Below are 144179 nucleotides of genomic sequence, written 5' to 3' on the forward strand. Positions count from 1 at the left end.
TCAAGGAAAAGACTCTTCCCCCCACCCCAGGTTTCTTTTAGCTAAAAGCTTCATTCTACTTTTCTTCTGCTCCCTGGTTGGAATTGGATATTTGCCTTAGTCTACAAATAATGCTAATTAGCCAGGGAAGAGGTGCAATTATCTTGTTACCCCTAGCAACTGCTTTGTTTCCAAACTGGGTTTTATTGCAGAATTTAAAGGGCATCCAGTAGGATTAGAAGAAAAAGACGATCAGAAAACAGTAAGAAAAGGCAGGGTTTACCCTGGATACAAAAATAATCTGAAAGGTGGAAAAAGACTGGAGAGAGAAGAATGTCACTGAAACCAAGGGGAAGGTGAGTTTGCAAAAGGAAGGATGGAGTAGGTAACTTTGTGAAATGCTGCTCTAGAAAGTAAACTTTTAGGGGGCAGCTGGGTGACTCAGTGAATTGAGAGTCAGGCCTAGACATGGGAGGTCCTGGGTTCAAATTTGATCTCAGACACTTCCTAGCTGTGTGACCCTGAGCAAGTCACTTAACCTCCATTGCCTAGTCTTTGCCACTCTTCTGCCTTGGATCCAATACACATTTGATTTTAAGATGGAAGGTAAGGCTTTAAAAAAAAAAAGGGAATGTAAGGTCTTTGATGTCATTTGGGGCCCCTAGATGGCACCATAGACCAACCTGGAGTCAAAAAGACTGACTCAATTTCCTGAGCTCAAATCTGGCTTCAAGACATTAGCTGTGTGACCATGACCCTCAGTTTCCTCATCTGTAAAATGAGCTGGAGAAGGAAATGGTCAACTACTCCAGGATCTTTGCCAGGAAAGTCCCACATGAGGTCATGAACAGTCTGAAATGACTGAAAAACAACAATTTTATTTATTGTAGCCCCAGCACTTTGCACAGCACTTGGCACATAGTAGTCACTTAATAAATGGGACCTGATTAACTGTTTGAAGTTTGACATTGGTAAGTAGAAAAAGCTGGGAAGGGATTGTTTTTGCCTTGAAAAAGGAGCATCTATGGAGTGAAAATTCAATGATGGGGGTTAAATCCTGAATGGATGACTGAAAAGGAAATGGTAACAGGGAGCTGGTGATGAAGCTATCCAGCTTTTTGGGGAATTGTGGCTTGGAGTGCCCCCTGATCCTTTTTTGGAGGCAGAATCTTCTGAGCTAGAGGAAGATAAAATAGGAAGGGATAGCAGGATGAATTCAAGACTTCCTGAAAGTAGGGAAGACCTGAATGTACATAAATGAAGACAACAGGGAAGAATGAGTAGAGAAGGAAGGAACAGAGTATCAGAGAATGGGGATAATTGGGAATACACACTCCCATAGGAGAAGCAGAAATGGCTCAGAGGTCCCACAGCAGAGGGGGGCTTCAGATTACTTTTCATTTTCAAGAAATCAGTATGAAGTATTCTTATTTTGTGCTAAGGATAGAGACTCTCACATTCCAGCAAAGGGCTATGGGCAGATTAGACAGTCCAATGGAAAAAGCCATAAGAAGATCCTTTTTTTCCTTTTTTCTTTTTGCAGGTTGAAGAAGAACCTGATTAGAATGCCCACAGTTTGGTTTGCTTCCTGTAACTGTAAGAATAAGAGTAATGAGTGTCTTAATGAAGTAAAAAAACAAAAAAACAAAAACAGAGCATGCAATAAATTCTTGGACATTTTGTAATATTTCAAAGGTGTTCTTTTATTTCTTTCTCTGAGATAAGCAGAAAGAAAGAAATGATAGATGTGGATCGATGTATAGATAAACAGGATAGATGAAGGAACATAATGGAATAGCCTTCATCTTTAAAGAAGGAATAAAGGTTATCTCTTGGGAGTATTTGTGAGCAAGAGAAGAATGAAAACTAGTCTAGGGGGCTAGCCTGACAGTGCAGAGAAGTAATAAAAACATTCATACTAAATATTAAATAAATATTAAATGGGAGAAGGATGGCTAGATGATATCTGAGGTTGCTTCCTGCTCTGAATCCATGATGCCACAACTACAGGGAATAGGTACCAAACAGAAGTCTGACAGAATAAATTGTTAGTGGGCAAAGATTCTGCTGAACTTGAACTTAGAGAGATCTATATTCAAATCCACCCTATGCCACTGACTAGTGTGATCATCATTTAACCTCTTAAAATCTTTGTTTCCTCATCTATACATTATTTTTTTAAGCCTTACTCTCTGTCTTTTTATAAACACCTACCTTCCACCTTGGGATCAATATTAACTATACCTTTTGATCTAGCAAGACCATTACAAGGTCTGTATCCCAAGAAATTTTTAAAAAAGGAAAAGGACCTGTTTGCTCAAAAATATTTGTAGCAGCTCTTTCTGTAGTGACAAAGAATTGGAAACTAAGGAGGTGTCCATCAATTTCAGAATTGCTGAACAATTTGTGGTTTATGTAATCATAATGGAATATTACTGTGCTATAAAAAATGATCATGAGGATTTCAGAAAAACCTTGAAAGACCTTCACAAATTGATGCAAAATGAAGTGAGCAGAACCAGAACATTGTACACAGTAACAGCAATAATGTATGAATCATTCATTAGCTATTCTTAGCAATACAGTGAGCCAAGAAAAACTTCAAGGACTCACGATAAAAAAATCCATCCACCTCCAAAGAAAAAAAGGATGGAGTCTGAATGCAGACCAAGACATACTATATTTCTATTGATTTCTTTACTTTTATTTGTTTGAGTTTTCTTTCACAAAATAACTAATACAGAAAGATGTTTTACACTATTATGCATGTAAAATCTATATCAGATTGCTTGCCACCTGGGGGGGAGCAGAGGAGGAAGAAGGGAGGGTGAAAATTTGGCTCAAACTTAAAAAAACAACAACAAAGGTTAAAAGTTGAGTTTTTTCCACATAATTGAGGAAAAAATAAAATATTAAAAATATTCTATAGGTGGTGGACAAAATAACTATATTTTATAGTCTGCTAAAAGTCTTGGGATTTGTTTGCCTTCTTTCAAATTCACTGAAAACATTTTCTACACCATTCTAGTAGAGGACAGAATAAAAGAGGAAGGAAATGGAGAGGGGAAAGAGAGCTTACAATGTCCCAGGCAGTGTGCTAAGTTCTTTATAAATCTCATTGGATCTTCACAACAACCCTAGGAGATAGGTGCTATCATTATACCCATTTTACAGTTAAGGAAACATGGAAATGGACGTTTTGTGTGTGTGTGGTTTTTTTTTAGAATATATACTTTATCCAGTTATTACACAATCTTGATTTCATGCCCCAGTCTCCATATTTTGCAACCCCACAAAATTATGTGTGTTTGGTATGGCAACCTCTCAAAATGTAGTTCTTCGATTTTTATGGATCAATGTCCTACTTGAACAATTATGAGCAAGAATTCCATTTATGAAAATGGTCCAAGTTCATCTAGTTGACTCCTGTATTTGTCATATGGGATTTGTCATTTGTCAGTCCATAAAAGATATTACACTTCAGACACCTGGGTGACCCTGGGCAAGTCACTTAACCCTCATTGCCTAGCCCTTACTGCTCTTCTGCCTTGGATCCAATTACATAGTATTGATTCTAAGACGGAAGGAAAGGGTTAAAAAACAAACAATAATCAAACTTCTGATTCATAATCTAATGATTAAGTCATCTATTTTGTTAGCTATTTGAAAGGTTCCAAATCTTAATGGCCTGCAGTAATCGGTTGCACAGTAAATACCATTGTATCAGCTGTAAGAGTTAAAATTAAATCTCAATAATAATATTATATCTTAAGAGATTTATTAATGATCATTAGGAATCAAAGAATAAAGAAGATAAAAAATAAAGACCATGTGCCCATGGCTGGTTAGTCATTTTTAGTCAACCCCACTCACCATCATCAATGTTGATTCTACATCAGAGAGCAGGAGCCTCCAAAGCCCACGCCCTTTATACAGGAAGTACGTAATGACAGGAAGTCAGTGGCCTCTTGGGATATGCAGTTCTTTTTTTAGGGTAACATTTTCAATCATACATAGCTACATTGATCACTAAACTGGCTTTTCCAAGAATATTGTGATTCATGTGTTTCAGCCACATCTGCCTCTTCCTGACTCATTTGGGATTTTCTTGGCAAAGACATGGAGTGGTTGGTTACTTCCTTCTCCGGTTCATTTTACAAATGAGGAAACTGAGGCAAACAGGATTAAGTGACTTGCCCAGGGTCACACAAGTAAGTGTCTGCATCCAGATTTGAACTCAGGAAGAAGAGTCTTCCTGACTTCACACTTGGCACACTATCCACTGTGCTACCTAGCTTCTTTCCTTAAAGATAATGTCTGAAATGGATACTGGCAATGATGATGTATTAATGGCTGAATTCTTCTCATTATTGACCCCTGGAAGGACTTTTGAATTTATACTTGAATCTTCTCTGTTTCCTAAGCTCCAAGCAGAGGAAAGTCACTGAGATCACTTTAGACAAAGCCAGGGGGTGGCATAGACCCATTAGTAACCTGCGCCATGGCTCAGTGAAGTGATTCTACGCTTACTGTAGAATGATTTCTGTACTTATCCCAAACTCTAAAAATAATGGTCGGAGGGAGAGTCATTGTAGTAGTGTTCTTAGTGGTCATCATACTGGTCATCGTGCTGATAGAGGCTGTAGTGGTCAGAATTGACACAGCAGTATATGGTGGTCTTATGAATAGTAGTGGTTGTGGTGGTAGTAATGGTACTAATTATCCCAGTCCTGGTGGTAGGGGTTGTCATAGTGTTGAGACAATTACAGTGGCTACAACCGGCACAACAATGAGTGTGGTCATAGTGGTTGTAGTTGACCTAATGGGAGTAGCGGTCATGGTGGTCATACTAGTCATGGTGCCTGTAGTGGTAGTAGTGGCACACCAGTCATACTAGTTGTGATGGTCACGGTATTTGTAGTTGACATACCGGTAGCAGTGATTGTAGTGGTCATGGTGTTTGTTGTGTTCATAGCTGACCTAGTGGTAGTGGTCATTGTGTTCATAGTGGAAATATTGGTAGTTGTGATCACAGGTATACTCGTACTACCATTAGGACTGGAATTCTTATGACCACTATGACAACTACTACTACTATTGCTACAGCCACTAAAAACACTACCACTAGGACTGCTATTACCACCATCACTACTACTACTACTATTATTACCAGTTACTATGACCACTGATATCACTACTCCCACTATAACCATTATGATCACTACTACCACTACAACCAATAATACCAGTATGACTGCTGGTACTAAAACTACACTACGAGGAATACTACAACAACTTCTAACATATAACCATCATTATCACTATGATCATTATTTCAGCTGTGATTACTATTTCGCTATGATCACTAAGACCACTATGGCCTACCAGCATGACCACTCTGTCTAGTATTACCACTAAAACCACTCCTATCTTTACAACTACTATTTCCACTATGACCACTATTGACACCACCACCATAAGAACATTATAACCACTCCTAACAATGCAACCACTCCTAATACTACAACCACAACTACCACTGTATCAACAACATCCAATACTGCCACTATGGCCATTACAAACACTATTACATGAACTGGAGGAATTCCATGTGAACTGGAACAACCTCCAGGAACTGATGCAGAGTGAGAGGAGCAGAACCAGGAGAACATTGTACACAGAGCCTGTTACACTATGGTACAACCGAACGTAATGGACTTCTCTACTAGCAGCAATGCAATGATCCAGACATTTCTGAGGGACTGTAAACCTTAAATTCCTTAGACTTATAAATGTTGGAAATTTCACCATTGGGATATTTCATACTTGGAAAATTTCTTACTGATAGTCTATTGGAATGGGAACCCCATTGGCATGGGAGGTTCCTTCTCTTCCCTTCTTCAGATTACTTTAGGACAGAAACCTTTTGCTGAACAATGGAAAGGACTTTGACCTATGCTTAAGCATAGAACAGGAATTTCTTTGAATCATGATTGATTTTAGAATTGATACAATGGAGATACTTGGAATAAATCTCCACCCTACTCAGTCTAACAGGATTGAGTAAGGGCTGCAGCCTAGATCAAAGATTTAATCATTTGAAAATATGACCTTCAACAGACATGTGCAAAAGCCAGAAACCTCTGGGCGGTCCTGGGTTAAGCTAGGGCCTCCATTGGCACAGGGAAATTGATGAACAGTGATTGGTAGATGGGAGAACTGAGAGGAGGAACTTGGATGGTTTCCTTAAAGATAGGAGGGTCTGGAGACTTGAGGGGGGTGGAGGAGTTTGGTCGGGGTGATTGTGGTGGACTCGGAGAAGCTGGCACTGAAGGAAGCTGAAGGTGGGGGCCTCTGAGACTGTTTCTCCATTTTGGTCACGTGAGTGATAGGGACTGATCTCTTTTCTTTGCCCCAGCTATCTAAGGGCTTGGGCCTTTTGGCCCAGCCTAAACAGAAGGGGTATTTAAGCCCTATTCCCTTCTCTCCCCTTTCTCTCTCTCTATCTCTAATTCCTTTCTTGCTCCTATTGTAATTAAACTCCAAAAAAGGCTGACGGCTGACTTGAGTCTTTCATTTAGGAATTACATAGCTGAATTCCTTGGCGACCTTAAATTAATATATATCAGTCTTTTAAAGTGATTCCCTTGTAACAGGACTTAGGAGAAAGAACACTATCCACATTCAGAGGAAAAACTGTGGGAGTAGAAATACAGAAGAAAAACAATTGCTTGATCACATGGTTCAATGGGGATATGACTGGGAATGTAGACTCTAAACAATCATTCTGGTGCAAATATTAATAATATGAAAATAGGTCTTGATCAATGACACATGTAAAACCCAGTGGAATTGCTCATTGGCTATGGGGGGAGGAAGGGAAGAGATGGAGGAGGGATACAAATCATGTAACCATGGAAAAGTCTAATTAATTACTTTTTTAAAATAGCCACTATTGCCACTATGACCAATACAACCAATACTACCATTTCAAACATTACTACAACTACAACTACTACAATCTTTACAACCCCTACTACTACTACTATAGCCACAATGACCACTACTACACCTAAGACAACTGCTATTACTATAATCACTACTACCTCTAGTATACCAGTATGACGACGACTACTACTACTATTTCAACTACTACCACTATGACTAGTATTATCACTATGAACACTACAACCCCTACAACAACTACTATCACTACAGCCACTACTACCAGAGTGATAACTACTATTAGTATGTTGACTACTACTACCATTCCCATTAGGACCAGTAGGACCACTATAAACGCTATGACTTCTACTACCACTATGACCATTCAACCATTGCTATTGCTATAATTGTTTCTATCATTACAACCACTACTTCAGCTAAGACCACTACTACCACTATTAATATTACTAACACAAGAACATTATGACCATTGGTACAACCACTACCAACACAACCACTACTATGACCACAACTACCAATACATTAACAACAACCACTACTATCATTGTGATCAATACAACCACTGCTATGACCACTTGACCACTCTAAGCACTAATCAGGACGAGTACTACTACTACAACAAACTACTACTATGAGTACTACTACTACAACTAACACCACCATTTTAATTAAGTACTGCTACTGTGACAACTGCTCCCATTATAACCACTATATTTACCATGATGACTACTTCAGCTATGACCACTATTACCAATATAACCTCTATGACCACTATGACCATTATTAATATTGTGATCACCACTAATCACGACCAATACTACTGTGACTTCGACTACGACCACTACTACTACTAGATGATCAATACCACCACCATGATGACTATTACAACGATGGCCACTACATCCATTATGACCACTAGAACTTCTATTACCACTACTACTACCATGCATGTTTTAGTAATGATACTAGTGGTCATAGTGGTCATCCTGATAAGTGTGGTGATGGTGGTGGTAATGGTAGTGCCTGTGGATCCTTTTCCTGGTTCACATGTGAGTTTTCGTCTTCCTCTGGTTTCCTTAGTTTTCCTGAGGTTCTGTGTTTCAACAGTATTACATGAGTTTTTGTTAGGACACTTTCCAAATCAAATGTAATCCATCTCACAATTCTAAAAGTGCTCATTAAGATGGTTATTACATAGATGTTAGTTGCTTTAATTTTATCCCATTCTGTGTTGAATATACTAGCAAATTTCCATTTACTCTAGCATTTTCTTTCTCATCATAAATTTATAATTGGATGGAATTTTAGAGGTCCTCAAATCCAACATTCTCAACTGGCATATAAAGAAGTTGAGGTGAGAGATTAAGTGACTTGCCCAAGTTATTTAGCTATGTCTACTACTGCCACTACAACTACTACCACTGAGTAAGTGTCTGTTTGAGGTGGGATCTGAGCCTTAACTTTCCCTCTATCTACTATACCTCTCAAAGGTTAGTTGCAGGGGACAGCTAAGTGGCTAAGTAGAGAGAGAGCCAGGTCTAGAGATGAGAGGTCCTGGGTTCTAGTCTAGCCTCAGAGGCTTCCTAGCTGAGTGACCCTGGGTAAGACTTTTTAAAAAAAAAGTTTATTTAATTAATTAATTTATAAGATTTTTCCATGGTTCCATGATTTGTGTTCTTTCCCTCCCTTCTTCCTACTCCATTCCTGTAACCAATGAGCAATTCCCCTGGGTTTTACTTGTGTCATTGATCAAGACCTATTTCCATATTATTGATATTTGCACTAGAGTGATCGTTTAGAGTCTACATCCCCAATCATATCCCCATCCACCCATGTGATCAGGCAGTTGTTTTTCTTCTGTGTTTCTACTCCCACAGTTCTTCCTTTGGAGGTAGATAGTGTTCTTTCTCATTAAGTTTCTCAGAATTGTCCTGGATCATTGCATTGCTGCTAGTAGAGAAGTCTATTATGTTCAGTTGTGTTGGCTAAGACTCTTAATCCCAGTTCTCTAGCCCTAACCATTCTTCTGTCTTAGAATCAATATGCAGTGCCAATTCCAAGACAGAAGGTAAGGGTTTTTAAAGGGTTTTAAAAGGTTATTTACAGGTATGGCTGGATGAATGTGATCTATTTTCAAGCTTAAGGCCTCTAGTCCTTCTTTTTCCTTAGAAAATGTTAAGAATGTTATATTTATTGAGTCTAAATGACCTTTTATATCATTGAAGTAGGAGTCAATGCATTGAGAGAGATGATGAATGTGTTTTTCATTGGAACCTCAAAAACATTCACATACAATAAATATTTCATAAGATGTTTTGCGTTGACTCTCTTTTTGAATCCATGCTTATTTCTTGCTAGAAGAGATGATTTTTTTTCTATATGGTGTCCACTTCACTACTATGCCCCAGTTCCCTGCTAAGCCTGGAGTCTTGGCACCTTGGATTAGCCCTCCATTTAGGTTCTCTTCTCCCAAAGGTGAATTTCTTTCAGAAAACTCCATTTTAGAGAGGGATTCATCTTTTATTCCTTTCCTAACTCTGCTTCTGACTTAAAACAAAAACAAAAACAACTTTATCATCAGGATTATAAAAACTGAAGCAAAATTTATTGTATTTGAATGAATGTATTTAGTCTAGCTTAGTTACTTTGATTTAAAATGTCTAAATTAGGGGGCAGCTGGGTGGCTCAGTGGATTGAGAGTCAGGCCTAGAGATGGGAGGTCCTGGGTTCAAATCTGGAATCAGACCCTGGGCAAGTCACTTAACCCCCATTGCCTAGACCTTACCACTCTTCTGCCTTAGAACCACCACACAGTATTGATCCTAAGATGGAAGGTAAGAGTTTTAAAAATATATATCTACATTATGTCTCCTTAAGATATGTTTGACTGTAATTCATGCTGTTGGGATTTGGGGGCCATTATTGGACTGAGGGGTTGTTGATATGTAACTTACATTCATTATGTTATAGAATCATCTATACCAACTTTATAATTTAGGTGTTATTTAGATAATTCTAATAGCTGTATATTTGGCAAACTATGAACATTTTCAATGCTGTTTCCCTACCTTGGGAAAAAAAAATAACTTGATCATCAGGTTCTCATCTCCTCTCACTGCCTCACATCTTCATCTCTCTTTTACTTGTCTTCCTTCAGTAAAATAGCTGCTAAGCTTTTTGAGGGCAGGGACTGACTTTCTTTTCATACACTCAGCACAATTCAGCTCACATAATATACACTTAATAAATGTTTGGTGCCCATCTATTGCCTGGATAAAAACTAGACAACGTCATGTTGTCCAGTCATGTCAGTCATTTCTGAATTGTCGAGACCCAGTTGAGGTTTTCTCAGCAAAGATACCAGAGAGGTTTGCCATTTCCTTCTCCAGCTCATTTTACAGATGAGGAAACTGAAGCCAACAGGATTAAGTGACTTGTCTAGGGCCTCATAGTGAGTAAGGGTCTAAGGCCAGATTTAAACTCAGGAAGAGGTGTCTTCCTCACTTCAGGCCTGGCCCCCTATCCACTGTGCTGCCTAACTACCCAGGATGCACCATAATGAAACTTAAACTGTCTGACTGGCAAATGCCCCATTTTCTTTGTCTCGGTCTTGACAGGGTTGGTGGCATTTTAGATAGAGCACAGCCAGTGGCCCTGATTATGACATGTTTTTACATTTTCTGTCAAATACTGTGGGAGAATATATTCATTCATGAGGCTTAGAGCAGGCACCAACTTTTCCCAATCACTATTTTGGCATTATCGCTCTTCTTGTTGGATTGACACCAAGAAATTCAAAAAGTCTTTGGGAATTCAAGTCCATGTATAGCCATCCTTTTCAGGATCATTTGTTGTATCTGAATCATGTCCGTCACCCGTTTGGTCATTAAGTTCTGTATAATTTCTTTTTTTTAAACCCTTACCTTCCATCTTAGAATCAGTATTGTGTGTTGGTTCCAAGGCAAAAGACTGGCAAGAGAGGTAATAGTAGTCATAGCGGTAATCATAGAAATAGTAGTGGTGGTAGTGGTAGTAGTAGTAGTAGTTATAATAATAGTGGTAGTACTACTGGCAGTGGTAGTAATAGTAGTAGTAGTAATACTAGTAGTAATGATAGTAGTAGTGGTGGTAGTGGTAGTAATAGTAGTAGTAGTAGTAATATTAGTAGTAGTGGTGGTGGTGGTGGTAGTGGTAGTAATAGTAGTAGTAGTAGTAGTAGTAGTAGTAGTGATACTAGTAGTAGTGGTGGTGGTGGTAGTGGTAGTAGAGGTAATAATAGTGGTGGTAGTAGTAGTAATAGTAGTAGTTATAATAATACTGGTAGTAGTACTAGTAGTGGTAGTATTAGTCGTAGTAGTAATACTAGTAGTAGTGGTGGTAGTGGTAGTAATAGTAGTAGTAGTAATACTAGTAGTAGTGATAGTAGTAGTGGTGGTAGTGGTAGTAATAGTAGTAGTAGTAGTAATACTAGTAGTAGTGGTGGTGGTACTGGTAGTAATAGTAGTAGTAGTAGTAATACTAGTAGTAGTGGTGGTGGTGGTAGTGGTAGTAATAGTAGTAGTAGTAGTAGTAGTAGTAGTAGTAGTAGTAGTGATACTAGTAGTAGTGGTGGTAGTGGTAGTGGTAGTAGAGGTAATAATAGTGGTGGTAGTAGTAGTAATAGTAGTAGTTATAATAATACTGGTAGTAGTACTAGTAGTGGTAGTATTAGTCGTAGTAGTAATACTAGTAGTAGTGGTGGTACTGGTAGTAATAGTAGTAGTAGTAATACTAGTAGTAGTGGTGGTGGTAGTGGTAGTAATAGTAGCAGTAGTAGTACTAGTACTAGTAATACTAGTAGTAGTGGTGGTGGTGGTAGTGGTAGTAATAGTAGTAGTAGTAGTAATACTAGTAGTAGTGGTAGTAGTAGTGGTGGTAATGGTAGTAATAGTAGTAGTAGTAGTAGTAGTAGTAGTAGTAGTAGTAATACTAGTAGTAGTGGTAGTAGTAGTGGTGGTAGTGGTAGTAATAGTAGTAGTAGTAACACTAGTAGTGGTGGTGGTGGTAGTGGTAGTAATAGTAGTAGTAGTAGTAGTGATACTAGTAGTAGTGGTAGTAATAGTAGTAGTAGAAGTAGTAGTAGTAGTAGTAGTAGTAGTGATGCTTGTAGTAGTGGTGGTAGTGGTAGTGGTAGTAGAGGCAATAATAGTGGTGGTAGTAGTAGTAATAGTAGTAGTTATAATAATAGTGGTAGTAGTACTGGTAGTGGTAGTAATAGTAGTAGTAGTAATACTAGTAGTAGTGGTGGTGGTAGTGGTAGTAATAGTAGTAGTAGTAGTAGTAGTAGTAGTAGTAGTAGTAGTAGTAGTAATACTAGTAGTAGTGGTGGTGGTGGTAGTGGTAGTAATAGTAGTAGTAGAAGTAGTAGTAGTAGTAATACTAGTAGTAGTGGTAGTAGTAGTGGTGGTAGTGGTAGTGGTAGTAGAGGTAATAATAGTGGTGGTAGTAGTAGTAATAGTAGTAGTTATAATAATACTGGTAGTAGTACTAGTAGTGGTAGTATTAGTCGTAGTAGTAATACTAGTAGTAGTGGTGGTAGTGGTAGTAATAGTAGTAGTAGTAATACTAGTAGTAGTGGTGGTGGTGGTAGTGGTAGTAAAAGTAGCAGTAGTAGTACTAGTACTAGTAATACTAGTAGTAGTGGTGGTGGTGGTAGTGGTAGTAATAGTAGTAGTAGTAGTAATACTAGTAGTAGTGGTAGTAGTAGTGGTGGTAATGGTAGTAATAGTAGTAGTAGTAGTAGTAGTAGTAGTAGTAGTAATACTAGTAGTAGTGGTAGTAGTAGTGGTGGTAGTGGTAGTAATAGTAGTAGTAGTAACACTAGTAGTGGTGGTGGTGGTAGTGGTAGTAATAGTAGTAGTAGTAGTAGTGATACTAGTAGTAGTGGTAGTAATAGTAGTAGTAGAAGTAGTAGTAGTAGTAGTAGTAGTGATGCTTGTAGTAGTGGTGGTAGTGGTAGTGGTAGTAGAGGTAATAATAGTGGTGGTAGTAGTAGTAATAGTAGTAGTTATAATAATAGTGGTAGTAGTACTGGTAGTGGTAGTAATAGTAGTAGTAGTAATACTAGTAGTAGTGGTGGTGGTAGTGGTAGTAATAGTAGTAGTAGTAGTAGTAGTAGTAGTAGTAGTAGTAGTAGTAGTAATACTAGTAGTAGTGGTGGTGGTGGTAGTGGTAGTAATAGTAGTAGTAGAAGTAGTAGTAGTAGTAATACTAGTAGTAGTGGTAGTAGTAGTGGTGGTAGTGGTAGTGGTAGTAGAGGTAATAATAGTGGTGGTAGTAGTAGTAATAGTAGTAGTTATAATAATACTGGTAGTAGTACTAGTAGTGGTAGTATTAGTCGTAGTAGTAATACTAGTAGTAGTGGTGGTAGTGGTAGTAATAGTAGTAGTAGTAATACTAGTAGTAGTGGTGGTGGTAGTGGTAGTAATAGTAGCAGTAGTAGTACTAGTACTAGTAATACTAGTAGTAGTGGTGGTGGTGGTAGTGGTAGTAATAGTAGTAGTAGTAGTAATACTAGTAGTAGTGGTAGTAGTAGTGGTGGTAATGGTAGTAATAGTAGTAGTAGTAGTAGTAGTAGTAGTAATACTAGTAGTAGTGGTAGTAGTAGTGGTGGTAGTGGTAGTAATAGTAGTAGTAGTAACACTAGTAGTGGTGGTGGTGGTAGTGGTAGTAATAGTAGTAGTAGTAGTAGTGATACTAGTAGTAGTGGTAGTAATAGTAGTAGTAGAAGTAGTAGTAGTAGTAGTAGTGATGCTTGTAGTAGTGGTGGTAGTGGTAGTGGTAGTAGAGGTAATAATAGTGGTGGTAGTAGTAGTAATAGTAGTAGTTATAATAATAGTGGTAGTAGTACTGGTAGTGGTAGTAATAGTAGTAGTAGTAATACTAGTAGTAGTGGTGGTGGTAGTGGTAGTAATAGTAGTAGTAGTAGTAGTAGTAGTAGTAGTAATACTAGTAGTAGTGGTGGTGGTGGTAGTAGAAGTAATAGTACTAGGAGTGGTAATAATAATAGTTGTGGTATTAGTAGTAGTAATAGCAGTGCTGGTGGTGGTGATGATGATGGTGATGGTGTCAGTGAGGGGCTTAGCGCCAGCAGCTGTGATATCTAGGGCTGGATCTGAATAAGTGAAAACATTGGAGAATGACCCAGAATGGAGGTTACACTTGGGAGACTCAGCAGAAAATCCAAAGAGACACCATTTCAGAGGATGGAGTTCATGCCTGAAAAGCCTGATCCTGAGCTCTAGGGCAAGTGAAATGGAGGGTGGTCGGGCGATGGGATTAGATGTTTAATTATAGGCCAGTATCAGAAGGATAACTGTTTTGGGAAGGCCATCTATGAGCTGGCAAGCTAACAGGTCCAGTCCAGGCAGAACCTGTCCTGAGGTAACAAACATAGACCACTATATAACAGGGATGGATGTTGGATTTATTAAACTAGGGAAGGTGAAAAGGGGATTTGTATAATTCTAAGCTAATGTCAACCACCTAAACCCCCCAGATCTAAATGTCCTGTCACCAGAAATCTTCACAGATTTGATTCTTACCTATCTGTCTAAAAACCCAGACCCTAATATAAATAAACCTACACTAACCCCAAAACCCCACTTTCGATGGTAATAGAGGCAGTGGGTTTTGGCAGTTAGGCAGGACAGGGCCCAGGAGAAGTCTTGGATCCAGAAGGATCCCAGACCTAATATTATAGACAGATGGCCCAGATGTTTCAGGTTCACACCAGGAATCTCTGTAGATATCAACCAGCCAGCAGGGAAGCAGGTAAGATGGAAAAGATAAGGTAGAAATAGTCAAGGGCAAGTAGCCAGTCTCTCCAGGTCAAAATGAGAGAAAAACTCAGCTCCAACCCCAGTTAACTGCCTCACCCTTCTTCCCCCACATTCTAGAATCTTTTCTCTGCATCTGCTCTCTTACTTATAACAGTTCCCCCCTTTGCACAAAGCCAAAATAGTGTTGAAAACAATGTTTTGACGTTTGTGCACCAACAAACTTAAATCCCACCTAAACTAAAATTCTCACCTAAAGCAATAAACAGCCTACACTCACTAATTTTATCCTATATACTTTACTCTAGGGATTCAAATCAAGGAAAGGAAAAGTGAAAAAATTATACAGTGAACAGTTACAAAGTTCAAAACACAAAGCAAAAATATGAAAAAGCAAAACAAGCAAACATAAAAATAGAAATACAAACACAAAACTTCATGCAAAACAATGTCATAAAATAGTATTTTATATAAAAATCTTATCAAAACTATTGAAATATATAAAACAGAGAATAGCAAATTTTTAGAAAAAGTACAATAAACACATTGCATAAGTTTTTTTACAAAAAAACAAACCAATCCATAAAAACTTACCTATGCAAAATACATTCAAAAGGAGATGAAACTTCAAAACAATCTCATTTTGAATTAAAACCTTATTACTATTACACAAAACTCAAAGTGTTACATAGAACTGTGCATCTAATTATCTTATCTAAAGAACTTAATCAGTATCAAATACTAAGCACACACACAATTTTTTGTATATATACCCAACATACACATACAACACATACATATATGCTATACACATACACATATATTCATACATAGAATATTTATATACATGCTACATATATACATGTGCTTATTATATACATTCACATACCCTATAATACAATTTTTGACCCTAACTATAATACACACTATTTACATGTTTTGTGATATGTATGTAGTACATGTTACAATGTATGTTGTAATATAATTTTCTAACCTACCATAGCAACCCTAACCTTCTAAGCGATCTAACTACATCCCTATATACTTCCTAATATCATTGAAAAAGAAGTTCAGATGTGCTGTTTTCTACTATGTCAGATATCCTATCTTAATGAAATCTCCTAAAAACTAACCCTATCTACCTATACTACTACTATTCTAAGCTATGTAAATCTAAACAGTATCCATTTACCTACATGAACGTCATATATAACTAAATTCTATAATAAGTAACTATTGATTTACTACTTGACTCAATGTATCCTAACCATGTTTGTTTATGTTCATATGTATATGGTTATGTTCTCTTGTGTTATGTTTCTGTTGTATGCAACATACCTACCAAAATTTCAGATCTTCCATCTTCTCATCTTGTATGATGAAATCTCTTCTCCAAAGTTCATGGCAGCAATATATACTGTTGAATGCATTGTAATATGAACATATAATATTACCTAACTACATCTCACTACCAATTGTCTATTAATCATCTGATCTTCATTGAAAAATTCTCTTTAAAAGTCTCTAATGTTTTTGTCCTCTGTGAATCAGTCACTTTCTGCACAATGTCCTCTGATGTCTCTGGATCCTCCTCGTCTATAGGAATGTCCTCTTCCACTGGAATTGTCCTCTCCTTAGTGATCTTTCTGACTGCTGCATACTCAATTTGACTGATGAAACCTCAGCTTTCCACCAACTCTTCTTCCTTTTTTCTTTTTTCCTCCTCTCCCTCCTTCTCCTCCTCCTCCAATTTCTCCTTCTACTTCTATTTCCACACTTTCATCATCAATTCTATGAGCTAATTTTACATGAGAACAATGGAACCCAGAATCTCTTTCTAATGTTTTCACTGATGTAGATGAAATTAATACAATAGTATAAGAACCAACCCAACTTTTTTGTATAGCCAATATTTTGGCAATTTTTTTTACATATACCTGATCACCTGGTTGGAAATAATGGAGAAAATGATCCAATGGACCAGATTGGATCAATATTCCCATATCATGCAATTCTCTAAGCCTTTATTTAAAGCAATTAAATATAAAGCAATTTGACAATCTCCCCCTAAGAGAGATGTATCGACAGCCTAACAAGTTTTTGTTTGTAATGGAGCATGACTAAATAACATTTCATAAGATGATACATGCAAATCTGCTCTTGGTCTTGTATGCAGGATAAACAAAGCTATGGGAAGAACATCTGGCCATTTTAGATGAGTTTCAGCATAAATTTTCCCCACCATAGTCTTGAGTTGCCTGTTCAAATGCTCCACTTGACCGGAACTTTGTGAATGATAAGGAACATGAAACTTAGGTGTTATTCCTAGATTCTCAGACTCTTTTCAGAATATCTTGAGTAAAATGAGATCCTCTGTCTGAGTCTATGGTAATTGGAACACCAAATTTAGGAACAATTTCCCTAAGCAACACTTTCACCACAAAACTGGCTGTATTTGTATTAGATGGAAAAGCTTCAGTTGATTTTGTCAACCTATCTACAATTACTAGGCAAAACTTGTATCTTCCAGTTTTTGGCATGCTTATATAATATTTGCAAACTCTTGAATTGGCAGTATGCCAAAGGTCTACAACATAAACCTTTCTGAATGCACCTTGATTGAATTTTTGGCAAACAGAACAGCTACTAAAGATCCTATTTGCAACAGTACTTATTCCTGGTGCTACCCACTGTCTCTTAACAGAATCCACAACAGCTTGTGTACCAAAATGAACTTTTTTATGACACAAGTAGGTGTAAAAATCTTTTGGTAAGAGTGGTTTCCCAGTGTCTGCAACCCATATATCATGTTCTTTCCTAGCTCCAAACTTCTCCTCTTTCCATGTTTGAATTTCTGAGACTACATAACTTTGTTGTAAATCAGTAGATTCATTTAACTAATAAACCAGAAAAGAAGACCAAAAGGGAAGTGTTCCTAAAGCCCAAAGTGGAGAGTGTGCAGGTAGTTATCAGTTAACAGTGTCAAATGCTGTTGAAGGGTTAGGATGAAAATTGAAACAGGACCATTAGGTCTGGTGATTAGATCTCTTTGGAGAGAGCTGTTTCAGCTGAATGATGGTAATGGAAGTCATTTTGCAAATAAGAAATGAGTGAGAGGAGGAGACCTGAAAGGAGTAGAAAGTTTTTTTTTTCTTTCCAAATTTGGCTTAAAAAGGCAGAAAAGGTTTAGAATGCTAGTTGAGGGCATAAGAAATGGTGTAAGGTATATCACAGGGCAGGTAGGTAACACAGGGGATATAGAAGGCCAGGCCTGGAGTCTGGAAGACCCCAAGTTCTAATTTAGCCTTTGAAACTTATTATCTGTGTGACAATGGTCAAGTCATTTAACTCTGCTTCTGCTTTCTTAGCTGCAAAATGAAGTTGGAGAAGGAAATGACAAATCTCTTCAGTATCTTTGCCAAGAAAATTTCAGATGGGGTCACCAAGAGTCAGACACAACTAAAGACAACTGGATAATAGCAAAAGTAGATCATCAAAGAAATGTGATCAGAAAAAGATGTTGAGCTAGTTATTTGATGAAAGTGTAAGGGTTAAAAAGCAGGAGTTTGGCAAAGTGAGAACAATTGAATAAAAAGTTTAATGTTAGAAGTACAGATAGAAAATAGAAAAAGAGGAAGGAAAGATTATTATTCTTATACCCTATAGATAGACCTAAATTTCCTAATACTATCTAAAATTTCCTATAACCTACCTCTGTCTTCTGAGGACAGTTTCTTCTTGCCTACCAAATACAAGGCCCACTCTAACCTACTCTATGTATAAATGGTTCACCAACTACCTAATTCCCTAAATAATAGACAGCAGTTATTGATAACCCAGATAGACCTCCTGCTTTCTGGAGATCTAGAGGTAAAAGCCCCTGTCAGTGCTGCTTCCTTTTCACTCTCCTGGTCTCCCTGGTAATGGAATCTTCAGCTTTGGCTCACTGACTCCTGTCAGTTCTGATCTACTTAGAAACCCTGCTCTTTTGCCTCTTAAGGAGACAGAGGGAGAGATTAAGAAAATCCCTTTAACAAAAGTAAATGGATCTGGGAAATTCAAGAAAAGGTCTCAACACAGGAGAAGTATCCATTGTTGTGAACGTCTGGTAGAATATGGATAAGAACTGCATAGAATTGGTAGTTATGGAAGGGTTATGATCTCCATCGCTAGAGGCAGTATCTTAATTGCTATTCTTAAGGGTTCCATATTCTTTCCAGGATGCCTTCTCTTGCCTAATATCAGTTCTTAGGAATCTCACCTATCATTTCTTGAAATCTTTTAAAATGCACTCTCCTTGAATCCAGGGCATGAGTCTTAGATCCTGTTTTCTTCTGAAAATATTGAGGGGGCAGCTGGGTAGCTCAGTGGATTGAGAACCAGGCCTACAGACAGGAGGTCCTAGGTTCAAGTCTGGCCTCAGACACTTCCTAGCTGTGTGACCCTGGACAAGTCACTTGACCCCTATTGCCTAGCCCTTACCTCTCTTCTGCCTTGGAGCCAATACACAGTATTGACTCCAAGATGGAAGGGAAGGGTTTAAAAAAAGAAAATATTAAGATCGAGTAGTCACTTCTCCCCTTTGGGGTTATTTTTTCATTTATTTATTATTTATTATATTTATTCATTTCCCCAGGACTAAATGGCATTTTCACATTACCTATCTGACTTTGATAAATAAATGATCAGTCACTATCTTCTTTTCTATCCCAAACATTCTTTCTGTTCCTATTTCTTTATCTGTGTCCTATTTCATATAAAATATAAAGAGCACTGACATTTAGTAGATTGCCTTTGTGAGCTCATAGTCCTCAGATAGCAGAGACCTTTAATAATGAGTTGGGAAAACTGAAGTTGCAGAAATAACAATGAGGGACACATGGGCCAAGCTTAGTGAAATGTAAACTGGAAGCTTGAACAAAGGGAGGAAGATGCCTCTGGGTGTATATAGTCAAAAGATAAATTGATGCAAGGTGACACTGCCTGAAAAAGGAGTCAGAAAGAGGCCATGTATGGCTAATAATAACAATTATTATTTTGTGAAGATAGAATTAACTCTCCCTTTGTCTATTTTTAGTTAACCAAATCAAGAACTTACAAGTATCCCTTCTTAGTAGCTAGCTAACCATTAGGCTAAGAGAGCTCACAAGTCACTTACTAGTTCACACCCCACAAAGGCCACAAGCACTGCCCTACTTGGGGCAGAGCGGAAATCCACTGTATAAACATGGAATGTTTTTTTTCAATCTCTTTCCAAAGTACCCCTGGGGTTACAGGGGATTGGCTTGGAGTTTGGGTCCTTCTTCCTTAAACCTATTTTCAGGATATGTATGATTCCTAATTTAAATGCTCAAAAATATCTAGTTGTGAGCCTGAATGCCCTTCCTATCCTTATTCGCTGTTATCAGAGAGCAAAAGTGCTTTACTTTTGATTAAATGAGAAAGATTCAAGAGGATCTGGAGTTTGTCATTTACCATTCAAGGAGTTTTTATCACGTTCTTACTAGGTAATGGGATTGCAAATAGTAAAGGGAAGGGCAGCTAGGTGGCTCAGTGGATAGGGAGGATCTGGGTTCACATGTGGCCTCCGCCACTTCTTAGCTGTGTGTGACTCTGGGTGTGCTACTTAACCCCAACTGCCTAGCTTTTACTATTCTGCCTTGGAATGGATACTTATTGATTCTAAGACTGAAGGGAAGGGTTTAAAAAAAGCAAACCTACAGTGAAACCTGTCCTCAAGGAGCTTACACTCTACTTTGGTAATATGTAAAAAGAAAGGTTTTCATCAAAACCACAAGTTCCCCTTAGTTACACAAATGGGAGAATCCCATAACTTCCTCAAATATTCAATAAATGGGGAGGAGGGTATATTCCTATTTATTAAAAAATTATAAAAAAATATTTTTAAAATGACCAAAGTCAGAATTTTAGAGAAACGGGTCTGGATAAATATGCTGTCCACAGTTCAAATTCCAATTTGAAATCTTAGCCTCTTGCCTGAAGACCTACCAATTTAATGTTGTCTAAATTTTATTTTCTGTCCTAATCTCTATTCTGCCCCATTCCCCCCAACCAGGTAAATAAGACTGTGACTTACCCAGTCACAGAGCTAATAAGTGCCTGAGGCTGAATTTGAATTTGGGTCTTCCCTACTCCAGGTGGGCACTCTATCCACTGCATCACCTTGCTCCTTGTTCCCTATTTACCACTGAATCCAATCTTTCCTGGAAGGTCTACTTGAAGTTCTGCCCTCTCCCTTCTCTGAACATGTATGATCATGGCTTCCTTGAAACTACCCCTGATCTTTCACGCTTATCCACCTTGAGACATTTCTCTTGTGGCCATCTTGGATTATTTTAGTACCTACATTTTCATGTAAGAAGTATTGTCTGTGTCAAATCTCCTGAGGCAGCCCAAATTATACTTCTTTGTGGCTTCCATGGTGCTGTGTACTATTGAGGTATCTTCTTTTACGAAGCACCTGTCAGCAACAATCTAGCCTAAAAGGGAACACAGTAGGGAAATTTGGGGCTTGAGAGAAGCTGCCACAATTCTCATCCTAAGCAGGAATGTCACTGAAGAAGTTCTGACTGGGAAATATTCAGGTGGGAACCTTTCGGATAAAAGGTGAATGTGTAACTCTGAGAAATACATTTTCATCTGTGTCCTCATGTTTGTTTGCTGATGCAGTAAACACATACACATTATATGCAAATATAAGGGGAAAGAAAACCATTACTTTTATTATTCAACTTTGAAGGGGCAAAATGCATAGGATAGAACATGATTTATTTCTCTGGGTCAGTTTCTTTATCTATAAAATGACGAGTTAGAAAAAAATTATCTTTGAAGTCTCTTCAAGCTAAAATTCTGTGAGGCTCAGTGGATTTTCTTTGTGGAGAACCATCATCGATGCTTTCTGACCCTATAGTTCTATCACAACCAAAAGACAAAAAAAAGCACATTTTATCCAAGAAAATGAAATAAGCCAAAGTACAAAGACAGCAAGACCACTGGCTTTATATTTTGAAAAGGTACATATACACCAAGCATCCTTATCCTTCCATAATCCAACTCTGGTTTACATATAGCAGTAACAGTAACAGTCTCTAATCTCAGTTTCCTGGTAATGGATGATTAATTTTTAATGAATAACTACTAAACTGTTGAAGCATTTCTTCAGAATGAATGAAGGCACTATAAAAATTCAAGGTGGTAATTCTATAAGTCAGTTAAACCGGTCATGTCATTTCTGAAAACTTCAAGTTAGAGCAATGTGATGGTTGAGAATGTTTCCTTCACCAGCACAAGGAGAGGCAAGCGATAGAGGACACTAGCAGTCGTTAGCTCTCTTTTGAAAAGTTATTTGGTTTTAGAAACTGAACACATACGATAGTCATAGACCAATGAAAATATACTGACATACAGAGTATTAAATTCAAGGTATTAATTCCCACAAGTTACCAAAGCCAACATCTCAGACATGTAAAAATATCAGTTACAAAAAATACACACACAATCAAGCAAAATATCTTTAATTAGTAAGGTGATCATAAATAATTCCACATAAAAGATTGAACAGAATTACAAAGAGTGTTTCTTATGTGGACTCCATTCTTAATATGTATTAGTCAACCTCATTCTCTAACTGGGACAAAAAGATCTGTCATCAAACATCCAACAATGTAGCACATTTTAAGCAATTCATATTCTGTAGTTACATTTTTTACATTTCTTTACAAATGTAACATTTATGTACATTATACATTTTATTTCTACAGTCCATGTACTGAAATTCTATATAGTCTTCACTGGGAAAATGGTGGATCCACTTAATGAATACGAATCATTCCTTGTTAAAAAGTAATTTATATAAACAAATAACCTGGTGCCATTGCCCTTTGGCATCTCTCATCAGAGTTTTAAGTCCGGAAATATTCTATTAAATGTAAGAAAAAAAAGGATTTATCTAATTTCCATTATGAAATATCATTCCACCTAGCTACATAAATTTGCCAGCTTGCAATTACTAGGACTGTACTGCTGCACTATCGCAAATGTGTAGAAACCAATTCAAAATGTCGTTAGTGCTAATAGCATCATCATTGCTATCTTTTAATTCAGGCTGAAATAAAATCTGTCAAGTTTTTAGAGGACGATGCCTCACCTTTAACTGTCAAGCTGCAGAAAGGGGGGTGGGGTGGGGTGCATTGCTAATGCTTTCTTTCCAAATTTCCCATGTGCTTCTCTGACAGCTTATCATGCTTTTCTCAAAAGTCACAGATGTTCTTCTTTGGTTCCACTTCATTTACAAATCTGCTGCTGAACATGAAGCAAAAATTCATAGTAAGAGAATGCAGCCTCTGTCCGGTCTTCAACTAAGTGCTGGAAAAAGTCGGTCTTGCCAGGACTCTCATCTCTGAAAAGGGAGAGAAAGATCAATAATTGGATCATCTACAGCCATTAACATATGGACAAAAGTAGACATCACATGTGTACACCTCAAGACTTCTATCACTGAGACAGATGACAATCCCTCTACACTGAAAAGATTCAGCTGATGTTCACTTTTTCTGAACTTAGCTATGCTAGTATCTGGGTCACAGACAGAGTTCAGGGTCAGCAGAGTGGATAGAGAGCCAGGCCTGAACATGGTAGTTCCTGGGTCAAATCTGTCCTCAGACATGTCTAGCTAGATGACCCTGGCCAAGTCACTTAACTCCCATTGCCTAGCCCTTACTGCTCTTCTGCCTGGAAATGGATACTGAATATTGATTCTAAGAAGCTACGGGTTGTTAAAAAAAGAAAGATAGGGTCCTTCACTGGGCTTGTGTGCAAAAGCCATTTCTGCTCCGTTGGCACAATCTTCCAGTTCCTTCCCTGCAAAGATGCAGGACTGGAATAGGATTTCTGTTAGGAGACACAAACACCGACTGCTCAGGGAAGTATTCGTTTCTCCAGTAGGGAGAAGGAAAACATTTAGAATGAGGATATTGATGATAAGTTGAATTGAAACTAAAAAAAACCACTGAATCTACAACACTTGCTATAATTTAAAATAAGAAATTAAGTATAGGCACTCTGTATCAAAAAAGAGGAAGGCTATGTGAGCTATAGAGGATAGTCTGACAGCTTAAGTGAATACCCCTCATTTGTTTTAAAATTAATCTCTCAGGGGGAAAAGTCAATCTCTTCCATATAGATATATAATGCAAAGTTGAATGCCATGATAAAATTGTGAACATACTTACTTTACCACATGGAGTACTGGACTCAATGGCCTGTTATCTCTAAGCCAGGAAAGAAAGGACCTGGTTCTTTCTGAGGAAAGTGTATCTAACTCGGGAAGATGTGTCTAGATCAAAAGATGAAATGAGAATGTTACTTCTTTTCACGAGAGTGCAATTCAAGAAGAAATCTTTACTTTGGATAACTGAAATGAGTAAAACATGCCCAAGAATTAGTATACCACTGGTTGAAAACATTTCTTTCACCTGCATAATGAGAGACGGGTGATGACACTCACAGTCATTAGCACTCTTTTGAAAAGTTAATCTGGTTTAGAAACTGGATATAAAATTACATTCAGAGACCAATGAAAATATATTGATTGTCATACAGAGTATTAAATTAGAAGTGCCCAAGATTCCTTTTCTTTCTAAATAGGAATAAATCTAGATAAATAATCCCTCTATGAAAGAGGTCAATACTGAAAGCCAGATCCATTTACCACTGTTGTGATATATACAACAATCACCTTAAGTATGAAAGAATTTTATCTAATTTCCTTAACTCTTAATCTTTTTTTTTGTTTGTTTTTTAAACCCTTACATTTCGTCTTGGAGTCAATACTGTGTATTGGCTCCAAGGCAGAAGAGTGGTAAGGGCTAGGCAATGTGGGTCAAGTGACTTGCCCAGGGTCACACAGCTAGGAAGTGGCTGAGGCCAGATTTGAACCTAGGACCTCCTGTCTGTAGGCCTGGTTCTCAATCCACTGAGCTACCCAGCTGCCCCCTAATCTTTTTTTTTTAAAAAGGAGATTTTAGAAATCGAAGATGTAGAAACGCTGAGATTTTTTGTCTGATTTTTATTCCTAATTTTTGTCCTTATCACTATTGAAATGAACTAGTAACAATACTGGTAGAAAAACATGACTCCTTCATCACTGGGTTAATATAGACACCAGTCTTCTACAGCCCTATGGTTCTAAATAAGATTAGCTCTTTCAGGGACAATCCTACCCCACTTTTTCCTTAAAAAAGAAAAAAAAGAAAAAGCTTTAAAATGCTGATGTACAAACAGACTGAGGGCAAGAAATACTTTATTTCTACTTAAGACTTGCATTTCTGTTTCTTATTACATATGATAGACATAAGGGAATGCTACAATTAATGAAAAGCTTAAACTTCAGCAATCACCATATCTTAAGCTCTCTTCTATTACCTGTTGTATTATCAAAATCAAAGAAACACATTCAAAAGATGTCTTAAATACAAGGAGGGATTTAAATGCAAAAAGCATATTCTATGCCCCTTTTTAACTACTGAATGGACTTAAAGACTGAACATTTCAACATATGATTAGCTATCACTTGTACAGTTTTTACAGAATTCACTCCTCCCAAATTGGAGTGCTCTGGTGTAAGAGGAGAAAGAAATTCCAATAAGAGCAGGAAATATAAAAAATGAGCTGGATCCCAAAATTGATTCCCCAATTCTCATCTAAATTTTGCTACCTACTCATTTGAAAATAGCCATATAGAAGTTGCTTGGGGAAGAGGCTAGTTCGCATTGGGAACCTTTTAACCTGTCTCTGGTGATGATTTTCTATTACCAAGGAAGGATCTAACGAAACTGATCAATGGCCCTATTAATTAAGACTCCCAAATATATCCATTTTGTTTCTTTACTCTCAAAAACATACCTATCCCACAGGTTTTGAACACCTACAATGGTCATTGATAAACAAGAACATCAATGCAAGAAGATTATAGTAAAAATTTGGAATTTTTTATTAAAAACAAAATGTTGCTAAATTATTTTTCATTGTTGACATATATGGAATGGTTTTATGGATAACAAAGATAGTGCAATGAAAATAGATCCATTTTAATCATAAAATGACTGGTGTTCTGCTTGTTTCCCTACTGGTGTTGCAAGCTTAAAATGCCAGCTGAAACGTGTTACATTTATTACTGCCCAAAGCTAGCAATTTAAGAAATATAGAAATTGTATAAAACCCACTGACCAGTTTCTGTGGTACTGATGCATAGTTTGGGTAACCGAGCACATCTTTTATGAAGTTATCATCACAGTTTTTGCCAATCCATATGTAAATAATCTAAAATAAAAAATAAATTAAAACCCTCAATCAAAAGAAAACTCATCACAATTTCCTATAGATTAGCAGACATAAAGGATCTCAATTCAGGCACCTTAACTAAAAAAGAAGCAATGTGTAAACCATGAAGCTATCAGTTGCATGATGAACAAGAATTTAGAAATAGCTTTTTTTAGATTTTAAAAATAGCTAGCATTTATACAGCATTTCTTAAAGTTTGCAGAGTACTTTACATGGGTTATCTCATTTGACTCTCACATCAACCCTATGAAGTGGGTGCTATTATTATACTCTTTTTATAGATGACAGAACTGAAAGATGGGAAGAAGTTAAGCAATTTGCCCAGGATCACCTGGCTAGTATATATATCTCAGGTAAGATTTTAACTCAGATCATCCTGACTTACTAATAGGCTTTATCAACTGTGACACCTAGCCATTGCCTCTATAAAAGAAAATAAGCACAAGGATTTCTGAAAATACTAAATAACCAAAAAAAAATTTTTTTAAATATTAAAACCCTTACTTTCTTTCTTAGAATCAATACTGTGTATTGGTTCTAAGGCAGAAGAGTGGTAAGGGCTAGGCAATGGGGGTCAAGTGACTTGCCCAGGGTCACACAGCTAGGAAGTGTCTTGAGGCTAGATTTGAACCCAGGACCTCCCATCTCTGGGCCTGGCTCTCAATCCACTGAATCACCCAGCTGATCCCCCAAATAACAACCAATGATCAAATGAAAAAGGATAAGATTATCAGAGTTTATGTAAATGAAAAGAACACTCAACTAGGTGGTACACAAAAAGAATCTGAAAATCTGGGCTCTGGCATTTATTCTTTGTATGACCTGAGCAAATCACTTATAACTTCTCTGTGCCTCAGTTTCCTTATTTATAAAATGAAATGGTTGGACATGACAATTTCTAAGAACTTTTCTAGCTTCAATCTCTATCCCATGATTTGATTTCCTTCTAAAAAAAAAAAACAAGTTTTTATGAATGTATTTTGTCTATCACTTTAGCTTTCCCTAGTGTCTGCCCTCCCCCCAAATTATCCTATAACAAATCCTAATTTTCAAAGAAAATAAAGAAAAACATGTATAACTCATTGAAAATATTGAAGAAGTCTAAAAAGACATTCAATGTGGTGCCTTGTGGTCCTCCTCTCTCAGCAAAGGAAGGAAGGTTGGGAGGGCTTTCTCTTTTTGGAACAACATTCACTTGTGATTTGGGGGTGGGTGGAGTGCTGTTCTTTCCTCACTCATCTGTTGTTTCTGTCACTCTGCATCAGTTTATGTAGCTCTTTCCAGGCTTCTCTGTATTCCTCACACCCAGTAAAATTTATTCCATTACAATGACATATGGAATGAAGACACTCTTTTGTGGCTTTGTTTTTGATACAGCAGCACCACCTACAGGTTTTTCACAGATCAGCACTATCAATAAAAAATGTTTTGTTAACATGCCCAAATAGGCTTCTGCTTAAAAAAAAAAAAAAGTTCTCACAACCATCACATGCCACAAAAGATACTAATCTCATGGGTGATACTTAAGAAAAGCTCATTTATTTGGATGCTTTCCTTCTATTGGGTAAGCTCAAACAAAAGTATCTTATAATGACTTCAAAAGAAATCAGCTGACTTTTGTTTGGAATTTGGAGGGATTGTTTTCATTTCTTCTTGTGAGAAGTGAAATGTGGTTAGGACCTTCTCTCATCCAAAGTGACCAACACCAATAATGGAAATAAAGCAACAAATTCTAGTTTAATTACTAATAGCTAATATTTCTGTGTTATGAAGACCAAGTTAAACAATCATCATCAGGGAAAATGTTTGCTGCTTAGTCACATTTATAAGGTTATCTTATATGGAAATCACTGAAACTACACAAAATATGCTTTCAAACAGAAGCATATAGGATAATAAAATTTAAAAAGTTTGGCAAATGAAAAACAAAATTTTCAAATGAGGCATCTAGAATTAATTGTGAAGATAATTTTTAAAAGATTATTCAGGCCTATTCAAGAAAGAGAAAATGCTCCATAATAATGATCTTTTAGTCAAAAAAATTTGGTTAATCCCAAGTGAAAGTCAACAGTCAAAACTGGGGACTTACTGAACCAGCATCCATAAGGAAGGCGCCCTCTCTTGTCAGTTTCTCTGCAGATAATTTTTGAAGAGGTGGCTGAGGCACTATTCTGTCATTAACATGTATTGCACCCTTTAAAGAAAACAGTCAGAACAAATAAATGTATGCTAGTATCACCAAAACTAATAGCCACTGACATTGTTGATATAGTAAAAAAAATTTTTTTAAACTAAAATGATTTAACAAAGTCTATATTTTTAATATGTATATTTTCCCATCTGTCTCGTTATCTTTTGGGGCTCTTCCTTTTCAGCTAGATTTCTCCAGTAACATGAGATACTTGAAAATAAAAGTTTTTCAAATGGAAACCATATCCTGGATCATTGTGGGGTAACAAAAATAGTCTTGAGTATATGGCAAATTCTACAATTAACAGTGAACTTAGTTCTATGTTTTGATCTTACAATCAGTTTCAATGAATTTCAAACAAGAGTGCTTAAGGAACCTCCTTTTTAGGGCATGGTAATATAATCTTTATAATCATAACCAGAAAAAAAACTGTAAACAGAGGACAGATGGCAACTGACAACATTCTTAGCTATAGAAGATGATAAACTTAATTTGAAACCAAATAGAATTTCTATATGCATCAAAAGAATCCATACCTCATCAGTCAGTTTGTCTATTCTGTACAGGTTGGGATGAATAATTTTCATCAGATGAACAAGTGGCTGCCACTTCATCTGACACATGGCAAATACCCGATCATCCAGCCGGGTGCTAGTACCAGTTCTAAAAGCTTTCTATGAGGAAAAAAAATTAAGGTAAATTAAAAAGTCTTCTAAACAACTACAGATTGTCCTTCACAGTCAGACATTTACAGACTAGACCTGACAGTTACAGGCAATCACATATCTGTGGTCCTTTAAATGGGCTCCCTTACTCTCTTCTGCTCCACAAGACTCCTAAAATGCTCACATATCTGACACCCCAAATTAAAGAAATATGGTCCCATTGTCCTACTGAGCTTGTCTGAACTTCCAGAAATGAAACTACAACTCATTCTGGTCTAATAACGCGAGATGAGGTACCTGCTTGAGAAGGGCCAAAACATAGAGAGGAAATAGCTTGAGGGAGGTGGGAGCAATGAGCGCAGACTGCTGTGAAGTGGAGGAGATGGTGCCGTAGGCAGAGATGGAGTCCACCACAGCATTCACTAGGGCATCCCTTGCATCCGATAAACTTGATGAAATGGATCGATCCACAGCTGTAGAGGCAAATTAGGGACTCCATGAGTCACAACAGAAGTACCAGGGCAGGAGGGGCTGGAAAGGTTGGAGCAGCAGGAAGTAGGAGAAATTCATAGTGTAATAAGAGGGAATGAATGAGAACAGACAGTAAAGATCTTAAGTATAGACAAGAGCAGCTAGGTGGCTCAGATAGCCAGGCCTGGAGATAGGAGATTCTGGGTTCAAATTTGGCCTCAGACACTTCCTAGCTGTTCAACCCTGGGCAAGTAACTTGACCGCCATTGCCTAGCCCTTGCTGCTCATCTGTACTCAAATTGTTCCTAGGACAGAAATAAGAATTAAACAAAACAAAACAAAAAAAAAACCACGACAAAAACGATTCTCAAGTTCCCAGGATGGATTCTCTGGAGCACTTCTCCTGTGAATTGTTCTCAATTCTAAAACACTTAATGACTTTGTTAGGGACAGAAAGCAGTACTTCCCAGGAAGTGCTGGGGGGTAATTTCCCATCTGCAAATGGAAGCTACATGAATATGCTTTATTCTATCAATGATGGCAGACACAGCACACTTTTCACACAGATTACCATCTCCCCGATTCTCACCTATAGGTACACAGACATTATTCATACTGTGCAGATAAGGAACTGAGGCTCAGAAAGGCTTGGGTTCAGCTACCTGGTCATCTCATTATTGTGGGTCTTAACTTCCCCAAAGCAGTCACAACTCCTAGGATCTGTGTTAGGTATTCTTCTCATTTAATCATAGTCTTAGTGTCTCATAAGCAGATGATACAGCATAGCCCAACAGCCATAACACATCTTTCCAGTGATAGCTGGATTGTATATAATTTTAATCTCCATAAGAATGTATAAAAATAAAACCACAGGATCATCTGATCATAACAACTAGATCTGAAAGGGATGTGAGAAAAGTATGGAGACCAACCCCTTTGTTACACATATGAGGAAACTGAGATCAGACAACATAACTGTCTTGTCTAGCATCCCAGAGGAAGACTGTGGCAGAGCTGAGAACTTAACACACGTCCTCGAACTCTTAATCCTTGACTCAGTCCTTTGCACTACGGCTGCCTCCTAAAAAATGACTGCATATTAATTAAATGATTATAGTACCACCATGAGAACACTGGGCTTCTGTGGCAATGGGCAATGCAGACTTAGTGAATGCAGTAAGCAATTTCCTAATTGTGAAGTCAGCCAGAGAGAAGTAGTCCATCTGTTCATGATTATTAGCCTATTGTTGCAAAATCACCTTTTTCTTATGGTTCCTGAAGGGGAAATCCAGGTAGAGGAAACAGGAAAGATTTGAGTTGAGTAATGAGAAATTACCAAAGTGGTCTGGAGGTCTTTGGAATTGAAAACAGAATTTAGATTTAGGGAAGAGAAATTTGGAAGTACTTGAGGAGTTAATGAGAAAGATCAAGTTTGAGGGATGATTACTTGAAGTTAGAGAAGGTTCTGAAGAGACAGCTCAGAAGAGACAGTTAAGAGCTAAAAGAGAAGGATCTAATATGGCAAAGGTCCTGAGGAAGTAAGAGTAGGAAGAATAGGTGACAGACATGAGAAGCAGCAAAAAGAGAAGAGCTTGGCCTGAAGGAGGAGTAGAAATAGTAAGAGATGGAAAAAGCAGCTAGTTGGTAGTATGATGCTTTAAGATAAGGTAACAGTGGCTAAAAAAATTGGGGGGGTGGGGGGGGCGAAGAGTTAAGCTATTAATGTTGGAAGGGAAAGGAGGATGGGTGGGTTGTCAAGGTATTAAGAAGGATGGGCTAGAGTCTTAAGCTTTCTGGAACCTGGAAGATGGGGGGGGGGGGGGGTTGTGGGGAACGATAATGCAAGGGTATGTTTAAATTCAGTTCACAATTTACTTAAGTCTGCTGATCCCATGTGACTCAGTTTATCCCACCAAAACTAAAAAGGAGTAGGGCTCTTGTTCTTGTCTTTGTTCTAAGTCTGGAGCCTACCCCACACAGTCAGGGGACATCTGGGACAAGGAATAGGAACAGAATTTCCTCAATGGCAGCTCTAATTAATTGAGGTTATAATTAAAGTTGGAGCTAGCAATTTCTAGCAATTTCATGTCCTCTTCCATTCTTCTTTCCAGGCTAAATATTCCAGTACCCTAAACCAATTTTCATGATATGGGAAGAAGGCTCATCATCATCATCATCCTGGGTACCCTCTTTTGGACACCCTCAAGCTTATGAATGTACTTCTTAAAAACATGGTGTTCATCTTTTTGTGGTAGCAAAGAATTAGAAACTGAGGGGGGATCAATGGGGGAATGGCTGAACAAGTTGTGATAAATGATTGTCATGGAATACTACTGAGCTATATGAGAAATGATGAGCAGGATGATTTCATAAACATTTGGAAAGGACATGAACTGATGTGAAGTGAAGTGAGCAGAACCTCTAGAAGAACATGGTACACAGTGACAGCAATATTTTTTGACAATTGTGAATGACTTATTCTCAGCAATACAGTGATCCAAATAATCCCAGAAACTCATAATGAAAAATGCTCTGTCCATGGAGAAAGAACTGATGGAGTCTGAATGCAGATTGAAACACATTATATTTATTTTCTGTGTTTTTTTCTTCCCATTTAAGATCTATTCTACAAAATGACCAATATGGAAAAAAATTTTTTTATATTACACATGCAAAATCTATATCAGATTGCTTACTGTCTGAGGGAATGAGGAAGGGAAAGAATTTGGAACTCAAAACTTAAAAAAAGTTAAAAAATTGTTTTTACATGTAATTGGGGGAAAATAAAATATTTTTTAAAAACATGGCATGAAGAATTGAACACAGTATTAGAGATGAGAGTGGGATTAATGCTGAGCCATAGAGCTTCCAGGTCATGAAATACTCCAGATTTTCAGATTTTGTTTACCCCATTTTATACTTGCAACCTCAGGTTTTCATTTGGAGCACACACTTTGTTCTGAAACAGCAACTGTAACAGACAAGACACATAATACTAGGTGTTCTAAAATGGGAAAATGAGCCACTGTACCCTTAACTTGAAATCAGATGTAACAGAATTAGGATTTTTCTCTGAAATAGCAAATCATAATTTCCCCAGTTGTAATTAACATAGGTTAATCTTTCTCTGATGCTATAGGAAAGTAGAAATGCTCACTGAGATATTTAAAAACTTTTATTGGATGAAATACTCCAGAAGACAGGATGGGATTTTATCAGTTTCTCAAAGAATTTTCAAACTAAAGAATTAGTCATGAATACAGGTATCCCTTCTATACTGCAACTTTCCCCATAGCAGTTTTGCTATAGTGCAGGTAGTCCTAAAAAAATTAAATGCAATTTTGGAGAGTTTTGTGGAAGCCACAGATAATATGTGAAGGTCATCAGATGACAGAGAAAAAATTTAGAAGCTATATAGTTTATGGCCAACTACTTAATCCAAATTTCACAATAAAGTACTATAAGACATCATATAAAAGAAGAAATTCATACTTTTTCTCTGGTCCGATGACAGGACCAAAAATTTTTAATTCCAGATCACAGGAGCACTATACCCCTCATCCCTGTGATATGGAAAGAATACCTGCATATGGAAAAGAACTAAATAAGAGTGCAGGAGGAAACAGAAAACGCAAAGACAGATAAAAATAGGAGATTTGATATAAAAAGTATGCAAAATTATAGTTTATTGGGCAGAAAATATGTCTTACAACTGTTGCTTCATTCTTGTACTTACCCATGTTTGCTAGAAGGCAGACAGCTGCTTGCACATCTACTCCTGCATAAACATCTGCCAGTGAACTCACTACTGGCAAACAAAGTGTGTGTACTCGAATCCTCCGCTCACCTAAACAAAATTATGAACAAGTATATGTTAGAATAAAAAAACATTAATTTTAGAGTTGTTCAAGAAAGGTTCACAATGAACAGGTTTGAAAGAAAAACAAATACTATCAAACTTTGCAAAACAAACTCTAATAGTCACATGTTTTTTCACTGTTTCAGTAATGTATGTAAGGCACCTCAATGCAAGGGATGGGTATGAAGCTCCGAATCAATAAAGATTAGGTCTGTATACTGATCCCAAAGCCAGGCAGGTCAAAAACAGAGAAAGAAAACTATAGACCAATCTCCTTAATGAATATAGATGCAAAAACCTTAAATAGGATACTAGCAAAAAGACTCCAGCAAGCCATCACAAGGGTTATCCACTATGACCAGGCAGGATTCATACCAGGAATGCAAGGATGGTTCAATATTAGGAAAACCATCCACATAATTGACCATATTAACAAGCAAACTGACAAAAATCACATGATTATCTCAATAGATGCAGAAAAAGCCTTTGATAAAATACAACACCCATTCCTATTGAAAACACTAGAAAGTATAGGAATAGAAGGGCCTTTCCTAAAAATAATAAACAGTATATATCTAAAACCATCAGGAAACATCATCTGCAATGGGGATAAACTAGAAGCCTTTCCAATAAGATCAGGAGTAAAACAAGGATGCCCATTATCACCTCTTTTATTTAATATTGTACTAGAAACACTAGCAGCAGCAATTAGAGAAGAAAAAGAAATTGAAGGTATTAAAATTGGCAATGAGGAGACCAAGCTGTCACTCTTTGCGGATGACATGATGGTCTACTTAAAGAATCCTAGAGATTCAACCAAAAAGCTAATTGAAATAATCAACAACTTTAGCAAAGTTGCAGGATACAAAATAAACCCGCATAAGTCATCACCATTTCTATATATCTCTAACCCATTTCAGCAGCAAGAATTAGAAAGAGAAATCCCATTCAAAATCACCTTAGACAATATAAAATACTTAGGAATCTATCTGCCGAGACAAACACAGGAACTATATGAACACAACTACAAAACACTTTCCACACAGCTAAAACTAGATCTAAACAATTGGAAAAACATTGATTGCTCATGGGTGGGATGAGCTAACAGAATAAAAATGACAATCTTACCCAAATTAATTTACTTATTTAGTGCCATACCCATTGAACTACAAGAAAAACTTCTTTACGGAATTAGAAAAAACCATAACTAAGATCATTTGGAAGAACAAAAGATCAAGGATATCCAGGGAAATCATGAAAAAAAATGCAAAGGAAGGAGGACTTGCAGTCCCAGATCTCAAACTACACTATAAAACAGTGGTTATCAAAACAATTTGGTACTGGCTAAGAGACAGAAAGGAGGATCAGTGGAATAGACTTGGCGTAAATGATCTCAGCAAGACAGTTTATGACAAACCCAAAGATCTCAGCTTTTGGGACAAAAATCCATTATTTGATAAAAATTGCTGGGAAAATTGGAAGACAGTGTGGGAGAGATTAGGTTTGGATCAACACCTCACACCCTCCACCAAGATAAACTCAGAATGGGTGAATGACTTGAACATAAAGAAGGAAACTATAAGTAAATTAGGCAAACAGAGAATAGTATACCTGTCAGACCTTTGGGAAGGGAAAGATTTTAAAACCAAGCAAGACTTAGAAAGAGTCACAAAATGTAAAATAAATAATTTTGACTACATCAAATTAAAAAGTTTTTGTACAAACAAAACCAATATAACTAAAACCAGAAGGGTAGCAACAAATTGGGAAACAATTTTCATAAAAACCTCTGACCAAGGTCTAATTACTCAAATTTACAAAGAGTCAAGCCATTCTCCAATTGACAAATGGGCAAGGGACATGAACAGGCAGTTCTCAGCCAAAGAAATCAAAACTATTAATAAGCACATGAAAAAGTGCTCTACATCTCTTATAATCAGAGAGATGCAAATCAAAACAACTCTGAGGTATCACCTCACACCTAGCAGATTGGCTAACATGACAGCTATGCAAAGTAATGAATGCTGGAGGGGATGTGGCAAAGTGGGGACACTAATTCATTGCTGGTGGAGTTGTGAACTGATCCAACTGTTCTGGAGGGCAATTTGGAACTATGTCCAAAGGGTGATAAAAGACTGTCTACCCTTTGACCCAGCCATAGCACTGCTGGATCTGTACCCCAAAGAGATAATGGACAAAAAGACTTGTACAAAAATATTCATAACTGCATTCTTTGTGGTGGCCAAAAATTGGAAAATGAGGGGATGCCCATCAATTGGGGAATGGCTGAGCAAATTGTGGTATATGTTGGTGATGGAATACTATTGTGCTAAAAGGAATAATGAACTGGAGGAATTCCAGGGAGACTGGAACAACCTCCAGGAAGTGATGCAGAGTGAGAGGAGCAGAACCAGGAGAACATTGTACACAGAGACTGATACACTGTGGTATAATCTAACGTAATGGAAGTCTCCATTAATGGCACTGTAATGTCCCTGAACAATCTGCAGGGATCTAAAAAACACCATCCACAAGCAGAGGATAAACTGTGGGAGTGGAAACACCAAGGAAAAGCAACTGCCTGACTATAGCGGTGGAGGGAACATGACAGAGGAGAGACTCTAAAGGAAACCCTAATGCAAATACCAACAACATGGAAATGGGTTTGAATCAAGAACACATGTGATACCCAGTGGAACTGCGGGTGGGCTATGGGAGATGGGGGGGGGGGGGGGGGGGATGGAAGAAAAGAAAATGATCTTTGTTTCCAATGAATAATGTTTGGAAATGACCAAATAAAAAAAAAAAAGATTAGGTCTGTACTCAGTCATTACTTATACTACTGAAAGGCTTGTAAAAAAAGAAAGGAAATGGAATTTCCCAAGTAGTTAAATTAAATTCAATTAATAAGAGTTGACATCATTACTTAACACTAAATTCCTCTCTCTCCCAGACATGGTCTAAAAAGCTTAAAAGTTCTATTTACATTTACCTTTGCTTGAGGTATACAATAGTGCAGTCTGAAAACACACCAGGGAAGTATCTGTTAAATTTTCTTCAATTGACATCTGCACTGCAAATCCAGCATCAGGATTGATGTTGGCCAGGGAAAGCAAATCAGTAGATCGAACAAAAAAATTTCCATGAAAAGTGTGTATTGAGAGACCTGAGAAGCAGAAATTTGGATTTAAGTCAAAGTGACATTAGACCTTTAAATTTATTTGAAAGATGGAGTTGTGTGTGGGGTGGGAAGGGAGTGGGAAAGGGATCTCAAAGATTAAAATATGTCATTTTAAGCTTTACTCAAGACAAGAGACTATACATTTAGTCCATTTACATGCATAGTCTTAATGGTGTTATATGTCATGTGACCGGGGTTAACTATGTATGTTCCAAACAAAGCAACTGCCCATTCATTTTATATTTGAAATGTGGCATTAGATTGTATCCTTCCAAACTCCCATAAGACCAAGGAAGTAAAATATAAACAGGGGACAATTAAACACAGCATTCTTAACACAGTTTCATTTAAGGGCTCCCTTATTCCTTGCCTCTCATCCCACATTATGTGTTGTGGTTGAATTTCTTCCTTTAATAAAGCAGTCTATTACTTTTAAAGTTTTTAACAAGTATTTGACATTGTACATAGTTGTAATGTCCAATTTGGAATTTCCCTGGTTAGAATGACACATGACTTTTTATTTGCTGGGTAACAACATTCATAAAGTAAGCCATTTCAATGAAAATGTGAAGAAGCAGCAATTCAAGCTCAATTTTTTTTTTACCTTTTGTACACCTTATTCTCATTACGGCTTCAAATCCAATTTTCCTTGTGAGATACCGTTTTAGGTCTTTTTGCAATTTTTCTGCTTGTGAGGGATTGTGGGTATGATGAAAAGATGGATAATAATAGATGCAACCTGCAGAATACTTGGACATGCAAGCTTGGAAAAGAAAAAAGTAAACATTTATAGATGCAGAACCAAAACTTCCTTTATTGTCCATAACTTGATAGTACATGCTAGTTCAGCATTTAAAATATTTTTCAAGTTAAATGGCTAGTACAGATTGAATTGAAGAGGACATGTGGGTAAAATCAAATTGAAATCAAATATGTATAATCTAAACACATAAAGTCTCAATGAAACAGGTTAATATCAAATGTGCCACTGAATACAATATAAAGGTAACCAAGCATGAACCTTCTAGCTGCACAGCAATCTTTCTGTTCTTCTCTAACTTGTTCTATAGTGAGCTATTTTGTTGAGCTGAAAATGAAAAGAGACCTACTAGTTTCTAGAGCATGTACCCATGCTTTAACAGAGAACCTTTTAAAACTTGTCCAAGTGGATGGCTATCACCCCTTTCATGATTCACACAGACAAATAATACTGCAGTAGAATGTAAACTACCCAAAGGCAGGAACCTGTTTCATTTTTGTCTCCATATTACCAGTCAGGCACAAGATGATTACAAAATCTTGGGCAACAAAGTGAAAACCATAGAGGCCCAGACAGTGTTTTCGCCATTATTACTCATTGGCAAAGAAGATAGTCAGGGACTGGAGCACACCTATCAAAAGTCGGTGTGGTCAATTGAGAAAAATTGGCTACTCTCAGCAATGCAATGAGGTGGGACAATCCTGAAGAACTTATGATGGGGAAGGCTATCCACCTCCAGAGAGAGGTTGGAGTTGGATGGGTGCAAATCAAAGCAGACTATCTTTCACATCAGTGATATTATTTGGAGATTTTGGTTTTGTATGAGACGTGTTATAAGTAATTAGAGATTTATGTTCCTCATTACAGTGGGCTCTTGCAACAATGACCAATGTGGAAGTGTGCTCAACATGATAACACATGTATGTCCCAGATCAAATTAGCATCTCTAAGTGGGGGGGAGGGAAGGAGGGAGAGAGGGAGACTAGATCTTATAATTTTGGAAAATGTTGAAAATTATTATTACATGTAATTGGGAAAACAAATCTTTTAATTAAAAACATAGCTGGTAAGAATGTAATTTGTGGCAGCTGGACGACTCAGACAAAGCTCCATGTCTGAGGTAGGGAGGACCTGGGTTCAAATCTGACCTCAGATACACCCTGTCTGACTTTGGACAAGTCATTGACTTCAGTTGACTAGCCCTTATTGCTTTTCTGCCTTAGAGAGAGTAAGGGTTAAAAAAAAAAAGGTGGGGTTGGGGTGGGAGAGAAGGGAGGCAGCTAAGTGGATTCAACTAAGCTTGGTAACAACAATGAAGGAATAGTGATTAAGACACCTAGAAGTTCACTGGAGACAAAATTCATGAAAGTAACCACGAGTAAAACCTGGCTTCAGAGAAACTACTTCAAAGAGGTAAATTTGAGTTCTTAAGTATCAGAGAGACTTGGTGGAATGAACTCAAGTAAATATGGTTCTGGATATCTCTGACATAATGAAAAGAAACAGGAAAGGTAAAGGAGAAGAGGTGGGAAAACAGAGTGGCACTCTAAGAGTATTCACATAAGAAAATTCAGAAACAAGTTAGGGAGGAGGGCATAATGGAGAAATCTGGGTGCCAATTAATGGGGGACAAAGAGAAGTGATTTTGTCACTGGAAACACCACACTACAGACCACCAGGGCAGTCCAGGAAACGGATTGTAAGCCTGGCATGGAGGCATAGTAATGAGGGGAGGCCATTATCCAGACATTTGCTGTAAGCTCTCTCTGCTAGAGAGAAGCAGAGCAGCTTACTTCCCAAACTGCCCCAATTAGAATTTCTTGCTCCCCCGGCAAAGTAAATAACGCTGGTTTATTTTTAGAGGTTAGAGGGTGAGGAGGATCATGGCATACTCTTGGGTGCAGAACATGACCCACGTTATCGGCCTTGGTCCTTGTGCTGGTTAAGTTTGCTGAATTGGTTTTTCCCCTTCCTTTTAAAACATCTTGTGATAAGAGATATCTGGGGATGTGGGACTATACTAGGAAATGTATTGACACACAAATAAAAATTTTTTTCAATATAAGAAAAAAACAAGCCTGCTGTTCACAGATTGACTTTGGCAAAAACCTGGCCATGCCAGACCAGCCTCGTGCTTCCTCCTTTTGAAGTAGGTCCATTAGACAAGGAGCTTCAGGGAATCCTGTCACTTTCATTTGCCTACACTTTCACAAAGCTCAGTCTCTCATGCCATTCTGAGGATCAGGATGAAGAAAAGCGGGGCATGTGATAACAAGTTAGATGGATTTGGGACCGACTCAAAGTCTGCATTGAGGGGTAGTCATTAATGGCTCAATATCGGCTTGGAAGGGCTCCAACAGTGTGCCCCAGGGATCCGTGTTTGGTCCCATGCAGTTTTAACATTTGAATCAATGACCTAGATAAAGACAGAGCCAACATGCTCATCAAATCTGCAGATGATAGCACAAAGCTGGTATATAAATAAGACACTAGATGACAGGGTCCAAAAAGGTCCTGGTAGGCTGGCTAGCAAACTGCACCAAAGCTAATAGACAAAATTACTGACAAGATCAGAGTGGCATGGTTAGACAGTAGTTTGTGTGAAAAAGATCAATGGGTTTTTATGGTCTGCAAACTTGACACATGTCAGGATAGCTGAAAAAGCCAAGAGAAACGTAGCCTGCATAAGAGGCAGAGCTGCCAGGGATTTAGGAGTGCCTCCTAGCCATTTGCTCTAGGTACCAGAGTTTGGGAAAAATATCAGCTCATAAAGCTTCTAGAGGAGTGAATGGCCTTGAGTCAGTATCGAAAGAGGACTAGTGAAAGGAACATGGCAAGTTTAGAAAGAAGACAATTGGGGGAGGCACACCATCACTGGCTTCAAGTATCTGAAAATCTCTTTGAGGAAGAGGGATTAGAACTATTCCATTTGTCCACTGTGGGCAAACCCAGGAGTAATGGGTAGAAACTGACCTTGCTAAGAGGCAAATTTAGGGTTGGTTTTAGGAAAAAACATCCAAATAATCTGAGTTTTTTCCAAATGGAATAGGTTGCTGGTAGTGAATAAAGTGTAGATTAAGATTCAAGACACTTAAAATGGACTCCAGCCGTGAACATTTAACAGCTGTGTGACCTTAGGAAAGTCACTTAACATCTATTACTTTAGTTTTCTCATTTGTAAAATGGGGATAACAGAACTAACCTCACAATGTTGTTGTGAGATCCAATGAGTTAACATGAAGTGCTTTGCAAACTATAAAATACATATGTAAATAAAATAATTTCTTTACTATATATTGCATGCCTTCTAGCAGAAGGATAAGTGTTTACTGAGGATGTTGTAGAGGGGTCCTTTCCTTAACTGGACAAAATGTCTGGGAGGTCTCCTTTGAACTCCAAAATTTCGAAAAGAATTCACTCTTCTCTCCTATGCCATATTTAAAATCCCCTTTTAATTATGCTATCTTATTTTTTCCCTTGCTCTACTCTTAGAGGGAGATACTGTCTTTCTTGTCAAGGTCAACCTTTACACATCTTATCCTAGCAAAACCTCTTTGATGCTTTCAACAGCCTTGACCACTAAATTAGCTGGCCTTTTCCTGGTCCTTATTTTGTGTCATTTTTTTGTGCTTTATGATGGTGTTGATCGAACCCTCATCCTATTGGCAACCATGTCTATCTGTAGTTAGCTTGTTCGATACTTACTCCCAGTTCTCCTAATAGCCAGACCTTTCTTCCTCAGTCTTCCTTGCTGGATGAAAACCTTCCCTATCCACTAAGTGTACATGTCACCCAAGGCCTCCTCATTAGCACCTCATCATCCCATCTTCATAGATAATTACTGAATCTATATCTTAAGTTCTAGTCTTTCACCAACTGCTGACCAGATGTTTCAAATTCCATTCTGAGGGTTTGCAATCTGGCAGTTACCCTTGACTTAATTTTCTCTTACTCAAAGTCCAATGGCACATCTTGTTACGAGCACTTCTAGAACATCTTTCATAACCACTCCCTTCTCCCCACCAAACCAAATGGAATAATCAATTAGGAGGCAACCCAAACAGTTAGGGCAATGATTGGCTTCCCTGGTTCCTGTGCCCCATAACCTCAAGGTACCCTTTCACCAAACAGATATTTCTAAAACACAGATTGCTCTACTGTGGTCCTCTATTCACAGATTTTGACTACATAAAATTCTCCAACCTGTCACTTAAAACCATCTACTTTATGTCTCTCACTTCTTCCTCCTATGTTACTCTCTCTCCTCTAGGTTCTTTGTGACACTATACTCTTTCTCTCTGTTCTTTCCACCACCTGTCTGAACATTTCCTTCAGTCTCTTCTGCTGGTTCTTCATCTGGACCATATGTCCATTAATGGCAGGTGCCCCCCCCTCCCCCAGCTCTGTTCTGGATTCTCTTCTGTCCCTGCAAAATTTCATCACTTCCCATAATTTCAAGATTCATCACTATGCAAGCAATTCTCAGATATATTCGTTCAGCTAGGGTCTCTCTCTTGGCCTTGTTCTTACTGCCTAATGGACATTTCAAAATGGGTACCTTGTAGACTTCACGAACTTGGTACTTCCAAAACTGAAGTCATCATCCCCCCTCCCCACCATCTTCCCCTCCTAGGCTCCCAATTCCTGTGGAAGGCAACACCTTTCCACAGACACAGAGGCTACCTATGTGCCATCTCAACACAAGATTCTCCCATCCATGCTCAAACAGTTGTCAATCCTCTTTGTTTCTTCCTTTGCATCATTTCTTTTTTATGTTGCCTCTTCCCTTCTGATCCTGCCACCATCTTAACCTCATACCCCAGGACTATCCTAACAGTCTTTTGCGGGCTGGCTTCCCTCAAGTCTCTCTCTAGCCTAGTCATCCTCCAGCTGTCAAACTGAGCTCTCTTAATGACCCATACTTTCAATCATGCCAATCCTCTGATTTGATCATCTCCAGTGGCTCCCTATTGCACTTAACTCTAGGATCAAATCTAGTCCCCTCTTTGTCTTTTTAAAGTTGTGATCTAGCCCCTTCCTACTTTTTCATCTTTCTCTCAAGAGCTCTTCCCTTCCATCAAAGTATCGGTCAGGAGTCACCTTCCTATAAGAAGTCAGTTACCACTTTATTCCTCCGGAAATTACTTTGCATTTACTTTGTGCTTATGCACAATGAGATCAAAGGACTGTTTTTCTTTTGTCTTAGTATCACAAGCACCCTAGAACATAATGCCTTGCACGTAATAGGCATTGTAGTACACAACAGGTTTGTTGACCTTAATTTTGTCACATACAGTAAATGCTTCCTTTGTGCCCATGTCCAACTCTTCCCAAATGTAGGACTTAAAAAAAAAAAAGAGCTCCAATAGCTTGATTTTTTTAAAATTAAAATTGGCACAAGTAAACAGGTAGAACTGAAGAATTATCTTACCTAGAGAAGCCAGATCAGAATACTGTGAACTTAAAAGGAATAGATCCACTGCTGTCTGTTGTCCTGAACAGTCTAATGCCAGTTTCTTATAAAAATCAGTTGCAGGTCCAAGATGTTGCACCACCTTTAGAAAAACATTAAAAAAAATTAAAGATATTTTTATGCACACAGGAGAAGTAGTATGGGCATATAGATGCCTTTATCTTGAGGCACTGATTATTAATATCTTTAAATATAAATAAGTTAGGAGATACTGGCCCCAACATGCTATAACCTCAAACTGGTCAAAATACAGGCTATCTAACTCCTTACTACAGTTGGAACCCTAAAATGATTTCTCTTTGAAAGGATACAAATACAGCTACACTCTGAAGAAGTTATATCAAGACCTCATTCAGATTTTCTGGATGTCAGATCTGAGACTTTTTGGTCTGACCAATAAACAGACTAATTTAATTGGTTTCTCAGCCCAGAGTAGGAAGAGTGTAGTTGAGAAAATTAAAACAAATAATTTGTTTGACTAGCACAATAGCAAAGATCTGCACTAGTTTAATAACTGTTGGGAATTTTTAGCGGGCTAGAAGGTATCTATCTTTGCATGCCAATGGATACTGAACTGGATATGAAGGCTTCTTGCTATTCTTACAAGTTTAGAAAACCCTTTCTCCTGCTTCTTCTTGACAAAAAATTATCCCCTTTAAAAATCAACTTTGTCTTTGTGGGGATACAGCATTACTGTTTAAGTGACCACTCTTACTTTCCTGTTGGCATGTTTTGATTGACTATTAAGAGGACACCATGAGCACTCTGCTTAGTAAAAAAGCACATGCATTTGGCCTAATACAGGAGTAAAACACCTGCTACAGTCTAACCATCTTCTCCATAAAATCCTTCCCAATCCTCCTGCTAGTCCCCTTTCCTAAATTACCCCCCCCCCAACTCTCCCAGGACCCCCACAGAGGCTGTCTCTCCAGAGTAAATGTGAGCTCTAAGAAAGTAGGGGCAGTTGAGGCCTACTGAAGTACATGGCATGCAACAGGCATTTATTAATGAAAAGAAATGCTGGCCAATGCGGTGCTTTGTTCTTTTTTTAATTAATGAGTACTAAGTTTATAGCAAAAAGCAAAGACTGGACCTTTCTTTTCATTTCAATAACTGTGTCACTGCCCAACATTCATGAAGTTAGAATATGTAAAATTTCCTTAAATGAACCAAAAAATAACTTCCTAATGTTTGAGGAATAACTAATAGTTCAAGCATGTAAAAAAATGGCTGGAGTCCTAAAATTAAAGGCTAGGGAATGGAAAGTACTCTCTTGAATGTGATATAAAAGTAAAATAAAAAATACCTTTGTACTTGATCTCTGATTAGGATCTTCTCTGGACTGCAGGAGCCCTGCACCCAAGGAAGGTAACTGTGTCTGGAATACAGACACACGGCCACCTGTTGGAGACATTAATTTAAAGGCAGCCTGAAGTGCAGGACCAAGAGCACTATGGGTTTCTCTTGTATAGGTGAACATATTTGGTAAAGCATTCAATAAGTCTTTTATCAGCTGGAAAACAAAGATTACAAAGAGTTACCAAGAAGAAAAGGAAATGACTTATCTAAAGCATTCTGGAGTATAACTCTCTCACTTTTTTTAGGTTCAAGGTTATATATAATTGAAATATCAAGTCTTTCTAAAACTTACTATAGTTAATGAGGAAATGTGGCTACTTTCAATATAATATTTCTAGAAAATCTATCCAAAACAATACATTTAAGTGCAAAATTTTAGACAAAAACTAAGCCCTAAGGTTTAACTTTTTCATGACTTAAATCACAATATTATAATTTTTAAAAAATCCCCTACTTACCTCCTTGCTTTCATGTAGATTTACAAGTAAACTATCAGGTGTAGGTAAGAAGATATCTGTGGGTAACAGAAATATTGTGTGATGATCAGCTATGAAGGACTAAACTGCTCTCAACAAAGCAAGGTCCCAAGATAACCCCCAGGGACTCTTGATAAAATGCCATCCAAGAAGGAACTGTTGGAGTCTGATGGCAAATCAGAGCATGTCATCTTCCACTTTATTTCCTTCATGAGTTTTTCATGGCATATGTGATACATATCTTCTGTCCCAGCAGTTAGAACAGGGAATATGTACTGCATGAAAGCACTGGTATAACCTATATCAGACTCTACCAATTTGGGGAGGGAGAGAGAGTAAGGGAGAGAATCTGAATTGCAAATGTCAGAAAACAACTATCAAAAATTGTTTTATAGCTATATGTAATTGAAAAAAAATTTTTTTAAGGAGAGAAGATATTTGTTCTAATAAACAAATGAAAGCAAAAAGGATTATAATATAGGAAGGAGCTTAAATTATGTTACATATAAGAAGGATGCATTTATGCCTACAACCTGACTTAATTAAATGTAACAACTAATTATAACTGTAGTACAACAGAATAAAAAAACAATTTACAGTGTTCTCCTATTATATAGCAGGGTGTGTGTGCCAAGTAAACTTATCTCTGGAATATGTCCCCACATTTACTCTCATATGCAATTTGAAATTATAAGCACAGTTTAGTTATATACCAGTCCAAGACTGTCCTAATGTATCTTATTAAGTATTTACCATCTATGTCTGAGACAATCAACATCTGAGGCTGTGATAATCCTTCTTGTAAGTTATAGAAATGAACTGTGCTGTCAAAAGTTATGAACCCAATTCTTGTTCTTGAATCTCCAGGCAGCCTAAAGACAAAGAAAACAACTTTCAATACCATGTACTTTTTAAATGACAAAAGAGCAACTAAATGGTAAATTTGGGGTTGAGCAAACCCTTTCTTTTATTAAAAGGCCTGAAGAAAACCAAATTGATCCATATAAAGCATCATGGACAGTTCACGTGGGAGAACACTGAAATCTAAAGTGTACAAGAAATGATAAATTATTCCTTTAAAAAAATTAGGCATATCTGGAATTTACACTTCAATAAAGAAGATATTCATGTCAGCACCCAAATATTAAGTTAAAGAAGGACTAATGGATGAACCAAACACTGCTTGCTGATTTAAAAGGGGGGAGTTGTGGGAAAACTTTATTGTATTGTTTGAGGTGTTGCAAGGGTGAGAAACCAGACCTGTTGCTTAGAGACCAGAATTCTTTAATGCTTAATTTAGGATTAGATTGTGCTGACTATATAGAATCCTAGTCAGATCTGAAAGTTAATGCAAGGAGTTTACTCCTGCTATACATCTCAAGAAACCTTCACTTCTTATTTGGAAACTGCTTCTGTGATAGCCACTTGTGGGAAAGGAGAAGACAACCACTCTTTTTTTGATTCTCCTCTCTGTTAGATGAGTTAATAAACTTCTTTCTATAGCACTTCAGTTCTGGGTTTTGTTCTCTGTCACATCAATTAATAGTGTCCAAAGTAGAACTCATCAATAATGTTAAAAGCTCTCTTTTATCAGAGACAACTACCTTTTAGATATTTTATTGAGGAGATGGGCTTAATTAGATGGTTGTTGAAGTTCCTTTCAACTCTCAAATTCTACAGACGTATTTACTTTCTTTTCCTGGTAAATATGCCCAAACATCAGCATATTTGAAGCTGATCTATAACAAATTACGTTTATATGGTACAAAGAACTGTTTCCATCATACAGTTAAATAGATATAATGGTGTAAATTACAATTAGAACCAAAGAGAAAGGCAGTTGCTACTGGTACATAAAGTGATGTAAAATGAAAGCTAACTTAAAAATATTCTCCAGTAATATTCCTAAAACTCTGAACAGGGCTTGATTATATAATATCCTTACTTGTCCAGATTTTCCAAGAGAGACTGGCAGACAATGGTCAAATACCCAGCTTCCACTGCATTATGAGAGACATCCAAAACAAACAAGTACACTGCAGGCTGAGGAGGACGAAGCTAGAATAGAAATAATGCAATTTATTTTGTAGCCATAATTCATTCTTTTATATTATTCTAAGATTGCAAAACAAAAGCTACTGAAATTACTGCATTAGCTACTCTGTAAAAAGTTTACTTACAGATTACCAAAAGAACAAACAAAGCAATAAAGTTCTTTTTTCTTTTGTTTCCCTTAAATTTAGTTGCTATGGGCTATGTGGGAAAGGCATTGTTTAGGGAGTCACAATGAAATAGAATTGGCCAAGACTCCCCTACTTAAGAAATGCTGTGCCAAGGGGGCAACTGGGTGGCTCAGTGGATTGAGAGCCAAGCCTAGAGACAGGAGGTCCTATGTTCAAATGTGGCCTCAGACACTTCCTAGCTGTGTGACCCTGGGCAAGTCACTTGACCCCCATTGCCTAGCCCTTACCACTCTTCTGCCTTGGAACAGATATACAGTATTAATTCCAAGAAGGAAGATAAGGGTTTTAATTTAAAAAAAAAAAAAAGGTGTGCCAAGAGGTGAGGAGACAGGACTGGGAGGCATCAATTCCTGTTTGTGGTGAGGGCTACTACTAAGTGTTTCTTTGGCTATGTTCTGTAGCCCAATTCGGGCATCAAACCCCCAGCTGAGACTTTCAGATAAGGAACACTACAACTAACTTTCTTTCATTTTCAATTAGAGTAGGATTCATTGAGTATCAGATTCAGAACTCATAATAGTTGAAAAATAAATTATAAGAGATTGAGAACAGGATGTCATAAAGAAAGCAGAGCTTGGAGAGGGAGATAGGAAACTGAGTAAGATGGCGTGCCTCACTGGAGGAAAGAAGAACCAAAGAAAAACAGTGTAGGCTGCTGTATGCAACATCTCTAAATTTCCCCCACTATAATTCACCAAGTTTTCTTCTCTAGTACATGAGGAAGGACCTTGCAATTTTAAGTGGGGCTACTGACAAAAATAGATATGAAAGACAATGGAGAGTCAGGGAAAGGAAATGGCCCAGACTGTTAAGCTACCGGGCACACATGGGATGTTACCCTGCGACCAGATAGACGGGCAAAGGCTGGAGATAGCAAAGACGCTGAAGTGAAAAGTCTGGTGGATTCCAATAAGTAAGAGAAAGAAGACTGCCTAGATGAGCAGAAGCCACCCAAAGGATTTGAATGTGAAGGAGAAAGAACTGAACCATACTGAAACCAGTAACAACGAAGCTGGGTATTTGGTGAACCAGTTCAACAAATCTTAAATGGAGTAGCTTGAGACAGACAGGAAGTTTATCTGAGATGGTGATAGCACACCTAAGCTAATATGATGGCCAGACAACCAGAAGGCAACAAAAGTGATGACGTTAGTGATTGTTATTATTAGAGAATGCTATTGTGGAAAGAAGTTCGGATTTTGAAATCAAGGAAGTTCAATCTCAACTCTGTTACAATGTAATAAAAATGAGGATAACATGTCTATACCTCACTGTAATTGAAAGATTATGTAAAAAACACTGCAAACTTTAGCATTTACACAATGAAGACAATTATTAAAGTTTACTGATTGAAAAATGTTTTATTTTAAAATGTCTTTTCAAAAAATTCATGTTTTCACTGTCCAACTTTCAAATTTAAATAAAACAAAAGGAAACACATAAATGAACACTAAGCCTCCCCCCAACCTTATTCTGTTAAATCTTCAAAACACTAGTGAAGAGTCACAGAATTGAGAACTAAAAACTAGCACTGCAACCACATGACCAGATAATTATAACAAAACACTGGATAGTTACCATGTAGTCTGAAGAAGCAATGAATTCCACGGTTGAATTCTGAACCTCGGGCCGTTTGTGAGGCTCTCCATAGGAACGGGTAAGGGGATTATACATAAATTCCTCAGGAACTAGACAATAATTGGGAATCCAATGCAAATCATCACTGACAGATAAAACATATGGTTTTTATACCTACAACTAAACAGTTATGCCACAGAAAATTTAAGAACTACCACTTTTAATTTTGATATATTTTTTCTCAAGAATTCCAAGGAGGTTAATAATCACTGAATCATAAAAATACTTTCCTTTAAAAAAATAACCCCAGTGCAAAAATATGAAGTTCGTTTCTGAAACCAAGAACAGGTCTAGAACGTTGCTTCCGAAACTAGCAGCATCCTACCCACCAGACAACACAGGTGCTATGAGCGAGACATAAAGAGACACACTTGAAACAAGGAGAGTAAGGGTCTCTATGAAATATCCTAGGGACTAATGACATATAATCTGACTTCTCTAAAACTCTCTAGGTACAAGCTGTCCCCTGCCATATGTAAATGTAACTTAAGACAGAGGACTATACTTGGATATCCTTCTCTGCTTGCTTTATGAATCTCTTTACACACAGGGATGTGATCTGAATCTCAGTATCAATTATTCCACTTGGATGGGGCAAAACAAGGATGTTCTTAATATAGACATTTCTTTCATAGAATCGTGGGCAGAAAACACTTTATGGCACATTGTTAGAAAACACTTAAAATCTATAACATTAAAAAGCCCAAACAAACATTAAGTTCTGCCCCCAAATAGGAAACTTACCATCATTAACTCTATAGCACAGGTTGCATTTCCATCTCCTCTGATCAATGAAGGACACAAATGGGTTGATGTAGGTCCTGCAAGACCGGCATCTCACAATGGTGCTTGATGTTATCACTGGTAATTGCTGGGAAATAAAACGAAAAAGTTGTAGCACACATTATTTGAGGGAAATGTTAAATACCTGTTATGGTTCTGCTCAGTACAAAGGTAAGAACTCATCATTGCTTATGTGTATGGATTGAAATGGCATCATTCCAGTAATATCTTCAGGGCTTTGAAGCAGAATAAGCAGCTATTCAGCTGCCTCTCCTCTTTACAAACAAGGAGGCAATATCCCTAAAATACAAGTAGTAGAGATGAGCTGACAAGTGGCATGATGGGCTAAGGGAATGCATAAGTCAGGGTCTATCTGCTGTGCCCCAGAAGTAATCTGGATGTACATATATAGAATTCAATGGAAAGGTACCATTGTGTCTTATTGGGTGGACTATGCCTAGAGAGGTAGCTCTGTGGGTTTCATTGCATATGAGAGAGAGAGAGAGAGATATGAGCATCTTTGCTTATGTTCTTGGTTCACTTAAGGCTTAGCGTATATACTTAGGCCGCGAAGTAAATGAGAAACACAAGATCTCAGAGTTGGCAGGACTTCAGACAACATGGAGTGCAATCTGTAATGGAACTAGAATCCCTCCTATAAACCTGGCTGACCCATGTGGCCATCCCATAGACTGCCTCAAGACCTCTTCTAACAAGATGCCCATTGTCATCTGCAGCAGATCATTCTGTCTGGGGGAAGTTTCACCTAGCCATAGGCCTATAACATTTCTCTTTGCAACTTTTACTAATAACTGATGATTCTTCCTTTTGGGGTCTAGGAGAGGCCTTATGCTTCTTCCACATGTGACAATAGCCCTTTAAAAAGAGTCACCATATATAACCAAGTCTTTTCCCCCTTGGCCTAGATGTTCCCACTTTCTTTAACTATCCTTAGAAAGTACATTTGAATTGGTCACTCTTCAGTGTCACATCTTCAATGAGCTTTCTTTTAAAAAAGATGGCTTACATTTTCTTATGCCTTGAATTGACTTAACAAGACCCAACTGACCAACTAGCCCCAAATGAAAGAAGAGAACTATTAAGAATTGTGCCTTGAAGGGGACAGTTAGGTTGCTCGGTAGATTGAGAATCAGACCCAGAAAAGAGAAGTCCTGCATCCAAATCTGGCCTCAGACACTTCCCAGCTCTGTGACCCTGGGTAAGTCACTTAACCCCCATTGCCTAGACCTTATTACTCTTCTGCCTTGGAACTAATACACAGTATTGATTCTAAGACTGAAGGTAAAAGAATCGTGCCTTGAATAAACTCAACATGCCCTACCTATTCCTTTAAGGCTCATCTGTTTATTTGAAAGAGAAATGGATTTTCTTAGGGAGTAACAGTGAAGAGCAGTAGTAAAGGCATAGGAAAAATGTAGTGGGCATGTGCAACTGAGGTCCAAAATGAATTTCTATAAGTCTATTGATATCTAAAAAATACTGGCAAACCTAACAGGCACAATAACTTTAAGAAAAAGAAGTTGAACAAAGTCAAAATAAACAGAGTAAGTCATGTTAAACATTTAGTTATGATATTCCGCCTAAAGAAAAGTTTTCCTTAATTTTTAGCTCTAGTTAACAGTCTCACTGAGTCTTCTGTTCCACCCCCCCTCCCCTTACTATTAAAGAGTTGATCTGTTTGATATGATTGATAGTCATGGGACATTTAAAAAAATTTTTTATTTAGTCAATTTAGAATATTATTCCTTGGTTACAAGAATCATATTATTCCTCCCCCCTTCAGTTATGGGACATTTTTAATGGTTTATTCCTACATAATCAAACAAGGCGTGTAATATTCATGTGACTATATATTTCAAATCCATCCTCAGACACCAGCTATGTGATCCTGTGTGAGACTTACTCTCAGTTTACTCATCTGTAAAATGAGAATAATCACAGCACCTAAATCCCAGGGTTGTTGTGAAGATCAAATGAGATAATTGTAAAGTGACTTGGACACATAATTTATCTTTCTTTCCTGCCAACTCCTGCAGAATTCTGAATCTATTTTATGCACTTCCATACCTTGCTTATGTTAAATTCTATGCCCCACCCCCACCCCTACCTAGGTTCTTAAGTTTCCTTGGGGCAGGGACTATGAATCCTCTGAATCAACTTGAGGGGTCAGTGTTGCTTAATGGAAAGAGCTTTGGATTTGGAGGACAGAGTAAATGGATTAATGTTCCAGAACCATGTTATTTATTAAAGTTGATACCTGAGACAAAGCTGTGTTAATGCCATGGTTTTCTCACCTCTCTCTTAAAACAAACAAACAAACCAACCAACCCCAAAAACCACCATAGTATCTTTAGTATGACTTCTAGACAGAAGAATATCAAGAGTTAGACAGTGGAGGTTAAATGACTTGCCCAGCTAGGAAGTATAGAGGCCAGATCTGAACCTTGCTCATCTCTTAAGATAGGGTTGTTCATGATACTGATGAGTAAACTGACCTCCCTATGTCAGAGGGTGGTGAATGAAGAGCAAAAATGTGTAGTGCTTGGTAAATCATAGATCATAGGGTCACAGGTCTAGAACAGGAAGGAACTTCAGCTGCCATCTTGTTAATTATCTCATTGTTATGGATCAGAAAACTGCAGCCATGGGAGGCTAAATGACTTGCTAAGACCACACAAATCCTTGAATTCCAGACCACTACTGTTTCCACTAATCTACATGGCTTCTTTAAAGCTCTCTATAAATATAAGCCACTACTAATCAGAAGCTAGCAAACTATAGGTATTCAATACACATATATTAAAAGGACAAAGTGTTTTCCAATTTAATTTAGAGACATACTTCCATCCTTAGCCCCTCTCCCAAGTTCTAGACCCTCAAATTCCACTTGTTAAATCTACCTTTCTCCATTCCCACTTCCAATTCATCCTTCTTGGTTTAATTACTAGTTAATTAATGTACACAGAGATTCTGTGTACAGTCTTGGCCATATCACTGCTTTAAAACTCCTTAGTTAAGGTTTTCCAAAATTGGACACTGCTCACCTTTCTTCACTATCTTAGATTGGTCAGCCCCACCTACGGGGAGAGCCCATCTCACTTGCCATGCTCCTTTTCCACTCCCATGCTTTTATGCTTCTAGGTCTTTTATCAAGCAAATGGCATCACCTCTCATTTGAATACCCAATCTAATAAATTCTTACTATAGGGAAGGGTCCACAAACTACAGTCTATTTCTGGATGGCCCTCTTTAGAAATATAAAAACCATTCTTAGTCTGTGGCCCATGAGCTGCAAGTTTGCTTTAAAGTCTTATTCAAAAGCCATTTCCTCTAATCTTCCTTGTTCCTTCTGGTTATAATAATATTCCCCATTCTGGGTGTTATCTAGCAAGTTATTTGGAAATTCTTTTATGCATGGACCCACATGATTTTGTATAATAGTTACTGCACATCATATCCCACAATCAGACTATAGCTCTATAAGAATAGGAATTAAAACGGAATATCCTTGAGGTCTCTGCATATTTTGCCTGCACACAGTAGATATTTAGTAAATGTTTGCTGAAGTGAATTCTGATGAACTAGAGTAGTTTGCTCTTATATGTTAGAGACAACAAAAATAAAGAAAAATATTCAAACTATACATAAGCATGCATTTTTTCCTACATCAAGAACAGAATGTAAAAAGGACACTTTACCGTGAGATCTCTGAAGGGGTGCAACAATAACCCTAAAGGAAGCTTAGCTTTATTCAATAAAGCTTGAGTCTGTGGAATATTTGTCAGAGTACACCGAAATGAACTGAAAAACAAAGGAAAAGAATATCATGTTTAACCTATCAGGCTCAAATATGCCAAAGCAGATGGAGATTAATTTGTAAACAATCACAGCAGTTAAGAACATTTCTACAGATTACAGAGAAACCATTGTATGTCTTGATCACTTCAAAAACACAAAACAATTCAAAAACTGTAAAAAAAGGAGGAATTGAAAGTTCTCAGAAGCTCGCATGGAGGGAATTTAACCTTAAGAAATATTTTCTGTTCCTATTTTTGTCACTGAGGGCTAGTTATCTTAACCCCACTTCCCCATGCTATTTGTTAATAAGACTTACATGTGACTCCTCATGCATACAGGTTCCTCTCACAGCAACCAGAATAATGTCTCATCAAAGGATCAACGTTATCCCTTGAATATCTAAACTTACTAGAAAATTTTCTCCCTTGGCTTCATATTTGTTCCATTATGAGTCATAAAATGTTCATATAGATGAAAGTGGAAATACTTAACTAAAATTCCCTTAGTAGAGTCAGCCTTAAATGTTTCATCAAATTCACTTAAGAATAAAATCCTAGGCCTATATTATTGTCTTAATATAACTCCTCTATCGAATATGTTAAAGCCAAAGTCTAGCAAAGTTCTGCTCATTTCCCATTAGGCTCATCCCTCAGATTTAAACTCACTTTTTTCCTTATGCTAACCATTTAAAAAAAAATGATAACTTCTAATGACCCAAGCAATTACATCAGGAATAAAACCAGCAAAGAACACAAATCAGTAATTTTCTAACTTTGCACAGAATTACTAAGGTGCTAAATAACTATCATATACTAAGGCAGGTGATGGGTAAAGCTTTCACAGCCAGGCAAAAATTACATATTTCAGATATGTGGCCAGCCATCTTCCCCAAATATACAATGACCAATTTCTATGAAGAATATTTATATGGTAAAATGAATATAAATCAACCACAAATTCTAAGGTCCATTTGAGTCCCAAGATTTATGCAGGATGCCCCCAAAGTCTTAGGGAAGATTTAAGCTTTATCAAATCTTTCTTTAATAAGAGGAAATGGGAGGACCCAAAGGCAAATTTTACTATTTCATAATTCTGAGTAGGTCCAACCCTGCTAACGACTCAGCAGCCTACCTTGGTAACCCCAGCTCTGGAGGGGCTCACTCAAGTGTGACAGAAGGGCTGACTAGTGTCTATTTCCTTGATCAAGAGAAAGAACAGCCCTCAGTAATAACTCAATTCTTCAGGAGAACAAAGGAAGAGGGTAGTGATAAGCTGAGGCTTAGAGAAGGAATATGGAGACTCTAAGAGTGGCCTTTCAGGGAATGCTCTGGGCTCATGAGGAGGATGGGAGAGAACAGGGACAGAGGCAATTTAAATCTCTGATTGTGAGAGGAAAGGTGATACCTAGACATTTGGGCTTCCCTACTTTTCAACAGGGAGAACCTGCACACAGCCTGGGTGTTCTGGGAGTCTCTGGCTGACAGACACCTGACCTTGGGGTTAGGACAGCCATGGGTAGCAGAAAATTCCCTGGGGAAGGCTCTGAGAATGGCATGAAATGCATACCCACTGTGGGCATCACTTCTAGGCCTTGAAAATGACAGGAAGGAAACTCAATTAGGGATGAGGAAATAAAAGCAGTGCACCAAGCTAGGAAAAAGGGGAGGGTGCTAAAAAAACCCAAATAATACTCAGTGAAGATGAATGGCAGCTATGATAGCAGGAATGAAACAAATGAAAATTGGAAATTGGGAAAAGTTCAAGGAAAATACTTAAAGGTAAGATACTGATTCTTAAGGAAAAGATAAGTAATAAGAGTCTTTTTCTATTTAGAGAAACCAGAGTTTCCTTTTGGATGGAAGAAATTGAACTGCAAGAATAAATGAACTCTGGTGAAGGACACCTGAGGAGCTGCAGGGCATTTATGACAAGGACAGGGAGAAGTGAGAAGGTATAGTGGATGCTCTGCTTAGGAGGTCCCAGCTTGGAGGCAGGCCCAAAGTCTGATTCATATGGAGGAGCAGAATCAGAGACCAACTAACTGGAGTTTTGGCTTTACAACTTACTAGCTATGTGAACTGGGTTAAGTCCTAGACTGAGCTTCAATTTCCTAAATAGAAAGGGGGTGAAACAATGGGAGCACTTCAGCAGGAATGTCACAAAGCTTAAATAAAATGTACAGCATTCCAGAATGTCTACCATCGTGATTACCGTTGAAGTGGGAGATGCAATGAGATTATGGTAGTAGGCCAGATGAAGGTTCCTAATTAGGTCCCTACCTGAAAGAATGCAGCAGAAAGGAAACCAGAATTCAGGTACAAGATGGAGCAATCATTTTGGGGTTTGTTTTTTCTATTTCCCCAGATGAACACAAAGAGTGTTGAGGGCCAAACCTTCTGCCTAAACTGCTTCTTGGGCCTACATAAAAATGTGCTAAATGAATAGATGTATCTTACTAAAAGGAGAGAGGAAGGAATTGTTATCAAGATTACAGTTTTAGCAGAACTACTACTACTGACAACTCACATTTATATAGTGCTTTAAGGTATACAAAGCACTTTCTCCACAACGACCTGGGAGGTAGGTCGTACAAATATTATCACCCCCAATTTATAGACAAGGAAACTGAAGCTCAAGGAGCTTAAGTGACTTTCCACAGTCACACAGCTAGCAAGTATTAGAGCTGAGTTTGCTGACTCCAAGTCCAGCGCTCTTTCCATTGGGGGGAAAAAGGATGAAAAGGAGAAAAAGAAATGATTATTAACTTAGGTAGTGAATTAGGAAAAGTTTCCTTAGTGAGACTTAGAAAGTGATAGAATTATCTCCAAATAAAACAAAAATTATCCCCCACATGAAAAAATGTGCTGATTGTAGAGAAACTTCTGAAAATAAAGTGGCTCAGGAATTGAAGGACTAAATTTTGTGTCTTCCACCTTTAATTTCCATGCTAATTTAACATGGGAAACCTTCCTTAAGTACTATCTCGAAATCAACAAAAATTCCATTCCACTTTAACTTTTTTTAATACCAACATAAAAAACCTTTGGATCACACAATGACACATTAAAAGATTACTGAACATATACCTACTCAGGATTACAATTTAATTTTTTGAGGTCTGAATTCAAGTTAGGTACAGGAGCTTGAACAGGAGTCCCAGGCAGAATATTCCTATCTTGAGTGAGGTTCACTGGTCTCAGACTTTCTGGTTGCTGAGAGGAATGCTGGAGACTTAATCCGCTTAGACTGGATGACAACTGATGCATACCAGGATACTGCTGAAAAACAGTAAGAGCATTATCAACAAAAATGTAAACCATTATTCCAAGCGGGGTCTGAGTTTGTTCCCCTATATCTATAAAAGAAGAATGTGATACACTAATAAGTAAATAACCCCATGCTGGCTTGTCTACACATGCTTTCTCTCTGTTTCAAAGGTTAACAACAACAACAAAAAACTGACTAAGAAACTCATAGGTCTTTTTATTAGAAGGCTGTGTCCAATTAATGACTATCAAGAAGAAATTAAGACTTCCTACTTACTCCAAAGGAGAGATAATAGAAGAATTTCTGCCTACTTCATTGCAGGAGTAAGAGGTATACAGGTATGGGACTTTATATAGCTTTCCAGATTTTTTCAAAATAATTTTTTGGTTGGTTTTCAAAATGTTCTTTAAAAAGTAATTATTTGAGATGGCTTTCTGGAAGGTGAGAAGGGTGATGGGAGAAACTGCAACAATGGAAGAACAAAAGGCATTACTAAGAATTTACTTTAAAAAACTTTATAATCCTTCAATGGGTTTCACAGCAAGCTTTACTATTAATGGCATTTCAATTTTTGCCATAAAATTTGCAACCAAGCAGATTATAGTAAAAAAAGACTTTTGAAAACACAGGCTTCTAGAAAAACTAGGTTAGTGAAATTCTAATCTTTTGGAATGATTAATATAGGTAGTAAAGATACTCACAACTGACATCTAGGTGAGAGGTGGTTTTGAAGTGCTGTCAAAAAATAAGGTCTGAGGTTGTTAAGAGGCTTGGTGGATAAGAGAGCCAACACCTGGAAATGGGAGGTCCATCTCTGACCTCATATGCTTCTGAGCTGGGTGACCCTGGCCAAGTCACTTAACCTCAACTGCCTAGCCCTTACCAGGCTTCTGCCTTGGAACTAACATTTAGTATTGATTCTAAGACAGAAGGTAAGGATTGATTGAATGATAAGTAAATTTTAAAAATAAGGTGGCACAGAATTTTGCCATCTTTCTAACAAAGATAAGTATCTCAGACCACTCATTGACAGGGTTAGAGGATGTAAACAATGAATCCTGGGTTGGTATTGGATAAAATGTCCCGTGGGCTAAAAGGGCCAAATACTTTGTCACTTGTCATCCAGCAGAATCTCATCTTTTGACTACAACAGAAATCTGTCCAATTGTTCCTTCAAGCTACCTCCCCTCCTCGGAGATCCTGCCCTCAATCTATTCTGAAAGGATTAGAGTCACTGAGGAATGTAATGAGATAGAGAAGATGAATTTTCTTTTTACTCTTAGAACTATGGTGGGAAGGGGACAGTGTGTGCTTTCCAATATCTTACTCCTTCAATCCAACACCCATTACTTAAGTCTCCTCCAACCAGAACAATAAAAAGAGTTGGTTTCTCCCCAGCCCCCACATTTAGTGTCTCCTTCTTAAGGCAGAGGGAAAAACGATATATGGCCCCAAGTAAGATTTATTGGTTCTAGCAAACAAAACAACCAAATAAAACCAGTTTATCAAGCCAAACTTTTATCTGAACTGATGAACACCAGAAATATAGTTAAGTGGAGCTCAAGGAAATCTTGGTGCCTACAGAGAAGAGAGGCAGGAGTAATGAACAGAGCACTAAACTTAGAGTTGGAAGATTTGGGTTCAAATCTCACTCCTGACACTTACTGGTTGGGTATATCCATGAATTATAGTCATTCTCGGTCACCGAGAGACTACCACTAGTACCCATGAATTAACTTGAGCCTCTGTTTTTTAATCTATAGATCAGCGATACTGTGTGTTTTAAAAATCTGTATCCTGGGGACTTCATTTCCCAGCATTCTTTACTCTTCCAAGGGTTCCTTTGTCTTGTGCCCCTGTGTTGCGCCCTGGTGTGGATTTGTTTATAAATTTGCTAAAACCCACACTGTGGGGCTTTTTTGCTTTGGTTCGAGTGTGGCAGGCTTGTGGGTTTCTGGCTCTTTGCTCTGGTCACTGGACTGAAAGAATCCCTTTCTCTCTCACTTTGTTATTAATACTTTAAATTTAAATACTTTGAGTATTCATGCATTTTTAATCTTACAATACTAATACCTATGTTTCCTACTTCATAGGATTATAAGATTTAAATGAATAATGATTTCAAATCCTAAAATGTCAGCTACCACCATCATTGTCATCATTGCTGTTTTGATAAGTATTAATGTTTGTGTTTTCCCCCCAGTGGTTGCCTTCCCTGTCCCCCCAATTTTGCACTTTCCCAAGAAAGCTGAAGTCTTTTGTGAGTTAAAAGCCTTTAACCAAAGTGCCAACCATCTAATTTTTACTCTTAGTCTCTTTGAGGGCTAAAAATATTCTTGAAGGAAGGCTGAGCAGAGGCTTTTGATTCCAAAAAGAAAGCCTTTTGTCATCTTGGGGAAATTCTGCTTTACTGAAGTTATTTTCCTCAGTGTAATAAAAAACAAACAAACTTGGGAGGCAGAAGACCAAAGTTCAATTAAATTCCAGCAGACACTTACTAGCTGTGTGAATCTAGACAAATTACAAATTCTATGAAACTCAGTTTCTTCATCCGTAAAAGAGAAAAAAAGAATACTTGTAATGACTTTCTCACATGGTTGTTGAGGAAAGTGCTTTATATAAAGCTTTAATTTACAGTCCTAATGAGAGCTGTTATTCTCAGTCACTTTTAAAGATGCTCTCCTTTGTGTGTTGTGAAACTGAGATGGTGTTGGTGTCAGACTAGGCTACAATAAGTGTGGCAATGGCTAATTACAACTGGGGAGAGGAAGGAGGAGTTCAAATAACAATAGCAGCATTAGCACAAATACCTTTTTTAAAATAGGTCTATTCCTTTCTTTTTTTTTTCAATTACATGTAGAAACAATTTCCAACAATTATTTTCTGACATTTACTAGCACAAAAATCTAAATAGTACTATGCCATTTTCTTACTAACTAGGCTTTGGTAAAATAGTTTGGGGAATACACCATGTAAAAAGCAAAATAACAGAGAATTCTCCTCTTTCCCTCAGCCAGATAAAGTACAATCATGAGAGGCTGTATAAGACCTGGACTTCTATGAGGAGAGTAATTCTGAGAAGCAGTTCACTCAAAAAAGCTCATCAATGCCCCCCCCCCTCTCCCCCACACACACCTGGGCATATTGCTGGAATCCAGAGTATGTTGGGTTACTAGGTTGTGCTCCAGAACTCAGTGCTACATTCTGATAACCAGGCTGAAGAGTTGGATACCCATAGCCAAAGGGCTTAGTGGGTTTTGTTGCCTGAGGGATGGAGGGAGCAGGCGCTGGACTGCTGGTCGATGAAGAAAGAGCATCTAACAAAGAGAGAAGTACACATTTAGCATGTTGGAAACAAAATTCAAAACTATCTAGTCCCTCCTTTTAGTCAATGGCATCCTTGATTTTTGTTTTTTACTAAAATTGCTGATCTCTGTCCCACCATACTTCCCTGAAAATAGAGTCAAAGCATATAGAGCCACCATGGTATACTGGAAAGGAGATGTATAAAGAGCAAAGAATTTGGAATCAGGGCCTCAGGCAGAATCTTGACTTTACTTATGACCTTTATCATTGCTGGCATGCCAATGAAACTCTCAGCCCCAATTTTCTCATCTGTAAAATGACAGGGTTGGAACATACTATTTAGGTATAAGTCTACAATGTACCTTTATATGAACTTAAGACTATATTCATGAACAATCCCACTAAGAAGGAAGCTGACAGTATGAGAGAACAGATCATTCAAATCCAGGGAGGTGAACAGAAGGTGACAAGACAGCCTGGAGGGCTGTCAAGGTCAAGTGATCATTACCTGTAGAGAAGGGAATCTGGGAATAGTTGTGGGATGACTGAAAGGGCCATTCTCTAAACAGGCAAACAGTTAAATGATATGAGCAGGCATTTCTCAAAAAGGAAGAAATATAAGCTATTAATAGCCATAGGAAAAATGCAGGTTTGAGAAAGTCAGGTTCTATCTCATACTCATCAGATTGGCAAAAATGACAAATGCTGCCCACTGATATACTCTTATTGGAACTGTGTTTCAGCCGTTTTGGAACTAGGACCAAAGTTAAACAATAGAACAGGCCAATACTGAGATAAAAGAAAGAAGAATAAGGACTCCTATGTACAATAGTATTTATAGCAACTCTTTTTATGGTGGCAAAGAATTGGAAACTGATAAGATGGATGTCTATCAGCCGAGAAATGGATGAACAATTTATGGCATATGATAGTGATAATACTGCCATGCTATAAGAAATGACCAACAGGATGGTTTCCAGAAAAACCTGGGAAGACTGAACTGATACAAAATAAAGTGAGCAGAACCAGGAGAACATTGTACAGAGTAACTTCAATATTGTAATGATAAACAACAGTGAAAAACTTAGCTACACAGATCAATACAATGATATAGGACAATTCCGGGGGACTCAGGATGAAAAAATCCACTTCCAGAGAGAACCGATGAATTCTAGATTAAAGCATATTTTTCCCTTTCTTTATTTTTCTTGCCTTTTTTTTTTAACCCTTACCTTCCATCTTGGAGTCAATACTGTGTATTGGTTCCAAGGCAGAAGAGTGGTAAGGGCTAGACAATGGGGGTCAAGTGACTTGCCCAGGGTCACACAGCTGGGAAGTGTCTGGGGTCAGATTTGAACCTAGGACCTCCCATCTCTAGGCCTGGCTCTCAATCCACTGAGCCACCCAGCTGCCCCCTTTTTCTTGCTTTTTTTGGGGGCACCATGGCTCATATAAAATCAAACAAGAAGTTAATGCTAAAAAAAAAAGGTTACTATTGGTAATTGGAGACAGCAGTTTCAGCCAGAACGTAGTTTTGAGTAAGGAAAAAAAAGTATAGACAGGCTTCTTAAGGAATTTAGAGATATATGGTATGATAGCTAGCAAGGTGGACTTTTTTTTTTTTTAAAGATAGATACGGGCATGTTTGTAAGCAATAAGGAAGCAGTTAGGAAACAGGGAAACTTGAAGCAAGAAAGGGAGAGTTGCAAAGGATCTTTTGGAGATGATGGGATAGAATGGGATCTTGTGTGAGACAGGGGTGAAACAAAGGATAATGGCAGATTGTACCTTACTGATATGAGATGAAGAAAAGGGGAGAAGAGAGAGCTAAGCAAATGGCCTCATTTTTTCCAGTGAAATATGAAGCAATGTTCTTAACTAAGAGGGTAGAGGGAGGAGAACTGTGATAGGTTTGAGGACAAATGAAAAGGTTTGGAAAAGCTATTGTGTTGAGTGAGATAGTCAATTAGGAAGGCATAGATGGATTAGTGGGACCAGGCAGTACAGTTTTATGAAAGCATTGGATCATTGTCTGAATGGTGAAAGAGATCACAAGAGGCCATCTAATCCAATACTCTCATTTCAAAGATGGTCAAGATTAAGGCTGTGATCATCTCTGAGGGTAGCTGAGGTAAGGTAGAACAGAACATATGAAATGAATAGATAGAGGAACTAGGAGGAAAGGTAACTTGGAGGCAGTATCAATCACATTCAAGTTCCCCAGAATGGGGGCAGGAGTTGGGAAAAAGAGAAAGACTGCAAGTCAGTCCCTAAACTCATTGAGGAAAGAAGGAAAGTGTCCTGGAGGTAAACAGACAGCAGGGGGCAGAATTTTGATTGGGTGGTAGATATGAACTGAATTAACTTTGAGGGAGGAGAAGTTACTGAATGATGGAGATAAAGAGAAAGAACATGGAAGTAGCAATTGGGGAGCAAAGAGTATTCCAATTCCCCCAACTTGACCAGTTAGATGTAGAAGTGCAATCAACTTTAGAAAGAGTAGCCAGAGACTATGTCTTCAGATGACAAAAAGATAGAAAGAATGAGGACGAAGGAAAAATTTAGAGGGAATAAGATTCTTTATTTTATATAAGACTAATTCTTTGTCAAACGCAAGTTCCTGCAAGGATATAATTTTGCATCTCGAAAAATTATGAGTTCCGAAAAAAACAAAATAAACTTAAAAGCAATTTTGGTAAACTGGCTTCAATTCCCCTACTGTTTCCCATAATATGAAGAGCTGGGCACCTGTACCATTTCCTGTACCTCTTAGAACTTCTGGTGTTCAAACCTTGAAGTGACATTGGCCTATGATGAGCCAAGTAAACAGGAATTAGCTATGTAGTTATCAGCTTACACATCCATCTCTCATTTTTCTGTGTAAGGGGCAACTTTTATGGAAAACATGTCTGTCTGTTTTCATTCTTTTTTAAAAAAAGAAAAAAGTCAACACTGGCTACTGATTTGCCTGAAATTGTTAGAAGGCCTGTTTGAACATCTTAGATCCAAAACCCTTCTCCAAGATTGTCTTAAGCCAGGCAGGGGCATAATGGACATTGTATCCTATGTGAAGAAAGAAAGGACCAAGAACTGAAATTATTTTCAAAGAGAATATTTTTTGAGGGAGAACAAAGGCCTAGAAAAAGGGAAAGGGGGTTACTATAAGATCAGTTTTTTGAACGTTATCTTGTGAGGCGGTAAAAATGCCAATTTTTATTGGCATTTTTTATTAGCATTTTAGCAATTATTAGCAAAATAATTAGCAATTAGCAAAATTAGCAATTATTAGCAAAAATGCTAAAGCACCACATCTTTTACAAAGCAATAATGTGATGAAATTGCTTTAGGGCTCTTAAGAGATACCAGTCTATGTTGTTCAAAATTATAAATGAAAGTAAATAATAGAAATGTCAATAAAATTTTCTTCTGTTGAAAAGATAATTTCATTTTTTGTAGACTAGAATGCCATATTTGGGACCAAGGCTTTTTTTGTACAGTCTGAGAGCTAAGGATGTTTTTTTTTAAACACTTTAAGATAGATTTATTATATTTAAAAATATAAAAACCATTCTTAGCACCTGGGCAGTAAAGAAAAATCCAAAACACCAGGCAATGGGGTTGACATTCTAAAACAAGGTCTTCCTGGAAGTTCAAGAATTTTACAAGAGGGCAGTTAGGTGGCACAATGGATAGAGCCAGGCTTGGAAGGGGGAGGACCTGGGTTCAAATTTGGCTTCAGACACTTCCTAGCTAGGTGACCCAGGACAAACCACTGAATTACCTAACCTAGCCCTTCCTGCTCTTCTGCCTTGGAACCAACACACACAATACTGATTCTAGGATGGAAGGCAAGGGTTTTAAAAAAAAAGGCAGTTATTAAGTTATTGATAAGTCAACTCACCCAATGTTTCTCCTGGATAGCTCCCACCTTCTAGGACATCAAAGCTATTGGGCACAGGAGAAGCACTACTGGTTGTAGAGGAGCTGTCAATGGCTAGGAAGAAAAGGAAACCAAAATAACATTAGTAAAAGATGTCAAATGTTTTGAGAGGAAGGTTGTTGGCAGTTTGATAAAGATGCTTTTTGTAGGCTAGAGTAAGAGTCTTGCCTTGAGAAATCAATAAAATGACTAACGGTTAAGGACAGTTTGAATCAAGGTGGATTTCTGTTAAAAAAGAAATACATGGAATGGAGACAAAATAGAAATTTAGAGCAAAAGAGACTGCCTAAAACTGAAAAATAAGCAGCCAAAGAACAAAGGAATATGGGCTTTAAAGAGGAAACCAAATGTAACAAAAGCCCCACTCAAACTTATGAATAGCCATTCAATGTGACCCCTCCAGGTTAAGCTAAGAGCTACCTCTAACAATTGGGTTATTCTGGAGGGAAGATGAGATGTTCTCTCCATTCTGCACAATTCTTTAGCAAACTACCTTCCTGACCTCAAGACAATTCCTTTTAGTTTGTAGCATTTTCTTCACCAGAAAAGGGGTCAGCACTCTGTTCTATTTAGTGCAGAAGACTCTGTGAAGATATTGTGGGGAAATAATATATAAAATGTAAGCTCTGGGTCAACACAAGGTAGCAGTTTATGGGTTAATTTAAAGTGTACATATTCATTAGGAAATTTGACTGGAGATTTAGGAAGGGGATCTGGTGGTAGGTCAATCGTACAACATGTCCTCTCTGAACACAAATCCCATTAAGCAGACAGATGCTATCCTGGCCCTTTGACATTAATTATAACATAAAGGCTGTTCCACTCCTGAATTTAAAATTATGTATTTGTTCTATAATTCTAGTGCTAATGACACCGTTTACTATATATTTAGAGCACCAGACAGAGCGTCAGACACCACAGCTATGGGATGACTTCTATTACTAACAACTTTCTCAGGACTTACAGCACTTCGACTCTGGCCTTAGTATCCCCCCATTTATAAACACCCCACATGAACACTATGAAACTCAAAAGGAAATTTGTTATCAGGGACTATGGAGAAACAGGCCTAGCCTTTCCCTGCCAGTTGAAGCCATGAAAAACCTATCACAGCTTCTTATAGACTTTCATCTAGTTGATATTCTAACTAGGGGATACCCTGAGGATGCCATTAAAACAAAAGACTTAACTGCACAACATTATTCAAAAAGTTTTGTGGGAACAAAAAGTGCCATTAGGGAGTGGCTAAACAAATTAAAGGCTATAAAATATAATGAAATAGTATCTGAAAGGATGAGGTGTTTTTTTTTAAAGTAGGACAGCTTTAAACAGCAATATACATAAAATGTATATTGCTTAAAACTTAAAATAAATTGTAATATTGAATTAAAAAAAAAAACAGCAGAACGAATCATGGCCGCACACAAGATTTTTATTATTGTTAAAAGTTAACTCATAAATTTTAAACCATAAATAATTTGGAGTTTATGATTTTGTGTGCCACTGGTTTTCATTTTATTTCAATGTTTTTGTTGATATCTACTATGTTTAGAATTTAAAAACAAAACAATACTATGCTAGCTTAAAAAAAGAGACAAACCTAAAGCATTTTGAATCATGAATCTCAAATCTAGTTAAAATTCTGATAATTTAGGCTGACCCAAGAAATAGTATTTTAACTCAGCCAGGTTACCAAACCATGGTGGCTCTTCAAGTATAAAAAACACCTGTACTCTCTTAAGGTTTTTATCCAATACGAGTGATTCCCCAAGGGCAGAGCTGATAACCACTAGCCAATCTAGACTCTGCTCAACACTGATTCAATGCTATCTAGTGTTTGACTTTGTTTTTATTTTAAAAGTGGATGAAATCTTGTTCTTTTGGGTAGTGGAAAGAGTAATACTTGTCTTCTGGAGAAAGATCTTGATTTGCCACTTGACCTTACTATGTGATCCTAGATAAATCATCCTCTGAAGAGCTATAAAATGAAGAGATTGGACTAGACGACATCTAAGAACCTTTCCAGTTCCAACATCCATCATCCAACAAAAACAAATGCAGACTTAGGGAGAAATTGATCCACATGTAAAATTAAAGACTTCCTGCCCTTTGACCCAGCCATACCACTGCTGAGTTTATATCACAAAGAGATAAGGAAAAGGATCTGTACAAAAATATTCATAGCTGCGCTCTTTGTGGTGGCAAAAAATTGGAAAATGAGGGAATGCCCTTCAATTGGGGATTGGCTGAACAAATTGGGGTATCTGTTGATGATGGAATACTATTGTGCTGAAAGGAATAATGAACTGGAGGAATTCCAATGTGAAATGGAACAACTGCCAGGAATTGATGCAGAGTGAAAGGAAGAGAACTAGGAGAACATTAAACACAAAGACAGATACACTGTGGCACAATTGAATGTAATGGACTTCTCTACTAGCAGCAATGCAATGACCCAGGACAATTCTGAGGGATTTATGAGAAAGAACACTATCCACATCCAGAAAGAACTGTGGGAGTAGAAACACAGAAGAAAAACAACTGCTTGATCATATGGGGCAATGGGGATATGATTAGGGGATTCTAAGTGATCACCCTAATACAAATATTAAAAATATGGAAATAGATCTTGATCAATGACACATGTAAAACCCAGCTCATTGGCTATGGGGGTGGGGGGAGGAAGGGGGAAAAACAGGGAAAGAAGACGAATCATATAACCACGGAAAAAATAGTCTAAATTAATTGTGTCATTCAAACCAAGCTTTGAAGGAAGGGGAATATAGCTGGGGGCAAGGAAGTAGTGGTGAATTGCATATAGAGGGAGCAGCATGAACAAAACCAAGGAAATAGGAAAAATATAGGCTATATTCAGGAAATAAAAAGTAATTCAATCTGTTTGGGACACAAGGTTTGTTGTGATGATGAGAACTAGGAGAAAATTGTAGCTGAACAGTGGTACATTTTGAATGTCAGTCAAGGGAATATAGATTAAATTTTAAGGCAAAGGGACATCATTATAGGTTTCTGAGTAAAGGGAGGTTGCAGCGATTGGGCTTCCTAGAAGATTAATTAAACTAAAGAGATGTTGTGTGGTATGGAGGTGAGGGAAAGAGGAGGTATGATGTAATGTAGAACAATTAAAATAGATCCAAGTGAATGGTATTGGGGCTCAACTACAATGGTCAGGTGGGAATTGAGATGAGAATAGATATAAAAAAAGATTGCAAGCCTATGTAACAGGGCAATCTCAAAGTTGAAGTTTTGGCAAAGGCACTCAGTTTTTATTTTCTATGCCATTACAAAAAACCGGAAGCTGAGGGGGTGTCCATCAATGGAGAATAGGTAAAAAAAAAAACAACGGTTATATGAATGTAATAAAATGTTATTATGAAAGAAATTATTAGAAATGGCTTTAGAGAAAGTTTGGTAGACTTATATGAAAGGAGGAAGAATTATATTTTAGTGGGAACAATGTAGAAATGAACCATTCTGAAAGCCTTAAGAACTCTGATCAATTGTTACTCCAAGAGACCAGTGATGAAGAAGGTACCCATCTTCTAGCAGAGGTGATGGACTAATATGTTGAATGAATCACACTGTTGGATATGGCCAATATGGGAACTTGTTTTGATCAAGTATGCATATGTTACAAGAGTCTTGCTTTTCTTTTTTTGGAGGGAGAGGAGGGTGAAGGGAGAGCGCAAAAATAAAGGCTTGATAATTAAAAAACAAACAACTCTTACCTTTTTTCTTAGAATCAATACTGTGTATTGATTCCAAGGAGGAAGAATAGTAAGCAATGGGGGATGGGAGTTAGGGGCGGGGTCACACAACCAAGAAGAGTTTCATCTCTAGGTCTGACTCTCAAACCATGGAGCCATCTAGCTGCCTCCCAGATAATTTAAAAAAAAAAATTATTTTAAAATATTTCCTCATGTTTACATGATTCATTTTCTTTCCCTTCCCTCTTCCAGAGCTGACAAGCAATTCCACTGGGTTGTACAAATGTTACCAGATAATTAAAAAAAAAAAGTTTTAAAAAAAAGTGACAAAAGAAGCCACAATGGTAGGGGGATAGCAATAAGAGATAAATGAGGAAGTGGACGTATTTTTAGTTAGATATTGATAAAGCTAAACCGTCTCATTTTGCCTTCAAAAATCTCTAAGGAATACACATTACACTTCTTTCTAAACAATGATACATGTGCTAGGGGTGAAAATCCCCCCCCCAAAAGAAACAAATTAATAGATGGGGGAAAAAAGAGGATATGAGACAACTTGGGGGGGGGGGGCGGTGATGATGATGTGGCATGTTAAAATAGTTGGGCTTAATCTAAGGTACATACTCAGTTATTAAAAAAAACCCTCTCTATACACCCTGGATCTTAATTGAATTGTGTGGCAAAAAAAAAAAAAATACATTTGTGACCAAGCTCCCTGGAGTTGCCTCTACAACTGCTTATTGGGAGGGGTGGAAACAATCTACTTTCTACCTTATGGCTGTCAAACCTTTTTCTCCTTTCTGTGATTTAGACTCAAAGGCTACTTTACCCACCTTGGGCAAAAACTCTTTCCCTGAGAAAGCCTAAAGTCTACTGAGGACAAATGAGATAGGATCAAAGTGTGAGGGGAGACTTGGAAATCAGAGTGAAGATTCCCTACATTCAGACTTGCCTGAATGTTTTTCATAAAAGTTAAGTATCAGATGCAGAAAAAAAATCTTGAAAACAATCACATTATTTTTCCACTTTGTTTTTTTTAAAGTCTCAAGCTAAATTTATTTCTCCCTGAATTTGTTTTCAGGATTAGATTGCATAATAGAACGATGTTTCAATTTGCCCTTTGTAGACTAATTTATGTGAATAGTGCTGATTAAACCTTATCTCTTACAGATTTATAAAGAACTTTGCATTGTTTTATCTTATTGTTTTAAAGAATCAAGTCAGTTAAATGATTCCAATAGAAAAACTGACCAGAAAAAGAGAAATTAAAGTAAATTTAATACTATTAAAATGAAAAAGACTTACAAATATTTTGTCTTGACCAGATTTAAAAGATTTCAATTTTATATTTTATAAAATTTTAATTACAGAAAATATGATTAAGAGTTTATTTTCCCCTATGTAGTAAAGACTTTTTTCTAACTACCACACCGATCAGACGATAGGTCCTATTTTGAAATGCATTTTTAAAAATAGGAAGTGATTATTCTCAAGGGAAAAATTCATGAATGATCAATGCAGAAATATAATTTTTTTTCTGTCAACATTGACTAGTTGTAGACTTGTTTTGAGGTAGAAGTGATTGTACTATGCTGTGTAACAGTTTAGTACTAAAAAAAGGTCATTTGTAAATGTTCATATTTCAAAGAAAGTGATGATCTTTCATATATGTAAATTCTATAATTTTATACTACTCTAAAAACAACCCCCCCAAACCTTTTTCTTTCCCTGTTACCACTTGTTCCCAGTCTTTTTTCCCCTTCTGAGTCAATTCTACTGAGCTCTTCCTTTCTCCCTTCTACCAAGTCTGTGCAAAAGGGTACTAGCATCATCCACCCACAGACTGCTTTTGGTGGAGCCCAGGGCCCTCTGTCCTGGCCCTTCTCCCTCCCTAGTTTCATGTGGATGACTTTCACATCTAGCTCCCACGCTCTCCTGAGCTGCAGCCTCACATCTGTAGCCTGTCTTGCCAGACACCAGCAGCTGTATGTTCTGCAGCGAGCTCATTATGTCCCAAATAGAATTCCTCAGCTTCCCTTCAATTTATGCTCCCCGCTGCCTTCCATTTCCCTACCGAAAGCTAAATTATCTACATCATTTGTCAGGTGTCAATTCTACACTTGCAAAATCTCCCATCAATGCTTTTCTCTGTCCTTAGACCTCCATGACACTCCCTGACCCTACTTCAGGTCCTTAGCGCCTTTCACCAGAATCACAATTGTCTTGGAATGGTCTCTCTGCTTCTCCTCTCTAAAGTCCACCTTTTAATAGTTTTGCCAAAGACCAAAAACATCAGTCTGACCAACTTGCTGCCTAAGACACTTCAAAGATGCCTACTGCTTTTAGGCTAAAATATGGACATCTCAGTGGTGCAATGGATAGCACTGGACCTGGAGTCAAGAAGACTCAAAGCCAACCTCAGATCTTTACTACTTCTGTGACCCTGGACAAGTTTACAACTCTCTCAACTTCAGTTTCCTCATCTATAATATGGGAATAATGAAAGCACCTACTTCGCAGGGTGGTTGAGAAGATAAAATGAGATATTTGTAAAGTACTTTGTAAACCTCAAGTGCTTATTAAAGAAATGTTTTATTACAAAACTTCATTGTTGGCCAATTAAAACTCATCTCTTACCAATTCCATGTTCTAAACTTTTCTCTATCCTATATTCTTTTCTTAAAGAGTATCTACTATTTGTTCAGTATTATATTGTTCAAATACAGCACGTAATTTGCATTCTGTGTAAAAGCAAGATTTGGGATGCTAGTCTACAAATCCAATTCCTATTTGTAATGCTGTTCCTATAAAACAACTTTTGGAGGGGCAGCCAAGTAAGCTAAGTGGATAAAACTCCTGGTCTGAAGTCAGGGAGACTCATCTTCAAGGGTTTTAATCTGGCCTCAGATACCTCCTAGCTGTGTGACCTTGGGCAAGTCACTTAACCCCTTTGCCCAGCCCTTGTCTTTATGTCAGAGTTGTTACCAAGACAAAAAAGTAAGGGTTTCAACAAAAAACATTAGGGACTGTGGAAACAGCCAGAGCACTAGAAAAAAAGGCTTCTGATTGTAACTATTCCCCACTCCAGAATAGTGGGGAAGAAACTCACCGTGTTTGCGTTTCCTTTGCACTGTTGGCAGTACTGAGACATAAAGGACATTCCTAAGTGAGGGAATTCTTCTGCCTTTAACTGCTGTGCTTATCTTCTCAAATGACTGTTTCATTCATTTGTGAAGTCTTGTGCCTTGTGCAGGTCTGTAAGCAAGCCACCCAAGGAAAGGGTGGTGTCATGTACTTTTTACACATCTCCCACCGACTTGGCACAGTGATGCATAAACAGGCTAAATAGTTGTTAAACTGGAAGTGTTAATTTCCTTAAGATAAATAGTAAACTACTCTAATCTTTGAAGGGAAAGATCTGAGATATGTCCTGTTCTTTTCCAAGGCAACTTTGGTTAAGAGCAGGCCAAAAATGGAATTAAAAAACAAATTTTACCTGGAGACTTCTGTCCTATGTCAAAGTACTTTAATTTGAAATAACTAAGCAATTATTCTATGAATCATTAGACATGACATGACATTTGGTAAATACATGTCTAAATAATCTGTTGTGTGAAATCAAAGTTGCCTAAAAACAAGTTACCAATAAAAACTGGTTTTACTGAGCCTGAGAGGTCATCTGGACCTATGTACACCTCGGCCTTTCAAAAACATATTAAACAACTGACAGAACAGGGGAACACTGACCTCTGTTTACTGGATATTCACATGACTATTCCCTCTCTTTTTACCTCTTTGATTTCTTATTTTCAATTTGAGGATCTTAAACATTCCGTATCTAAAGAACAGCAGAGAGCAATGTCCTTGAGAAAAAAAAAAGTTGATATGTAGAATAGAAATAAGAATGAATATGATGAACAAAAAGGTTTAAGAGAACTGACAATTTCTGTCAGCTCTGGTCATCTAGAGGATTTTTATTTGCTCAAAACTTGTTTAGACTTACTTTCTGACAACTCATAGCAGATAGAAACATCTCATGGAAAAATAAAAATTCTGCTTCTGACAGCTGTCCCTGGTACTAAATAATTTTATTACCCATATGAGTACAAGTTAGCAGAAACTTAAAATGAGAAAGGTAAAAAAAAAAATCTTTAGTTTTGTTTCCTATAATTTGAAGACATAACTTTTTAGATGGTTTAATACAAAATGTTGATATTTTCTAGGCTCTGCCATTTTAATTATTTAGAAACAATAAAAGACCTAAAAAAGTTTAAAAAAATAATAATTTTGACTTTTGGGGAAACCTGGCAGCAGTAGAGTTCTCAATCAAAATGCCTTAATACTAACATTGCACTATTTTTTGAGGGTTTAAAAGGATTAAAAAAAAAAAAGATCATTTGTAATAGTGCCATGACTAATTATCATATGAACTCTCTTCTTCCCTCCTCTTCATCAACTGACGAGAGAGAAAAGTGCTACTAGCATCATTCACTCCACAGCCAACATTAGGATCAACTATGAAGTATAGAAAGCAAGATATTTAGCAATGATGGCTATTAACCAACATCCTGGCTTTTCCCACCTTTGCAGCTTTACCTTACTATAAAATGCAGAAACATCACCGTTAGGTTACTTTCCTCTGAATAAGCAACACTTAAAAAAACATTTTGGAGATGGGTTAAGGAGGGGGAAATTAGTCAAGATGAATGCAACCAGTAATAAGTAGAAAAGGGTGAGGTGAAGGAAGTAATTAAATGTTTCATTCCAACTATTAAAAGCAGCCTTTGACAAGGTGTCTTTGGCACATAAAGCTGGTTAACTGTCTTCATTCAATAGACAAGTAAATTGTGTACTTTGGCATGGAATCAGACATCCTTAATACTCTAACGTTCTAACCAGCTATCACATGGCAGATTTAGCTCAATTTGAATTCCCAAGTTTTGATTATGTTCAGATTCTAGTGAATTTTAAGGGGAAGTGGTTCATGGATAAGCCTTAAAAAGCCTTTTGCTAGGGGCAACTGGGTGGCTCAGTAGATTGAGAGCCAGGTCCAGAGATGGGAGGTCATAGGTTCAAATCTAGCCTCAGACACTTCCTAGCTAGCAAATCATTTATTTTGTGTGCAAGTAATACTTTATATATAGTTCAGTGTTTTGAAAGAGTACTGGATTCAATATCAGAAAACCGGGGTTAAATTGTGGATTTGCTGCTTCCTACTGCCTAGTGTGACCATTGGAATGGGCCTGTTTCCTCATCTGTAAAAGGAGGTAGCTGGCCTATATGGATTGAGGCCCTTATCCATCTAGGATCCATTTATTACTTAATGGGTATTACCTGAGTCATCTAAAACAATATAAAATAATTTCTGAAAAGTCACATATCTCTCCCACATTATAATAATTTAATTCATAATTTATAATTCAATTTTAAGTGTCATGTGCATTCCTCCTTACTACCATAATGAAATTTCTGTCACCTAGATCTGAGCACAAAACTGGCTATGCTCACAAATCTTACAGAGGCTTTAAAAAAGCCTACTATGCTCCAGGTGCTGGGGAAAGAGGGACAGAGACAATCTATTTCCATAAAAAGCTTGCATGCTGCTGGAAAATTACAGGTACTCTTCGTGATCACATACTGATTTTGGAAAACTTTGGCACAAAAAACAACAAATGGCTATCTAATTGCAGAGATTTTATAGAAATAAAAAAACAAAAAATACACTCACACAAAATTCAGTACATAGGGATAATATCTACACATGAAGATCTACTCTTTCAACTCTCTGGGACCTTTGACCATTTTGTATACATACTCTTCTTACTAACAAAGAGAATCTTATTCCTTCTCTACCAAAAATATTTATGCTATTAAAAGAAGTTATAATTCAGAAGTGATATAGTAACCAACTACTCAAAGATATCCTACCCACTAAAGGCAAAAGGAGAAAATCTAGTTCAAGCAATAAAGGGTGGCATTGAAGACTAGCTTATGATAAAATATGAATGAGCAAAGTTTTCAACAACAATTCCTATTTCCTGGCTATCTAACAAAAAACAGACTTAAAACAATACCATTCAAAAGGAAACACAGTGAAAGAAGAATCGTAATGTTGAGTAAAGGTGAAACACATAACTAAGATTTTGGAAAAATCAACACAGTTTATAAAATCTGAAAAAAAATATATATGCATTTATATATCTATATCTATATATCTATAGTAAAAATGGAATGCAACCCTCTGCTCTTCCTCTCAAATATTCACCTTTTTTAAAAGGTGAAAAAATCCCATGTAGTTCAAATGAGATAGGATACCATGGGTTGCAAGGTTTCTAACATAGCAAATCCCACTAGGTAAGAATATGTTGGAAGGAAGAATAATGGTCCAATAAAACAGCTATAAATGCTAATACTTGAACGGAACCTTTACTGTTCTGTAGGATTCCACCAATGAAGAGTGGAGAGAATGATGCTAAGGAGATTTTGTTAGAAAAACACATGGATACGCTCTTCTTTTTATTCCTTCCTTCCTTCCTTCCTTCCTTCCTTCCTTCCTTCCTTCCTTCCTTCCTTCCTTCCTTCCTTCCTTCCTTCCTTCCTTCCTTCCTTCCTTCATTTTTATTTTCTTGAAGCCTCTTACCTTCTGTCTCAGAATCAATGCTGTGTATTGGTTCTTAAGGCAGAAGAGTGGTATGGGCTAGGCAATGGGTGTTAAGTGACTTGCCCAGGATCACACAGCTGGGAAGTGTCCAAAACCAGATTTGAAGCTAGGATCTCCCATCTCTAGGCCTGCTTCTCAATTCCCTGAGCCACCTAGCTGCCCCCTGAATATATGCTTCTAATCGGTAACATGTGAGGATGCTCAAATGCTTGTGTGTAGCATGCAAGGGCAGTGTCTGGGTCTGGTAGACTCCTATTAAGATGGGCAGGTGACTTCCCCTAAGTAATTTCTTCTTTTCCCTATGCCATTAAGCTTAATCAAATCCAACTCTATCGATTTGAATAGAACATTGAAGAAACATGCAAAGTAGATACCACAAAGCATTATGCAAATATGCCATCGTAAGACTCAGCCAAAAGCTTGACAGCTAGTAAAAAAACCTCTTTTGCTCTAAGAGAATATGGAAGAAATGCAAACTGGATCATAACTCTTTCTCTCAACTTCTAAGGCTTACACTGTCATCCAGAAATGAAAGTAATGGTGAAGTTTATGAAACAGAGAGAAAAAGGTCATATCAGGGATCATACAACCTTTTCCACCCAAGCTAAATTTCATTTTCAACTACATACTTCATGGTGCCAAATCCTGAAATTCTAAGTTTCCATGTTTTAAAAAGAACCTAGAATCCAAAGTGCTGGAAATACAAAGAAAACGAGCACAGTTTGAAAAGATCAAGAACCGGTGTAAAGCTAAAGCAGACCTGCTTCCTCATCCTCCTCCTCCTCTTCCTCATCATCTGAAGTTGATGACGAGGGAGTTGGTGCAGAGCTAGCTGGGTTATTAACATAGTCATCATACTGCATGCCTGTGAAGTGGAAAGCACAAACAGGAAAGATGAGAAATCAAGTCATGGCATTGCATTTCAAAGTGAGAGAGAATTCTGGCATTCCGAAGGACGACCCACCATGCACAGAACCAAATGTGTTACCCAATCTGGAGCAGCTAGATTACCTGGGACAAGCAGTTTAGGAGAAGCAGCTTTGACATGGACTAATTTGGTTAAGCATCAACAGTACATCAAGGTACATAATAGCACACATTACATATTTCACAGAAGCGACCATAATTGTTCTTCCTTGGAAATTTTACTGATGCCTAACCATTTCCATCAATTTGGGTCTCAGCAAGTATGTGTGATTCATTTCTTTTTAGACTGTTAAGTTCCTTGTATGTCAGAAGCATGGCTCAACAGGAAAAGCACACATAGACTTGGAGTCAGAGGCCTCAGCTTCAAATTCCAGTTTTTCTACTTGGATTGACCATAAAAAAGTGAACCCACCCCCACCCTTGATTGTAAAATGAGAGTATAGGACTCAACTGACTTTGTAGCTCTTTTCTGGCAAAGGCTGTATATCAACTGGCCCCATTTCCCCCCCAATGTTGTCTTGGTAGAGGTCCAGTTTCGATGATGGGGATGGGATGGAAAGAGGGAAATCAGTTGGATGCTTAATAAAAATGATAATTATCCATGTTCTTACAAAGACACCAAATCTTAAATACCAAAATGGGCAGAAACTGAAGGCATGATCCATGCACAACCATCTCAAGCTACTCTGCCCCTAACCTGAGTATGTGAAAGAGACTGATGAAATTGACTTCCTAAGAAATCTAATCCAAGGAAAATACAACAAATGACAATTATGTTTCCCAGCAAATTAGACTAAAAAGAGGTTAGTCTCTTCTATATTTTGTTAATTGGGTAAAATTAGGATAAACTTTGAATCTCTTCAGGATGCTAACTCAAACTGTTCTTAGAAGGGAAAAATTGATTTAAGATGAACTACCAAACACTTAAAGAAAACTTGAAAAATCTGATGGTCCTCCTTGAAGACTGTAGGAACAATGGTCCCAGTTACGTTTTGGCATTTACATGCTTTCTACATTTCAAGTGAACATACTTTTGATTCTAAAATCATGGAGTTTAACTCTTTCCATTAATAAGAAATAAATGATCTCTTACATTTGTAAGGTGATTTAAAATGTTTGGTTTATCTATTAAATCTCAAATAGGTCATACAAAAAATTACTACTTTTTGAAATATTTAATTGTTAATGTAAAAATGATAAGCATTTTGATAAAAATAAATTGGAAATGTGAAAAAAACTATACAAATGGAATTTGGGCAATATGTAATGTCAGCCATGGCTTCTCATTCAAATTGAGGCTTGATTTTCTAAGAAAAGTTCAACTAAGAGCACACTTCAACATAAATTATACATTACAAACAATAAGAATGTCATGATTAAGCATGTAGTTTGTAGGTTAACACAAAATATTTATAGAAGAGATAAATGCATTTGATTCTAGGATTTGGAATTTGGGGGGATGAAGGAAGCATTTTCTCTGAATATCATCAGAAAACATGCACTTTAAAGAGTAAAAATAAGAGGTGTATGCAAAATATCATTTCCAAATAAGCAATAATTGCCTATTAGGGAAAATAAGAAACAAGTTAAAGTGTATCTGTTTTGCTCAGTTACCATAAGTCAATGAACATGACAAAACCAGAAGTGAAATGTACTTTTCTCCATTACTGAATAAGCTGCTGGTAGTGCAACGCTCAATTAAACTTACCATTGGCAAAAAAACAGGTGACCCAGGCCCAGAAAATCTATGCAACTGGTGACTTGTCCTCTTTGCTAAATCAGATTATTTAAAAGCAAATCACAGGTCATTTTCCTTAACTGATAGTCTGGGGTCAATCCTTTCTGAGAGCAGAACTGCTTGAACCCTGCTCCTATATAAACTTTTCTATTAACATCTAGTAGTCCTTAGAGGAAAAGAGGGAAAAAAAGAGAAAGATAACTAGCCCTAATAGACAGAAGCCGTGTATATATATATATGTACGTATGTATGTATATGTGTGTGTGTATGAAGAGCCCTAACAGTTTCACTAGGCTATAGAAAGGAGATATAATGTAAAAGGAAAAGAGAAGTAAATAGGGAGAACTTTTTTTTTTTAAACTAAAGCAAATATACTACATATTATTCAAAATTAGGTAACAGACCATTCCTAAGAAAGTTCCTGGATAATAAAATTTGTGTAAATTAACATTTAATTCATCAGAAGAGGATATATTGAAAAGAAATCCTCTTGTAATGCAGATAGGCTAGATTTTTATATGCAGTTTTCTTTGGAGCAACATATATTTCATTAAATCCCTTTAAAGTGCTATTGAGATGTATTTCCTTGAGTAATTTACCTTGCTATTCAAGCAGAAACAGTGGTGTCGATAATGCAAAAAGTTATTTCTATTTGACACTGGAATATACTGCATGATGACTTTTTCTAGCCAACTTAAAGATTTTTGATCAAGCTAACATTACAATGAGTTAATCTTCCCTACATACAAGCTAGGTGGTAGCTTAGCTATGTGTTGAGTTGTAAAGGGAAAGCAAAAAAGGATAGAAAGTTCACTAAATAGATACCCTATTTGACTGGGGAGGCAATTTAAAAGACCAGAGAAATAATGAATGAAAGTGAGTTAGAATTGAGGGTTGTCAGAATTGAGGGTTGACCTCAATATAGTAAAAAAAACTCAAAGAAATTGCACAAGGACAGCTAAATCATATGTGCAATTTCCTTCCTTGGTTAAAAGAATCTTTTAAAATCCCATAATAAAATATTGCTAGTAGAAATACTGAAACAGAGACTTTTAAAATGATAAAGGAATGATAAAGGAAATGTTAGGAATTTAAAATACCTAAATCACACATAATATACTCTTCCTACTGACAATCCAGGAATTAAATTATGGAATAAAACTGCATGGGCACTGTGTGAAGATACTGTAAAAAAAATGCTTTAGGAAGACTAATATAGTGGAAACTATTCTATAAGACGACTGGCTATGAACAACCTATTAACTGCTGACACAATGGGAAATGGTCTGTTTCTACCAAAGAAACCCAAAGAAATGGTATTAAAGTGACATATTCAAACATCTCTTGGTACACTGATAAAATAAGCAAAGAATAAAAAAGTGTCATGGATCTCCGCAAACATAATCTAATTTATAGTCTCTTTCCCCAAAGGTATAGAGAGTACATTTATTTGTAGTTAATGACTGAAAATATCAAATCAAAGACTCCAGGGCAAGTAATGGTATGGTTAAGATTTTCACTTTATCTTAATTATCCTCTTTCATTAGCTAATAACCATATAGTTGTCAATTTAGTACATTTTAAGAGTCTCTTGATATTAGGCCATACCATCTATTTTCTTTTCCATAAACAGGGGTGTGTAAGACTCTTGCCTATGAAAAGCTTCCGAGATCAAAAGGTAGACTGACTGAAAAGGAGGCTCTGACTCTTCCTCTTAAACATTCACTTTTGCTCTTCTGGAAAAATTGTAGGAGATGAATAAAGATGTGAGAATAGGTAAGATTTTAGGGTTTCCACAGGGGCACGATGAACTGCTTCAATACAGCAATCCATATTAGATGACTCAGCACTATTAGGCTGGCATCTAATGTGAAAGGCATGGACAAAGCTGATCAGAAAAGATTGTGTTTTTTTTTAAACCTGAGAATTCAAAATTAATGTCTTTTCTTTATAACTCAGAGACTTCTCTTGGATCACCTCAACAGTAAAAACTGCTGAGCTCTGAAGTACAACTGACTCTAGGGTAAAATGTATTATAGAAAAATTAGAATATTGACCTATTGCTAAGAGGGCTGCAAATCTTCATCTATTAGGGCTTCAGGTGTTAGAAAAGCCAGGTAGCTTTGTGAATCCAAGCAGCCATTTCTCTACTCTAAGGGAAAGAGCTTAACTAGGAATCTAAAAGCCTCAAAAATGATCCTTTTTTTCTAGATAACTGATCCAAGTAGATTAACCAAGTTTCTTCTTCCAACTTAAAATAACGTATAGACTTGTATCTACAAAAACAAAACAAAACAAAAAACACAACCCTTTCTTCTTAAAATAAAATAGTGGCTGTAGGACAAAGTAAATTAAGCAAACATTTTATTAAGCATCTAAAATATTGAAGGCACTGGGGGTACCAAGAGAAAAACAAACAAACCCCAAACAGTCCCTCCTTCTGCCTGTCAGAAAGCAGAGGATGCTCTGAGGATTAAGTGCTTGGGGTTGGGGGTGGGGGGAAGAGTCAGAGAGTCTGAATTTGAAGGAAAACAGGGATCCTGTGAAACACATATGAAGGAGGAAAACATTAGAAACACAAAGAAAGGCTTGCATGAATGCAAAGAGGCATTTACACTATTAAGTTGGGATCAACAAGGAAAAATGTAGGAAGGAATTATAATAGGTAAGAATATGGAGGGCTTGGAAATAACAGGACATTAGAGATATGGCACGAAGTATCAGTGAAAAGCATCATGTAAGCATTGCTTCAAAATACTCTAGCTTATAACTGTCCATGACACAACAGTCAATCATTGGAAATAAAAATTCATGAATAGAATTTGTAAATTTTATTCCCAGAAAATCCAGGAGCTTATTGGGTAACATTGCATACTCTTTGTGCCCAAGTGACTTATCTGTAAAATAAAATAAAGAAACTAGCAGAGAAAGAATGGTTTTGCTGACCATAAAAGAGAAGAAAGCAAAACCAAAAACCAAAACTTTGAAAAGATGGAGAGCTGTAAGATTAGTTACAAGATTACTGATGCCCTAATACAGAGCATAGAGCTTTGGAGTGGTCAATTTGAAGCTTGCAATTGCTACCAAATAGAAAACCTGCTAAATCTATGCTGATGAAATAAAAAATAAAAACTGATGGTAAAGGAGTTAAAAACATCAATCAAAAAAATCCTTAATGACGTTGGACTTATAGCCAGGCAGAAAATAAGATGGGAAATTTGTCAAAGAGAAGGGTAATGTGGGGGTAAATTAGGTCAAAATTATACAGTAGTTAGTTGCTATGTCCCTGAAAATTGTTGGCACCAAAACATAGAGCTTAGATAAGTGCCAGTCAATTTGTAGATTGATGACTTTGGACTTGAAATCTCAGGCAGACTAGGAAATTTTGGTTGCTCCGTACTTAAACATTACATGATTGGTTTTGCAGAGGTAGAAGTCTAAAGTATTGTATACTGTACATATTTTCAAACTTTTTCAATGTGTAGATGAGAGAGTTTTCCTCCTCTTTTTCTGGCATGAAAATATTCTCTAAGGGATGGTCTTCTGGAAGGGGATGGGAAAGAGATACTTAGAAAAATCATGGTAATAAATTTAATTTTTCTAGGGGAAAAAAAAAAGAAAATTTATGCTGAGATTTGAACATGTCTATTCATTTTCTCCAATACCTTCCTGTAGTAAGAGATCTGGTGGCTGTGTCCCTGAGGCCACAGGGTCAGTTGACTGGTCTGCAGAAGGCTGTGTCCTTGCAGAAACACTTCCTGATGAAACTGTGGATGGTGCTGGACTGGGCTTGGAAAGCTGAATGCTTTGCTTTCCAGGACTGGATGAAGAATCTGCAACTAAAGAGGGCAAAGTATTTTACCTACAATATCATATTATATCTGATTTATTAAATTTTGTTTAGTTATTATTAGTCATTGTACTAACAGAATCATTCATTCAGCAAACATCCTTGAAGGTATATTATCCAGATTAAATAAAGGTTTAAACTCTTGAGTACTAATATGATCTCTTTTAAATGAAAAACTCTCAAATATGTTTAACCAATGAAGACATTGATAAACATTTATTAGATAGATATCTACTATTTGCAAGGCACTGTGCTATGGCTGGGAATATGAAAAGAGGCAAAGGACAGTACCTGCCCTCCAGGAGCTCATGATTTAATAATTACACACATCTCTGCCTTTAGAGACAAAATATAGAACAGTTGTTTTTAACTGTCAATTCAGGCCATCAATGTTTCAACACCAATTGTGGTGCTATGCACTGATACCTTAGGAATTACTGGTAGAGTTGTTTGACCTTCACTACACAGCCCTGGATTTGGGCAATTGTTTTTACTCAGCTGAGCTGTCAATTCTCACTGTTAGCTGTTTTACTTGTTTGCTTTCCTACTAACTTCACACTCTACTGTGATGGGTAGAGTTCCAAGGTAGCACACACTTTTGAAGTTAAGCACACAGACTATGACAGCTGTGCTGAGAGGCGTTTCCAGTTCATGGAATGGGTTATGTTTTGCATTGATGAGGTTGCTCAATGTCTAACATATGAATGTCTCAATGGAAGAAAACTTTATAAAACTTAATTAGGGAGACCAGCAGGTTTTTTTTTATAACACTACAAGAAAAGCCACAAACAAAATCAAAATCCAATTTTTAATGTGGTCAAAAACAAATCCAACCTCCTTCTTCCAATTACTCTGAGTTCATTTTTATTGTAACATCATGTTCCACAAATTGTAATAACATAAAAACAAATAGGGGACACAGATTTTTACGGGGGCAGCTTAGAATTACCCAAAGTGCTGTATGACATTTTATTTTATTTTTTAAAACCCTTACCTTCCTTCTTAAGAGTCAATACTGTGTTTTGGCTCCAAGGCAGAAGAGTGGTAAGGGCAAGGCAATGGGGGTCAAGTGACTTGCCCAGGGTCACCCATTTAGGAAGTGTCTGAGGCCAGATTTTAACCTAGGATCTCCCATCTCTAGGCCTGGCTCTCAATCCATTGAGCCACCCAGCTGCCCCCTGTATGACATTTTAAATGTGGTCCAAGGTAGATTATTTCTTGACAATTCTGGGCCAAGATAATTTTCCATCTATGATACTGTTTAGTCCAACTGCCTCATTTAACAGATGAGGAAACTAAGTTCCTGAAAGACTAAGTAAACTGTACAAGAAGGCAAAGCTGGATGGGAACTTGAATTCCACAGGGCTCTTTCCACTTCAGTCTCTCAAAGGTCTCTTTATTAGCTATATATCATCGTCTAATCTTTTTATCTCCTTAAGGGGGAAAAAAAGAATGGGAAGTAAGGTTAAATTTTTTTCACATTATTTTAGATTTAGTTGTGGAAACCAATGTTCCGAAATTTGATACAATTAATAGTGTATTATCTCCAAATCTAAGTATTTGGAAAATGACATCAACAGGAAAAATTTTAGCTTGTACTCTAGGATCAACATTTTTAAAAATACTGGAAAATAATTTAGAAGTAAAAGTTTCCCTGTATTGATGCCAAAATTTTCAGCAGGGCACTGATCAAAGTAATTTCAATATTTACACAGGTCAGTTATGTGTAGACTTACCAGTATGAACAACAGTTCATACCAGTACTTCTAATTTTAATACAGTGAGTGCTAAAAGTCTTAGTGTAGTTTCAAGCTATTAAAAATTCAGTAGAATATTAAAGCTGAAAACTGCACTAAGACATGATAGATAACCCTGAATTAGCATAGGAAGACATTATCTGAGGAGAAATCCTATAGTTACTTTTTGTTCCACAAAGTCAATTTTTAAAATTAGCAAGTGGTATGTGTGTGTGTTGGGGGGTGGGGGGGTGGGGTGTTGCACAGGCAGGTGGCTCAGTGGCAGTCCTAGAGACAGGAAGTTCTGGGTTCAAATGTGGCCTCAGATACTTGTTAGCTCTGTGGCCCTGGGCAAGTCACTTAAGTTACCTACCCCTTACTGCTCTTCTGTCATGGAGCCAATTACAGTATTGATTCTAAGATGGAAGGTATGGGCAAAAAAAAAATAGCAAGTAAAACATGTAAAAATCTTTATTTTCTTCAAGCAGTTCTGTGACCATCAAGATTGGTCTGCTAAAGAAGGTATTTAAAGAAAAATAACTTACTCCCACCTCAATTTATAAAATATCCACTCTTATTTCCAGCTCTTGCTCCAATAAAGAACTGTGTGTGTGTGTGTGTGTGTGTTCTTCTGTCTTTAATCTCATTAATCTCATGCCAAGTAGTGGTCTCACTGGGGCAAAAGACAACGTAGTTTGGTACCTTAAGGGGTACAGTTTTAAAATGCTGTCCAGGATGGTTGGACCCATTTGACAACATGGATTACTGTGCCTGACCTCTTGTAGCTCTTCTAACATGGACAACTTCGCCAATAAGATGGATGTGAGATCTAAGAAATCTTAAACAAAGTTTGTTTTTATTTTTATACATTTCCTATTGGGAGGAGGTTACAGCTTGTTTATACCTCTCTAATTTGGCCTTTATTTTGACCTTGACTCTAAATAGAGAAAGTGTGCACTATATACAAACAGCTGAATCTGAAATGATTGCTATTTCCTTCACCAGTCGTTTCCTATTATTTTCTTTGGAAGACTTATTTTGCAGTGCCCTAAGGTTGTTTTTCTTGGAGATATACAAATGTGGCTTCTAAGAATTTACAAGTCTTTGGATTTTGATTTCCTGATTCATGCTAGTACTCTTCCAGTTTCTGCTCTCTTCACCTATGATTCTTTTTGCATTTAGAAAACCAACTAAATGTATTTAGAAGTTTAGAAGATCATTTCAAGTTCTTCACAGGCGTTTCCCACAAAAATTTTAAACTAATGCCCCATTACTCATCATCGTATAGGAACAAGTTAGGATTGGTCTGGTTTTCTAGGGTTAGTAGAAAGAAGGGAATTTTGAGATAAACCCTGGGAAAGGATTCTGGGTAGGAAAGGAATTGTGGAATTCTAAAACTGAAAATAACTGAACTTCACTTCCTTCTTGGATTTCATCTGAGCTGGGAGTAGGTTTTGTCTCTCTGCCTACAATTTTAAGCTGAAGGAAGAGTTTTGCTCTAAGAGATTCTCCCTGGAAAGTAGATATTTCATGGAGAAATCTTTGGCATCCAGGTAGAGGGTTTACTTGAAGGAAACTATTTTCCCGAGTCCAGCCTTCATTTGCCAGTGGTCCATCTACTGGAATTCCTATTGGCTAAGGTAATTCAAAGCTTTCCATCTATAACTTTGAGTTATTTAGTACAGCAGCCAAACCCAGAGGTTTTTTTCTTTCCATCCCTCCCTCTCTTCCTTCCTAATTACTGGTGGGAAGATTAGTGTCAATTAGATAGCTTTGGAAAGGGTTTTAAATAGCATAAGGAAGTGTAGGTAGGACCCAAAGAAGAACAGAAAGCTTTCCTTTCCCAGGGGGACTTAGGAGCTGGGTGGAGGTACTTTACAGAGTGTTAGGGTCATATCCATCAGTTCCCCTGATCCCTTTTGTTAAAATAAACTTTGTTTCCATAATCAAAAGATTTGGTGCTTAATTAGCCCTGAGGAGTTCCTAGGTGGGTTATAACATCTTACATCTCTCTAGGATACTTCCCCATTATAAATGTAACTCTGCTTGGCTTTCAAAAAACCAACAAAACCCCAAGGTTTGATAGATTTTACACTGAACTGGAAAGTTTGGGGGTACTAATGGTGAAAGATGCTGTATCTACTATATAAGAAATAGCTAAGGGGGCAGCTAGGTAGCTCAGTGGATTGAGAGCCAGACCTGGAGATGGGAGGTCCTAGGTTCAAATCTGGCCTCAGCCACTTCCCAGCTGTGTGACCCTGGGCAAGTCACTTGACCCCCATTGCCTAGCCCTTACCACTCTTCTGCTTTGGAGCCAATACACAGTATTGACTCCAAGACAGAAGGTAAGGGTTTAAAAAAAAAAAAAGAAATAGCTAAGCATAAAAAAGCATATTATCTCAAAGCTCACAAATGATCATCCAACAGAAACCACCACCATAAAATGGTACTCAAGCGGTGTATATCCTCATTCTGCTTTACATTAAGAGTAGAATAGTGGAAAAAGTGGCAGAGGATGCTCTGAAACAGTTAAATTTGCTCAACATCTAAGAAAATAATACTACCAGAGGAAGAAAACCATAACCATTTGATAGTGTATCTAAAATTCAAACCAGAACATGAAAAAGCTGCAGCAAAATAAATCTTTCCTTTCTCAAAGATCTGACAAGTATACTATTCTGTGTTCACCTAATTTGCTTATCGTTTCCTTCTTTATTTTCATGTCATTCACCCATTCTGAGTTTATCTTGGTGTAGGATATGAGATGTTGATCCAAACCTAATCTCTCCCACACTGTCTTCCAATTTTCCCAGCAGTTTTTATCAAATACTGGATTTTGGTCCCAAAAGCTGGGATCTTAGGCTTATCATAGACTGTCTTGCTGAGGTCACTTAACCCAAATCTATTCCACTGATCCTCCTTTCTGTCTCTTAGCCAGTACCAAATTGTTTTGATGACCACTGTTTTATAGTATAGTTTGAGATCTGGGACTGCAAGTCCTCCTTTGCATTTTTTTTCATGATTTCCCTGGATATCCTTGATCTTTTGTTCTTCCAGATGAATTTTGTTATGTATTTTTCAATTCAGTAAAAAAGTTTTTTGGTAGTTCAATGGATATGGCACTAAATAAGTAAATTAATTTGAGTAGGAGTGTACAAAAAAAAATCAAGCCATTCTCCAATTGACAAATGGTCAAGAGACATGAATAGGCAATTTTCAGTTAAAGAAATCAATTCTATTAATAAGAACATGAAAGAGTGTTATAAATCTCTTCTAATCAGAGAAATGCAAATCAAAACAACTCTGAGGTATCACCTCACACCTAGCAGATTGGCTAACATGACAGCAATGGAAAGTGATGAATGCTGGAGGGGATGTGGCAAAGTTGGGACATGAATGCATTGCTGGTGGTGTTGTGAACTGATCCAGCCATTCTGGAGGGCAATTTGGAACTATGCCCAAAGGGCGATAAAAGACTGTCTGCCCTTTGATCCAGCCATAGCATTGCTGGGTTTGTACCCCAACGAGATAATAAGGAAAAAGACTTGTACAAAAATATTTATAGCTGCGCTCTTTGTGGTGGCAAAAAATTGGAAAATGAGGGGATGCCCTTCAATTGGGGACTGGCTGAGCAAATTGTGGTATATGTTGGTGATGAAATACTATTGTGCTCAAAGGAATAATAAAGTGGAGGAATTCCATGGAGACTGGAACAACCTCCAGGAACTGATGCAGAGTGAGAGGAGCAGAACCAGGAGAACATTATACACAGAGACTGATACACTGTGGTGCAATTGAATGTAATGGACTTCTCCATTAGTGGCACTGCAGTCATCCTGAACAACTCAGAAGGATCTATGAGAAAGACCACTATCCACATTCAGAGGAAACACGGTGGGAGTAGAAACACAGAAGAAAAACAACTGCTTGATTACATGGGTTGAGGGGATTTAATTGGGAGTGTAGACTCTAAATGAACATCCTAGTTCAAACATCAACAGCATGGAAACAGGCTCTGATCAAGGATACATGTGGAATCGCCCATTGGCCATGGGAAGGGTGGGGTAAGGGGAGGGAGGGAAAGAATATGACTCTTGTAACCAAGGAATAATGTTCTAAATTAACTAAATAAAACTTAAAAAAAAAAACACCTGGGAAAAATAGAGAATGAAGTAGAAACATGTTTGTACAACAAATATGTTTAGAATGAAATAATAATGATGGAGGCAGCTAAGTGGCTCAGTAGATTAAGGAGGTCTGGCTTCAAATCAGACCTCACATACTTCCTAGCTTGTGACCCGTGCCAAATCACTTAACCCTCATTGTTTAGCCCATATTACTCTTCTGCCTTCTAACCAATACAGTGTTGGTTCTAAGATGGAAGGTAAGGGAGGGAAGAAGAGAGAGGAAGGAATAAATCGTGTTTGAAAAAGCACATATTTAAGAAAAATCTCATCAGGCTTAGGAAAAATTACATAGAGATAGCAGTAATACCCACCTAAGGTTTCATCAAATGAGGCTCAAAGTTTATCACACACACACACACACACACACACTCAAAGGTCTTGGAGCCAACTCTCTACAATGGTTTTTTCATGGAAGGGCAGATTTTCATACAAGGTTCTCCAAAGATACTCAAAACCAAAGGCAGTTTTTTTTTTTTAAGCAGAAAGAGTTCATGACCACTATGTCTAACTTTAAAAATATATAAGACTTTTTTTCTAACGGTTTAAGATAATGAGATTATAATTTACTACTACTGCAATGACATTTTGACCTTAAGCCTCTTTTGTGCTATTAGGCCTGTTTCTCTCCCACATGCATTAAAAACTCTCACAAAGATGTATCATAATTTAGGTAAGGAGTTAATTCATTTGTAGAATTGCTCTATATTAATAGAAATTGGATGATAAAAGCAAGAAAGATTGAAAAAAAAGGATGGATGATACAGATTCCTCACTATCGTGACAAAATTAGAGCTTTTGGCTTAGCACCCTATATATGGTATGATAATGCCACAGATGACAAGAAAACCTTTAATATCTAGACAAATCATTGAATATTGTGGCCAACTAACTACAGGGCTCATGAAGAAAGTGAGAGTCCATTATCCTGCTTGAAGCTTAGATTCCCTGAATAAAAGAATTCTTTCTAAAACACACTAAGAATGAAACTAACATTGAACACAGAATTTCTTTTCATCAAAAGGTGGGTTTCTTTTGTTTTTTTTATATACTCTTTGAAGATTAATGATGTATATAAACCAGAAGCCACCATTCATCTATTATAATTTACAAACTTAACTACAAGAGCTTATTGTTTCTATCACTGTAACAAGTTATGTGAACAAAAAAACACCCCAAAAGGGAAGATGTGAGCTATAAACTTCAGCATAAAGAAAAATCTTTCATCAAGGTTCAATTTTATACAGGAAAGAATAAGATAACAGAAAATTATTAAATAATTCGGTGCAACTTGCTACATGCTTTCACATTAGTAAAAATATATCGTTTGGCCTTGACAGATGAATATATTGGTATTACAAGTGTGGCTATGATATGGTTACAAATCTAGTGTACATGGAATTTTATTTTTTAAGATTCTTATCTATACTAAGCATCTACTTCAAGGCCAAAGATTGGTAGGAGCTAGGCAAATGGAGTTAGGTGGCTTGCCTAGTGTCACAGAGCATAGGTCACTTAGCTGCCCACCCCACCCCCCAAACTGGATTTCAATGTTGGTTTAGATCTCTCTCCTTGTTTCTCCTTCATCTTCCACCACTCCCCACTCCTTATCCATACCTAGATACCCTTGGGCATGTCTATAGCTTCAACTTTTGTATTAAGTGAAGGACTGGTGATTAAGTAGCTAAAGATACCTAAATTCTGGATTCCTAAATTTACTCTCAGCTCAGTTCAGTGAAGAAACCATCACATTCAACTATTCAAAATCTTAACTGGTCCTCTAATAGAGAGGTCTCCAAGGCGGGGCCACATCCCACCTCCCCCTGTCCCCCAACCATGTAGAGTGATTCCAAAGAATAGGAAGCTGGGTGCCTTTCTATCCTCCTGGAAGCCTTTGTTTCCAATATCTCCCTCCAGCCCATATCACTAAGAAGTGATTATAATCAAATCTAAAGTAGCTAGGCAGACACATTTCCCCATGAGTCAAAATTTCTAGGAACCAAGAGCAGGTAGTCTGGGAAGCTTGTCCTTAAGAAGTTATTGTCTGAGAAGGGAATGTATGACATAAGCAAATATGCAAAGCCTAGTTAATAGAGAAATGATGACTAATGCAAAAGGGGGCAATTATATGGTACTTTAAAGTATACAAAGCACTTTATAAATATTAACTCCTCTTAGCCTCAACAATCTTACTATCATGAGAAAAAACAGGCATAGGAAAATTAAGTGACTTGCCCAGGGTTGCAGAGATCATGTCTGACACTGAATTTGAACTTAGCTCTTCCTGATCCATGGCCTGGTATTCTCTTCACTGCGCCATAAGAAAAATATAAAGTAATTATGTAAGCTATGAGGATAGCAAGGTTACTTTTTAGATCTGTGGATGGGAATTTCAGGAGGCTTCAGTGAAGAGGTATTTTATTTATATTTGTATTATATGATCTCAAGAGAGACTAAAGATATAAACGTACACACAAACATACATGTAGCACTTTGCAGACTGTAAAGCACTAACTATATTAGCCATTGTTATTAAAATTTGGGATAGACCTTAAAGAAGGCACAGATAGAAGTCAGGTGTCTGAGGTGAACCTACATCAGGCTGGTAGCATTAAAAATAGAAAAGGAGGGATGGGTTGTTACGGTGCTGTGGAAGTGGTGTCCACAGGAGCTGGTAGATGACTGCCTTCAGGAGGGAGGGGGAAAAGGGTAACTGGATGAACCATTGTTCCCTTTGGCAGAAACAGATAAGTGAGAAGTAATGGATTCTTTCTCTACTCTCCTTTTGTGATTGCATCTGCTCTTACAGGCTCAATCACCAACCACTTCTAGGCAGAAGACTCTCAGGCATCTATAAAAAGTTCAATCCCTCATTTGAACTCCAGGTGCCCCATGGAAGCTGCCTGTAGGATATCTCCACCCAGGAGGTCCCGTTAGTAACTTAAACTCACCACATCCAAAATGAACGTCATCATCTTCTCTACTTCCTTCTTGGTTGAGAGGGCAAAATTCTCCATGAGCCTCCCACTTCCAAAGCAGAATCATTTCAGTCTTCCATCTTTGTCACTAGTGGCCCATGACCCATTAAATCGTACCAATTCTATTTTCATGATTTCTCTCCAGGTGTGCTAGTAGGTTGATTGCAGCTTGTCCCTACCTCCAGTCTTTTCTCTCATTAATACATTTTTTACAAAATTATCAATCTTCCTGCCTTAGGCTGACCATTATCATTTGCCTTCTCAAACACCTTCGGTAGCTCATTAGTGCCAACTTAATTACAACATATTATTTCTAGAGTTATTTTACATTTCTCTCCTTCCTTCATGTATTTTAGCCAGATTACACTACTAGCTATTTCTCAAAAATTGAACCTACACAGAATGCATCACCTCTACAGTTTAGAATCATTTTTCTTCAAAGCTCAGATAAGGTGCTACCTCCCATGGAACATTCTCTGAAGCACTGGCATCTTAAAAGCAGCTTTGGGTCTCGGAGTCTTTTGTAGTATTTGGTCTGCTGGAGCTCACTTTTATGCCCATAACCAAGGGTGTGTTGGAGCCAGCTCAAACCAATACACTGTTAAATTTTCAGTGAGCATTTATACCTTGAAAATCGGAAAATCCTATTAGTCAGGGCTTGATTTATTTATTATTTTATTAATAGACTAACAAAACAGTAAGGTGGCACAGTAGACAGAGCACTGGATCTATAGTCAAGAAGCCCTGAGTTAAAATCTGTGTGAATCCTATGTGGCCTAGCTGTGTAACCCTGGGAAAGTCACTTAACCTGTGCCTCAGTTTTCTCATCTATAAAATGGGGTAACAATAGCACCTATTTCCTCAGGTTACTGTGAGGATCAAATGAGATAATAAAATGCTCAGTAAGCACTATCTAAATGTTTATTATTATTAAGTAATAGAGAAAGTAATGCAGATTAAGTTTAAAAGTTGTGTCAAGTGTATGTTTGCCCCCTAGTTGGTCATTAAACATTTGCCTGCACACCCCTGTCTACAATTTTTTTTATGATACTTAGCTCTGTGTCCATTAAAAAGGAGCATGGTGAAATGGAAAAGGCTCTAGATGGGAAGGCAGAGGACCTAGGTTCAAATCCTGTTGCCACTGCTTACAATATACGTGACTAAGCAAGTTACTTAATATCCGTGCAGTCTCAGTTTCTTCAGCTGTAAAGTAAGAAGGTTGCACTAGTGTTTGTATCAGCTCTGAATCTGCAATTCTGCATCTCATACAAGCCCTCTGTAGCTGTAACTGTTTTTATCTTTCTATCCCCGGTGCCCAGCACACTTTCTTGCATAGAATAGGCCATTAATAAATATCAATTTAATTAAAGGTAAATTTGATTCTGGAACTGTAGTTAGACATACCACCAGGGAATCCAAGAGGAGATGGTCCAGCAGGCAGTCACCACTGCAGGTCCAAAGCTTATCAGAGAGGATAGGCTTGAATTCAGAATCCCAATGCAGAAAGGCAAGAACATACTTCTTCCCTACCCTTTGCTTGTGGGACAGGTAACTCCTTTTCCCCAGTTATGAGTCAGAAGTGGGAATTCTTGAGGTCTAAGAGAGGGTTCAGTGGAGTGATAGTTAAAAAAAAGTAAAGTATGACTAAAGTAAAGTGGAAGGAGGATGCCAAGGAAACTGAGGAAGAAACTTAGGAGATAAAATGGGCATCCAGAGATGATACAGGGTTTGAGAGTAAGAGGAGGACTAGGGGGTGGAGGGTGACAGGATGTAGAGTTCTCCAAAACCTCCTGGCTCCCACATCACTATCATCTCTTCTTCCCCAGAAATGGGTGCTATATAATGCAGCCTCGTGATTCTAGAACAATTAACAAAGTCCCTCAAGCTGGCAAACATTTTCCTGCAGCAAAACAAGAGTTAAAATAAGATCCTGCCTATGCTTCTTTTACCTCCCCTTTACCCAAATACACTATAAGATTGACAGAATGGAGTAATGGATTGGATGAAGAGCAAAAAGGAAAAGAAAGACTCAAAGGGTTTGTCTGAAAGACTACAGAAGCAGCAGTAATACTGAAAAAAGTAGGCAGTGTTCTTTTTACATCTTTCCATTACCTGGCTTTGTGTTTTATACAATGTTGTTGCAAAATGGAAAGAAGACTGGTTGGGACAACAAAGAATAGTTCTTACATACTGAGGTGGTGATGGAACCTCTAAATCAGCGGTTCTCAACCTGGGGGTCGCCTAAAGCCATCGGAAAATACATATTTCCAATGGCTTTAGCCGCTGAGAAATCACCCTACTTTACAGCAAGATCTCGGAAAGAATGGGGACCCTGCTGCCTGCACATTGTACTAATATTAGTTACCTATCAGCAGCCCTCCCCTTATAAGGGGCAATGGATTTACCCTGTTGCCTGGAGACCAGACTCAAACAGAGACCCAGCACCTGAGCACTGGCTCCGGAGGGGTTAAGAACGAGTCCTGGAGCGGATAACTCCTGGAGCAGATAACGAACGGAGCTGAGTAACCCCAGCAAAGTGAAGCCTCAGCTTGAGCTGGAGGGAGACGACAGGAAGAAGACAGCGTCTGCGGACTCCCTCCCCAGGCAGGACTTACCTCCCACCCCAGCGCTCAGGCTGCCTCCTGCTGGATTAATATTTCTCAACATATAATTATTGTTTTTGTGATTAATCACTATGTTTAAATTATGTTTGATTTGTAGCAATGAGAATACATAATGCATATCAGGTATTTACATTCTGAATCTTAACTGTAGCAAAATTACATTTTTGAAGTAGCCACCAAAATAATTTTTTGGTTTGGGGTCACCGCAACATGAGGAACTGTATTGCTGGGTCATGGCATTAGGAAGGTTGAGAACCACTGCTCTAAATGGAAGCGTAGAGCAAGGAAAAGGCTAAAGATGCTGATTTGTTTATTAAATATCTACTCTATGCAACACATTTAATAGTCTAGAAATGAGCACAAAAGCCAAGAGAGTTAGATGAATTCTCAGGTAATTGTTGAGACCAGAAGAGCTGAGACCTCTTAGAGGGGCAGAGATGGGAAAAGACTAAGAATCAATTTAAATATAATAAAGTTAGGACATTAATTAATTCTAAACATTAGCTGAGCACTTTGGGAAAGGCTGTTAGCATTTACAGTTTCTTTGAAAAGTCAGGTTCAGTGGTCCAGGCCTTTAATTCCCTACTACTAGAGTCATCCAAAACAGATAGATAGCTTGAACTTGGGAATTCTAAGCTTCAATAAAGCTAAAATTGACTGGGCATCTGAATTAAGCCTGGCATCAATAGGGTAAGCTCCTGAGAACAGAAGGGGCACTTTACCAGGCTGTCTTAGGAGGAGGGAACTAGCCCAAGCAAGAAAAAGTGCAGGCCAAAGCACCCATGTTAATAAGCAGCATCAAGATCAGCTCTGTGGTGACTGCCACCCTAGACAAGACAGGAAGATCCAGCCTCCAACAGACAAACAGATAGACAAACCAAAGAGTAAGCAAGCATATAAATAAATAGCTCAGAATAATGTTATTCCTTGTGTACCAATAAGTACATTTAACCTACTTTAAAACTCAAAATGATTATTTTTCACAGAGTAAAGCAATATACTCACTGCATTTTCCCCAACTAGAGAATGGTCTGATTTCTTTAAAACACCCAGTTATTTTAAATTCAGTTTAGCTTTCCTCTCACAATTGGTGTTTTCTCTGTTGCCAGAAAATGAGATAATATACTATTTATTTAAAATATAGCAACCAAGCAGAGCCTAAAATTTACCAAGCCATCTGCCATTCTATTAGCTTAATCTTGATAAAATTTGACATTCTTGTTCCAACTCAGAGAACTGAGAGTGGCCTAGAGAACAGAACAATGTTGGGCTGCCTTGTCTCCCTGTCCCCCAGGTCTCAATAGGGTCATATAATTTAAACCACTCTGGCTGAATGACAAATTAGTAAAAATGCAAAGGTATAATTGCCAGTAGACTGCATGAATTAATAATTATAGAGGACTTCATAAATTTTCGGAATGTGTCCTTATCAAGACTAATGAACAGTACTAAATTTTTGTATTTTTGCTTGTTTAAACATGCATTTTTCTTCAATAGCTGTCATTAGAAAGGCCTTAATAATTATTAGTTAAGGATCAAAATAATAAGTTAGTTTTATGAATAACTTGGGCACCTTAAGCTTAAAAAAAAATGAAGCATTCAGGTCATCTGGTAATTTAGTACTATAGCAATACATACCTCTGCATATACTTAGTGTAAGTAATAAATTTTTTGGGGGGTTCAGGGAGTGTCAGGATCATGAGGCAGTAAGAAGAAAATGTATGACTATGATCAGTGTCCTAATGGTCACTTCTTTATCTTGATTTTACTCTCTCTTCATATTTTCTTGCTCACGAACACAAAACTTTTTTTAATATGAAAATCTGAAGATTACTGTGTTTAAATTAAATGTATCCTTGACATTTCTAGTTTGTAAAGCTGGCTCACCATTTTAGACTGGTATGATAGGTTAAAACCCATGTAGTGGTGGGTAACAGAAAGGTCTGACTAGATTCTAGTTCTCACTCTTTGTTCTGTATTAGGTGTACAAAGTTTTTCAATCTGTAAGATGGGGAAAACAACACTTACATGCGCCCCTACCTCACAGGACCATTGTGAGGCTCAAATGTGACTGTGTATAGAATGTTTTGTAACCATTAAGAGGCAGAACTGTATAAGTCAGTATTCCTATTACTGATATCTGGAATATCCAACTCTTCAACAGGCAGGTCCTTTCTCTATAGTGATAATGATGTGTCATGTTGTGTGCTGATCAGAAATGGACTAATTGAAGGACTTAGTTGAAGAATAGTTATAAATCCACACTAAGCACTATAAGCAAATGAAATAGCCATGATGTTAATGGAACAACAAGTAGTAGATACCATGCTACACTAAATCTAATACTAGAGTAACTTTAAATTCTAGCCCTGAATCTTAATCTACCAAATGCACTTTGCTTATTCTTTGCTTCCTATGTGATCAATCCATTAACAGCCTGAATAAAAATTAGGACACTCATTCTTCTCCCTATTTATGTTCACTAAACTGTACCACTAAAATATTTTAACATTCCTGACAAGGAAATTAGGACATATGTAAGTGAGTAGAAAAAAATATTCAACATTACAACTGATAACCATGCCATAATTACCCAAAGGTTAAATTAAATTGCTCACTGCAAAAATTAAATGTGCATATTTACAAGTTTACACCTTTAATCTTTTTTAAAAACAACAATGAAAGCCACTTTAAATGCTATAAAAGGGGGTATGCCATAAAAATTAAATTGTTTACCTTAACTAATACATTAAATTCAAGTTTTCAAATTTAATCCCCTCTTTTTTTTTTCCCTCCACAGTGGTGGTGGGAAAAATTTGAAGAGTGACTTACAAATTGGCTTTGTGATTCAAAGCATTCCAGGGGCATTTAAAATATCAATTATACCGGACCTTTCTAAGACTTATTTTGGTTCTAAAATATTCTAAAATTTGGTTCTAAAATTCTGCTTTGGGCAAAATAAATTTACTAGTTGAAAAAGTGATAAATAAAAGTATAGCCCCCCCCCATCCCTTCACAATAGAACTATTCACCTAAAATCTTTCTCTAGCCTATTAAACTTAATACCTATTGTATTCTCAATTGCACTGAATCAACTTCCTATCTGATGGTACTTTAAAAATTGCTAGTATTATGTAATGTCACATATTTCCAAAGGAACACACCTAACTTGTTAACAGCAGCACATTTTCTAATCATTTCCCCTTGCTGTCATGAATATTCAATAGCAATAAACTCTGCCCACTACTCTAACAGGGAGTCCCCTTACTACTCACCAATTCCACAACCTAGTACATGCAATTCATTTCCCACTCAGTTACCTTTACTCCTACACTAGAGGAAAAAAAGGGAAGACCTACATTATTTCTTACTCTCCTACATATCAAAGTATCATGCAAGCTTAGACTAGGCACATCTCTCATCCAATAAAGGAATTCCTCCTACATCATTGCTGCTATATTATCATCTAATCTTCAAAATATTCTCTAAAGACATTACTAATTCCCAATTATATCTGCATACATTTTGCATAAATTTTCAATACTGAGTTCAAGACAGCCACTGTAGATCCAAGTTTGCAAATAGAATGAATATGGTATAGTCAACTACAAATCCATACATTTTACCTATGCAAAATATTTTTAATTAGGTTGATTTAATTATATTTTGGTGTGCAAGAACCAGAAGCAAATACCAAGTATTTAGGAGTGGTGGAAGGAAAGTAAATGATGGCTGGCTAGCTAACAACTTGTCAGTTCCACATTTCCTTATTTTTTCCTACTTCCCCAATCTCAAAAAAATGTTTTGAATGAAAACCCTAGGAACTGGCTGCAGCTCACCAACCTTTGCTGTAGTAAGTCAAGTGGAACCTTGATTTATATTGCTTCTATATAGTTGCCTGGCCAGGGAAGGGAAGTTGGTTTTTATCTTCTCTTACAGCTAATTTTACCAATGATATTTTCTCTTTTGGCTTCCACGACATCATATTTTTCTAGTTTTCTTTCTAACTTGCTACACGTTTCTTTTTTGGCTTCTCTCCCTTTTCCTTCCCATCTAATGTAGGCCATCTTATCCACAGCTTTCTCTATACTTTCTCTCTTGGTAAACTCACCTATTCTTATAATTTCAACTATTATATCTGTAAGTAGAAAACTCCAAACTTAAATTTCTAGCCCTACCAACTCCATTCTTTCACCCTGATCTTCCAGATCCATAGATCTGACCATGTCATTCTTCTGCTAAAAACCCTTCAATGGGTCTCTCATCTATCAAATAAAATTGAAATTCCTCATGGGCTGGTGCTCCAGGCTACTTTTTCAGCTTATCTCCACTCCCAATAATCTAGACTACTCGCCATCACTTAACATAGCCCACACAAAGAATGAATTTGACTTGGCTTAAGGCAACTAGAGCAGACCAACTCATAGGTCCTTTCTTTGAGCTCTATTTCAAGGGCCCCTTCCTAGCAATGCCACCATCTCTCATCTCTCTAATTGGAAATGATAATAGAAAAACCTAGGTGTCCGCTTAGGTTATTTTCTAAATTAAATGACTCATTTTTAAGAACTACAAAAGATCCCTCTCCAGACCTTTCTCAGAGTCCACTCAAGTACTTGTGTATTATGGCTATGAGATGAATGCTTAATGAATTGACCGAAGCAGAGCCCCAAAGAGGCTCCCACTTTCTTGTGCTTCACCAACTAACTGCTACAACTTCAGGATCTTCAAGCAATGTGGTGGGCCTCAAGTCACAAATATCATAGGGTATTCACGGATGCAAGGGTCTGTGCTAGAACAAAATTAGATAGTTGGGCAACTTATGTGTGTAAACAGCATCTATACTGGGGGTCAGGAATGGTGAAAATTGGTGATGGTGAACTCCATGTCCAACTTTTCCATTACATAATACATTCTTCAACTTTCAGAAAGGTAATGATCCAGTACAAAAATAAGTGAATTTCAAATATAAGTGTTTTTGGTTCCAGTTTAATAACCATACCTGCATTAGAAGGGTTGCCTACTGCAGCAAGGGATCCAATGTGGTTTTGGGAAAGGTTGTCTTGGGTTGACTGAAGGCCTGGAGTTGCCCATGATGAAGTTTTATATCCCATTGGACTCTGTTGCTGTTGCTGTGGATGGTTGACAGCTGTGTTTTGACCAGGAAATGAATTCTCTTTAAACTGGGTGATGACTGAAGTACTCTGTGAAGTAAACACTTGCCCATATGGATCACCAGCAGGCACCGAAGGATATGAAACATTAGGGTACACAGCACCCAAAGCAGTCGACATAGCATAATGGCTAGAAGTGAGGGGAAATCCCTGAGAAGCAATGGAGGAATTGGCAGAGGGAACGACTGGACTGTTGTAGTGATTACCAAAGGAGGAGTATGGCTGGGGTATACCTGTGTGTACATGGGATGCTGAAGATGCAATACCACCTTGAAAAGATCCAGGAGTGGACCCGACAGTATGAGGAGCAGGAAGGCCCCTGCCATATACCTGCTGTGATCCTAGTTGCATGTTCATTGTGCCAGGACCTGTAGCAAGAGTCACAACATTTTGTGTTGGTACTGGGTAGTGGCCAGAATAATAATCAGTACCATACTGGCTTTCCAATGGCAATGGGGCAGTTTTCCCAGGTCCTTGGGAATAGAGTCCTGAGGGAACAGCATAGCTTTGAGGATGTAATCCATATCCAGGTGGAAACTGCATCTGATTCTGTGCTGGACCTAAAAAAGGGAAGAAAATACTGACATTAATCACTGAAATGTGCAACTAAGGTATAAACCAAAGAATGCTATGAAATACTGATCCTAGAGAAGGTGTGTGTGGGAAATCATTATTTATACAAGCTGATATTTCTAAGCATGTACTCATAAAGTGACCTGACTTTGTACACAATAGACAACCTATTCTGGGAGGTTGCACCATTACAGATCCCACATCAATCTGGTTCGACTCCCAGTTTTCTGGCTATTTTGTCTATGAGTTTTAGAATAAGTCAACTCTGATTCATTTGTTTTTCCCAACATGCAGTATGATAACAGATCTACTTAGACTTTACTAGGTAATACTGTAAAAACTAATTTCAATCATATCTCTATGGTAGCTATGATGAGACTTCATTATAAAATTAAGAATCAAGCTGAGATGTATAGAAGGAACATTATTCATGTTTCTCTTATAATTATAACAAGAATACCTAATATAGGATTCTATATAACACTGATTTCTAAGTGCTTTAATTAAATTATCTTGCAGGATGATCTAAAGCAGCATGACATTTACATTCAAAATTCTCATTTATGAATTATTTTTTAAAAATAACCAAATAGTAATTATATTTTAAAAGTTAATACTCCTGTCTACCAAATGAATAAAAACGATGTTATATAGAATGCTACAGTAAAGTGCTACACTAAATCAATCTTTGAATCATGAGAAGAACTACGTTCATGTTAAATAAACCTATTTAAATGGCTACCCATTTCCCAATGACTTATTTGCTTTATCCATGTTACAGGATAGGGAAGCAGGGAAATAAACATAATCCTGTCCAAATAGCTCAAATGTCAATCATCTAAAAATAACAAGAATGCTTTATCTACTGAAAATTTATCAGCATTGAATTAACAATCATCAGATGGAATCGATTTTATTTTTATGAACACAACAGAAACACTCAAATCACTTTTTATTTTATTTTTACTTAAAAAAAAAAAACAACCCTTACCTTCCATCTTGGAATCAATACTGGGTATTGGTTCCAAGGCAGAAGAGCAGTAAGGACTAGACAATGGGGGTTAAGTAACTTGTCCAGGGTCACACACCTAGGAAGTGTCTGAGGTCATATTTGAACCCAGAACCTCCCATCTCCGGGCCTGGCTCTCAATCCTCTGAGCGAGCCACCCAGGTGCCCCTAACCACTTTTTAAAACCCACAAAAATATTTTATAATATTTTCATTACTGTACACTTTAAAAATTTATCTTATTTTATATTAAATTTAAATTTATTAAAATAGAAGCTGATAGAGAATTCAAAATAAATTACTCAAAGCACCCTCAAGGGTGAATGCTGACATTTTACAATCTCTTCATTGTTCATTGAAAAGCAACCTGAAAAAAAAAAAATCAAACAAGACTTTAAATGGAAAATTTAGCCAAAAATAAGTACTCTTTCTTTTCTCATTCTTAAATTTTATATTATTTAAGTCAAGATATTTTAACTTTAAAGAACATTACCAAAATGATTGTGTTGAAAACAATATTGGCACCTCTATGAATCTACTTATAGTGAAGTAAGCCGAATAAGGGAAACAATGGCAAAGGAAATGAAAATAACAAAACAAGAAAAATGAATTCTGTCTAATGACTGAAGCTGGCCTCAGAGAAATAAAAAACTGCAGCTTCCTCTTTTGTCAAATAAGTCTATGACTATAGAATACAGCATGCACTGTGTGACAGTTTTAATGTATTGCATTATCTTCCAAAACTTAAAAAATCTACAAGAGAATATTTGCCAAATAAAAGTAGAAGCATATATCTAGAATTAATGTTATGTAAAAAGCAAAGTCATAAATAAAACTGAAAAGAAAAAAAAAAGGTACTACTTCTTGTCCAACTTAATAAATTTTATATTTACTATTATCACTACTTCCCATCATTCTACCATGCCTTGATCAGATAACATTTAGAGGATGGTTCTGGTGGCCTCATTTCAGAAGAGGACTTTGACAAACTGGAGTACTGATAAAAGAGGTTTTCAAGACATCACAAAGGAACAAGGAAGCATGATGATCAATGGAAGGAAATGGAGATGTTTAAGCTTGACGAGACAAAGGCAAGATATAATAACCAACTCAAAATATTTGTAGAAGACAAATTAGATGTTCTGCTTGGCCACAAAGGGTAGTAGGAAGATAAATTTTAGCTTAATATAAGAAAACTATACTAACTGGCGATGTCCACAAATGGAGTGGTTTGCCTTGCGGAACAATGATGAAAGTGGTCTTCAAGCACAGATTTAAGGATATTAAATTTAGGGATGTGATAGATGAGGTTCATACTTTGATCAGACACTAAATTAGCTTAATTCTGAGGTCCCAAATCCATTATTCCATGTCAACTCAAACTTCCAAAAAATTCAGGATAATATGTATTAGAGACTTTTGTAAACAAAAATAGAAATCTAGAAATTTTGGTATTCCATAATCTAAAAGTGTCATTAGGGTACAATTCTCATTATATACTTGTGAGTACTCCAGAAAACATTTCTTTATTGAAGAAACATTTCTTTATTTGAGTATTGTATACAATTTGGGACCCCATAATTTAAAAATGTGAAGAATCTGGAATGGGTTTAGATAGGAGCAATGAAAATTAGAGTATTTGTCACAAAGGAAAAAAATGAATGAAAGAACTAAAATGAGTCCCTTCTGTTTTGTTTTTAGTCATCTGCAAATCAATTTGATAGGTTTATTGAGAGATAGCTGTGTTCTCCACATTCCTTATATCTGGACTGTACCCTTATACCCCATTTTCACTGGATGATACCCTTCAAGGCCCAATTCTTCCCAAAAGGCTTTTAAAAGAATATCAGATTTGAAATAGGTGTAGACATCGCCAGTTCTAACCTGATCCTTTATGAAGGAGGAAATAGTTTCCTCACTTGAAAATAAATAACAATTGACCTGAACTACTTCCCTTTTTTATAGATAGAAACCAGGGGGAATTTGTGGGTAAGACTTTCTACCAATTCAGGCAGGCATCTTCTCTTCTATCTAGTCTTAGTTTCCTAGAGCACCAAGTATGAAGCAACATGCTTAGAATCATACATCCAATGAGTCAGAGGCAGGGCTTGAACTCATCTTTCTAGTTCCTAAACTAGTTCTCTATTCACATTGCCATGCACTCTCTTAGTACTTATCTACTTCTAGTAGTTCATAGGACAAAAGGTGAAAGGCACCTCAGAGAGCATCTAGCATAATTCCCTCATTTTTATGGATGAAACTGAGGCCTAGAGAAGTTATTTACTCAGGCAACGTAAGTAGTTTAAGAGGAAACATTTCTAATCATGGTGTTCTATAAACTAAAGGTATGCCAGGCCAGTAAGATACAACTCTTAGAATCTGGAAACCATATTGTATACTTATGAGTACTGTCAGTGGCCTGTGTATTAGATTTAGAGAGCTTCTAAGGTCCTTTCCAATTCCAAAGCCTTGAACCTGAGGGCCTGTGATCACACTTTATGAAATTGTGTTTTCTCATAAATCTTAACAATTCATTGTGTATAATGTGTGTAATATCTTCTTTTTGAATCAATGAACCAATGACTAAGAATCCTAGACTATGTTAGGTCTTGCCACTGTACATTACCTCATTTGGCCTTTCCTTGGATGTACATAAACATATTCTGTATTAAAAATGTTAATATCTGAATTAAAGGAAGGTAGGGAAGGGTTGGGGAAAGAAAAGGAATTAGATAGTTTGGTAAACATGTGCGTGTGTGTGTGTGTGTATATGTGTGTGTGAAGAGTCAATTTTAAACATTAATGGAAGGCTGCTCTACTTTCCAGGTTTCTGATTCTTTGACAGTCCGCCCTCTTGTACTCATTTCAAATGCTATATCAAAAAACAAAAGCTCTCTAAAACTTGAAGTGGGAAGCAAAAGCATGCCAATTTTGATGTCATGAGCTACCTAAAACAAACTGAGGATTCCTTTTTTAGAAAACTGATACCATAAAATTGTATTGTTTCAATGAATCACAAAATCTACTTCTTTCACTCCCTCCACTGAAAAAGTAAAACCAAGCCCTCACACACACACACACACACACACACACACACACACACACACACACACGCACACGCATGCCAGGTCAGTGATTCCTCAGTGGCAGAGCAGGGCCTAGAACCACCTCATGCCATTACACCGATCAGTTTGTAAGTCTTTAAAGGTTGTTGTTTTTTACATTATTGTTAATGCATAAATAGTTTTCCAAATCTGCTTATTTAACCCTGCATCAGTTCACATGACCTCCCAGTTTTTCTGAAAAATAAATTTTTCCTTGTTTCTTATGGAACAAGAGTATTTCATCACATCCACATACCTAAACTTATTCAGTGACTTCCCACCCAGGGCACCTGGACATTATTCTTCAGAGACAAAAGAATAAAACCACATTAATAAATTACAAGCCTAGCTCAAGTCCTTACTTTAAAAGAATAAAATCTGTTGTTTTTTTTTTTACTGTTTGCATTTTTTTTAAAAAAGGGGTACTTAAAAAGGTTTTTCTACAAACATTTAAAATGAGCTGTTAGCCAACTAAATGTGAAAGAGCAGGAAATCTCCACTCTGATTTCTATCAAATATTTCCTGGATCTACTAGATCCAAGTAACAGAAAATATATCAAACTTTACCTATTAATAAAAGTTAAGTCATGTTTCTACATCAGTGATATATACTCTCACTACTGTGCAAATTTCATCCATTGAGGTAGGCAGGAGGCAGCCTAACTTATATAAGTCTTAAGGAATTTCCGGAGGTTCAGAGAAGCAGGTTTAGTGACTTACTCATGTTCAGAGGTGGAATTTTAACTCAGTGTCTTCCTTACTCCAGGTTTGGCATTCTGTCCATGAGGCTCTCTTAACTAACCATTAGTTATTAAGTACCTATTATGTGTAAAACATAACTCCCAACAAAGGACATATTATGGGTGTCCCCTGTTATGAACAAACTTAATATATGAACAGGTAGATTTACAAAACAAAATTATACTGAATTATTTCAAATTGCAAACTCCTATAGTGCATTTGACTTAGTTTCTGATTTGCAAAATTTAAAACAGCTTAGTAACTGGTTGCCCAGCTGCCAATGTATCCCAAATACCAGAGCTCAATAAAGCTTTCTGTTTTACACCCTTGGGCTTTAATACTAATTCTTTGCCTACTGGGTCAAGTACAAATATCTTGGCCTGGTATTTAAGATCCTTCCAACCTCCTTTTCTAAGCATGGTTCCCAGTGTTCTATAGATAGTCAACATAATGGTGAACTGGACTAGTACTATGACCAAACATGATGTTTGCTCTCCTGATTCCTTGCTTTTTTTTCATACTATGTGGATTAAAAAAAAAAACAAAAAAACCTGTCATATCTGCCTCTCAAGATCTCATGAATCCTTCAAAACCTGGTTCCAACAAAATCTCCTGAATTTCTCTTCAAATTCCCAAGCACTCTTCTGGTACTTCTCTTATGGCAATTAACAGAAAGTGCTTTGATTCTGGCATAATCTTATCTCCTTTTATATAAACTGGAAGCTCCTTGAGAATACAAATGGTATCTCATTCATCTTTCTGTCTCTATTCAGTGACCTACTCAGGTATAATATTAGGTATTCAATAAATATATACTGAATGAAAAAAAGTAATTTTACATGCAAATTTTGTGGATCACATGTGTTCCACAAAGTCCTAAATAAGGAAAAGAACAGTTTAAAAACAAATTACATTATTTACTACAGTTTTAAAAAAAACCTATGATTAAGACAATGTAAAATACTATACTTAAAAGAACTTGTTAATAAAAAATAAAGCTAGATAAATTTTGTTATTTAGAATTGTCCCTTTTAGGATGTATAGAATCAAGCTGGAAAGGATTTTAAAGGTCAATTATCTAGTCTAAAACAGACTTGCACAAGAATTCCCTTTGCAGGGCCAGTTAGGTAGCTTGGTGGATAGAGAGCTAAGACTGGAAATGGAATGTCTTCTGTTCAAATTTGGCCTCAGACACTTCCTACCAGTGTGACCCGGGGCAAATTCATATGGCTCTTCTGCCTTAGAATCCACATTGAGTACCTGTGTATTTTAAGTATTTTAAGACAGATGTGGGGGGGAGGGGGGGAAGAAAGAAAAAAAATTCCCTTAAAAAACATTTCTTACCAAGCAATCATCCAAAAGACCCCCAAGTCCTCAAGCGAGGGAAGTCATTATCTCCTTAGGTAGCCCAGTTTTATCTTTTGATAAATCTAACTACCCTACATTCACCCTAAATCTTCCTTTCTGCAACTCCAATCCATTACTCCTAGCCCTTCCCACTGGAGCCAAGAAGATAGAACTGGTCAAACCTATATTCCATATCTGTTTCAAAGACTGGAAGACAGCTACCTTCTCCCATCTCCAACCAATCTCTATATGGCATGCTCTAGAGACCCTTCACAATCCTTGCTGATCTTCCAGACCAGTGATGGTGAACCTTTTAGAGATGGAGTACCAGGCCCAGATCCCATTCAACCCCCCACCCCCCATGGCATGCTGTGCTCCTCCCTGCCATGGAGTGTCTGGTGTGCCCTGCTCTCACCTTTACCCAAACAGGGGAGGGAGGAAGTACTCCCATTAGGCTGCTGGGTGGAAGAGCAAGTGAAAGGAGGAATGTTCTCAGAGAGTGTAGAAAGGGGGAGGGGAGTGGCCCAAGCTCCTGTGAGCCATCCACCTTAGCCCCATGTGCTCCCATTGGGATGCTGGGCAGAGGGGTAGGGATGTGAAAAAATGTCATTAGGCACAGTGGAGAGGGGGAGGGAAGCAGCTCTGCCCAAGTCCTTCTGCCTTCTAGTAACAAACTGGGGAAGGAGGAGGCTTCGTGCCCAGAGAGGGCTGTGTGTGCCATAAGGTTTGTCATCACCATTCTAAACAATCTAATTTTTTTTTTAAGTTGACTTTATTTTTTTCAATTGACAAAACCTTTGCTCTCCAACATTTTAAATATGAGAATATTATATTCCAAAACATCACTTGATAGGATCAGAAGCCAGGACTGCCATCTCCTTCATTCTAGATATTATACTCCTCTTAATGTAACATACATACCATCACAGTAGCTTTTTTGGGCTATTATATCATATATATTATATATGAAGTGCTGTATTTCTTGTACAATTAGGTTCTTTCCCCCTATCTTTAATCTCTTTGGGATACAGACCTAGTAGTATTATTGCTGGGTCATAGGGTATGCACATGATGGCCCTTTGAGCATGGTTCCAGATTGCTATTCAGAATGGTTATATCAGATTTGCAGCTCCAACAGCAGTAAATTTCTTCCTTGAACACTGATCATTTTTCTTCTTATTTTAGCCAAGTCTGATGGGTGTGAGGTGGTACTTTCATGTATTTAAAAAGGTTGATTTTTGGAACCTAGTCCAGTTTAATTTATGAAAAGAATAAGATGAGAAAACTGCCATTTATCTCTCATTTCTCAGCTCCTAAAATTCATGACAGGACTTTCTGAATTCTCCAAATGACACTTAAATTGTAAACAACTATCTGTTTTACAAATCTTCTCCTAGTATAATTCAATGACTATGAGATGTCAGCCTTTAAAGTTCTAGAAAATTCTTCTGTAATCTTAAAGGAAGACCAAGGCCAATGGTACTTAAAATGGTTTTTATCTAAAAAATAAACCAAAACATACCCAACTAGTTAGGCAAGACCACCTCTAGAACTGGAATTGCTTTTTTCCAGAAGTGAGATAGCATTTACAATAGATAGTGCTTTATGGTTTCAAATACATTATCTCACTTGATCCAAGCAGCCCTGTAGGTGCTATTGCTATCCCCATTTGAGTTGAGTTCCGCAGTGACTTGCCCAGGGTCATACAGCTACTAAGTGCCAGAGGCAGGATAGAAGCTAAGTTCAGCACACTTTCACACAATGATTATCAATAAGGGTATCAAGAACATATGCTAGAATATGCTGATAGTTTTTATAAAGTCACAGTATGAAAAGAACCAAAAATCTGCCTTGTCTATTATTGGTATGTCATCCATACTGAAAGAAAAAGTCTGACCTGTGAAGAAATTACCCAAAACAGACTGGGCAACCAGAGTCGGCAAGTCTTGAGTTAGGAATCAGTCATCATTTGTAGATTTCCCATATACTATGTGTGCATCTACTTTATATCCTAGGACTTGTCTTGCCAAAGGAAAAGCAGAGCCTCTGAACTGACTCTTTAAACCCAAGGAAGAGTACTATGGAAAGCTGTGACGGTCTATAAAAGGCTAGGCTAACTACGCTGTTTTGAAGTTAGTCCAAAAAAATGAGACCTATATTTTTCAACTTTCAAGGAAAAAATAAATGGAAGAAGGAGTGTATATTACAGAACTCTCTAGCTTCTAATTCCTCTCAAATTGGGATCACTGAAGATCTACCCTGACAGTGATAGCCTGGGAAGAACAGTAGAGGTCGGATTGGAAGCCACTTTTGTGTGTCACCATGGATGATTCATCATTTCTCCTTTACTGGGGCAGTTTCTCATACGTAAAGATAGGGACTAAATGACCACTCAGGCCCCTTTCACTATGATTCTAAAGGACTTATTCTTCAAACAGCCACCAGGGAATTCTCTAAAACACAAAATTGATAGTCATTTCTCTATTCAATAAACTCCAGGGGTTCCTATTACCTATTTTGGTTCAAATGCTGCATATTTAAAGCTCTTCATCACCTGGATCTTTCTTCCTCCTTTTCTAGACTTTTTTTTTACACATTCTCTTCCTTTCCATATAGTCTGGGGTCCAGCCATACATACCTACTGTTTCTCCAACAGGTCACTCTGACAATGTTGACAATGACCTCTCCCTCACCAGAGCTCTTTGCTTCTACTACATGTATCTTTACAACATACCCACTAGTGCGAATGTCCTAACTCCTCTCAGATTATAAGATACTTGAGGGCAGGGACCACTAGTTTTTCATCTTTTTATCACTGCCGTGTAGCATAAAACTGTGTGTGCTCCACGGAATTGTTTGTTGGATACCACTTCACTTCTCCAGGGAATTAAAAAGTTCAAGCTGGAACAGGGACACTGACTACCGATGTGAAGCCCATAGTGGATCTCCATTATTGCCCAAGTGAGGGAGTGCTTAGTAGGTGCTGCAAACTTCTTTTCAAGCTATTAATAATAACAATATAATATTGAATACCCAAGAGAAAGAGAAAAGTGCACTTAAGGCAGAGGACTGACTGCATTGGTTCAAATGCTGGCTGTTCAACTGACTAAGCAGTATGACTGAGACACACTACAAAGGGAAGATTTCTTCATATGTAAAAAAAGGGGGCTGAAAAGTCCTTTGAGACTTTCAATCACTTTTGCATTCCCTGGGCAGATCTAGCACAATGCCCTCTTCCAAATAGAGGCTTAATAAAATGTTTGGGAAATTGCATTTTTGTAAAGACCAAAGAGAAAAATATCTTGCTAGGCACTAGGATGACCCAGAGTCTAGTATGTTAAGTCCTGTTAGGATATGTCCTTTGATTTCACATCGACCACATGGCACTCTTATTACCAACCTTGTGAAAGCTTTCAGGGTCTCACCTAAGGAAGCAAGAACTGGAGGAAAACCACTGAAACTCCAGCTTTGAACTCCCAAAAAGCAGTATTATTATTACTGGCCCCCAAATTTAAAAGTTAGGATTTCCTCCTCCTGCTGCCTTCTGTGGGCCGTCTGACAATCTATCATCACCTAAAATTTTTATTCAGTCAACAAACCATTTCTTGAACAGTTTTCAAAAACAAACAAAAAACCTGTACACCAGAGACTACACAGAATTAGAAAGAATGAGAAGCTAGATAGTTGATTCTGTTACTTGTTAGCAGCTCTGGCAACATATTTGCTAAGGAAAGGAGAAGAAGCCATTATTAGCTAGGATAAGACTCTTAAAACTAGCTAGCCACTATGGTGTAGTAGAGAAAGAACACTAAAGGACCTGGGTTCAAATCCAACTTCTGACAAGTTAGTGTCTAACTCTGGGCAAATCACTTAATAGCTCTGGAGCTCATCTTCTTCATCTGACCATGGAACCCGAGGGAGTGGGAACAAATGGCTGCTTCCAGCTCTAGATCTAGGATCCATCCCTAGCAAAAGCATATTTCATTCCTTTCTCTTCTGAACTCCATTCATTCTGGGTCTCCAGTTACCCTCAACTCTTTACAACCAAGGAACATTGGAAATGTCAAGGCTCAACTATTCCCTCAGCCAGTACACAAAACTTGGGAAAAGTATGCTGGACAACTTCGGAAGTAGGTTTATGAGAAAGGATCAAGAAATGGATTCAGTGATTCTCCAGTGTGAAGTATCAAGAAACACCAAGAAGCAAATAAATTCCCATAAAACCCAAGTTACACCTGCTGGGGCGAGAAAAGCCTAAATCCTCTGGGGGCGAGTTTTTAAAGTCTACAAGAGAAATTAAATGATAACCTTTATTAATCAACCAGGATAGTTAGAAGAATTCAAAGCCCTCCTGGAGAAGTTCACTCTTCCAAAGTTAATAGCTAGGATGTACGAGATTTGCAAAGCCATTTATAAATATTACCTAGCCTTCCTCCCAACAACTCTGGGAGGGAAATGCTATTATTACACTCATTTTACAGATGGAGAAACTGAGGCAAACTGACCTACCCAAAGCCCCAGAGGTAGTTAGTATCTGAGGTTATATCTTTACTCCAGGCCTAGTGCTCTCTCTATCTGCTATGTGACTGAAAGAAGCAAGACCAAGGACCTTGGATTGCTAGTTTGTAAATGCTATCTGTAAAATCTTACTACTTCTCTCTAGTAACCATAGTGTAGAATTCTTAAAACCATTTAATCCAAAATGTTTTAATTAGAAAACCTGGCTAAAATAACTATCCCAAACTAATTATATTTCAGCTTAACATGTGATATATTTCTCTATATTAATATCCAATAATCTTTATTGGCTAAATCTAATCCCAACAGTTCAGCAAAGTCAGAATGCTTGACCACACCACAAAATAAGAGAACTAAGGGTTTCTGTACCGTATAACAGAATTGTGTTGTTGACCTAAAATGGCACAAGGAAAAAAGTCACAAGGGAAGTATAATCTATGGTACACTGGCCATATTCCTTTTTATTCTTAGCATAGGAATGATCACAAAACCACAGATTTAAATACTAAAGGGACCTTAGAAAAGTCAACTAGTCCAACCTTCATTTTACAGATGAGAAAACAAACCTAGAGTGGTCACTAGCCTAAGATCACATATGTACTAAATTAAATAGCAGGATCTGATCCCAAGTCCTCTGACAACTGACTACAGATCCAGCATTCTTTCTACCATACCATAGGATATCATTACAATTGCTTTGTTGGGAAAAAAAAAATTCTCCTACTCTGACGATTGTCTTGGTGTCAAAGTGGCTGTGGTATCATCTTAAAGACTATGTCAGTGAAGTCCAAGATCTGGCAAATTTTACTGAGCTAGAAAAGCTTCAAGTCTTGGGGGAGGGTAGGCCTCCTGCATGCACCTGGTGATGGGCTGCACATTTCTCATTCAAATCCCAGACTAACAAGTTTACAAAAACCTGTCCCTAGAATGATCTAATGGTGAAATTTTTGATCACAGCAACCCGAGTCACTACGTTTCAAGGTCCAGATCTCAATGAAGAGATCCAGATCAAACAAATAAGTGAAACTTTTATATATGTACAATGCATGCAAAGTCCTCAAGGAATTTCTAATCTAATGGAAAGTTTCTGCTTTACATACCACTATTTTTATTTCCCAGTATCTAGTCTTGAATAGAGTAATAAATGTTTATTGGAGTGAATTCAACCATTAGAACCAATATGGCGTAAAGACAGCAAAAAATAAGAAAAATAATTAAAAACACCAGACAATAGGCACTAAGCACCACCCAAGGAAGATTTTCCAGAATATTCTAGAAATCTGTATCAAATTGCATAGACAGAAATTAAGCATCCAGATATGCACATTATCACCATGGTGATGTCTTCATAAAAGGACCTGATGCTTCTGTTAGCTATAAATGAAAAGAAGAAACTTGAACCAGATGCTCTGATCAGAAGAGACTTCAGGCATACTAGGGAGTACTCGGGTTATTTTAAATTTTATATGTATTCTCAGAGTTGAAGGATTTCTGATACCTAACAGGAAAATACTAGATGAATTTTATCTAATATCAAACTTTGTAATACAATCAACTTTATCTTTTCTTTGCATTATTGGCATCTCTAAAATGATATAATTGTGTGCTTCCCCCCACCCCAGCATACTTGTGGAAGCAAACTAATTTCTAGTATATCCAACAACTTCAAAAGTACTTCTGATTAAGTCTTTTAAGAGTGAAACAAAGCAATGAATGGGCTTAGACAGCCTTTCAGTTTAATTTCTACTTATGTTATGTCAGATAGACAATTGTAAGTACTGGAGAAGGAAGGTCTAGCTTAATGACTTGCCACACAGTTCTTTGCTTGAAAATTTAGTTTCTACCTTGATAGGAATTATAATACAGAAATGAAAAAAAATGACTACTGAAAAATACTGAATATTTCTGATGTAAATATAAATCATTCCTAAAAGTTAATCTGCTGCTCAAAAGAAAAAATTTAAGTAAATGATTCCAAAAGTTGTGAATGAAGAAAATGAAGAAAACTTTCAAAAATGTAAGCAACAAGGTGGCTTATTGGGCAGAGAGCCAGGCCTGGAGATTGGGGGGTTCAAATCTCAATTCAGTAGTAGTGTGACCCTGGACAAGTCATTTAACTCCAATTGCCTAGTCTGTGCTGATCTATAGCCTTGATACCGATTCCAAGACAGATGGTAAAGGTTTGAAAAAATGTAAACAACACAACTACTGGTTTCTAATTAAGGACAAAAAAGGGTTTAGGGTTTTTTTTAACATAATTTTTTAAAAATTCTTAAATGGAAAAAAGTTGTGGCCAAAACAAAACAAACAAAAAACACCAGCATAGCTATCACCCTTCATTTGGATTTCCAGCTTCTCTGTTCACAATCCTTTAAAAAAATGATGATCTACACATTTTTGATAGATATATGATGGATTCAAGATGCAAAATGAGACATACATATCTGGACTTGAAAAGTGGGAACTTGTTTTGTTCACTATGCTTATTTGTTACAAAGATTTCATTTTTCTCTTGAATGTTTAAGATTGTGGGTAGGAGAAATAAATGCTTGTTTAATGAAAAGTGAAATAAAAATTTAGATCTGAAGAGTTCCATAAAGTAAAATATTGAGTTATAGTGTGATACTATATGGATATATAAAGAATTAGAAATGAATGCTGAATAGGTAACTACAAACTATATGAGTTAATGCACTTCTTTAAAATGACTAATGGATGCCAACAGTAACATAATCCTCCCGGCACAAATAATTTTCCAAATTGTTTCCCTTAGGTCAATGTGACAATTGCATTTCTTAAGCACTCACCAACAAACTAGGGTTACAAATCAAAGGCACCAAAGATAATTCACAATGTCAATAATCCCCAAAGAAAATTAAAATTCAGTTAACCATAGGAGCCATAATGTTTGACTGCTTAGAAAATGTGGGTTTATGTAGCTCTAAAACATTTTTTTCATTTTGTAAATCAAATTTGGAACACTCATGAGAAAAAAAAATACACAACAAAAATATTATCTCTATATATTGTGTGAAGTAGAACCTATCTTAGCCATAGAAAATGACTGTGTCAATCAATGAACATAATCAAAATAATTTACTAATTAATCAAAGGTCATAATAAATTAATAAAATGAATTAATATTAATAAGTTAATAATAAAGCAGGACCATCACTAAGTGATCTGCCATAAAATCAACTATGCAGGCTTTGGATAAACTAATAAAGAGTCCACTCCCTTTTACGAAAAGTATAAATTAAAAAAATTTAAGTAGAAATTGAGCTAAATTGTATATAACATTTAAAATTTTATCCATCCTTTAAAAAAACTGAAATTTCGATAATTTTGGGGTTGAAGAGGTAGGTTGGCAGAAAGATAAAACACTTCCTTCTCCAATTCATGGTTTCAAGACTCAGACTGGTAATGATTTCAAGTTCTAACCAAAGAAGATAAAACTAGTCCACTTTGCCTAAACCCATTAATATTCCTCTAACGGGGGATGTATTTACTTCTTGGAGATAATTTTTCAGCTCAAACTCCTGAATTACTCAATTTACAAGAACCTCCTTTATAAACTGGCTTTCTCAATTTCAAGGGCGACAAGGCCACAACTCAATGCAAAGAGCACCCTATTCGGTCCCAGGGTTTATGTTTATCTGTGTGTGAGAAAAAGAGAAGAAAGGCAAACAAGAAGATCTAGAGGAAGGAAAGATAAACAGTTATGGGGAGTTGGGGAAGAGGGAGGGCAACACCTACATCGAGGGGGGAGGAGGTGAGGGTGGAGATGTGGGGTGTGATAGAGACACAGGAGAGCGGGACAGGGAGAGAAGGAGACATATGGATGGTCAAGGAGACACACGGGGAGATAGAGGGAGGGAAAGACAGACACTAGAAGAGAAGAGAAAAACACATAAAGGGGGAGGGAATACAGGGGACGAGAGAGAGAGAAAAAGGAAGAAGGCAGAGACAGAGAAACACAGATGGACGGCTCGGTGGCTCCGTGGTTACAAGCCAGGCCTCGATGAGAGATCCCGGGTTCAAATTTAGTCTGTGACACTTCCTAGCTGTGTGACCCTGATAAAGTCACTTAACTCCCATATGCTTACCCCTTATCGCTTTTCTGTCTCGGCACTAATAAACAGACGGGAGGTAAAGGTTAAAATAGGATCCACAAGGAGCCACACAGAGATATACAGGTGTATGGAGAGTGAGGTGTTTGTTCCCCATCTCCTCCCCAACCATTTCAGAGACAAACTTGCAGGATGGGGGAGGGAGACAAATCAAATAGTTTCCTTCCGAAAAGGAGCAGGTGTCAATTGCTACAAACTCCGGAAGCCCGTAAGGAGCAGAGTAGCAGAGGCAGCAACAGACAACTCCAGCCCCCGAGGGTCGGGATTACAGTTGCAACCCCAGTGCATACTGATGCGCAATTGTCTGCAAACTTAAGCCCTAACTTGGGCTGGAGTTCCGCAGCCGCGCCGCAGCAATCGTGGCCGTCTGCTTCTTCCCTCCCCCGCCCCGGCCACCCGGGGAGCGCACCCCGCCGGTCGACCTGACCCAGCTCGCTTTTCCTGCCTCCGCGTGAGTCTAGCCCAAGAGGGAGGCCGGGCCTCTGGAACGGTCCCCTCCCGGCCCTCGGATTCCTCGCGCCTCCAGGCCGGGCCAGGCCGGAGCCCCCGCCCGCCGTAGGCCCCACGCGCCGCCCGCCTGCCCGCTTCCCCCTCTCGCGGCCGGCCTCACCGTTCTGGTAGTGCGGCGCCGGGCTCGGACCAGCGGGGGCAGCCGCCGCTCCGAGCCGAGGCGGGATCCTGGCGCTGGCGGCGGCGTGGGGGTGCGGGGCGCCGGCAGGGGCGGACATGACCGGCGGCGGCTCCGGCTCCTCGTCGGGGAGGGAGGGAAGGAGGGAGAGGGAAGGGGGGGGGAGGGAGGCGGGAGGAAGAGGAAGGAACGCGCCGGGCGTCACCAAAAGGATCGAACCGGAACCTGGAACTCGGCGGCGCGCAGACGTTCCGCGGGAGAACCTACGCTACGCCAGCCGCCAGCCGCCAGCCGCGCGCCGCCGCAGCTCCGCCGCTGCCGGGAATCCCTAGCCTCGTTGTCGTCCTCGTCCTGCCCTCCTCTTCCCCGCCCCCTCCCCCGCTGTCCGTCTGACGTCGCCGTCGCAGCGCCCTCTGGCGTCGACTCTCCGAAGCGCGGAAGCTCCGCACCCGAATCGGGGTTTCTCAGCTGATGCCCTGGAGCGGGCCTTCCCCTCTCTCCCTCCCTCTTTCCAGCCCAGCCTCCCTTGGTGTATCCCACTAAGAATGGAATGCAGGGAGCCCGGAGGTTGCCCAGCTAGGAACTGCCTCCTTCAGTCAGCCTCGAGAGCTGCTAGCGGCGTTCCAGACATCTTCGAAGTCCTAGAGCCGAGAGTGGGCTAGGGCAGGGACTTCCGAGTAACTCACTCAGCACTGCAGCTTCATTTTGCGAAGGAGGCTAGAGGTGGGGTGGGGCTGCAGCGTGAGCGGAGCGCTGGTGCCAGAGAAACTGCGCGTAACTGGGGGCTACATTCTGAGTTCGAGTCCCACCTCAGCTTCTTACTACCTGGGTGAGAAGTCGATGAACTTCTCTGCGCCCTAATTTGCACATCTGCAAAATGAGGAGATAGGACTAAATGACCTCCAAACCTATATCTCTGATCCACTGTGGTTTTCCCACGTGTGAGTTGTGTTTCCCCATAAGACTATAATTTCCTTAATAATCTAGCATTTATAGAGTACTTTTTAAGATTGGCAGAAGACCAGAGTTTTTTTGCATTCCTCAGTGCTTGCTGTACTTAGTCCTTAGTGAATGCTTAATAAAAGCTTCGCCTATCCTTCCATTTATTCATGAATCTATCCAGGGATCTAGATATCTATCCTATGTACTTAACTTTTATAGTGATTTATTTAACCTATCCTAAATCTATCCTATCTATGCCTAATTATCCTATCTCTTTCTTCTTTGGGTGTATCTGTATCTATCTCACCAATCTATCTATTTTTATCTATCCTATCCTAGCCATCTATCCTATCTATATCTAATTATCTGTCCTGTCTGTCATCTTAGACTATGTCTGTATTTATCCAAATTATATTTATCTATCCTGTACTATATTCCCATCATATCTCCATGCACTTATCCTTCTATTTATCATCTATAGATCTCTCTGTATCTACCCCTCCTATCTGTACCTAATTATTCTAGCTATCATCTTCTGATATATCTGTGTCTATCTTCCCATGTCATCTTTCTATCCTATCTATATCTGCTTATCCTGTGGATCTATCTGTATCTTCCTTTCCTGTCTGTGTCTGCTTATCCTTCTATCATCTTTGTCTATGCCTTTAGGCTCACTATGTTTATCATGTGAAAATCTATCTACCCATCTAATCTCTTGTTTATATGCAATTATCCTTCTATGCTATCTATATTTATCCTTCTATCATATCTATCCAGGTAATCTATCTATAACTACTTATCCTTCTATTTATCATCTATGAATCTATCCATATCTACCTATTCTTTCTATATCTAATTGTCTTCCAATATCTTTGGATATATCTGCAACCATCTAATCTACACTTATCCTTCTATCTATCCATTTAGTCTGTCCTATCTATATCTAGTTATCCTTCTATCCTGTCTATCTCTTTGAATATATCTATCTATCCTATCTATATCTATCCTTCTATCGATCTGTCTAATCTATCTATCCTATCCATAACTACTCATCTTTCTGTATATAATTTATGGAGCTGTCAATATTTCATTGATATCTTCTATCACCTAGTCTATATCTGCTTAACTATCCTATCTATCATCTCTCTACCCCTCTATTCTATCTATGTCTTTTCTTTTGTCGATTATTTGTATCCACTTATCTAAACTTTACAATCTATCTATCCTATTTATGTTTGCTTATCTATCCTATTCTCTCTACTATGTACTTAACAGCATCAACATTTAGTATGTGTGTATTGTGTGTTGGGTTGTCCAGATGAAAGTAAAAAATGAGATAGGAAGGAAGGAAAAAAATCTGAATTCTTGAGATAGAGGAAACCTGGTGTTGGAATAAGAAGCTAGATGGTGCAGTGGATAGAATTCTGGACCTGGAGTCAGGAAAATGAGGTACTCTTTTTGCCTCAGTTTTCTCATCTGTAAAATGGGAATAATAATAATAGCTTCTACCTTTCAGGGTTGTTGTGAAGAGTTTGGTCATTTATCAATGACATCCTGAACGATTGCCAATGTTAACCTGAATAAGCATAGAGCCACCAAAGCAGTTACAAACTCAGGACTAGGGAGACAATACTCTTAGGGCTAACCACCACAAAGAGCGACTTGGCTCTGAGATGCTGGGAACATTGCTTCCAGAGCTACTGGAGGGCTTCATAAAACAAGGTTGTCACCAGTTGCCCTGAATTGTCACTGAATTTAGGATGACTCTGGAAGAGAGAGGGAGGCTAATGACTTTGTGTGTCTTGGTCTCACTTAATTCCCAAAGACTTTATGATGTCATAGGTCCTCTTCCAAAAGAAGCACAAATAACAGCAACAACCACTCAAAGAATCCTTTTTCTGGGATCAATATCTTAATTCTTTCTCCTTGAAAGAGAGTTAGTACAACTGCCCCAAGGTGTGTTGAAGCTTAAGGCCTTCAGAAGATATTGGAAGGTAATAAATTTTAAGATAAGAGAGATTAACTAAAAGTTAACACCCTTAATCCTTTTATGTGGAAGACCTTAGCCTTTGTTCTGACCACTTTCTTAGAGAGAAAGGTTTTTCCCTTTAAAGAAAAAAGGTTTTAAGTAGGCAAAAATACTACATTTTCACTTGTATTTTAAAAAGGTTTTAAAGATACTTCCACACTATAATTCTACTTATTTTATGCATTTAAAAACATTGTTCCTCATTATAGTTAAAAAACTCTCAATACTGAAACTCTGCTACCATAAAAATCTTCCCACCTTGCCCTTTTCCAGGCCTTTTTTTTAGTGATAACTATTAGTTTCTTTGATTTTTACTTTTTTCTTCATGATATTTAGGCTAGTAGGTAAAGGAAATAACAATGAATCTTTTACCTTTCACTTTCTAAGGACAAAAAAAGAAGTCAACAGAGATGATAAATAAATATATTTATTTAAATACACATAAAAATTAATTAAATAAATAAAGCACTTATTAAGCACCTACTAGGTGACAGGCACTGATGAGAGTTCTCTTGCACATCACTTGAATCTACAAATACAAAATCATAAGCATTGAACTTATGTATAATATTAATTAAAAATAAAATAAATTTAAATTAAAAATAAATCCTTACTTTCCATCTTAAAATAAAGACTATGTTTTGGATCCAACGCAGAAAAACAGTAAGAGCTAGGCAAAAAGGGTTAAGTCACTTGCTAAGGGTCACACAGACAGGAAATATCAAGAGATTGATTTGAACCCAGGACCTCCCATCACCAGACCTGGCTCTCAGTCCACTGAACCACCTAACTGCCTCCTGTATAATGCTAATTTAAAAATAATGTGTATAATTTTTATTTGGTGGTATATAATCAAATGCTTAACTTTTTTGTTATATGTTTGTGTGAATATGAAGTAGTTTGGGAGGGGAAGGTCTGAAAAGGCTTTGTGGAGAGAGTTTGCTTGAGCTGTATGTCTGATGGGAAAAGAGAGACTCCGTGAGGCTGAGGGAAGGAAAGAGTATACTGTAACAGTTAAATTTAGTCTCTACTATAAAAATAAAAAGTATTATATTTTATGAGGTTTATTAAGATTATCAGAAATCAGAAAATACAAAATAAGAAAGGCACTTGCCTAGGGCTAATTAGCCCATTCACAATTAACTTGCATCTTGTTGCAATCTCTGAGTAGAGGAAGAGAAAGAAGTAGGCATTACAGCCAGTTTAAATACAAATTGTGATCTCGCCCAGGTGGGGAATCTCAGGTGAGATTATAGGAAATTCTGGGAAGTACCAAGGACTTCTGGGGATTGAAGTCTGGGGTTCAAATCTCCATTTTTTACATACCCCCTTTGATCGTTATTGGGAAACCAGTTTCCCCAAAAGGATCATGAAAACATAATCAATTTAAAGTTTACAATAATTTGAGGGTAAGAGGAAAAAAAGAACAAAACCAATAATTGCTAGACACATTGAGAGAAAACCAGTTAGAGGGAAGTCCCCTTTGTCATGAAAGTATACATACAAATAAATGTTCAATCAACCACATCCAAAGTTCATTCTTGATCTTCTCGTGCAGCTTGTGGTCTGGAGGCATCTTCATGGTGTTTTCTCCAAACAGTTCAGTTTCTGGATTCAGAGAGGTAGCGTGTTTCTTAACCTAAAATTCTTCTAAAAAGGAATTTAAACTTTGCAATTTAAAATAATAATTTTTTTTACATTCCCCCCTTGAAGAGGGTGACTGAAAAACACAGGGATCATTTAGGGATGCATGGCTGAGTTATGAGGTATATGAATCAATTGGCAAGAGAAATTAAAAAGACATCAGAAAAATCCAAATAAAAAGATAATTTCTGGATGAAAATATAGACTATCAAAGTCTTATGTGTAAAAATTCTAAGTAAAGGAAAAATAAATCCATAACAGGTCCTTGAATCAAGGACCAATTAAAATGATATAAGCAAGTAAGCATTTACCCAGTCAGTAGCCAGGACTACCGAAAGTTTGCCACACTATGAAAAGGGACTAGATTATAGGAGCCAGGTAGGAGCCAAATTAGGGATACTCATCTGTAAGTATTTTCAAGAAGAGTGTGGATACAAGGAAGGCCGACGTCTTAACTTATGTTAAGCATTGCAACCTTGAGTCTTCACACTAGGTTCAAGTCCATTGTATTGACTTAGAAGTGCATCAATCCTTCCTGGATTGGTTTCTCTCTCTCTCTCTCTCTCTCTCTCTCTCTCTCTCTCTCTCTCTCTCTCTCTCTCTCTCTCTCCCTGTGTGCTCTTTTGGTACAATTCGGGTTTAGCTTTGTGCTTCTTTGGCCCTGTGCAATGGCTCTTTTTGTATTATCTTATCCTGGAATCAGACAGAATAATGATTCAAAGAAACATAATTTTTTTAAAGCAATTAGTGTTTTTTTTTAAACAATTAGCATCATTTTTATAGTCTCAAGCTTTTGTGACATGCATTGACATTATAGCAAATGTATTTTAAACTTATATTACTGCAAAATCAAAAAAAGTTAAAGAAAATCTTAATACTGGTGACATGTGCTTCAAATATAAAAAAGGAGAGAAAAATATAAAAACCAAATAGTATATTGTGCATGCAAGAAAAATATAATAATAAAAGAGGTTTAAATTAAAAAATATAGCTTATAATAATTGACATACTGTGTCAGCTAAGAAAATATAGAATACAAGGCTTTCTCACCGAAAATGAGATCCATTTCCTCTTCATATCTGGCCATGATCCACTGTAAGTACAAGCAAATGAATTTCACAAAGTAACTGTTTTTTTTTTAAATAAAGAACAGTAGTACAAATAGGTATCAGTATCCCCAAAATTCTCAATAGTCCAGTTAATTACAATAGCAAACAAATGCACTATCATATTTCACAAAAGTTGCTGTGTGGCATTTTTAAAAGCCTATGAACTGATGGATATTTGTCACAATTTTTACAGATGTCGCAAATCTTTCAACCTTGGCAAACATATTTTTAAACAAAGTAAAACTTATTTGGGTCTAGAACATCATCAAGAAATCTAAGAGGAGTCTAGGAAAAACCCAAACCTCTGTATTGTTGATGTTGGGTAAAGTGAGCTGAAGAGTTATAAATGAGAGATGCTCCTCTTTTTGGAGTGCTCTGGGGTACTATATGTCCTGGGATTAACTTCCCAGCTCCTTGGCATAAGACTGTGATATCCCATCTGTTCACATTTTTGTAAATGTGGGGGGTGGGGATTATAATTGTATTTCACTTCAGCTACTATCCTGTTAGGAGCAGGCAAAATGACCAGAGATTGCTAAAAAAATTCTAAAAGTCATGTCTAAAGACCCCTTAAAATCAATTTGAGATATTTAACTCATTAAATTTTCCAACGGTTGTTATACAATTTTAGCAATGTTCTGATTGGAGTCCATGTATCCTCTATGTGACAATTTACAAAGTCAAAACAGAAAAAGACTATTTTATATGGACTTCTTCAATAATGTTTGTTCAGTGTAGTTATAGGGGAAAAGCAACAGAATTTAACAGTAGTTAAAACCCAGTACATTAAAATGACTCAGTATAACAGAATAGTATTGAATATATTAATATATGAACTTAAAACCAACAAAATTAAATCTTAGACAAAACAATCAGTAAAATGAAATAACATATAGAGATTTTTTAAATAAAACATTGGAGTCTGAAATGCCTTAAAAATATAACCTCCAGTCTCTTTAAAGATCTTTTTTTTTTAAATTATTCATTTAGATGCCTATTGTCAGAAGGCAGAAGACTGGTAAGGGATAGGCAATGGGGGTCAGGTGACCCGCCCAGGGCCACGTAGCTAGGAAGTGTCTGAGGTCAAATTAGAACCCAGGACCTCCTGTCTCCAGGCCTAGCTCTCAATCCACTGAGCCACTGAGCTGCCTCCCTATAGTGAGGGTGGGTTTTTGGAATCTCAAATTGGGCCAAAGAATTGCAGGGAGTTGAATTTTTTCCCTGAATCTCAGGTAATATAAATAAAAGAATTAATGCACTCAAAAGATATCCTTTTAAAGCAGCCATGCTTGTAACTTCCTTTTTGGAAAAGTCTTTTCCTTCTCTTTCTCCCCTCCCTATCCCCTGCCCCTGCTACGTGGAGGCTAATTGTAGCCTAAAGAAAGAACACCCCTGTTTTTGGAGAACAGATGGGCTAGGTCTGGATGGGTAAGGATCGGGAGAACTATCTGGGTCCAGATTGCAGGAGCACAGAAGCAGGCAGCAGGAGAAGGGCCGGGCGGGCTGAGTCAAGAGGCTTTGCTAAAAAGCTTTGGAGAAACGTGGCTTAGAAATCATTATCTAGGCTATCTTTTTAAAAAAAAAAAATTGAGAAATTCTCATCCAATCTAGTAGTCGCCATTAACTGTAACAGTTAAATTTAGTCTCTACTGATAAAAAGTATTATATTTTATGAGGTTTATTAAGATTATCAGAAGTCAAGGAAATAAGAAAATACAAAATAAGAAAGGCACTTGCCTAGGGCTGATTAGCTCATTCACTATTAACTTACATCTTGTTGCAATCTCTGAGTAGAGGAAGAGAAAGAAGTAGACATTATAGCCAGTTTAAATACAAATTGTGATCTCGCCTAGGTGGGGAATCTCAGGTGAGATTATAGGGAATTCTGGGAAGTTCCAAGGACTTCTGGGGATTGAAATCTAGGGTTCAAATCTCCATTTTTACAATACTCCAGGCCTGTGGGATTGTCAACACCTGGACTGTTGTGTATGAGAGGAACAGAAACCTGGCCAGCTTGGCTGAATCACAGTGTGGGAAGAGAAGCAATAAGTCTAGAAAAATAGGTTGGGACCAGGTTGTGAAGGGCTTTAAAAGCTAAACAGATGCGTGACCCTGGACAAGTCATGTCACCCCCATTGCTTAGCTCTTCTGCTTTGGAAACAAACTTAGTAATGGTTCTAAGACAGCAGATGAGGATTTTTGAGAGAGAGAGAGAGAGAAGAGGGAGGGAGGGAAAGAGGAAGGGAGGGAGGGAAAAAGAAGAGAGGGAGAAAAAGAGGGAGGGAAGGAGAAAAGAGAAGAAAGAAGATAGAGGAGTTTTATTCCAGGGTCCTAAAATATCAGATATAGTCTAAGAGGTAGCTGTAGTTCAGTGGCTAAGAGCACTAGGGAAATCTGAGTTCAAATCCAGTCTCAGATACTCCTAGCATTGTAACCTTGGGCAAGTCACCTAACTTCTGTATACCTAGAAGGCAGCTGAGTGGCTCAGTGGATAATGCTTGAGCCTAGAGTCATGAAGACCTGAGATCAGTCCAGCCTCAAGACACTTTCTTAACTGTGGGACTCTGGGTAAGTCACTTAACTTCTAATTGCTTAACAAAAGGATCCACTGGAGAAGGAAATAGAAAGCAACTCTAATATCCTAGCCAGGAAAACCCCCTGGGCCACAGGGCTGTCCACCTTAAAAAAACACAGAAGTGCCAAATAAGATAATGTAATCAAGATAAGGGAGACAGTGCTCATAGACTACCACCCTAGGAACACTGTTTCCTGGAAAGCCACCAATAATGGGAATTTCTACTAAACTAAAGAACTTGAGATCAAATATATATATGTATATATATATATATATATATATATATATATATATATATATATATATATATATATATATATATATATATATACTTTGGGGAACATAGGAAAGGAAGAACTACTGACTGGGTGTTACCTAGAGGCTTGGGAAAGAGGCCAGGGTGCCTGGGAGTAGCTTAGATGCACTAGGTGAAACTAAGAAGACAAAAGAGGTACTTAAGATTCTATATTATCTGCTAATCTGCTAGGGTGATCAAGGGGTGCTTGAGGGCTTATTGTTCTGTCTAGGACAAGGTCAGTCAGGAAGTCTCTGGAAGAAAAGGAATGGGGACAAGGGCCAATTTGGGTTTCATAAAACAAGGTTGTCAGGCCCATGAAAGGCTGGACATGACCGAACAATAACAATCTTTCTCTGGAGACTGTCTGGAGCCACCACAATTGTGTGGAGGAGTTGACTTGGCCAGATCTGCCTTAAAGAAATTCACTTGGGCAGCCCAGGAGACTATGACTTGGTCATTCAACTGTATATCCCAGCCTAGACAATCAGCATTTTTCAGTAATTGACTTTTCCTTTATGGTTAGTTAAGCTAAACTATTTCCAGGCATAACAATGAAATGTAGCAGGCCATATAGTATGCCAGGGCTCGTTGCAAATCAGCACAAAACATGCACAAACCAGAGCTTATAATAGGGAACACTACCACCTATCTCTATGACATTGCTCTTCCATGTAGACTGCAGGATTGAAACCCTCCAAGATGGTGGCAAACACCTTCAGTATACTTATGATTCCCTGTTTCTACATTTGGAGAATTTTACCAAGTTCTTCATTGAATCTCTCTGACTCATTTTCTTTCAACAGATACTGGCTGTTAACTTGGAAAAAACACAGAACTATTGAAGTAGTCAGAAAAACCAAGTCTTTAATCTGGAAAGTGATAGGTCCACTAATGGGCAGTTACACAGAACCCAGCCTGAGACCTCCCTCGGGCGAATTCTCAAGGGAACAGGGACAAACTTGGGGTCTCTAGATTTCAAGTTGACATGGCTAAGAAGCTACAATTTTAATGGTGTTTTTAGGGAAGTGTTTATTGGGAGCATTGCAATATGAAGTGGCCAAGTGTTCCATGAAATGATGCCTCTTGTTGCCTTTGGCTGAATGACTCTGTGGACTTTATTTGCCCTTCCCAGGGGCATCTCATGAGCTGTCCTTCCATTTAGCTGCAGCTTCCTTTTGTTTTCTGGATTCGTTATATATCAGGAATGTCAAGATTGCTGTGATTTTGTTTCTCAGGTAGTTCATTTTTCATTGGTCACTGAACAAGGGGATCTAAGTTGATGTTATAGATGTCCTAAAAAACTTTCAGATTTTTAGGATCCTCTCCCCCCTTTCCCTTTGCTCTTCCACCAGAACTTCAGATACAAGAAGAAAGTCTTACAGGACACATGACCATTTTGTACTTTCTTTGTTTGTGGATTGCCAGACCTGGACAATTCATCACCTACCCCTTTCCAGTCTTGGTTCCATGTTGAATATGAGATTTGTAGATAATCTCTTCACTACACACCCAGTTTTTTCCACAGTTTTCCTAAGTAGAATCCCTGGGCTAGCTTGAAAGAGACCTAGGTGAGTGATCTAGGGAGTATGATAGGAATTAAAAGGAATTTTGCATTCATAGAAGTCAGCCATCTTCAATCAAAGCCATTGAATGAGAGATTGGGTAATAACAGTAAGCAAACTGGAAAAAAATGGGAAATGAGATTTCAGAACTGAAGTTTTGTTATTACCCAGACTCACTTAATGGCTTTGATTCAAGGAGGTTTACTCTTTTTTTTAATATAATTTGAAGCAAATAGACTCCCTTCAATTCTGAGATAACTCTTCCTTTTCTACAAATACCATGGCATTCACTGATTAGGGAGGTGTACAGGCAAATTTTGGGCAGCTAAGTGACACAGGGGATAGAGCTGTGGGCCCGGGGTCAGGAAGACTCATCTTCATGAGTTCAAATCTAGCCTCAGACACTTAACTGGCTGTATTGGTGTGGGAGAACTAGTTTTGTTGTGGGAGAGCAAATTTTGGTTCTTGTTCAAAGAATTGCAGTACAGACCCTTTCATCTTAAAAAAACTTATAGAAGTGTTTATTTAAGGATGTTACAGGTAGTATGGCTAGGGGGATGGAAAAAGCTATAGCTGGGATGGACTTGTAGCCCCCATGAGGGGCCCTACCCAGGGATTCAGGTTGCTAGATTTATTTTGGGTCTGGGGTATTGCCTCCTTCCCTTCTAGGAATTCTCCACTATCCCTCAGATTGTTCCAGGGTGCATTCCAGGGGACCTGGGTGATGAACCTCCCATGTCCTGTTTGTCAAGCTTTCCAGGTTGTTTTGGTGCTTGAGGGTCTTTTATCAACCTTCAGATTCTTATCAAAGGGAATAAAGTGATAACAGAGTTTTAAGTTTGTCCATGCTGTCCTCATCCTCTGCTAGCTCTTATCAGCTTGGGGTAGCTGGGAAAGCCCAGAGTTTCAAATATCTGCTAAATAGTTAAAAAACATGATAAAAGGATTTCAGAGTATTTCTATGGTTTTGAAGCACCATTTCCCACTACCAATCCTCATCAGTGTGACCCTGGATGAGTCACATTAGCCAGTTTGCCTCAATTTCCTCATCTGTAAAATGAGCCAGAGAAGGGAATGGCCAACCACTTCGGGATCTTCACCAAGAAAACCCCAGAGCGGGTCAGAAAGAGGCAGTCCTAACTGAAAAGCAACCCAACACAGGCAATGTTCACAATTTTAATCGATTCACCCAAAATGTGTTTTTACCTTCTTATGGTATCAGAGTGAATATGTGATGGTTTCCAACCCAGCCTTTCATTTTACATGAGTGTCAGCATGGGATGTAAACCCCTAATTACTCCTTCTACTTCACAGACTGGTGAACAAAGCACTTGGTAAACATTGAGACTATCAGAATGTGAGCAGTTATTTGAATGCAGCAGAGAAAAATCAGGGAAATGAGTTAAAGGGTCTAGTTTCACATTTTGGACCTGCTATATGACTACAAATGTGATCTTGGGCAAAACACTGGACAAACAGCCCTCCCTTCTTAGCTCCCCTCCCTCTCCTACAATCTTCCATCCTTTTTATGGCTCAGCATATTAGCTGAGAAATATTGGCTGATGTACACACTGTAAATGAGAATAAACCTCAGGGTTCATTTGCAGTCCTTGTCTCCAGATACTCCAACCACAGTTCTCTGCTGGGAAAAAGAGATCTCTATATTGTGTTCAAGATAACATCTGGTAATGAGCTCTTTCTGGGAAGATGCCGAACCTGGATTCTTGACGGAAGTCCTAACACCAGTCACAAAAGGCTTTCAGGTTATCCGTCACAAATAATGCCACTCTCTGCACCCTTATCTATATTCTCCACAGTGGTACTAGATTTGTCCCTTCAAATTTGGGAGATTGTGGGGCTGAGACACCTAGATTGTCAGAGCCCGAGAGGGAAAAGGTTCTTCTTTCTCAGTCCTCCCAGTTTCTCCACCTAAAATAAACTGATGCCAAACCTAAACTGAGAATTGGCTTCTTGAACAGCCAGTGATTTCAGCACTTTCTCAAGTTACTTCTAAAATGACTAGGAAAAAATGTCAAAACTGAACCTCGTTACGGTTATTTGAGGGCAAGGATACTTAGGTCCATTGCTCTCTGCCTGGTTTTAAACAGCTTCTAGTGCATGGGTGGTCCTAGAAGCCCAAAACTACACATTAAGGGGCAGCTGGGTAGCACAATGGGTAGAGAGCCGGGTCTGGATATGGGAGGTCCCAGGTTCAAATGTGGCCTCAGATACTTCCTAGTTGTGTGACCTTGGGCAAGTCGCTTAAGCCCAGTTACCTAGCCCTTAGAGCTAGTATTAATACTAAGACAGAAGGTAAGGGTTTTTTTTTTTTTTTACCAAGTCTTACCAAGAAGTTAAAGGACCTTTATTCTATCCCATGGTCATCTGGGATTCTGCCAACAGTGTGCAAGATGCTATGATGAAAAATAAAAGATTCCTGCCTTTATGGAGCTTACAATTTTGTAGAGAAGCTCTGACATAGACAGGCAGCTAGCTAGGTGGTACAGTGGATAGAGTGCTAGGCTTGGGGTCAGGAAGTCTGGAGTTCAAATGTGAGCTGTGTGACCTGGGGCAAGTCCTTATCCTTGTTTACCCCAGTTTCCTCATCTGTAAAATGAGCCAGAGAAGGAAATGGCCAACCACTCCAGCATCCTTGTCAAGTGGAGCCTAAATGGGATCATGAAGAGTTGGACATGACTGAAATGAATAAATAACAACGTGACATATGCATATATATGTCAATAGATAGGATATAAGAAAGGGCAAATGAGTGTTGTCTTGAGAAACTTTGAAGAGGAAAAGGTCACTTTCAGCTTGAATCTGGGAATTTTATTTTTAATCAGTAGACTGCAAAGAGCCACCAACCAACTCTAAAGAGGCATCCATTACAACAAAAAATGAAAGGGGAAAACATGCCAGTTCAGGTGAACTAACCAAGACATTGAAAGTAATATTATATGTAGCCTTAAAAAAAACCAAACACATCTTCCTTCTGACTTAGAATCAATACTGTGTGTTGGTTCCAAGGCAGAAGAGCTGTAAGGGCTAAGCAATGGGGGTCAAGTGACTTGCCCTCGGTCTTATAGCTAGGAAGTGTCTGAGGTCACTTTTGAACCCAGAACCTCCAGTTTTGGGGCCTGGCTCTCAATCCCCTGAGCTGCTTAGCTGCCCTCTTATATGTAGTGTTTTAAATCTATATTCTATCACCTCTGCAAAGAAAGGGGAGGATGGATACTGCTTAGGGATTACTAAAAAAGTCATTTGAATCTGTAGAATAAAATGCATGTAGAATAAAAAAATAAAAGGCTCTCTCTCCCCCAGGATATCTCCTTTGGGTAGGAGACCATGCAAGGCTGATTTAACCACAGAGATTACTTTGGTCAACAGTTCTTTCTTTGATTAATGATATGAAGCAAAGGATAAAATAGAGAAACATACACATACCAAAGGCAGTCCCTATCAGAAAAGAATTTCTCCTAATGGAAGAGAGATTCTCTGTAGCTGGTGAGATTCCCCACATATTTCTGTTTCCAGATAATGTGACAATTGTGTCAAAACTCAGAATACTAAAGAACTTAGTCATTGAGATGTATAACCACTCAAAAGATTGGCTTAAGGAAAAACATAAGGAAAAACCAATCAACAAGGATGGTCTGTTAATAGACTATGGAATGTAGTTGGAAATTCATTGAGTTAGTCCATAAATATTTATGTTGAGAATGGGCATTATGGATGGAAAAAGAACTGGGACTAAAATTGAGCAGAAGGAAGAAAAAGGACAGACTTGTATTGTGGAGTCACATAGACCTCTTCACAATCCTAAGCTTCTTCCCCATACAAAAGCCTCTCTTTATCATTCTTTAATTGTGCATTTCTGCAAATCATGAAATATTCCATAATCTCTAAAGAATTGAAATTTCAGATGATCCCGAGGGCAATGGAGAGTTAGATGTATGGCAGGTATAAGGAGGTGTAGCACTCATTGACAATTGCTTGTGACAAATGCTTGGCCATTTCCTTCTCTGGCTCATTTCACAGATGAGGAAATTGGGGTGGGGAAATGGCATAAAAGATGCCATTAGAGAAAATGAATGATTGGAAAAGGAAACGGGCAAGACCTTCTGGCAAAAAAAGATAGCGGAAAGCTAGAGAGTAGACTCCCAGCAGTTTGATATTTAATCGACCGGATAGGTTCCCCCATGGAGGATTTGTGCAAGAACATGGAAAAGAATTTCATCACATGAAAAGACCTGTGATCTATACCCATTGGAAGAAAAACTTATGTTGATGAGATCACAGAAGAAAAACAGTAATATTAGGGGTCAGCTAGGTGGCTGAATGCATGGAACTCCGGATCTAAAGAGGGGAAGTCCTGGGTTCAAATATGACCTTAGACACTCCCTAAACCCTCATTGCCAAGCCCTTACTGCTCTTCTGCTTTGGAATTGATACTTAGTATTGATTCTAAGACAGAAAGTGAGGGTTAAAAAAAAATGTAATGTTAGTCAGCTTCTTTGGTTTTTGAAAACTATCTCCCTATCTTCCTCTCTTTAAGTATTATCTATTCTCATTTTTTTAATCACCTTACCTTAAAAACGAAACAAAACTAGGAAGAATTTATAAAAGCTTTTTCCTTTATAGTTGCATTTTCTCTTATGTATCTCTCTCCCAGTAAAAAAAAAAAACAAAAAAAACTTTTTACCCTTTTTCTCTTCTTGCACCCAATTCATTTCTATGATGTTTTCTTTGTATTTTCTTTCTACTATAATAATAATAGCTAGACTAATATAGCACCCACTATGTGCCAGGTACTGTTCTAAACATTTTGATACAAAAACCCTGGGAAGCAGGTACTATTATTAGCTTTATGTTACAGTTGGGGAAACTGAGGGAAGCAAAGGGGAAGTGATTTGCACAGGATCACACAATTAGTGAGTTTCCAGAGAAATGCAGGTCTTATCATCTCCATGCCTAGCATTCTATCCACTGATAGACATTGCTGTCTCTTTATGATTTTTAAAACACCTTTTATTTTTCTAGTTCTCTTTTTTCTTTGGCAACTTGAGATTTTTTTTTTTACATTTTTATATCTTCAAATTCTGTTCTGTTTCACCCAGATTTGTTATGAGGAATTATAGCCATAGAGTTAGCACAGCCTTAATTTTGCTTCACATTAAATGGACTCACAAGAGGTCACATAAAAACTGGATAAACACATACATTAAAAAAAAGATCCCTTATGTTCTGTCATATATTTGATACTAAGTTCTAAGGTGGAAAAGTGGTAAGGGCTAGGCAATTGGAATTAAGTGACTTGCCCAGGGTCACACAGCTAAGAAATGTCTGAGGCCAGATATAAACCCAGGACCTCCCATCTCTAGGCCTGGCTCTCTATTCACTGAGCCACCTGGCTGCTTTAACTGATACTGTCCAATGGCATCCCTTTTTTCCTTATTGTTTAGTCACGTCCAACTCTTTCTTTGTGACTCCATTTGGGTTCTTTTTTTTACCTCATTTTGATTTTTAAAATATAATTTTAATGTAATTTTTTTGTTTGTTTTTCCATGGTTACAGGATTGTTGTTTCCTTCCTGCCCCCCCCCCCCCAGTTGACAAGCAATTCCACTGTTATGTATGTCTTATTACTCAAAACTTATTTCCTATTATTCATATTTATAATAGAGTAATCTTTTAAAACTAAAACCATTTGGGGTTTTCTAAGCAAAGATCCTGGAGTGGTTTGCTATTTCCTTCTCCAGCTCATTTTACAGATGAGGAAACTGAGGCAAACAGGGTTAAGTGACTTGCCCCAGTTCCTGGGCTAGTATCTGAGGTATAATTTGAACTCAGGTCTTCCTGCCTCTGGACTCAACTCTCTATCCATCCTGCCACCTAGCAACCTCCTTTTCCTTGAGTTCCACTTTCATCCCAATACACTAATCAATACTTAGCTGTGTGACCTTGGGCGAGCCATGGGACTCCTTTTGCCTAGCCCTTGCCCTTCTGCCTTGGAGTTGTTATTGAGACATAAAAAAAAAAAAGGATTAACTCCCCCCCCCCCGCCCCCCCCACCCCAGGGCTGGCCATCGGGAAGGAAGGAAGGAAGGAAGGAAGGAAGGAAGGAAGGAAGGAAGGAAGGAAGGAAGGAAGGAAGGAAGGAAGGAAGGAAGGAAGGAAGGAAGGAAGGAAGCAGGCAAGCAAGCAGGCAAGCAAGCAAGCTAGCTAGCTAGCTGTGCGGCCCGAGTCCGGGTTGTGCCAATCTCCCTTTCCTTTTGCAGCTCTCTGGAGAAACTTTTCTGAGCCTCTGGTGCCCGGATGGACTTGGAGGCTGCCCGTGGTGTTTTGCCAAGAGGGTCTTTGTGGATGGGCTTTCTGCGCCATCTGGCGGCCGGAGTACACATGACCATGGGAGCTCGGCATCTTTTCTCTGGTGGGTTCTGGGTCATCGTCCATGCAATGGGCGTTCTAAGCACGTCGTTAAAAAGCTGCCGGCTGACCCAAACGTAGAACCGCGCTGACGAAGGTCCAGGAGTTTATCTTGTGACGCACAGGGGAGATTCCTGACCACACAGATCAAACGAGCACGGGCTTTGGAGGCGGTTCAGTCATGCCCGGCTGTGATCTCACTGAAGGTTTCTTGGCAAAGAAACCATTTCCTTCCCCAGCAAATTTTATAGATGAAGAAACTGAGGCAAACAGAGTCAAGTGACTTGCCCAGGGCCACACAGTTAGATTATATTTGAGACCAGATTTGAACTCAGAAAGAGGAATTTACCTGACTCTAGCCCTGGTGCTTTATCCACTGTGCCATTTAGCGACCCTCTAGAGAGAGAATCTGTTTTCAAATCCCTTCTTTCATGCTTAATATTCTGGAAAAGTGGCTTCTCCTTCCTGGGCCTCAGTTTCCTTATTTGCAAAATGAAGGACTAGCTGGCTCCCAGTGTCCTTTTCCAGCTCTAGTTCCGGGGTTCTGCTCAGTCACCTGTCCATGGATAAGATTTAGAGAGTTGCCTGTGACATTTCCAAGTTGCATCAAGGATTCCGAACTTAGTTAAGTAACAGATGCAGGATTTGAATCCTGGGCTTCCAAGCCCAACATGTTATTTACCATACAAAAATGCTTCTAGTTAATAGCTTTTAAAATTATAGACACAAAGGAAATCAAGAATGGGAGATGGTGGGGAATGGGATGGGGTGGATGGGGAAGATGAAGAGCTCAGTGTTGAATGTGGGACATTTAGGGGTCTTGATATTCATTTGGAGATGAGTGGAGCAAGCTGGGGACTGAGCTAAAGAGGGAAAATGATCCTCCGATCTGATCCAGTCTGTGTGCACCCAAAGGGCTGGAAAGAGCATCAGACTATATAAAGTAGAAGCAATAGGAGCATATTTGAAAATTGTTTTATGGTTAGAAAGTGTTTTCACATGAACTAACTCATTGGTTCCCTACAAGGACCTGGAGAATTAGGCCCTCTAAATAGGATTACAATGATTAACTTTTTGATCATTTAAAAACATTTTCCCATTCATGGAGAAACAATTTTTGGCAATTGTTTTCTGATATCTTGTGGTTCAGATTCTCTCTCCACCCCTCTGAAGTGATTAATAACATATACTGGTGCTTTTAAACAATGCATATTTCCATATTCCTCATGCCATGACAGAAGATGCGTATCACACCTACCACAAAAAACAAACAACTTATGAAGGAGATAAAATGGAAGGAGACCTGCTTTGATCTAAAATTCAGATTCCCAAAGTTCCTTCTTTGGCTGTAGAGAGCATTTTTTATTGTGAGCCCCTTGGGGTTATCTTGGGACCGTGTTTTGTTGATCATAGTTTAGTCCTTCATAATTGATCATCATAGGCAATGATTAATTAAAAAAAACTTAACCTTAATTTTTCATAGTCCTGGGGTACAGCTGTGAGGTAGGGGCAGAGAAGTGCTTGATCTTACAGCTAAGCAGAGGAAGAGGGTCACAGAACTGGGGAGACCAGTAGCTAGACTGTGGAGAAGGAGCAGTTAAGGGCTAGCGAGGACCTGAACTGGTGTGTATCAGTGAGAAAGGAGAGAAGGGTATGAATTCCAAAGAGATACCCAAGATCTGATGGGTCATTTGACCTGGTTGGGCAGTGAAGGCGAGGGAGGAACTGAAGATAACAGTGTATTTTCAAACTTGGGGACAGTGAAGGATCCCATTATCCAGAAAGGGGAAATCTATAGTAGATTTGAGGTTGGGGATGAATGGGGTGAGGGAAAGGGAAGATGACAAATTTAGCTTTGGCCATGAGAGGTTAGGTACACTGATGTCCAATTGGAGCTCAGTAGAGCAAGCTATTGTTCTTCAGTCATTTTTCAGGCATGTCTGACTCTTTGCGACCCCATTTGGAGTTCCCTTCCCTTCCCTTCCCTTCCCTTCCCTTCCCTTCCCTTCCCTTCCCTTCCCTTCCCTTCCCTTCCCTTCCCTTCCCTTCCCTTCCCTTCCCTTCCCTTCCCTTCCCTTCCCTTCCCTTCCCTTCCCTTCCCTTCCCTCCCTTCCCTTGTCTTGTCCTTGTCTTGTATTGTCCTTGTCCTTGTCCTTGTCTTGTCCTTGTCCTTGTCTTGTCCTTGTCCTTGTCTTGTCCTTGTCTTGTCTTGTCCTTGTCCTTGTCTTGTCCTTGTCTTGTCTTGTCCTTGTCCTTGTCATGTCTTGTCCTTGTCTTGTCCTTGTCCTTGTCTTGTCCTTGTCCTTGTCTTGTCCTTGTCTTGTCTTGTCCTTGTCCTTGTCTTGTCCTTGTCTTGTCTTGTCCTTGTCCTTGTCATGTCTTGTCCTTGTCTTGTCCTTGTCCATGTCTTGTCCTTGTCCTTGTCTTGTCCTTGTCCTTGTCTTGTCCTTGTCTTGTCTTGTCCTTGTCCTTGTCTTGTCCTTGTCTTGTCTTGTCTTGTCCTTGTCCTTGTCATGTCTTGTCCTTGTCTTGTCCTTGTCCTTGTCTTGTCCTTGTCCTTGTCTTGTCCTTGTCTTGTCTTGTCCTTGTCCTTGTCCTTGTCATGTCTTGTCCTTGTCTTGTCCTAGTCCTTGTCTTGTCCTTGTCTTGTCCTTGTCCTTGTCTTGTCTTATCTTGTTTTAGAATAATTACTAAGTATTGATTCCAAGGTAGAAAAGTGATAAGGACTAAGCAATGGGGGTTAAGTGACTTGCCCAGGGTCACACTAGGAAATGTCTGAGTCTAGATTTGAACCAAGCACCATCTCTAGATCTGGCTTTCTATCCATTGAGCCACTTAGCTACTCCTTGGCAGCTGTATCTTGCAATATCTTGGCAAAGACATTGCAGTGGTTTGCCATTTCCTTTTCTAACTCATTTTCTAGACAAGGAGACTGAGGCAAACAGGGTTAAGTGACTTGCCCAGAGTCACATAGCTAGTAAGTGTCTGAGGCTGGATTTGAACTCCAGGAGATGAGTCTTCCTGACCCAGGTCTGGCACTTTATCTACCCACTGTGCCGCCTAGCTGCTCCTTGGTATATATTAGGGCTTAATACATGCCAGCTGGTTGACTGCCAGTACACCATCATTATCTGATTGTTCTATGAAGTTTACGTGTATGACAATAAAGAAATGAGAGCGACTTTCAGCAAGCATCACAGAGCTCATCCATCCTAATGAGTAATAGCATTCCGAGTCATTGCCTGGGAAGAAGGTACCTGCTCCCTCCTCTCAATGATCCTGCAATGGTTCGAAGGGGCCCTGGAGTGATTTCTTTGAAATAAGGTTGCCAGTGTCTATTTAGGAATCACTTCAGAGAAACAGCCTCTTTCTGTTATAGTTAAGAGTTCTTTAAAGTTGGCAGACAAAGCGAGGCTTTCCGGGTGATGAAAGTGGAAGAGGAGAGAAATCAGGATCGAGGTGGAAGTACTGACTTTGCCGCTTCCAGTTGTGCAGTGAAGAAGCTGGGCTATGCACTTTTTGTAGCAAACCCTTTGGGCTCACTTCCCCAACTTCCAGTTACACTTATCATCCCTCCCCAAAGGGGAATGCCGAATTCTTCTCTCCTCAGTTCTCAGAGTAAGCCTGAGACGTTGGAGAGTTTCTAGTTTTGTGATTCTGTAACCCCCCATTTATTTTCAATTGGGAGTTCCCATGAAATTCCCCTTAGGTGAAGAGTAGGTATTCTTGTAGCATCGGGAAGCTGCTTCTCCCTGGGGTAGTGTGTAGGGTTTTGGAATAAAACATGCATTTATTAAGCACCTACTATGTGCCAGGAATTGCGATAAGTACTTTACAAATTTAATTTCATTTGATTTTCATTAAAATCTTGGAAGGTAGGTGCTATTGTTATTTTCCTTATTAAAAAAAACCCCCAACAAACCCTTATCTTCTGTGTTAGAATCAATACTATATATTGGTTCCAAGGCAGAGGAGTGATAAGGTCTAGGCAATGGGAATTAAGTGACTTGCCCAAGGTTACACAGCTATGAAGTATGTGAGGTCAAATTTGAACTCAGGACCTCCTATCCCCAGACCTGGCTCTCTATCCACTGAGCCATCTTGCTATCCCTATCATCCCCCTTTTACACTTGAGGAACCTGAGGCAGGCAGTGATTAAATGATTTGCCCAGAATCACACAGCTAGTAAATATCTGAGGCTAGATTTGAACTCCAGTTTTCCTGACTCCAGTCCAAACTCTCTCTCCGTTGTGCCACCTATCTGCCTCATGGTTTGTCCTTGCTGTGTCTCTTAGTTCCTGATGCAGATGTTGCCATGTACCACTGAGGCTCTGGGGACATTGCTGCACACTCTGATGCCAGTGAGGAGCGAGAATAGTCTAAGCTTTTGAAGTGCACAAAGTAGTCCAAGGGACAAGGTAGGAGAGGTTGCAGGAGGGGAGAGAAGGGATTAAATCTTCCCCCTCATACCCAACAGCAAAAGGAATTTCCTCAACCACTACTAGTGACCAGTTGCTGAAAGCTCTTACCGGAATTGTCTTATTACATTCTGACTTTGAACTGGTCTAAAGCAAAATATGGTGGGCCAAAAATTTGTCTTGTTCCTTTAACAAATCCTAATGTGTTTCCACATTCCACATTCAATGGTCAAAGCACTTTTCCTTTTCCAAGTTATCTAAGGACCTGTCTACATCTAGTTTATACTGGTGATTGATTGATTCAGTAGAACATGCCCAGACCTAGTTTATATTTCTGATTCTTTTATTGATTTGGTTGAGAAGTTTGGTCCTTTTTTGTTAAAACTAATTGGAGAATGAGATGTGGAACACCTCCCGTACATGTAGACTGTGGTCCCAAAGTGAAGAGATCAGATTTAATAAAGCTCAGAGGAGTATAATAACATAAATGGTAAATAGAGTCAAGATTTGAACCTCAATCCTGTGACTAAAAATATTGTATTTATTTTGCTGCTGACTGAAAGTTAAGGAAATATTCTTTCATGGTTCATTATGGAAGAACATTTAGGATTTCATAGAAAATTTGGCTTTGCAATTAGTTTAATAGAATACCTACCACTGAGTCAGCCCCTCTCCATCCCCCCCAGTCATTCCATGCTTTGATGCCTTGAAGATGAAAGAGGATTTCTTTTTAATATGTATTTCAGGGAAATAGAGGATTTGGGAGGAGGAAAGGTTTGCTTCCCCCTCCCCCCCCACTTCTGTTTAAGCAAATGTTGGTTTCACTGGAATGGAAATCAGTATTCTTGCTAATGATAATACCAGTTCTCCTGTGAGTAGAAGAGTAAGCCCTTAGGAAGTTGTGGATAGCCTTAAAAGAAGCATGAGATGTGGAATGGAAAAGTAAGTAAAAGCAAGGAGAGGAAGGGAGAACAAAGACAGAGTGGGCATGTAAAGCATCCTTTGGCATTAACCTTGGTGCCCTCAAGGGCTCTCTCTGGATGCATTTCCCTTGTACACAGGGAAATTCTTGCCCTGGACCAAAGCAGAGAAGGACTCTTTTGCTAGACACCATCAGTTATCTTACAACCAGCGTTGTAGTTGGCTGGTTGACTTCACTTGCCTTAAAATTAAACTCTGGGGCAATGTAAATCTGAGGGCAGAGTTATTACTTTGATTGCTCCATGTGGGCTGCTAAGGAAGGCATGTTGGGTGCAAACATTCTTTGAGGGCAGAATGAATCTGTGGGGAGGCAAGATTATAAATTGTGGTTATAGTATCTTAAAAAAGGAAAGATTGAGCAAGGATTTCAACACAGCCTTCAGACTGGTGAAGGTGATGTTCTATTCCAATGATGGTGCACCTTTTAGAGACCGAGTGCCCAAACTGCAAACCTCATGCAGCATATGAGCTACCCCAGATAGGGGAGGAGGAAATGCTTCCATTGGGTGATGAGAGGAATGTCCTCAGGCACATGGAGAGGCGGAGGAGGGCAGCCCCCTCCAGCACGAGTGCCATAGGTTTGCCAACACAGGTCTATTCGCTATTTCTGCTGAGGCCACAGAAGGAAAGGAGAATTAAATGACTGTAGAGGATGACTATTGATTATTGAGGGTGATAATGAGTATACTTCTCTGGCAATTTTCTTAGGAAAGAATAAAAAGCTAATTCTGCTGGAGCCATGTAAAGAACATCTTCCCCTGGGGCAGGAGTTGTTTCCAGAGCTATGGTTCTGTGATAGAAATTTTCAGAGTCAACACATTAAAGAACAGTAATGAAAAAGTTACAAAGCCTCCTGGGGATTCTGTGGTCTGAGCAGCCGGTGGTTTCCCATTTTTGCAGCATTTCCTCCTAGTAGCTCCATCATTCCTCCTGACTAATCAGGCCTTTTCATCCTGTTGTGTGGTTTGCGTTTCAGCATCCAGTAGCCCATGGGAGATTCCAGTGTGCTGACTGGCACTCTGACACAGAGAGTGCAAACAGCTGGCTTTCTTTCTATGTTAGTGATGCCAGAATATTCTTCCTCCTAAGACCTTTGAGCTGTTTTTGTAGTTAGGAACATCCGCGGCTGGGAAGTCAAGCATTTTATCTAGTGGTTGGTTAACCTAATGGTATTTTCCAGATGTTTTCTAGTGCTGGTCTTCTGGTGTTGATTTGTAGCAGAGTGATATTTTCTTTCTGTGGCATTCTATTATTTTTGAAGGGAGTTAGTTTAGTTTTGGGAAATGGCTTTTCCAAACTCTTGGATTCTGAGAACCTATAGCTTACTCTCTCTTGGCTGGGCTGATCTCACAAATGGTCTGACTTAGCCCAGAGGCAGCAAAGACTGGAGAAAAGAGGCTGCCTAGAAGGATGATAAGACATACACAGCTGAATGCCAAGACAGAATATAGAATATGCATGAGAGAATGACTAACCGAGTATTGTGTGTAGGGGAAGAGATGGCTTCTGCCTGGGGGTATTTGAGGAAGGCTGCCTGGAAGAAGTGGCCATCCCACAGGGGGTCCCCTCAGTGTGCTGGAGGCAGTCCTTCCTATCCCTTAACATTCCATAGAATGTGTGATGCCCACTGCTTAGGTTCAGTTCACTTTGCATCAGTTCATGTAAGTCTTCCCAAGTTTTTCTGAGAGCACCCTGCTTGTCGTTCTTATAGCACAATAGTATTCCATCACAACATGTACCACAACGTGTTCAGCCATTTCCCAATTGGTGGGCATCCTATCATTTTCCAATTATTTATCATCACCCAACAACACATCTATGCCATGTGATGTCATGTTTCATCATGCAAGGACACACAGCTACCAGTCAGTGACATCCTTCTGTCACACAGTGACATACCTCTATCATGCAAGGATGAATATAGCATGCCATACCATACACAACATGCTTTCCCTCATACAATGGAGCTGTCATGCAATGACACAACACACCTCTATAATGCAAGGGCATGCCTCCAAAATATAACAGCATGCCATGCCACAACTCGATCGCCTAACTACACCAGGCTGTCATGACACAGAGCAACTATGCCACAAAACTACATGCTTAGGTCATGTAGCAACATGCAGCTGCCAGATGAGAACGCTATATCACACACTAGCATGAGATGGCACAACTCTGTCTTGTGTTGACAAACCAATGTCATGTGAGGATGTGCTCCAACATACCTCCATCATGTGACCACATGCTATGATGCCATTCATCATGTGACAATGACACATAATCATATGACAACATACAGCCATGCCTGTATGATGCAGTCTGTCCTATGATGGCCTGAAACAGAACACTTTTTACCACATACCACATCTCTGTTATGTGATGACACAAAATGGCAGAATGCATCATGCAGTGACACATCTATCATATGAAAATACATAGACATACCTTCATCCTGTGATGACATACTATGATGTTAGTTATTGTGTAACATCACACTCTTGTTGGGTGGTAACACACCACAGTCACACAATGGCTTGTAATAACATTCCCATTATGTGATGTGCCTCCATCATGTCCTCATGCAATGATATGTCATTTGAACACATGCCGACATTACACAAAGTCATGCCAGGATACCCCTGCCATGTGACAGCATGGCTCAGTCATGTGGGAGCCCATTCCACCCTGTGATGACAGTTTGTGTCATATGACAGCTCTATTGACACACATTGGTCATATGACAACACAGCGGCACACCACGATCATATACCACCATGCTAACATCATGTGATGACACACCATGTCATGTGATGCACACCCCGTTACACTATGACAAACATGCCATGGCATGACACATCACATCACATGATACATGGTGACATACTTCCATCATGTGATGACAACCCAGTCATGTGATGATGTGCCTCTGTCACGTGAGGGCATTATCCATCCATCAATGACTTACAGCAACACACATGCCAGGTGACAGCACATCATGGGACAAAATGAAACAATACACCTGCATCATACAACAGCAGCCTACTTATGTGACAGCATATACCATCACACCTCCATCTGACACACTTTGGCATGTCTTTGTCACATGGCAACATACTATAATACATTGCCATCCCACAATGTCACACACAGGCTACTGTCATGTGATGACACACACCTGTCATGTGACATCTCATACATCCATAATGGGAGGACACACTATGACTGCCTCTGGCACACAATGACACGTTTCCATGATGTGACAGCATGTGGCCATCTGGTGACATGTTTTATAGTATATATTAATTTATATATGTATATATTTATTTAACTCATTTTCTATATTAAAATTAATACTGTATATTGGTTCCAAAGTAGAAGAGCTACTGCTCTAGGGCTAGTCAATGGGAGTTAAGTCACTTGCCCACGTTGGTCATTGTACTGACCCAATTTTTTCAGTCTTTTGTCTTCTAGTGTTGTTGTGTACATTTTTTATCCTGATTCTATTCGTTTTACTTTTCATCAGTTCATACAACTCTTCCCAAGTTCTCCAAAGCCATCTCTTTCCTCTTTTCTAGCCCAATAGATAGCACTGTACCATTCTATTCCATTAACATGCCATAATTTATTCAATCATTCTCCAACCAAAGGGCACTTGTCTTAAGTTTCCAGTTCTTTGCTACCCCCCACAAAAGCTGCTCTAAATATTTTTGTATCTCTCTCTCTCTCTCTGAATCCTTTCTGCCCTTGTTGACCCTCTTTGGAGAAGAGACATAGTGGTGGGGTCACTGGGTCAAAGAATATGCCTAGTTTAATAACTTTGGGGTATAATTTTGAATTGCTTTCCAGAATAGTTGAACCAATTCACAGCACCATTAACTGAACATAAATATGCCTGTTTTCCTCTGGCCCTGCCAACATTTTTCTTTTTCCTCTTTTTTTTCCCCAGCTTTGTCATACTGATGGTTGTGAGGTAGAATCTCATTGATGTCATTCAATCATTTTAGTTGTGTCCTCTTCATGACCCCGTTTGGAATTTTCTTAAAGATTCTGTAATGCTGTGCCATTTCCATCTCCAACTTTTTTGACAGATGAGGAAACTGAGGCAAACAGGGTTAAGTGACTTGCCCTGGCTAGATCTCATAGTTGTTTTAGTTTGCGTTCCTCTAATTATTATTGAGTTTAGTGCATTTTTTCATGTAACTATTGATGGCTTGGATTTCATTTGAAAACTGCCTGTTAATGACCCATGAACATTTATTAATTAGAGAACGATTATCTTAAGGAACAACTGTTTTACATCCAAGCAATGTCTGCTTTTCTGGAACAGTCCAAGAGTTTGAGACTGGACTTGCGAGCAGGCTGAAGTCTTAAACTGAACTCACTGTCAAACATCACTCCTCAGACTCATTTCTCTTGGAATCAGGGGGAAACAGCAAGTACCCTTCCAGGCTCAGATGGCAGGAAAATCTCTCTTCTATCCCTTTCCCAGGAAGGTTCACATCTGGAGAAAGGGGAAAACCATTCCTTAATCACTCTGAATCCAGTGTTTCTCAGCTGAGGGGCATTCTAATGGAAGTCTCCCAAGAAAGCCCTTGCTTGGGAACTCTAGCAGCAGAGTCATCCCCAATTTCTCAGCCATGGGCTCTATCCTCAGGATGTCCTAGTCAACATTTTCCTCTCCTGGGGCAGCACAGTTGAAGCAGTCCATGAACTAAGTGAACTACCAGCAAGACAGAATACAAAGGGTCTGCCACTCCCTGATTCCTTTTTTTCTGCCCATGTCTTCTTGGTACCCTAAACAAACATACAGAGGAGTCTCTTGAAGCCTTATGATTTCCCATTTCCCACCCCGTGGACAGGGGAGAAGAGAATAGAGTTCAGTTGCTGCAGGGCACGACTATGGAGAATTGGACCACAGTCTATAAAAAACTCCAGAGAAGGTGCTGCTGACAATGGAAAAGCAGTAGGGGAAATGCTGCTCATTATAAAAATGTAATCTTTGAAAATGAAGGCCTGTTGGAGATACAGACCAGAATTTAACAGGAATTTACATAATGCTTTATGCTTGCAATAGGTATAGCTTTTACACCCTGGCCTTGGGCCAAAACCTTCACCTGCTTTAGTCTTTCAAATAGATATTTAAGAGTTGGCCATAATCTATAGGATGTCAACATGGAGGTAACTGGTAAAGCCATCTGGGGTCCCATTTTGTCTATTTTAATTGATGGTCTTTGTCTCTAGTTTGTCTTGCCAGAGGGGTTGGAACACAGCTGCACCAAAAGGCCACGGCATGCAAAAACCAGTTAGTGTCCATGTTGCAACAGTGAAATCTCTTGGAATGTCAGCCCCAAATTTCCTTTAATGCTTCTTTTATTGGAGTTCATTCATGGCAGGCTAACCAAGCACTTGATTCTAGGGAAGGAAGCTTTAAGATTTTTTTTTTCTCAATTAGTCAAAACCTATTTTCTTTTCCTTTCATCTCCAGACCAACTAAATAAGAAGGAAAAGAAGAAAAAACCCAATTCTTTATAAAAGATATACATGGTCAAATAAAACAAATTAATATATTGATGTAAAAAAAATATATATATATATATATATACCTTAATGCACTATCCTGAAGCTATCATCTCTCTGGGAGGAGCTATTGCCTCTTTTGGGTTTCTCTGTTTTTAGGTCTTTCACAGTTGTTTTACAATGTTGTTGTTGATGCATACGTTGCTGTCCTGGTTCTACTCATTTTACTTTTCATCAGTCCATATAACTTTTCTCAGATTTCTCTGAAACTATCCATTTCATCGCTTCTTTTTCTCTTTTTAAACCCTTATCTTCCATCTTTAGAGTCGATATTTTGTGTTAATTCCAAGGCAGAAGAGTGATAAGGGCTAGGCTATGGGGTAACATTAAGTGACTTGCTCAGGGTCACAGATATGAACCCAAGACCTCTAGACTTGGCTCTCAATTCACTGAGCCACCTAGCTGCCCCCTTTCCTCCCTTTATAGTTTCTTTAGCACAAGAATATTCTATTCCATTCATATTATCATAGTTTTTGTTCAATCATTCCACAAATGATGGGCACCTCCTCAGCTTCCAATCCTTTGGCACCATGAAAAGTGCTTCTATAAATGTTTTTGTACATAGAGATCCTTTCCCTCTTCTTTTTTTTTTTAAACTCTCCACAGGATAGACGACTAGGGAAAAGAAATTATTATGAGTTCAAGCTTTCCTCCTCACATCCACAAGGGAGTATGTGTTGCCAGGGCATCCAAAGGGGAGAGAGTCTATCCTGGCCAGGCTGGGCTGCCCTCCAGAGACATCAACCCAGAGGTACACTGCAACTAGGTGAGAAACATAGTTTGTTTGCACCTGGGGGAAATATTGAAGGGCTCAGATAATCAGAGGGTAATATTAACTTGTGGGTACAAGGATTTGCCTAAAGCCCCACAGGTAGCAAGCATCAGGGGCAGGATTTAAACACAAATCATGTCAGTCCTCTTCATTGTGCTTTGCTGGATCATTCAGTCTAATCTAGATTTGAATAATAATAATAATAATAATAATAATAATCTTATTTGGTGTATCAATGACTAGTATTCATACAAGCCTCATTTTGAAGACCTCCAGTGAGAGGAAGCACCTTATTTCCTGGAGATGCCCCTTCCATTTTTTTTTGTTTTAAATATATATATTAGGTACATTCTATGTGCAAGATACTGTATGCCCACCTAGCACCTAGCATGGTTCTTCGCACATAATAGAAACTGAATAAATGAGTGACCACTATTTCTTCCTATCTTTTATTCCTCTTGAATCATTGACCATTTAGGCAGTCTGGTGAAATCAATGGATCCCTTCTTAAATCATTTTGTTGTTGTCGTTGTTGTTGTTCAGTTGTATCTGACTCTTTGTGACCCCATTTAAGGTTTTCTTGGCAAAGATTAAGTGATTTACCATTTCCTTCTTAAGCTCATTTTCCAGATGGATCATTTCAGTCAATCATTTCAGAAGGTGGAGAAGGCAATGATTATAATAAGTCAGGGGTCCCCAAACTTTTTACACAGGGGGCCAGTTCACTGTCCCTCAGACCATTGGAGGGCCAGACTATAAAAAAAAAAAACAAAACTATGAACAAATCTGTACACCACTGTCTGGGATAGCGGAGGCTGCAGCGCTGGCTGTGATGGGCCTGCCACACCTTGCACAGGCTTATTACCGCCACCACTATATGGGGCAGCAGTACACGCAGTGCAGAATCCCCTCCCCCAAATCACTGCTCACCATGCTGACGTCTTCCATTGTGCAGCCACATAATCCTTTGCGCTGCACCTCGTTCTCATTTAGTTACTCTCAGAACAAGGCGCCACACAAAGGATTATGTCACCGGAAGTAGTACTGTATGTGCTGCCACATCCAGTGTTCCTCTCACTGACCACCAATGAAAGAGGTGCCCCTTCCAGAAGTGCAGTGGGGGCTGGATAAATGGCCTCAGGGGGCCGCATGTGATCCATGGGCCGTAGTTTGGGGATCCCTGTAATATGATATACCTTGTAAGATGTAAAATGAATATAAAATACTTAATCCATTGCCCCAAGATAGACCTTTTGTTCTTAACCTTTTACTCACCTTTCTAAGGGGACAAGTCTGAAAAGCTGGTTTTATTTGTTTGTTTTTGAACTAGCAGAATTTTTATTTCTTAATATTTCTAGTTGATATCTCTATATCTTTTCCTTTCACTTTCTTCTAAACTCTATAATATGGCTTCTGAACTCATCATTCAACCCAAACTGCTCTCTTCAAAGTTATCTGCTTGCCAAATCTAATGATGTTTTCTCAATCCTTGTTCTTTTTGATCATTCTTCAGCCTTTGACACTTTCAATAACTCGCTTCAATTTGATATTCTCTTCTCTCTAGGTTTTTGTGACACCATTTTTTTGTGTGTGGTTCTTCTTTCTGTCTGACTGATCCTTTTCAGTCTCCTTTGCTGTATCACATTCAGATCGTGTCCACTAGCCATGGTTATCTCCCAAGGCTCTGAACTGGGATCTCTTTTCTTCTTTCTCTATACTATTTCATTTGGTGATCTCATCAGTTACCAGATTCAACTATCATCTCTATGCTGATGGTATTTTCAGATTTATTTGTTCCATCCTAATCACTCTACTGACATCCAATCTGCAATCTCCAGATGGCTATTGGACATCTTGAATTATATTCCTCATAGATTTTAAGCTCAACAGTCTAAAACTGGAATTATTCTCTTTCCTCTGTAAACCTCCTCACTTATAAACTTTACAAATATTGTGGAGGGCATGATGATTCCTCTATTCCCTCAGGTTAGCAACCCAGGTGTTATCTTCTTTTGAAAACATTCAGCACAACAGACTCACACCCATATCCTCTTTTTAAGTAGAATCCTTCTAACTCCTAACTGACTAAGGAGGATAAAGTTAGAAAACATGTATCATCTTCCTATATAAAACTATAAATAGTTTAAGTTTGTTAAGACCCTTATGAACTATCACTTATGTTTATCTTTTTTATTCTTCTCATGAATCAGGTGTTTGAATGTCAAATTTCTATTCAGATCTGGTCTTTTCATTAGGAATGTTTGAAAGTCTGTTATTTCATAAAACAGCCATTCCCCACCCCACCTCCTATATAATTATGCTCAGTTTTGCTGGGCAGGTTATTCTTCTGTTATGATCCTAGCTTCTTTAACTTCTTCAATATCATATTCCAGTCCTCTGCTCCTTTACAGTGATAGTTGCTAAATCCTATATAAGTGATCCTGACTGTGACTCCACCATATATGAATTATTTCTTTCTGGTTGCTTACAGTATTTCTTCTTGACTTGAGGATTCTGAAATTTGCTTCTATTATTTCTGGAAATTTTTGTTTTGGGGCATTCAGGAGGTTACTAGTAGATTCTTTCAACTCCTACTTTGCCCTCAAGTTCCAAGACAACTGGGCAGTTTTCCTTCATAATTTCTTGA

General features: G+C 38.2%; 1 protein-coding gene across 6 annotated transcripts; it reads right to left on the reverse strand.

The window, feature by feature from the left end:
- Window positions 1–21479: 21479 nt before the first annotated feature.
- On the reverse strand, window positions 21480–114287 carry SEC24B (SEC24 homolog B, COPII coat complex component). 6 transcript variants are annotated; one of them, XM_056803091.1, is made up of 24 exons: window positions 113180–114287; window positions 96977–97708; window positions 80271–80444; window positions 74701–74805; window positions 63516–63608; window positions 59444–59625; window positions 56132–56316; window positions 52942–53044; window positions 49184–49310; window positions 48380–48489; window positions 46504–46616; window positions 45312–45430; window positions 44541–44596; window positions 44030–44236; window positions 42682–42805; window positions 37095–37253; window positions 36302–36475; window positions 33187–33297; window positions 29277–29452; window positions 28851–28988; window positions 28213–28317; window positions 26010–26102; window positions 24014–24117; window positions 21480–23181 (listed from the first exon to the last, which is right to left on the reverse strand). In XM_056803091.1, the coding sequence occupies exons 1-24, from the start codon at window positions 113295–113297 to the stop codon at window positions 23067–23069; spliced, it is 3723 nt and encodes a 1240-aa protein (XP_056659069.1). In that variant the 5' UTR covers window positions 113298–114287; the 3' UTR covers window positions 21480–23066. The 6 variants fall into 6 exon arrangements, with proteins under 6 accessions (XP_056659069.1, XP_056659068.1, XP_056659071.1 ...); XM_056803090.1 differs by having other exon boundaries at window positions 56132–56319; XM_056803093.1 differs by lacking the exon at window positions 74701–74805.
- Window positions 114288–144179: the final 29892 nt, after the last annotated feature.

This window comes from Monodelphis domestica, chromosome 6 (assembly GCF_027887165.1).
Source record: "Monodelphis domestica isolate mMonDom1 chromosome 6, mMonDom1.pri, whole genome shotgun sequence".
NCBI lineage: Eukaryota > Metazoa > Chordata > Mammalia > Didelphimorphia > Didelphidae > Monodelphis > Monodelphis domestica.

Coding starts and splice junctions, on each gene's coding strand:
- SEC24B (XM_056803090.1), bottom strand. CDS start 113,297: ATGTCCGCCCCTGCCGGCGCCCCGCACCCCCACGCCGCCGCCAGCGCC. Junction 59,626..63,515: donor CTATCCAGGAGAAACATTGG/GTGAGTTGACTT, acceptor TCTCTTTGTTAG/ATGCTCTTTCTTCATCGACC. Junction 23,182..24,013: donor CCAGTACTCCATGTGGTAAA/GTAAGTATGTTC, acceptor CTCCCTTTTCAG/AGATGAGAGTCCTGGCAAGA.